The 116,891-nt window shown below is 43.5% G+C and overlaps 1 protein-coding gene across 1 annotated transcript; it reads right to left on the reverse strand.

Annotated features, from left to right (window-relative positions):
* Positions 1 to 19,876: 19,876 nt before the first annotated feature.
* Positions 19,877 to 98,960, reverse strand: DGLUCY (D-glutamate cyclase). The gene is made up of 14 exons (XM_065402643.1): positions 98,630 to 98,960; positions 93,501 to 93,555; positions 92,260 to 92,372; positions 84,907 to 85,060; positions 80,367 to 80,565; positions 78,977 to 79,127; positions 76,975 to 77,097; positions 68,711 to 68,908; positions 57,293 to 57,553; positions 56,610 to 56,709; positions 54,389 to 54,537; positions 33,918 to 34,037; positions 30,918 to 31,069; positions 19,877 to 20,017 (listed from the first exon to the last, which is right to left on the reverse strand). The coding sequence occupies exons 1-14, from the start codon at positions 98,958 to 98,960 to the stop codon at positions 19,877 to 19,879; spliced, it is 2,247 nt and encodes a 748-aa protein (XP_065258715.1).
* Positions 98,961 to 116,891: the final 17,931 nt, after the last annotated feature.

The following is a 116,891-nucleotide window of genomic DNA, read 5'->3' on the forward strand; positions in this document are numbered from 1 at the left end:
GGGTGCCACGTTTCAGGAAAGATGTGGACAAATTGGAGAAAGTCCAGAGGAGAGCAACAAAAATGATTAAATGTCTAAGAAACATGACCTATGAGGGAAGATTGAAAAAAAAAAATAGATTTGTTTAGTCTGGAGAAGAGCAGACCGAGGTGGGACATGATTACAGTTTTCAAGTATGTAAAAGGCTATTACAAGGAGGAGGGTAAAAAATTGTTCTTGTTAACCTCTGAGAATAGGACAAGAAGCAATGGGTTTAAATTGCAGCAAGGGAGTTTTAAGTTAGATGTTAGAAAAAACTGGGGGGTTACTGCCAGAGGGAAGCCCCCAAGAGAAAGGGGCACCAGGGTCCGGGAGGGGCACCGGGGCCAGCGGCAAGGCGAGACACCGGCCTGCAGAGGGTGCTCCGGAGGCTGGTGAGCTCATTTGCTGAATGACCATCCGGAGGCGCCACAACAGTGAGTCTCACACCGTTACAGTGGGTATAGCAGAAAGACTTTGAGGAAGACTTAGGACTGAAGAATCCCATGCACTGCTACAGACTAGGGACCGAGTGGCTAGGCAGCAGTTCTACAGAAAAGGACCTACGGGTTACAGTGGATGAGAAGCTGGATATGAATCAACAGTGTGCCCTTGTTGCCAACAAGGCTAATGGCATTTTGGGCTGTATAAGTAGGAGCATTGCCAGCAGATCGAGGGATGTGATCATTCCCCTCTATTTGGCATTGGTGAGGCCTCATCTGGAGTACTGTGTCCAGTTTTGGGCCCCACACTACAAGAAGGATGTGGAAAAATTGGAAAGAGTCCAGCAGAGGGCAACAAAAATTATTAGGGGGCTGGAGCACATGACTTATGAGGAGAGGCTGAGGGAACTGGGATTGTTTAGTCTCCAGAAGAGAAGAATGAGGGGGAATTTGATAGTTGCTTTCAACTACCTGAAAGGGGGGTCCAAAGAGGATGGATCTAGACTGTTCTCAGTGGTACCAGGTGACAGAACAAGGAGTAATGGTATCAAGTTGCAGTGGGGGAGGTTTAGGTTGGATATTAGGAAAAACTTTTTCACTAGGAGGGTGGTGAAGCACTGGAATGAGTTACCTAGGGAAGTGGTGGAATCTCCTTCCTTAGATGTGTTTAAGGTCAGGGTTGACAAAGCCCTGGCTGGGATGATTTAGTTGGGAATTGGTCCTGCTTTGAGCAGGGGGTTGGACTAGATGACCTCCTGAGGTCCCTTCCAAACCTGACATTCTATGATTCTATGAAGACTTTATGCATAAAAAAGAAACAGAAGGCAGAAACAAAATGCTTTGTAGCCACTCTTACACGGGCCTAGATAAAAACATTCTTTTTGTTTTCTTCCTGCTGCAGCAGCAGTTATAGGTTTTAAGCTTGTAGGGGCATGAACTTCATACCTGACAGTAAAATATCTAATATACTGTTGGTTATGTATTGAAATCTTAACAAAAATGCTTTGCACATCAGCGTTAAAGTAGAGCCAGTTCCTTGTTCTTTAGCAGTTTATCAGGTGTTTCATATGCAACTCTTTTAAAATTGCAAAAGCCCTTGTGCTATACTCTACCTTAATCCCAGAGACTGGGGAGTGTGGGCACCCCACTTTATAGTACTGTACCTACAGTACTATGTGTTGTAGTGCATGACTGCATAAAATGGCATATTCAGACATATGCTAATGTTCCTAGGGTTGGGTAGAAGTATGGAGCTAGCCTGGAGCAGCAAAAGAGTGTAAACAATACTGAAACATTTAACTATGAAGTAGTTAGACCATTTTTTCCTTTTTGCTGAACCTAACAGTGCCACTGTGGTGTCTGTGAGAGGTATGTCTTCATATCATTCGCCAATTTTTTCATTACCTGACACCCATACCTTGGAGGCTTGTGGGGGCACAACACAGGGTACTAGTTGTTTACCAGAGAAATGAGTCTTTCTGGGTGAGAATGAGTGTTTTGCGAGGAAGCGTGATCTCATGAGGCTCGTTCAGTGGAAATGAACTTGGTTAATGGGTTCATAGACCTCAATGTCCTGTCCATGTTCTCTGGATGGACTTTTGGAGAGTCTCTTGATCAGGCTGCTTCACCATGCAGCTGGGTCACTTACCTTCTCTACACACTTCAGGACCCTATTTCTGGGATGGCTGCAGAGGAGCAACCAGCCCTCTCCTCCAGTACTTTTTGCTCAAGTGATTAGCCCTGACTGCAATATGCCATTGCAATAAAAGTGTCTGAACATCTCCAAAAGCTCTGAAGACTCCTCCCATCCCTGATTTAAATGTAACGTGTGGGCTTGGTTTGCTGAACTGTAGTGCTGTGTCAGGCCAGCTGTGTCAGCTATGTGAGGCAAGGTAATCACAGTATCATAATGCATATGCACAGGGCTGAATTACAGTTGCACAGGCAACCTTAATCCGGCCATTTCTTAACGTTTGAGTGCTCAACTTTGGAACATTAATGTTCTTTTAAAGTAGTTTATGTGTGTAACTCACCAAGTTTTTATAAAAACAAACAGGAAAAAAAAAACAGAAATTGCATCATGTGGATGTCAATATGGTGCCACATGGGTCATCAGCAGGATTGGAACCTTTAGATCCATTGCCCAGACCTCTGCCACTTTACCTAATGAAGTAACTGATAGAAATAATATGTTGTCATCCTCAGTGTGGATCAGCACTACAAGGGCATGAGATACACTACCTTACCAGTTGCTCTCACAGATGTTTGCTGACAAAGAAGCAATGTTGTGAATCAGGAAACTTGGATTCCATTCCAACTTCTGGAGAGGAGTGTGTTCTAGTGGTCCTAATCCCCTTCTCTTCCATCCCCTGCCCCCAGCTTCCATTCCCAGGCTTCCTCTGGTGCCCCATTCTAGTCTCTCCCCCTCTCCCCCCACTAGGCTACTCATCCAATCTGTTCCCCAGTCACCATAAGCCAAAACTAATATCTGGGATACAATCCCCAAAATTTAGGCCATTGCTGGAGATGGGATACTGGATGGAGAGAGCTGGTGCTTTGAGATTGTACTGAGAATACTCTCTCAGGTGCTTGCTTCTTGCTCACATGCTCGGGGACTAACTGATGACCATATGTGGGGCTGGGAAGGAATTTCCTCCCAGGTCAGATTGGCAGGGACCATGAGGGATTTTGCTTTCCTCCGCTGCATGGGATGTGGGTTGCTTGCCAGGATCATCTGGGTATATCTCATTTAATCAGTTCCCTGTGACTGCAGGACCTGCTGGCACTTGTGTGCCTCATTCCATCCTATTCTCTGCCTGTGGTCCACAGTAGCATAGTCTTCTGAGGGTTGTAATACTTTGGTCTAATTTCAGTTGCTGGGTGTAGTGTACAGGTATTGGGTGGTGTTGGTGTTGATATGTGCAGGAAGTCAGACTAGATGATCTTGTTATGCTTAAACAAAGCACATGAGATCTTTTATCGGGGAGAAGGCAACATGCCGCATTTATTGAGAATACAGCAGTTAGCATATGCTTTTCAGTCTCTCTCTCTCTCTCTCTCACACACACACACACACACACACACACACACACACACACACACACACACACACACACACACACACACAGTCCCGCCACTCTATGTTTATAGTTACCAGTCCAGAAACTGGATCAATCTAGTGGCCAGCCACATTGGTCGCAGAGGGGAGCTGGGCTCTGTCAGTTGTGATCCGATGCTCCTGGAGTAGTGGCAAGATAAACCCAAAGTCCCATGGTAAAGCACCCTGTTCTTATAGTCTTTTTTTCTCTGTTGAAGTCTATGGATTTTGCTGTGTCACTTTATGACCGGTTACTCCTTAATTGGTGTTATCTTTTGATGTAAACATTCCAAAACACCTCCGAGAGGATCATCCTGTCCCGGATTTGATTTAATCAATTGTCTTTGGGGGTGCCAGCCTCCACCTCATGGTCGTCAATCTGCCCTTCCTCACTTATGGATGCACGTTGATGGTTCTCTGGTGTCAATAAGTCTCAATAAGTGTCTTCGCTCCTCCTTTCTTGACCATCTGGTTAACAGTGGCCTTCACACCTTATCTTTTCCTGATGCATGCATTCCTCATTCACACAAACAGTCTTTTACAGAGACCTTTGAGAATACAAACAGCAGTATTTCATATCGAGCAAAAAGACATTGTAAATTAAACCTTGCTAAGTTTTATAACCAAAACAATTCACATTGAGGCCCAGGCCTTTAACGTTCCTTTAATCTACTTAACATCGACACAATACAGAATCCTGTCTCTTAAGAACTAAACCTTAAAACAAAGAACTAAAAAGGGCCCAATTTGTAATGCATATGGGAAACAGAATCCCATAGTTCCAGAGGGTCATTCCTTTCTGCTATTCAAAAAGGGTGGCTGGCAGGATGAAATCAAATCATACATTAATTCTCATAGTACAATTATAAAATCCTGCTCCTACGATCTAGTGGTCCCTTTTCACCTTAAACTTGGAAGTGAACTTCATGTCTGACTTTTATCAAAACAATGGGCTGAACCAAAGTCCCAAATATAAACAACCTCAAGCTTTGAGGAAGTTTTGATCTAAAACGTGCACCTTGGCCCATCTCCTGCAATAAAAGACAATGATTCAAGTCTGTCTTCGCTATGTGACAGGGGTAGGGGTAGAGGCAGTTAGAGATCAAGAGATCCAGTGCCACAGAGTCAACCCATTGTGTGCACAAAGGCACATCCTACTACCGAAACTGTTCATGGAAATAAGTCTTGTGTGTGAGAAGGGCTGAGTGCAAACTTTATACGTGCCTAAGGAAGGCTCTTTGGAATAGGCCCTCTGGCCCCGCTACTGAAGGTGTGGTCGAGAGTGTAGAGGGATTTCCTGTAATGCGTCATTCAAATCAAAGGACCCACCCTAGCTACAGATTATTATTCAGTTTGAGTTTGCGAAGGCTTTTATGTTGTTTCCTATACCATCGCCAGCAGACAGTACTTGGCGCAGACATGGTGTTGCATAGTATTGTATGTTTTGTTGTTGTTGTTGTTTTTTTACAGTTTAACTGCTTTGGGAAGGCACTACGTTTTTGGCTACGTTTTTGTATAGGATACGGAGAGATTGGAGAGGAAAGAACCTCTTGCAGGTGTGAGAGTGAGTAGTGAATGTTTGTCTTTGTGTTGTGTTTAAACCAGGAACAGGAGGAGTGATTGGGGCATCTTCAGATGTTGAGGAGAGTCTACTTCTGTCTTTCCCACCTTTGGAGAATTGGGCTCTGAGATGAGTCTATTAAAAGGAGACATAGTGCAATAGGGTGAGTAGAGATGGGAGAGGAAACCATGAGATGACCAGTGCGATAAGTAATTTGCCTGGATTGCGGTCACAGAGTAGCAGGGAGATGCTGCCACTGTTACAGATCATAGCTCTGAAAAATGACGCAGCTGCTGCTATTTTGTTTTTTAAAGCTATCTTAAGTAAAATGTGCTTGTCTGTTACCATCCCTAATTGGTGTTGGTAGTAGACCAGTGACTATCTTCTGGTTAGACATTAGGTTTAGTTGCACCACAAGCAGTTTTTACAGAGCAACTTATTCATTTCTCTCTTTTTTTTAAATTTCTTCTGCTGTCTGGGTTGGCTCAGACTCTCTTTGCCTTAACCTCTTATTGTTGTTCCCTTCAATTCCAGCTTTTCTGGTACATTTTACAAGGGAGTTATTTGTCAGTTTCATAACACCACAGTACTCTTTTTAAAAAGTTCTTCTCCACCTCCTTCTCTGAAAGCATCCAGATTAGTGAGCCAAAAACAAAAAAAGAGCTGCTGTTATGACAGGCAGTTATTTTAGCATCATTTATTTTGAAAAAATGCATATTGTACTCTGGGCCAGATCCTGGGCTATGCATTGTGCATTTGAGGGATAGAGGGGAAATAGTGGATTTAAACAATCTTTATATCGCCTCGATCCTTGAGCCATCAGCACTGGCCTTGGGGCTGCTCTACTTTACGTTGGCTGCCAAACACTGATAAATTAATTGCTGGAAACCAGTCTGTTTCATCCGTGTGTTAGTATAGTTAAGGTAGGTATTGAACTTACAAGTATTTCATAAAGTCTAAACACATTGTTATCAGTTGCCGCATGCATTAATCTTATAATATCTTTATCACATGCTATATGGTAATATTTAAGTTTTTGCTTTATAACTTGCATGGTATCAAGTATCAGGGGGTAGCCGTGTTAGTCTGTATCTACAAAAACAACAAGGAGTCTGGTGGCACCTTAAAGACTAACAGATTTATTTGGGCATAAGCTTTCGTGGGTAAAAACCTCACTTCTTCAGATGCATAGAGTGAAAGTTACAGTTGCAGGCATTATATACTGACACATGGAGAGCAGGGAGTTACTTCGCAAGTGGAGAACCAGTGTTGACAGGGCCAATTCAATCAGGGTGGATGTAGTCCACTCCCAATAATAGATGAGGAGGTGTCAATTCCAGGGCCTGGTCCACACTACCCCCCCACTTCGGACTAAGGTACGCAAATTCAGCTACGTTAATAACGTAGCTGAATTCGAAGTACCTTAGTCCGAACTTACCGCGGGTCCAGACGCTGCAGGCAGGCTCCCCCGTCGATGCCGCGTACTCCTCTCGCTGAGCTGGAGTACCGGCGTCAACGGCGAGCACTTCCGGGATCGATCCGGGATCGATTTATCGCATCTAGATAAGACGCGATAAATCGATCCCAGAACATCGATTGCCTGCCGTCGGACCCGGAGGTAAGTGTAGACGTACCCCAGGAGAGGAAAATCTGCTTCTGTAATGAGCCAGCCACTCCCAGTCCCTATTCAAACCCAGATTAATGGTGTTAAATTTGCAAATGAATTTTAGTTCTGCTGTTTCTCTTTAAAGTCTGTTTCTGAAGGGTTTTTTTGTTCAATGATAGTGACTTAAACACCACCCTATACCGGAAACCTACTGACCGCTATACGTACCTACATGCCTCCAGCTTCCATCCAATACATAGACTTTAATTGCCCTCTTCACACCCATTAAGAGGCTACATGAAAAAGGGCTTGTCCTCTCAACTTGAATTCACTCTCACAGACCTTGGGAGGCAGGCCAGCCCTCGCTTACAGACAACCCCCCAACCTGAAGCAAATACTCACCAGCAACTCACACCACACCACAGAAACACCAACCCAGGAACCAATCCCTATAGCAAACCTCGTTGCCTACTCTGTCCCCATATCTACTCTGGCGACACCATCAGAGGACCCAACCACATCAGCCACACCATCAAGGGGTCATTCACCTGCACATCTACTAATGTTATATATGCCATCATGTGCCAGCAATGCCCCTCTGCCATGTACATTGGCCAAACTCGACAGTTCCTCCGCAAAAGAATAAATGGACACAAATCGGACATCAGGAATGGTAACATACAAAAGCCAGTAAGTGAACACTTCAATCTCCCTGGTCATTCTATTACAGATTTAAAAGTCACTATCATTGAACAAAAAAAACCTTCAGAAACAGACTTTAAAGAGAAACAGCAGAACTAAAATTCATTTGCAAATTTAACACCATTAATCTGGGTTTGAATAGGGACTGGGAGTGGCTGGCTCATTACAGAAGCAGCTTTTCCTCTCCTGGAATTGACACCTCCTCATCTATTGTTGGGAGTGGACTACATCCACCCTGATTGAATTGGCCCTGTCAACACTGGTTCTCCACTTGCGAAGTAACTCCCTGCTCTCCATGTGTCAGTATATAATGCCTGCAACTGTAACTTTCACTCTATGCATCTGAAGAAGTGAGGTTTTTACCCACGAAAGCTTATGCCCAAATAAATCTGTTAGTCTTTAAGGTGCCACCAGACTCCTTGTTGTTTTTGCTTTATAACTGTGTGCTTAATCTGTAATGAAAGAGGTGCTGGGGTTGAAGCAATTTTTTTATTTTCATAACTAACAAGGCAAGCTCAGAGGTGCTGGGTCTATGAATTGCCGGGACTCAGCCCTGACACAAATTAAGCACTGCCGTGAACCCAGTCAGGAAGGATCATCTTCTGACCATCAGGAAGGATCAGCTTCTGACTATCAAAACTAAATGGGCCATTATGGGACATCACAATACATAGACTTTAATTGCCCCCTTCACACCCATTAAGAGGCTACATGAAAAAGGGCTTGTCCTCTCAGTTTGAATTCTGGAAGAAAGAAAGAAAAATAGCTGTGAAGAAAATTTTTTCATCTATTGTTGTTTAGATTCACAGGCTCACTGCTACCTCACACAAGTAGACCAGTGCATAGCAGCTACCGTGCAGCCAAGAAGCTGGACTTCCCCATATTTGAACCATGTGCTAAGTGATAAAGAGATCAAAACCTTAAAAGGAGCTCAAGTATATATTTTAGCTGTAACAGGGCAAAGAGTTTTATAGAAGCCAATTTCCTCTCCTTCCCCACTCAGATAACACACTCCAGCACTTCTGGGAGGCAGTGCACTTCATACAGTAGCAGGAAACCTTGTTGCCATCATATGCAAGTTTAAATTGAATTAGAACAATATTGTTTCAAGAAAACTTTTGCTGTGGCCTTCACACTGCCCTCCATTTTGAATTCTGGCAAAGGATTCCAGAAAACAAACCCAACTAACTTGGGGATTTCTCATACTTATGGGATTTGGTTTTCATACGGAGTAGTACTGATATTATAATAATAATATTTTGAGTTCCTTGGAGGAAAAGTACCATTTGCAAAGCACTTTACAAATACAGATTGCATCTGATTTTTGTCTCAGTGCAATCTGCATTCACTGTGGAGTTATAAACTGGATAACAATTAAAGACTTCGGTAATACATTTCCACACTTTTTATTCTATGGGAGAAGATTTATGGCCATAATGAAGAGCAAACTTCAAATCAAACCATTGATACTTGTGACTTGTTCCCTTCAAAGAGCCTTTTTTCTGCCACACTTGATTAATGCATAAAATAATTATGACACTGTCTACAGTGAAGGTGCACAGTTTTGTATGAGAACGCCAAGCAGGAGACTAAACTCTCTGCACTTCGCTGGATACTGCTTGTCTAATACAAAACTAGCTTCAGTCAATGAAATTAGTGGTTTGAGAAAGGTAAGCAGGATTCGGCCCAGTGTCTCATGTTCCTGATTACTGAGTGGAATAGCGTGAAAGTGTTCCAGCCTGCTCACGGGGAGATCCAGGGTCCTCCTTCACCTCAGAGGTGATTCAAACCTTGTTGAATCTGTTACACGTTACCCAAAGTTGCAGTCTTCAATTATCATCATTTAAATGAAAGTTGCATGAAAGATTATTTTACTTCCTGACAGGTATGCTTTAAAACATAAAATCAGCGAGATAACTGCTTAAAAGTGAAAACCCAAGATTAGGCAAATAATTCAGGGATGTGCTGTCCTAATGGTAAAATGGTATTATTGTGATTAGGGAAAATAGGATTGAGGTTTCTAACCACCCATGTGAAATATGCACAAGAAGCCATGTTTCTGTACTGAGCGTCACAGCCTCACACCCACTGCAGTGCGTCCTAGTGATTCTCAGAGAAAGACTTGCTCCTGAACAGTCCTCCTGCACCACAGGACCACTATTTTGCACCCCAATGTTGTTTAGGGGAAAGGTGTAAAAATAGCATCCCAAAATGTGTGTTCTTGCTCATGCTGCCTTCCTGGTATGCAGGTCATCCAAACAAGCACACAGACCAATTAGTTAGAATTTAAGGCCCAGTCTTGCAATCTTTAGGCACATAACTAAACCTTACTCAAGTAATTAGTTCCGTTGGTTTTGGTCTTGTCTCCCTGGGAAGGCTCTATAATGACTGGATGCCTTTATTAAGCACTCAAGATGCCCATCCCTTCACACAGGATGTAAGGGCTCATATCAAACATATTTGAGATCCCTAAGAAAACCTCAAGCAGGACCAGGCCTGATATTCCTGATGGGAAGGGGAGGGAAGCCAAAAAAAACCACAAGCACAATCTTTCAAATACATGTTTATGCTTAACTTCGCTGTGACTTCAGTGGGACTACTCCACAGTGAGTAAAGTGAAACATGCATAAATCTTTGCAGGACTAAATCAATGTTTTTAGTCTGGGGGGAAAACCACTTCCAACCATCTTCATCACATATAGAAGTAACATTTTTTTAAACTTCTTTGTAGGTCCTCGTTAAAGGACCGTAGCCCATTATCTCCTTGAAAAAGACTACAATTCCTTTTATAAAAAGCATTAAAAAAATTCTACAGTAACATTCTCAAACACTGCAGCACACAATACAACTACTGCAGTGTTTGGGGCAATTGCTGTAGAAAAGGGTAGTTTTGTTTTGTTTTGTTGCATTACATTGGGAAGGTTCCTACAACCTGACACTGCACAGAGATGAAAGGAAACAAACAAAAATACAACTAGGTTGAAATCAAACAGGGAGAGGAAACCTGCAGAAGCTTAAAGATCATTTCTACTCTCCCTTAGAATGCTGGCATTTTTTTGAACTGCCTAATATTAATTTGAACTTTAGGAAATATACCCCATATAAAAAGGGTTATCTTCACACAGGTAAGCAGACCTTCACCCTTGAACATCTACACTGAAGCCTTTACTTTTACTGTGATTGTTCACAGGTGTGTTCAATCATGTTAGATAACCAAATGCTGACCATGATTTAGTGGTTGGTGGAGATCAGGATTTAATCAGTTAGCTGCCTGATGCTGAGCACAATTTATTGTGGTCTGTACTGACTGCTAAACTGTAGTCAGCTCTTCACAACCATGTTCAAACACTGTAAAATTGTGTAGTGTAGACAAGACTTGTATGGCTAGAGCTCTGGATTATAAAAGGGTTCCTTAGCTGAACATATTTATACCCATGTACAGTGGAGATGTACAAAGTGAAACTTGCAGCAGACTGGGGTTTTTTTGAGGCTCCATTGTAATTAAGCAGATCTGCAATGGAATATCTTGCAGTGCAATGACAATGGATATGTTGTTGTTAGAGATTTTTACAGGATTCTGGAAATCTTTCCCTGCAAGATTCTTTCAATAGAGAAAAGCAGCTTTGCAACTGTGTCTGTGCAGGAGAGACTGCTTGAAAAGTGCAATTTCCTTGCAGAAATTGCGGAGTCAGTACATTTTGTTCAGGAAATTAAATTGCCATAGCTGCAATGCCCTATAAGAAAGTCTGAATAGGACTCTATTCACTACTCTGCCTCGGGAAGCATGTTATCCTGAGCAACTAACTTAATATCTCTGTGCCTCATCTGTAAAATGGAGATATTTCCTTATCTGATAGCATGATTGTGAGGCTAAACTGATGAATGTTTGTAAAGTGAAATGCTTTGGTGGAAGATGCTATATTCATGTATTTACAATTCCAAAATTATGAGATTTCTGAGGCAGGTCTTGTGTTAAAGAACTTGAGAGAGCTCAGGGCTAGGACAATTCAGTTTATTGAAAATGATACTATTTTTCAGTGATATTCCTCATAAGAACTTTCATATGTTTTACTTTCAGGTTGCTAGGATCCTAAGGCAGACAGCCACCTCAGTAGGAAGACAGTGCGGAAGAAATGAGTAACTTACGAAACGGGATGAAATTAAAATTTACATCTCCCTCTTTGGGACCCTGATGAGAGATGTATGGTCACTGCTAGAAGATACAGGATTTCACATAGAATATGACTAATAATTCTACTGAGTGCACCATTAATCACAGCATACACCAGACTTTATCCCCCACTATATACATACTTGTCTTTGTAGTAGGTCTCCCAGCTAACTGCCTCTCGCTGTACTATGGGTACCTACAGATCAGGGCCAAAAACGAACTGGGGATCTATCTGTGCAATTTGACTATAGCAGACCTGTTCTACATCTTTTCTTTGCCTTTCTGGCTCCAGTACGTTTTGCAGCATGACAACTGGACCTATGACGCAGATCTGTGCAAAATCTGTGGCATACTCCTGTATGAGAACATCTACATCAGTGTGGGCTTCCTCTGCTGCATCTCCATTGACCGCTATCTAGCAGTGGTACATCCTTTTCGTTTCTATCAGTTTCGGACAATAAAGGCTGCCGTGGTAGTGAGCATCATAATCTGGGGCAAGGAAATTCTGATGAGCTGGTTTGTCTTTAAGCATGCTGATACTAGTAAGGATGCAGACAGTCATACAATATGCTTTGAACATTATCCCATCAAAGATTGGGAGCACAACATCAATTACTACCGCTTCTTTGCTGGTTTCCTTTTCCCCTTCTTCCTACTGCTCTTTTCTTACTGTGGCATTTTACGAGTTGTCCGCAAGAGCCATGGTACTCAAAAGAAGACAAAAATCCAAATTAAACGTCTGGTTTCAAGCACAGTTCTCATTTTCTTGGTTTGCTTTGGACCATACCACATCCTGCTGGTAATTCGCAGCTTATTTGAGAACAACTGCAAGTTTGCAGAGAAAATCTTTAATATTTACCACTTTTCTCTCTTGTTGACTAGTTTTAACTGTGTTGCTGACCCAGTATTGTACTGCTTTTCCAATGAGACCACCTACCAGAATTTTGTCAAAATGAGAGACTCCGGTTTAACATGCCTAAGATGTTTAAGGACTAAAACCCAGGTATCCTACCAGCTGAAAACTCCAGAAACCCTCAGAAAAAGCATCAGTGTACCAGCAGTTGAAGAGCCAGCGTTATTGAACAAACTACATACTGTTAATGAAATGAAAGACTCTTCCATCGCCAGTATAGACACACTTTAGCACCCATTAGAAAGGTAGACTGATCTAAAGTTTCCAGGTCTAAGTTTGGGCTTCAGTCTTTGTAAAGCAGTTGCAATACATTTATAAACCATTCTAAAGAGCTTAATAACTCATCAGTACTGTAAGCAGAGCTGAGTTGATACTCTTTCCACAGGGGGAATTCCTTAGTTCCCTTGCGTAACCTGAGCCTTGACATAGGGCAGGGAAAATATACACCAGGTCAGTTTAGCTCAGGTCACATGTATATATTACTGACTCAGTATAGAGCTAGTCATGGGGAAACTGCTTTTCTGATGACTGGACTGGCTGAAATAAGATGTTAGTGGTGTGAATTTTCCATAATGGTCTTTAATTGCTGATTGTTTGTCCATGTATTGACTTTATGAGAAAGCTGTCAAACTCTGTGATCACCTTGCTGAAAAGGTGGAAGATGGAACAAATTATGTAAAATGAAGTGATACACAAAAAAATGTTCTTTTAGGAAATGTTTATGTGTATGATTTCTGTAACTTTGTCCCAATCATCCTCACGCCATGCAACAACCAGTGAGCAGGGAATGCAAAGACACAGCCAAACTAAAAAAGCAAAGAAACCAGCCAACAAAATCATGAGGGATATATTAGAAGAGAATTCACAATGAAGCTTTTTTCCATAACTGATAGTTAAGTTAATGTCTGTTGGGTCTTGAGCCACTGCTCTTTGGGCTTGGTCCAGTGCCACTGATTCCAGTGGACACTCTATCTGGAACTTAGTGGGCAATTAATTTATTCCATGGACTTCAAAGGAAGCATTAGTTTGGGGGCACAGATAGAGTTGACACCACATGCCAGTGCACTGATTCACAGTATTTGAGGATACACATTCATTTAAATCCATACTCCGCTAACCAGTTTAAAATTTGAATTGTTGTGTTTTTCCATGTTTCTGGTGTTTTGTGCAGCACAGAGCATAAAGGCACTTAAATTATAATAAATTGTAGGGCAGACAGCGTGTTGAACAGGATGAGTTTAACTTCTGTGTTCCCCAACAGATTTTTTTAAAATTCTATAGTTTGATTTGTTATAAGGGGAACCACTTTTCCTGGAATGTAGTGTCAAAATGCATTGTACGTAAAGTGATCCATAATGGCTTTTGGTTTACACAGAGGGACCAGAAAAAACATAGGGAGTTACTATTCTACAACGAAATGTATTAGCAATAAAAGAATGGAGAATCGCATATGTATAGACTCCCACAATGCTTCCTACCCACATCTTGTTTCTTATACATCTTTGCTTTGCTAATCAATACTGCCTCACCTTTACTTCATCTCCTTTTTGAAGTCTAATTTTTGTGCCTTCTTGCCTTCTGCCCCTCACACCCTAAAATCCCACCTGCACTGCTGCTCCTGGCATCCACCTTCTGCTTTCAAAGCTCTCCTTAAAACACACTAATTCTGTGCAGTGCAACCCACAGACAGACAATAACACACAGCAATGTAAATACCCAATATATTTAAAAAGACATTCAAAGGCAGACCTTTTGCATCTTGTGTCTGATTTGTGTTGTCTGTATGCTTAACAAATAATACATACTGAACGCTGCACTGAAAATCACTGTGAAAGTATACACTAGAAATAATTAGGGAATGCGTTTAATAAATAATGCATTGATTATATTTTCCTCCTGTATTGATTTGATCTGTGATTGGTGTAACTATCTTTTGGCTTTGGCCCACAGAGTCCATTTGTGAGACTTCAGATCATTCTCTCTTCCCTCCTTGTGCCAAAAGAAATCATATCCCCACTCCCAAAAGAGTGTTTACATTAACACTCAGCTTGTTTAGTTCATTTAAGTTTCTTTATGCTGAGAGCTTCCACGATGCTGGGTTCATTTCCTTATACACGCACTTTTCTCCTGATCATTGTTGTTTAACGTTACTTCCTTCCAAACTTTTCCCATTCCATTCTGACCTTTTGGTGCCCTCTAGGTCACATGGCAGCAATTCCAAATTGCACTAAAGCAAATCTAGAATGTTGTTGGGAATGCAGCCTGCACAAACACATCTTTAACTATTCATTCTCCCTGAGCTTAGATGGTGTTTGGCACACACCAGTTTTAGATTAAGAAGCTTGAAGGCATTTGTTGCCTTGTTTATGTTTAGCTACTTTATAGTCTTCCATGTCAATTAACATATGGAGCTGGAATGAAGAGTATGGCATCTTACATGCAACTGTCATCTACCAGAATAAGGCTAATCTGAGTTGGTACATGCGTGGGGCCAAATTTCATTGTCAGTGTAAAAGCAGATTGAAACCTGTGCAACTGTGTCAGAATTTGGCCCTTAGAACTTTAAAATTCCATCTGTCCTACAGAAAGGGAGGTGTTTGTGGTTTTCTTTTTCTAAACATGAACTCAGTGTTGCTTAATGAAATTCATCCTGCCGGACAGGTGCAATTTTAATGTCACGACTATACCAGGAGTTTTATCATCACAGATTTTCACTATGACTGCCTTTTACTCTGCATATAACATCATATGCCACATTGCAGTTGTCAGGAAAATGCTATACATCACCACCGGATTAAAGTCTCATTAATGAAAAAGACTGGGATTTTTATTATTATTTAGAGAAAAACAACAAAGTGTTAAATTTAGTATTTCCCAGTAATAGCTATCTGACATATCCCTGTATTTGGACGGAAGATGGGAGGGGATAAAGACTTACTAATTCAAACACTGTCCAGGTTCCTTCCCCACTCTGAACTTTAGAGTACAGATATGGGGACCTGCATGTGAACCCCTAAACTGAATTACCAGCTTAGATTTGGTTTTGCTGCCACCACTCCCAAGTACTAACTCCCTTCCCTGGGTAGCCTTGAGAGACTTCTTTACCAATTTCCTGGTGAACACTGATTTAAACTCTTGGATCTTAACACAAGGAGAATTTAACCATCCCCCTCCTTTCCCCCCACCAATTTTTGGTGAGTCCAGATCCAATTCCCTTGGATCTTAAAACAAGGAAAAATTAATCAGGTTCTTAAAAAGAAGGCTTTTAATTAAAGAAAGGTAAAAATCATCTTTGTAAAATCAGGATGGAAAATAGCTTTACAGGGTAATCAGATTTAAAGAGCCCAGAGGAACCCACTCTAGCCTTAAATTCAAAGTTACAGCAAACAGCGGTAAACCCTCTAGCAAAAGGAACACTTACAAGTTGAGAAAACAAAGATAAACCTAACACGCCTTGCCTGGCTGCTACTTACAAGTTTGAAATATGAGAGATTTGTTCAGAAAGATTTGCAGAGCCTGGATTGATGTCTGGTCCCTCTTAGTCCCAAGAGCGAACAACCCCCAAAACAAAGAGCACAAACAAAAGCCTTCCCCCCACCAAGATTTGAAAGTATCTTGTCCCCTTATTTGTCCTTTGGGTCAGGTGTCAGCCAGGTTACCTGAGCTTCTTAACTCTTTAGAGGTAAAAGGTTTTTGGAGTCTCTGGCCAGGAGGGATTTTATAGTATTGGACACAGGAGGGCTGTTACCCTTCTCTTTATAGTTATGACAAACACTCTTGACTAAATTTAGTGTTGTAAAATACATTTGTTACAGCTGCTAATTGGTGGTTATAGAGTTAAGTAAATACAGTCTGTTAGTGGAGTGCCTTCATCCACACATTGGACTGTGTGTGGATGCAGATGTGAGAGAGAGAGACCCACACAAACCAGGCCTCTCTCTCACCAAAGGGAAATTGCTGCAAAATGTCAGTTTCATTATTTCCCCATGCTTTACATAGGAGTCATGCAATGCTACTATTATTTCACTAGTTCTGGTAAAGCTTCCCTTGTTTATTCACAATCAAAAGAATACACAGTCAGAGGGGCTGCAGGAACTGTGTAGATCAGTGGTTCTCAAACTTTTTTTTCCTACGGACCACCTGAAAATTGCTGAGGGTCTCGGCAGACCACTTAATGATCTTTCCAAATGTTGTTTGTACCGTTAGCTAACTATTGTAAAACGCTTTGGATAAAAGCACTGTATAAAAAAAAACCTTAATAATAATTAATGTTTTTGGGTTCTACAAATAAAGGCACACAACTCATATTTTAATATCCGTAGTCTTACCTTTCTAATGCGATGGATGTGCCCTCTCTCCCCTGCCACGGCAGTGGGAACGGGAGGGGAGGGGGCTCTGCCCCGCCACAGCAGCCACAGAGCTGAGGCTGGGAAGGAGGGCCGTCGCTCCCTGCCAGCCGCAGCCCTGGAGTTGGGGAAAGTTGCCTCTTTCTCTGGCCGCTGCAGCCGTGCATGTCCCAAATTCACTCCACCCCCCGCCTCTTCTCACCCCACTGCCCTCTCCCACCTACCCCTTATTCCCCCCCAAGGCCACCACCTCACCTTACATGTGCGTCTTCTCCAGGGTCCAGGCACCTAATTAGTGGAGCCCCGCCTACGCGGCTCCACTAATTAGATGGGTGGCCCTTCATTCTCTTGTGTGCGGCTGCCCAGGCACGCACCTTAGAGGGAACTAGCCGCGGACGACCTGAATGGAGCTCACGGACCACTGGTTGTCTGCGGACCACAGTTTGAGAACCTCTGGTGTAGATGATACATTTAGGACTTTCACTGCCATAAAGCCTCTTTTTTTTTAACCTGCACCTTTATTGGAGCTGCTTGCCATACTGTCTTTTAAAAAACAAGTTGCTACAAGCACTACTTTCTGTTGCAGCTATGTGGCTTAGTAAAACAGGAACAAGCAATGGGGTTATAACACTTCTGCATTTAATGGCAAGAGACACTTGATTTTTTTCATGAAACACGGGTCACCTTTTACTATATAAGGCCATAGGCAGTATGAGTGAGTCATAACTAAAAGTTTTATACTTATCAAACAGGAAAGATGGTCTTGTGGTGAAGGCACAAGCCTGGGACCCTTGAGAGCTGCATTCATGTCTGTGTCAGACTCCTTGTGTGATCTTGATGAAATCATTTAATCTCTCCAGCTCTCATGTCTTCATCTGCCAAATGGGGCTAATGAAACTTCCCTATTTCACAGCAATGTTAGAAGGATAATCATTAATGATTGTGAGGTTCTCAGACACTAGTGTTGGAGGCCATTGTACCTATTGGGTTCCTGGAAGTGGGCGGGCAGAAGCCCGCCCACTGCTAAAGGATCCCCCCCAGCCTAAGGCGAGGATCCACAGGACCCGAAACCCAACTGATTTCGGGGGACAACTAATGAAATAACAGGGATAGGAGTGTGGTCACAGGGTCAAAAGAAGGGAGCCTGATGGGGACACTGAGCAGAGAACCCTGGACAGCGCCCACTGCTCCTCAAAGGCGTCAAGGGAGCCAGTGGACGCCGCCCAGAGGAACTCTGCCCAGATACGTGAACGGACAGAGGATCGGAAACAGGGCCCACAGTCACAGGAGTCTCCATCGGAGACCTCCTCTCCCTGGTTTTATATATGGCCGTTTTAGCCAGGGCCAGGAGGAAGTTGACTAGGAGGTCCCATGACTTTGTGGAGGTCCCATGACTTTGTGGGGCCACAGATAGGGAGTGCATAGAGAAGGAGGTGAGGGGAAAAGCGCAGCCAGAAACGTAACAGAATATTCTTGAGGAGCCGGTACAGGGGCTGCAACCTGGCACACTCCAAGTAAAGGTGCGCCAGGGTCTCCCTCACGCCGCAGAAGGGGCAGGTGTCTGGGACAGGGGTAAACCGCGCCAAATACACGCCCGTACTCACGGCCCCGTGAAGGAGCCGCCAGCTGATATCCCCGGCGGGCCTTGGGACCAGGGTGGAATAGAGGCTGGCCCACTGGGGCTTCTCACCCTCTAAAGGTGGCAGGAGGTCCTGCCACTTTGTGTCGGGGTGGGACACGAGGGTGAGGAAGTGAAGGGTGTGGAGCACGAGCGTGTATAGATGTTTTCTTGGCGTGGTCCGGAAACGAATCGGCTGCAAGTCGTGCAGCCGGCTCACGGAGAAGGGGCGGGGGGGCCAGTTAGGTCCACAGGACAGGGGCCCGATGAAAAGGTCCAGAGGGCCCGGGGTGGAGGGGGTGTGCCCTCTCGCAGGACCCGGTCGAGGTAGGCCCGAGCAGCAGGTGGCAAAGTGGCCCACACCTCCTGAAGTATGCACCGGGGAGTACAAGGCCTGTTTTTTTTAATCAGGAGGTCATCTAGTTGAATTCCCTGCTCAAAGCAGGACCAACCCCCTGACAGATTTTTACCCCAGTTCCCTAAATGGCCCCCTCAAGGATTGAACTCACAACCCTGGGTTTAGCAGGCCAATGCTCAAACCACTGAGCTATTCCTCCCTCCCCAAATGGAGTCCATTGTAGCAAGGTGGTTACCCGCTCCTGCCCAGAGGGGTTTAAAGACAGCCCTGGGAGAGGGCTGGGGCAGGGGAAAAGCTCTAAAAGCTGGGCTGATTGGGGAAGCAGCCACAGCTGGGCCATGCCCCAATCAGGCCACAGCTGGCCGGTATAAAAAGGCTGTGAGCCAGAGGCCAAACAGTCTCCCTCTGCCTGTAGAGGGAGAAGGGCCTGGCTGCAGGGAGCTAGAAACAGGGTACCTGAGTGGAGCAGGGCTGGGGAAAGGCAGAGGAGCTGGGGAGCTCCAGCCTGGAAAGCCCCAGGCTGTAGCCTAGCAGAAGGCCAACAGGTACTGGGGGTTGCAGAGGGCAGCCCAGGGGTAGGCAAAGGCAGCAGGTCCAAACCCAACCTTGCCAGTGATGAGTAGGCTGATATTGCAGTCTGTCCCAGGGCGTGAGGCTAGACGATGACTGGCAGTAGCCTTATACTGAGGTGAGGTGGGGATAGTGGGTGGGGGTTTCCTGGGGAAGGGAGACCCTGAGAGAAAGGGGTTACTGCCAGGGGGCAGCACCCCAGCTAACAGGGCACCGGAGTCCAGGGAGGAACATGGGGGCCAAGCGGTAGTAGATCACCGCCCTGCAGAGGGCGCTCTGGGCTGGAAATCGAGCTAATTCCCTAAGAGACCAGCAGGAGGCACTGCAGGGCTGAGTCCACCCTGCTACAGCCATATAAGTACCTACATATATAGAACAAGCCTTTTCTGGTCTTCCATACCTTGTTGTTAGATTGGGGTGGAGAGATAATCTAATAGAAACTTTAGAGTTTAGAAATGGTTAGGGAAAAGTCATCACGGTATCTGCTCCAGCAGTTTTTCAATTATAACTGAGTGTATGTTGTAGAAGGGCAGTCCATCCACTTCCATTTCGAGACTGGCAGTTACTCCACTACGGACTCCATGCTGTATAAGTGTTTTCAGCAACTTTTCTTCCTAAAACAAGGTATAATTAATATATTACTAATGTAACTAATAAGGCAAAGAATATTCCTCAAAATCTTTCAATTAAACATTAGAAGACTGTGACCATATCTGCCTAAGAATTTATTTTGGCTAGCAGTATCAAAAATATTACCATTCTAAAGGGGCCAAAGGGTACTTCTAGTAGCAGGAAATGCAAGTGCTAAGGAATTAACAAACAGCAGTATTCATAGTATCAGAGGGGTAGCCGTGTTAGTATGAATCTGTAAAAGGCAACAGAGGGTCCTGTGGCACCTTTAAGACTAACAGAAGTATTGGGAGCATAAGCTTTCGTGGGTAAGAACCTCACTTCTTCAGATGCAAGACTTGCATCTGAAGAAGTGATGTTCTTACTCACGAAAGCTTATGCTCCCAATACTTCTGTTAGTCTTAAAGGTGCCAGAGGACCCTCTGTTGCCTTTTAGCAGTATTCATAGATACCCTTTAATTACTGTGCAATGTTAATGGTACCAAACCAAAAGCATATTAGTGTCCATTCAGAAATCTGAATCCACTGTGTTGAGATTCTGGCTAGCTTCATGTTAGTAAATTTCACAAAGTGGAACCAAATACATATTCACACAAAGCATCTTAAAGACTATCTGGTTCCCCCAGAAAATAATGGCTTAAAGCAGCCTGGATGTGACTTGTTCTTTTATTTTTACACACACACACACACACACACACACACACACACACACACACACACACACACACACCACAGTCAGAAACAGACAGATTTTAAAAAGAAACAGTGGAAAAGAGAAAAGATGGGGAGAAATAGAAAATACTGGGATAATCTGTGCAACCGATATCCAACTTTGCACAATGATCAGCAGCCTCAGCTTCTACTGATTTCAGTGAGAATTGGGGGTGCTTAGCACCACACCTGATTGGATCCTAATACAATGAGAGGAGAAACAGGAAGGAAAGAAAAGAAACATTTTTAGTACTTGTAGTTCGCTTGATACAAGAATTCATAAACCAAAAATGTCAAGTATTCCCGTTCATGAAATGTACACTATTTGTATAGAAATGTTTCAAACCCTATAGATTACAATAGTTTTACTACAGTGTTTGGATATATGAATGAAGTATACTGTAGCATTATTATACATATGTTTAATGTACTTTTTGTGTGTGATTACATTTGAAATTTTTCTGGAAGCATTGGAATAGTCTCCCAAAGCCAGTTAACAATCGAAAATTCGTTAGCTGGTACCCTGTTTTTTTAACTGTACCCCATAATGATTGCTAACTTTCTTAAATTTCCTGATCCATGTGATATATTTCACAGGCAAAGCAGTCTTAAATAAGTCACAGCTTTTTACAGTAAAGAACCAGAAAATGCCTAGTTACATTATGTCAAACTGTACACAGCAATCAGTTAATCAACTTCTTATAGAAAGCATCTGGCTTCATCTTTTGCATAAGTGCCAATTTTCATAAGACGGTGACATGATTCTGATCATAACTGTGCTTTAACATCTAAATATATCAAGTGTAGAATCCAGTTGTAAATTTAAGTATGAGCCCTTTCCCCATGCAAAAAGTGTTGCTGAACGCAAAATGATGTAAACTAAATTTCTCCTCTTGACTCATGAGGGAGAAACAAACTAGATGAGTTTATTCTCATCTTGTAGCTATAATTCTTTTACCTTTAGCAAGTACATTTTACTTGCTAAAGATCTCTGGCCTGACTACATTGAAAAAGCTTCTCCTGTTTAATACGATGTGATTGTCTCTGCTAAACTATATTCTAGTGTCAGATATGTTACTCTGTGTGTGTCTGTAATGGGCAAACACAATGTGTAACACTTTTCCTTAGCTGTGGAGTTCTTTGCAATTCACTCTCAAACCAATGTTTACAAAAGTACTTTAAACTGAGCACAAAAATTAGGGCAAGAAGAAATTCAAATTTAATAGAAGAAATAGCAAGTAATACAGTAGAAATGCACTAATTTGCACTAGTAATGGGGAAAACCCATTTGTGAATTAACACGTGAATAAATAATAGTAAAACAAAGATAGTATATCTTTATATATTCATTTATGCAGACAACTATAGTTCAGCTTGAATTTGTGATACATAATGTGTGAGTGAATGATGTGTAGTATATTTTGTAATACTAATAATGAAATTTTAGCAATACAGCAACTTCCAAAAGAAATGGTTCTTTGAGATGTAGATCTACTGGAAGAAGAAACTTACTCTAGCAGTGGTTCTTCAAGATGTGATAAAGACGTGTATTCCACTTAGATGCATGAGCACACAGCATGTTGGAGCTAGAGATTTTGCCTGACGGTACCTGTAGAGGGGTGGCACCTCATGGCTGTGGCCCCTCCCCTGGCTATATGAGACAGCACCACCCCGCTGAGTTCCTTCGTTCTGAATGCTCCGGAGAGAAGACTCCAATGCACAGGGGATGGAGGGTAGCCTGTGGAATACACATCTGCATAACAGCTTGAAGAACCACACTTACAGTAAGTAACAGTTTCTTCTTCTTCGAGTAGATGTAGAAGTGTATTCCCCTTAGGTGACTCACAAGCAGTATGCTGTCCAGGAGAGGCGTGTTAAGGGTCTATCGAAAGAGGGATCACAGGACTGTCCTTCTAAAGCTTGCATCCACTTTGGAAGATGCGATAATAGCATAATGGTCTGTAAACGTGTGTATGAATGACCATGTGACAAATATCAAATATGGAAAAGTCACTGAGGAACACTATCACCATTGCTTGCACTCTCATCAAATGAGACCATATCAGCTGAAGAGGTACAGTTCAAGCTATCTTGATATGCACAATCTTGATACAGGATGCTATCCATCTAGAGATGGTCTGTGAAGAGACTGCTTGCCCCTTTGTGCAGTCTGCATATGCCATGAACAGGTGAGGCAAAGGACGAAACACTTCAGTCCTATCCAGGTAAAAGGCTAGACACTGTTTGACATCCAAAGTATGAAGGTACTGTTCCTCCGGGGATGAATGCAGCTTAGGAAAAAATACAGGTAAATACACTGCCTGGTTCAAATGAAACTCAGACCCAACTTTGGATAAAAACCTTGGGTGTGGTCATAAAGTTACCTTGTCTTTGAAGAACTGTGTGTAAGGAGGCCCACCCATCAGGGCCTGCAACTCTCACACCCTCCTTGTAGATGTAATGGCTACGAGGAATGTGGTTTTCTGAGACAAAAGGGGCAGTGGACAGGAAACAAGGGGCTTGAATAGAGGGTCCATTAGAGCCGCCAGAACCATGTTTACCTCCCACAAGGGGACAGGCTCACGGACCAGAGGATTAAATGGAGAAGCCCTTTTTAGAATTCTTGTCGTCAAGGCATTGGAAAAGATTGAGTTTCTGTGAACATGAAAGACTGCTGCCAGATGCACTCTTAGTGAACTGACTGCAAGGCCCAATTTCTATAGATGTAGTACAGGGGCGGGCAAACTTTTTGGCCTGAGGGCCACATCGGGTTTCCAAAATTGTATGGAGGGCCGGTTAGCAGACACTGTGCCTCCCCAAACAGCCAGGCGTGGCCCGGCCCTACCCCCTATTCCACCCCTCCTACTTCTCGCCCCCGACAGCCCCCCTGGGATTCCTGCCCCATCTAACCCCCCCCATTCCCTGTCCCCGATAGCCCCCGGAACCCCTGCCCCTGACTGCCCCCCGCCACCCCATCCAACCCCTCCTCTCATTCTTGACTTCCCTCTCCCGGGGACCCATGCCCCATCCAACCACCCCTTCTCCCTGTCCCCTGACCGCCCCCGGAACCCCTGCCCCTGACTGCCTCCCGCTACCCTATCCAACCCCCCCTCTCCTTCCTGACTGCCCCCTGGGGACCCCTGCCCCCATTCACCCCCCCCCCCCCGTTCCCTGCCCTCTGACTGCCCTGCCCCCTATCCACCCCCCTGCCCCCTGACCACCACCCCGAACTCCCTGCCCTCTATACACTTCCCCCCCCCCCGCTCCCTGCCCCCTTACCATGCTGCCTGGAGCACTGGTGGCTGGCGCTACAGCCGCGCCGCCCAGAGCACCAGGACAGCCAGCTGTGCCGCCCGGCTGGAGCCAGCCACGCCACCACGCAGCACAGAGCACCGGGTTAGGCCGCGGTTCTGCAGCTGCGCTGCCCCAGGACCTTGCAGCCCCGCCGCCCAGAACATTGCGTCGGCAGCGGCGCGAGCTGAGGCTGTGGGGGAACAGCAGGGGAGGGGCCCGTGGGCCAGATGTGGCCCACAGGCCGTAGTTTGCTCGCCTCTGATGTAGTAGGTACTCCAAGGTGTCCTGGATAGAAGATTACATTGGTTGGATCCCGCAGGCCACAGACCACACAGAAGACCTCTTCCACTTTGCTAAGTAAGCCATCCTAGTAGAGGACTTCCTTCTAATGCGTAGGACTTGTTGGACACTGAGCACTGCTCTTTCTCTTCATTAAACCATGCAGCAGCCACGCTGTAAGGTACAGGAAGGTAAGTGCAGGATGGAGAGTGATGCCATGGTTCTGAGTGAGCAGGTTGCAATGGGGAAGAAGTGGTATGGGAGGCTGAACCAACGGTACAAGACGGTCCAAGAACCAGTACTGCCTCAGCCATGCTGGAGCAATGAGGATGAGCTTGGCCTGATCCACCTTGAGCTTGAGGATGACCTGAGGAATGATCGGGATGGGGAGAACGTATAGAGAAGAGTCGACTGCCAGCTACAGTGGAAGACATCAGAGAGGGAGCTTGGGTTGAGACACCCCCCACCAAGAGCACATTAGGTGACACTTCCTGTTTTTGCTCATCACAAACAGGTTGACCATGGGAATGCCCCAGGTTGCAAGGATGACCTGGAGGACCCTCGCCTTCAGGGACCACTTGTGACTCAGGTAGAAAACCCCACTTAGATGGTCCATGAGACAATTCTGCATGCCAGGCAAGTGGACAGCTATCCACTTGAGAGTGATGTCCTCTTAAATGCAGAATTGCCCAGGTTGATCATCTCTAGGCACAGTAACCTAGAGTGTGCTCCCCCTTGTTTGTTCACACAGTACATTGCGGTGGTATTGTCGGTGAGTATGTGAACCATGCATTGTGGATTGCCCAAAGCTCCAGCACTCTGCTATGGAGTGAGGCTTTCTGTTCCAACCACAGACACTGTACTCCCAGCGAGTCCAGATGTGCTCCCCAACCCTGAAGGGAAGCATCGTAACTACTGATTTATTTGGAGAGAGCCAACTGAAGGGGATGCCCTGCCATACATTGTGTGGGCATGCCCACCACTGTAAGGAGTACAGGACTAGTGGGGGAAGGTGAACCAATCTGTCCAGAGAATGCAGGGCAGGGTGGTAGACCATCTACCACATGTGAAGGGGGTGAAAGTACAGCCTCACAAATTCGACTACATGTGTACAAGTGGATATGTGGCCCAACAGGCTCAGACGCACCTGGACTGTTGTGGAGGGCTGAGAATGTAGACTAAGGCAGAGATGTTGAATTGCATGGACGTGATCAGTCAGCAGGAACACCCTTAAGATCGTGGAATCTAACAGGGCCCCAATGAACTCGATTTTTGATGGGAGCGAAGGTTGACTTTATGGTGTTTAAAATGAGACCCAGACGGTTGAGCAAACACAACATGGTGTTGGTGTAGTCAACAATTTCCTCTCTGGAGCTGCTTCTTAGTAGCCAGTCATCAAGGTACGGGAAGATGTGGATTCCCTTCCTCCTGAGATATGCCATAACCATGGCCATGCATCTGGTGAAAACTCAGGGGACAGAAGAGATGCCAAATGGGAAAACCATATACTAAAAGTGGTGTTCTCCTACAATGAAATGGAGACACTTCCTGTGGCTTGGTAGAATCACATGAAAGTAGGTCCAGAGCAGCAAACCAGTCATTCTGAGACAGCGCAGGGAAGCTAGTCAATAGAGTAAACATTTGGAACCTCATGTATTTGATAAACTTGATGAGACCACGAAGATTGAGGATGGGTCTTATTCCACCCTTGGCTTTGGGTATCAGGAAGTACTTGAAGTAGAAGTCTGGTGTTCTGACAGAACTTCCTCCAGGCTCCACCACTCCCAATGCTAGCTGAGAGCGGACCTGCTCGATGAGCAGTGTCTCATGAGAACGGTCCCTGAAGAGGGTTGGAGAGGGGAGAGGAGGTGTAGAGAGCAACTGGATGGCATAACCCAATCTGACAGTGTCTAGGACCCAGTTGTCGAAAGTAATTGATCCTCAAACATTATTAACGTGGTCCAGCCTGTCCCCAACGGAGTAGGGGGAAGAAGGTGTAGCAATGACTGGAACAGTGCTCTGGACCAAGGAGTCAAAATGAGCACATAGAAGGTACAGGGGGAAGACACATGGACTGGCCAAACCCCAAGCTTGACTACTTTCTCTTGTGGGAACGATCCCTTTTTCTAGGGTAGCCCCGCTGTTTCGGGGGGAAGAAATGCACAAAGGAGTGCTGCAGGCAGTACTACTGCTGCTGAGCACCATAGTGGTGCCTCTGTGTCAACAATGTGTACCTCCGCAAGAACCTCAAGATAGCCCTGGAATCCTTAAAGGAGCACTAGTGTGTCATTGATCTTTTCCGAGAACAAGGTCCATCCGTCAAAAGGCAAGTCCTCAATGGCTTGCTGGACATCATGTGCAATTCCAGAGTTTTGCAGTCAGTAAGCCCTCCTCGCAGTGATTACAGAAGCCATCACCCTGGCCAAAGTGTCTATAACATCAAGAGCAGACTGCAGGGATGTCTTGGGCACCAAGCAGCCTTCCATGACAAACACCCAAAACTCCTCACACAAGGTCTCAGGCCCACGAATTTGTACATAGCTGTCCAATTAAGGAAATTATATTTGGACACCAAGACTTGTTGATTGGCGATCCACATATGTAGGGACAAGGACCTTCTGGGCTGGAAACAACAGCTTGGAGTCTCTGTCGTTAGCAGTGGACTTTCTGCCCTGTCGAACCGTGTCATTCACCACCATTACAACCAGGGAATTGGAATAGAACTCCTCAAATCCCTGCACAGGAACAAAATAGCAATTCTCCATGCACTTAGCCAATGGCAATACCGAGGCTGGTGTGCTCCAGAGGGCTTTTGCTGGTTCAAGGAATGCATCATTGATTGGGAGGGCAACTCTCCCAGAGACAGATGGCTGCAGAATGTCCACCAATTTGTGGGTGTTCTCATGTAGGAACTCTGCCTGAATGTCAAGGGACCTCGCTACAATGTAAAAGGTCTCAGTATGCCTTAAAGTCCTCCAGTATGGAAGGGGAGGATGAATCAGACAGAACAGCGTCATCTGGAGATGAGGACGATGTTCTTGATTGAGCCAAAGCCGGATCTTGCTCCCGGGATGACTTACCCAGATGGGGGGACTCCGGAGGCTCTACAAGGGGGAGGCCCACTGATGCCTGGACTTGCAGCTGATCTGCAACCATCACTGTTGATTTGGTGAATGATCTCGCCATTGAATGTAATGAGGAGTGGGATCTCTGCAAGCAAGGGGCATCCCACTGAGTCCAAGGAGGCCACTGACATGAGTAGGACATCGCTGGCCAGTAGGCACCAGGTCAGGGACCTCTGAGCTGACCACAGGGTGCATGCCAATCCTGGGAGCCATAACAGTCCATTAGTGGCCCACAGTGCTCATTGAGTGATGTGGAGCAGGAGGAGGATGACCCCGACTTGAATGCGGAAGATTTCTGGGATCTTGGTGACTGGGTGGAGCAACAGCAGAGGAAGAGAGTAGGTGATCTGATTCATCCATCGCCCAGAATGAGGCAGGAAGTGGTGCCTCAGATGAGAGCACGTGCCTGTGCCGAAGGCAGTGTCGGTCCTGACGTGAATACTGGTACCAGGGTGCCCAAGTGTATAGATGTCGAGGGTGCTTTATTATCTTAACTGGGCACTTGGCCAGAGCACTAAAAGCAACTGTATTTGAGAGGTAACTGCCAGCAGAAAACACAAACTGGAATTTCTTGCTCAGTTTTTATCTTTTTACACTAATGGAGTAAGGTGTGCTCAAGAAATTTGCTGCAGTGTTTAACTGTTCCAAGGTTTACAGTTAGAGCCATAATAGCCTCTTGACAGAGAATTTGTAATTTTCTTTCTTCCTACAGAGCTGTTTCCATTAGTTTTATCTGAATGAATGTTAGCATTGAACCTTCAAGGGTCCTTCCCATTATCAAGACTGCCAGCTGTAGAACTTGGTAATACAAATGCAAGACAGGATTTGCTCTGTGAGATACTGTGTTTAATTACAGTACCTCATTACCAGGGGATTTTGATTAAAATTCCCCTTGATTTTAGGTCATGTAGAATTAAAGGGAAATTAGAGGTGGGATGTAAGTGAAAAATCATTGAAGAATGAAAAGTAACTCATTTCAATTGAGAGATGTTTTGCTAGGTCACAGGACAACCCCATAAGGGTAAGAGCTAGAAAAATATGGTTTGTTTCAATTATCTTTCACTTATACCAGGTAACAAAAAATAACTTAAAAGTGCATGCACTGTTCTGAGAAACTTTTTGTAATACCTGATGATTTAAGCACATGATATGAAGAAACAGTCCTGAGTATCCTGTTTTTGTTGTATTTGTCTAACCTGGAATATTAATTTAGTTTTTCTAGTGTTAAATAACAAACACGTCACTGTGATTAATGTGAGATATTTTGATGGAATTTTAAGTAGAACCTATTGTGATCCCAGTAGAAATACTAGTGTGATGAATACAGGATGGATGGATAGACAGAAGTTGCCTAGGACTTTGCTTGCAGATCACACAAACAGTATTGAATCAGAGGGGTAGCCGTGTTAGTCTGAATCTGTAAAAAGCAACAGAGGCTCCTGTGGCACCTTTAAGACTAACAGAAGTATTGGGAGCATAAGCTTTCGTGGGTAAGAACCTCACTTCTTCAGATGCAAGACTGAGCCTCTGTTGCTTTTTACAAACAGTATTGACTGTTTGCAAGCCCTTATGTTGATCATTCTGCCAATGAACATTTAGGAATTCCAGACTGGTGTGTTATTGACACAGTATACCAGACCCCGCTCTCTTAATGATGTTCCTTTTTATTATCAAAGAAAAAGTATAACTATGACTCTTCCCTGCCATTTTAATTCATTCTCATTTTGAAAACCTCCACAGGATTACAGATTTACACCTAGTTCTGAGTTGTATTGTTGAAATATGTTTGCAACTTCAGAACTTCAATTATCTCTCCCTTCTTTAATTTAGAAATATCTGAAACAGTAGACATCAAATCTGGTAAATAAAGTTCACTCCTGGGCTTCAACCTGTCATAATCAATTTCAGCCAAGAACACTTTTATAGTTGGCTCCCTCAAATGGAAACCTTTATAGATTTCCAATTATAATCTTACTGTCAGGCATCAAATCAGTTTCTACCAAAATAAACATAATAAGGAGGGAAGAAAGGTTATATTTCAAGACCGAGAGTAGTGGTACTGTAAGTTGAAAAAACAATGAAACCCTGTTAGGGGACTGGAGAACCCCTCCCCTCCCAAAATGCACCTTTACATGCTCCTGTGTCCTGGGGATGTGGCACCTTTGCCCTTGTTTTAATGTTTATCTTCTTACCACCTGTTTCACATTTTCTAGCAGTTGGGGGAGCCATGGTTGGGCATGTCTGGACATACTAATTATGTGACATGTGACCATCACAAGACACATGAGTAACTTAGAATATCTCCATTAATAATATATATAATATCTCCTAGAACTGGAAGGGACCTTGAAAGGTCATCGAGTCCAGCCCCCTGCCTTCACTAGCAGGACCAAGTACTGATTTTGCCCCAGATCCCTAAGTGGCCCCCGCAAGGATTGAACTCACAACCCTGGGTTTAGCAGGCCAATGCTCAAACCACTGAGCTATCCCTCCCCCCAGAGAATCTATACCGGGTGTTAAGAGCTTCTCTGTGGTGTTATGGTGACAGACTCTGAACAGGGAGAAAGGTTCATCTGCCCCCAACCAGTATGCCTTGCTGGATCATCCAGCAGGGAGGGCGATTGTTTACTTTATTTGGTGTAATATAGCCTAGGATCATGTAATCTATTGTAGTTTTCAACAAATGGTTAAAATCCACCTGGTCTCTCTCAAACTTAACTGAATTGCTTTAGGGGAAAGGCAGCTTGTAACACCCTAGAATTGTTTATATTGAACCTTCAAATTGTTTATACTACTGATTCTGTCGAAATACTCAAAAAAAACCCAGCAGCAGATGTATTCAGAGGACAAAGTGTACATATTTTTGAATATTTTTTAAATGATTTTCATGCCGGTGAAAGGGGTCTGTCAGCCACTGAGAGTGAAATCTTTTTTAATCCAAGGAACAGGTACAATACAGATACTTTCAGTATACAAGATTTCTCATGTTGCCCCCTTAAAGGGGGGGAGGGATAGCTCAGTGGTTTGAGCATTGGCCTGCTAAACCCAGGGTTATGAGTTCAATCCTTGAGGGGGCCACTTGGGGATCTGAGGCAAAAATCAGTACTTGATCCTGCTAGTGAAGGCAGGGGGCTGGACTCAATGACCTTTCAGGGTCCCTTCCAGTTCAAGGAGATGGGATATCTCCATTATTTATTTATTCTTTATTAATTTGCCTCAACCCCATTCTGGATGGCACATCTATAAGAATAAGAAGGAGGTTCAGTTTTCCATTCTCACATAATCAGTGTACCCTTTTCTGAGAAAGTTGGTTGTGGTATGTGCTCTTGTCCACGAGGAATTGGACTTGGAGCCCAAACTCATTTCCTGTAGCCCATTAAATAGCCATGTGATAGTAGTGGTTTTGAACCAGTGACCAATAGCTGAAGGTTTCAATATCCCATTAGCAATCCTCTAACCTATCCACAGAGAATACCTTAGTAATGGATGGAAGTGCTGATGCCCAGTTTGCCTTCTTGGACAATCTGGGGAACCCAATAGCTTTCCTCAGATAGCGATCATGTATTTCACAGGTGTTGAGGATATACAGAGCACAAGCAACAGCATAGCCTCCCCAGTTAGAGACCCCTGCAAGAGAAAGTCACCATGAAACTGGACAGTAAAAATTAAATGTAAAACGTTTTTTAAAAATTGTGAGTGAACCTAATCCACATAAGTCTCAAAGGGTGGAGGAGAGGTAGGAATGTCCTAATAATATTCATTTGGCACAAGAAGGGTTTTTTAATGAAATGTTTTAAGATAGTACAAACATTTCATACAGTACATTGTACACACCCTACCAGTTTACTAAATTCTGAAAAGTTAGTGTACTACTCAATCTAGAGCTATGCTTTGAAATTAACTACGTTGAAAAACTCAGCTGTAAGGGCTAAAGACTGGAGATGTCTCTAGCCTTCCATATTACTTTGATAGGTTAGTTGCCAGCGACAAAGTTAGCCGCAATCAGAAACCAATTTATGGACCAGTGGTGGAATACACAATTTCATGGGTTTTATTAGCAAGATTTTTCCTAGTGCCTGTTTTGGATTGACATAGTCTATAAGAACAAGACATGTGCTGTTTCATTAACTGTTCCACAGAGATATTCTATTTTTAATATGTCTTACAGTTGTTTATTTTTATCCTTGCAGAAACATTTTACCAGGAACATCTCATGGGGAATTCTACAGCATCAACAATTTTTCTGCAAGCTATTATTAGATTACCTATGTTATATCAGATACATCATATAGTTTATTGACATGCCTCTGAAATCAGTCCTTCAAAGTACATATTCATATTTGGAGTGATACTAATTATCTAATAATAAATGAGAGAGCCGGGAATAGAATTCAAGAGTCTTGACTCCCAGGCCTGTGCTTTGACTCCTAAATCATGTTTCATCTCACTTGGTGGATACAAATCTTGTCATTCCCGTTCACATTTGGGTATCTTCTGTAATATAAAAGTTCCTAACTTTGCTATATGCTGTATTTGTGTGTCTAATTTAGAGTTGAGCAAAGTTTTTTAGCTGTTTGTGTGAACTTTTATTTCAGATCCAATAAGTGCAGGTTTGAAGCTACTAGTTTAGTTTGGGGGTTTGTGGTTCAAACAAATGCAAAAACTCAAAGGGAAATGGTCAAAACCAGAATTTCACTTGGCTTTGTGCCAAAGCCATAGATTCTGTGTGGCTTTGACTGAACCAAGTCTTGCCAACTTTTGCCAACTTAGGATGAGCTGAGTTACCAGCTTTTCCAAAACCAGGTGAGGTTTGCATGGTGTCAGATTTTATAATGAAAATTTTATAAAGTTCATAGCTTATTCCTTTTGTTCACAAAGAGCATAGGCTGCGTAAAGAATTCAGCCATTTTATGGGAAGAACAGCTGTGATGAAAACAGCAAATGACTGTCTGTCTGACTGCTGATGAAGTCTATAATTCTTCTTTAGGGCTTTGTGGGATTGTAAGTGTTTATCCCAACAAAGTTAATATCCATGAATTATTTGTACACTGAGATCAGATTAGACCTCATTGTCTTTTAAGTGATGTTTGGCAACTTCTTTGAAAATACTTGATCACATTCTAATACTCTGTTTGTTTGCATTTCTCTCAGCAGACTTCATATCTTATCACTACTGATCCAGCAACTCCGATCGCACGACTACTGCTCCTGCACCCGTAATTGCACAACTACTGTTCCTAGACCTCTGTTTCCAGAAGTCTGGAATACTCAAATTTTCCACACTTCCATTTTTAGAAAATTTGGAAATGAATTTTATAGTGCATGTTACATTCTCCATTTGACCTTCCTGCTCAAAACACATTCCTTTTCTTTTCTCTACTGTGTCTTGGGCTAGCCAGCTGCTCTGAATATAAACACTGCAGTTCCTACAACTTTAGGACATGCACATGGGCAGAAAGGGTAGAAACAATCAGACTCTTCAATCCCTATTTTCCCCCGAACTACTTCCCATTTCTGTACCATTGGTGTTGGAAATCTAGCTTTCCTACTCCCTTCTATTAAAGTGACCTTCCATTATTAATTACACATACATGGGCACTCATTGCACTGAGCTATAGCACAATATAGACCACACAATTTGTAAATCTGTCATTGCTGAATCCGTCTCCTTTACTATTAACTTCTCTGAAGTCTGTTTCGTGCTGGCCAAGTCAATAGGGTAGGAAAAGGTTCTAAACATGAAGTTGTATTTATGTTTTGTTACATGCAAAATTTAGAATGTATAGAAGCCCTGTAGACATTATTTGATAGAGTTCGCATCCCCCCATATGGAGCATACTGCAATTGATTTTATCCTGGTATGGTACACCCCTAGGGCACTAACAAATACATGAAAACTTATATAAACACAAAGTTCATTTAATTCCTGCATAGAAGATGGCTGTACAGTTCTCCTTGAGAGTCAAATGATTTTAATAGTTATTTAGGGGGGGAATTTTCATAAGTACTCAGTGTTGGTCTAGTTCTGCTCCCATTGAAGTAACGCTGACTTTAATGAGAGCAGAGCTAGGCCAATACTGAACACTGACTTCAATGGGAGCAGAGATAGGCTGAATGCTTTTGAACACAACACCTTTAATTGCTTAGTACAGTTTCTAAATGAAATTAACAGCAGTCTAAAAGTTAAAAAGGCTCTAAAGTAACTCACAAAGAGGATTTTAGAATCAAGTGATGGATGATCTTTGATCTTTTAATTTTGCAGGAACTCATTATGAAAAGTTCAATCCTGGGACCTGCTGAGCATTCTCCATTTTCAGTTATACTAAGGGAAGATGTGGATGCTCAACACCTCACAGGATTGGGCACAAAACAGAGAAAGCTCACGGTAACTGAATGCTCAGTAAGTCATTTAGAGAAAGTGCCAAACCAAAATTAATCTGCAACGCATGTTTGTTCTCAATTTTTTAAAACTTACCGGCTACAATAGCGAAATCAGCTTCAACGTCACAAGCTATAACATCTCCATTTTTTATGTGTTTCCTTACAGCTTCTTTTACTTTTCCCATTCCCAGTTCATTTCCTCCATCCCCAATGCCTTCATTAAAAAATAAAAAAGATCCCATGAGTGTATCCAAACCACCTTACAAAGACAAACCCATTTATAAGCTATCCAGGGCCTTTCACAGTAGTCTGTGTGTAACAGGTCAGCTCTCTTGAACTGTTTCAAAAGTTTCACAAAACAGGAGATCACAAAAACAATAGCTGAAAACAATGTAGCGAGGGGGTGTGGTCTCCCTCCCTGATGGATGGGGAGAGAGCTGCAACCACCCTCTGGTGGGCAGAGCCGGGACACCCGCGACTGCCCCGCTGGAAGCAGAGGAGTGGGACAGGAACTGGAAATATAAAAGGCAGGCCCTCCAGCTCAGCTGGGGGAGAGCTGCCAGAGGAGTAGGACATCTCTCCCCCCCCCCCCCCCCACTGCTGAAGCTTGGACCTGATGGAGGCAGCTACAGTGCCAGAAACCCAGAGGGATTGCTGGAGCTGCCAAGAACCGGGAACACCGAGGCATTGTTGGGGCTGCCATTAGCTATTTACTAGTAACTAGAAATTATGCTGTGTAAGCAACAGCTACAAGAAGGTGACATTATCCAATGCTCTTGAACTGCACTGACACTATGTCTAGGAAAGAGAGGTAGTAATCTTACACTTCATGGAAGGACTTAGACAAATATAATATATTTTTGTATATACGTGCAAAATATTGTGAAATATTTAAAGCAAAAGAGGTAAACTTTGTCTTGTTGCTAGTTTTGAGAAAATAAAACAAGTAACAATTTTTGCACAAATATATGCAAATGGTATGTGATGCCTTTGGAAGTAGCAGGAGTTCTTGCCCCAGAACTTAGGAGTGTTTCCTACAGCATTTAGTCCCCTTGTGCCATGGAGTAGAGGGAGCCCTAATTATACTCTCACTACTCTAATTTTCCCCACCAGTTTTCTTCTTAGAAAAATAGACCTATTCTTTTAAAAATTGGTCACTGATTTGGAGTGTCTGTTTTTGGGTGTTCTACTTGAAACACTTTGTATCTGACTTTCAGATGTGCTGAGCAGCTATAGTACCATTAAAGTCAGTGGGAGCTATAGGGACCAATAAATGTCTGAATAATTGTTGGCTGTCCTAGATGTCTTAAGTTGGGCACCCAAAAATTGAGGACCTTCTGAAAAATTTGGCTGATAGCCAGAGATCTGGAGAGCAAGATACCAGATAAATCATTAAATTACATGAATACTGGTGAATTCACAAAATTAAGTGGATAAATAATTGGTTAAACAACTGCAAACAAAGAGTAGATATTAATGGAATGATGTCATCTTGGAAGAAAGTTTCAAGTGGGGTTTCACAGGGATATGATCTGGGTCTGGTGTTATTTAACATCTTTATTTATGACCTGGATGTACAAATAGAGAGCCTACTGATCAAATTTGCAGATGACACAAAGCTAGAGGGAGTTGCCAACACTTTGGAAGATAGAGCTAAAATTCAAAGGGATCTTGATAAATTAGAGAACTGGGCTATAGACAACAAAATGAAATTCAACAAAGACAAATGTAAGGTTCTACACTTAGGGAAGAAAAACCAAATGCACAAATACAGAATGAGGAAACACTGGCTTGGCAGCAGCACTACTGAGAATGATGTGGGAGTTATGGTGGATCACAACCTCAACATGGAGTCAACAATATGATGCTGTTGCAAAAAAAGCAAATGCAATTTTGGGTTGTATTAACAGAGGCATGGCATGCAGGTCATGGGAGGTGATAGTACTCCTCTACTTAGAGCTGGTTAGGCCTCAGCTGGAGTACTGTGTCCAGTTTTGGTCACCAATGTATAGAAAGGATGTAGAAAAACTGGAAAGGATCCAGAGCTGAGCAGCAAAGATGATCAAAAGGATGGAATGCAAGGCATATGAGCAAAGGCTGAAGGAAGTAGGTATGTTTAGTTTGGAAGCGAGGAGATTAAAGGGGGACATGATAGCAGTCTTCAACTACTTGTAAAGCTGCCATTAAAAAGATGGAGAAAAGCTGTGTTCTTTTGCCCCAGAGGACAGGACAAGAGGCAATGAGTTCAAACTACAGTATAGCTGATTTAGATTAAATCTCAGGAAAAATTTCCTAACTGTAAGACCAGTAGAACAATGGAACAAACTGCCTAGGGAGGTTGTGGAAGCTCCTTTACTACAGGTTTTCAAAAGGAGGCTGGATAGCCATCTGTCTTGGATGGTTTAGTCACAAAAAATTCTGCATCTTGGCACAGGGTTAGACTAGATGACCCTTGTGGTCCCTTTTAACCCTATGGTTTTATGATTCTAAGAGGAAGCCAAGACTGGTGAGGGCAGAACTTCTTCTATGGCTGTTGCTCTGGCTCTAGGACCTCTTATTGATTCTCGGTGCCAGGCCCGGTATTGGACTCTGGAGACAGAGCTGCCCGGACCATAGTTTTTGCCCTTGTGGATGAGGGTACTGAGTACACACAGTGAGAACAAAAACTGGAAGCTGGCGGAAAACTCCAAGGGTTCCAAAACAGCCACTGATATGGGGCTGGACCCCATTGACCTGGCCACATTCCCATGGCAGTTCCCATTAAGGAGTCACAATGGTAGGCTGGAAGAGAGGATCTGGGAGGAGACTGGTAGGTCCTGCTTCAGAGTTGTGAGACTTAAGATTCCCACTTATGAGTCCAACGACAAAGACGCCCCTTCCTCCGACCATGAAGAGGCTGATCCAGTCAGTGCCAGGGACCGATGATGAGAACCTGGTGATAGGCGGAGCATTGCCATCATATCAGGCTTCTCCTTAAGACAGTGCAGGAAGCAGGCAACTGAAGTACCAGAGGTTGAACTGCTGATACGGGGATAGCACAATATTGCCAAGGAATCCAACCCCTGTAGTGACGGAGACATCAGCACTGAGAGGCACAGCAGATTTTTTTGCCGCCACAAATACTTCCAAGGTAGTCAGCACCAAGATGGTATCTTCTTGTGGTGCTGAAGAAGATGCCAGTGCCACTTCTGACACCGGGCTTGATGGTGCTCTTTGTGGTGTCAGAGCCAATTGTGCTGACTTAGGCACCAATCTGGAGGAGGAGTGCTTAGGTTTCAGGTGCACTCTGCTCAACTCCTTCTCCCTCTTCCCAGACTTAGAGGGTGGAGACCTTCCCCTGGCTGGGGCATCTTTGGAAGTCTTATATTTCTTCTGTGGCATGGGCAAGGGAGACAGGGTGCCAACTCTCTGGGTGCTCTGGGGCTCAAGCACCCACTGAAAAAAATAGGGGATGCTCAGCACCCGCAGTACCAGATTAATCTTTTGTGGGCTCCACCCCATGCTTTGCCAGAGCTCCTCCCCGAAGCCCCGTCTCCGCTCAGCCTTTTCCACCCAAGGCCCTGCCCACCTCTCACACGGGGGAAGAGGGAAGAGAGGAGCATCCACTAGCAAAAACAAAAGTCAGCACTTGTGGAGACAGGTGCCAGGATTCCACTAGAACTGGAGGTGGGATTCTCACTGAAGTTGCAGACTCAAACCAGGTGGCCTGAGCATTACCTCAATCAGCAGGAATTTCAGCCTATCCTCCCTAGCCTTCTTCGTTCTAGGCTTGAACTCCCTGCAAATCTGGCACTGGTCTTTTATGTGTGTTTCACCCAAGCACTTCAGGCAGTTATTGTGCTGGTTGCTCACTGGCATAGGCCTCTAGCAAGAAGCACATGGCTTGAAGCCTGGTGACTGGATCCACCCAATGGGTATTGCTGAGGGAAAAAGTTTCTGATGACCATGCACTGGGTGCACAGACAGCAAGAATGGAATGCACACGTGCAATCACTTGAAGAACTCCAAGTTCAGATTTTGTGAAACAAAATATAATGTTCATGTTTACAGAACAGCTGAGAGTGCTAAATTCCTCTTTGCAATGCATCATTTTTGTATTTGAAATGTGTCTGGATTCTAATGCCTATCACATTCTACAACAGTAAGATTCCTGTACTCACAATTTATTCTTTAATAACTGAATTAATCTCTGAAACTTGGTACAGGTGGAATTTTTATTAAAATATAGTTCACAGATTTCAAGTGCGTGTATGTGTTTAATTTTTCATCTAGTGACTTCAAAGCTATTCCTCAGCAGGAATTTGCTATTTAGCTCCCAACTAACAGCTACATTTTCAGAGTTGAACAAGACTTAGCCCTGAAGTGTGACAGGGAGTTTAGTGGCTAAGTCGCAGGCAGAGCTTTGAAAAGTAATAATAAATTGTTGGTGAGTAAGTAATACTTGGGTCTTTTTAGCTTTCTTGCCATTACATTTACTATGCTTTTTATCTCACACCTTTTGCTTCTGTAGCCTATTCAAGTTTATGGCAGTGAATGGACGCATAGCACTGGAATGTGATAGTGCATTCTGTTTTATTCACTTACTAAATAAGTTATTTAAATCTTCACTCTTTTTGTTGATACTTGATTTCAGCTGTGGACCCACTGGATAGTTATTCACATGGTCTGGGGCTTACTTTACTATCATATGAGATACTTTGGTGATTGTTGCCCAGCAAATACCTAAACTAGATACATAAATGACTCTTGTATCCAGGGTCCCAGGATTAAGGCACATATTTTAAAAAAAAATCCTAAAGTTAGCTCTTGTCCTTTAATAATAGTACATATTTTCTATAATAGTGCAGATATCAATGCCTTGGATTTTCCATGTCACTCTTATTTTGCCTTTCTGGGACATTTGTTTTTGTACGTGTGTTTAGTTAGTGGCTGTGTTGTTTTGCATGTATCCTATTGGCACTATAGTAATCCACCATTGGGAAGGGAAGGATTTATTTTACTGACTGTTTTCTACCTTCCCCAACTCTTCTACATGACATCTTAGTACTTCAATAACTTCTTGTGAGTCCGGTCTTTAGAAAGTAGTGCTGAGCAGTAGATTTGTGATTTTCCTCCTGACTTTATAAATGAGCTTTGCTGACTAATGTAATGTATGAAGTCATGATAACTAAAAACCTGTCAAACTTCAGCCCTTTGTGCTAGACAACACTTGAACAAAAGGGGCAACGGGTGTGGCTGTTTTTTCCCCTGCCAGATCTCTCAATAATATTCCATTAACTGATGCTAAAGATAGCATATGAAAGTGTCAAAAGAAGAGGCTGAGAAGATTAGTATGGTCTTTTTGGAACATCTTTTAATATTCTATTCCAATGCTTTTGTTCTATATTCACTGAGCCCAGCAGTTGTTCATGCATTCTTACTTTGCCTAAGTCTGCTCCTGAGGGTCCACTCCAGCTCTACAACTTGTTATGGCATTAGTATTCAGCGAAGCTGCAGATGTTGTTTATGATTTGGCTGTGGACAAAGTTCCCAGGTCAAATGGCTATTTTACACAGTGGAATTTAAGACAACGTATTTGGATCTTGTTTTTTTATCAAAAGCTTAACACAGTCAACCAAGGCAAATGCAGACAGCAAACACTCCAATACGAGCAGTCTGTTGTGCTAAGAGTTGTATAAGATTGACAACTTCCTCTTTTCCTTATCCCTTTCTTTTCTACATAGCCCTGTCAAAGTGATCATTTTCCCCTCATGGGTGCTATAACATACTTGTCTCAAACCAAGCACTGTATGTTTAATCAATATAGCTTCAGTTTTCCCTTTCCTCAGAGTCAACCTCACCAAAACTCATTATTACTACCGTCAGTTGTGACAGTGGCCAAAGCCCCAATCAGGATTGGTGCCCCATTGTACTAGGTGCTGTACAAACAGTTAGAAAGACCTGGTCCCTACCCAAAGCACTTTCAATCTACCGGTAATAAAAAATCAAGACACAAGAAGTGAATGTGACAAGCAGTAGTAGTAGAGGAGGAGGAGGGAGAAGGAGAGTAACAGGAATAAGTTAAAAATATTTTTCAAAAAGATGGCCAATTAGTTTTTTGGTACACAACATCCATATATGCTACCTCACAGGAGATCTTGTCAGATACTGAGCACCTTCATTGACATCAATATCTGATCCAGATTCTAGAACAGTAATACAGAACAGCTCCTAGTTATTAAAATACTAACCTATATTAGAGGTGAATATAGCTGGACTGCTTGGTAATAGTGACCATAATATAATTAAAGTTAACATCCCTGTGGCGTGGAAAACACCACAGCAGCCCAACACTGTAGCATTTAATTTCAGAAAGGGGGATTACACAAAAATGAGGACGTTAGTTAAACAGAAATTAAAAGGTACAGCGCCAAAAGTGAAATCCCTGCAAGCTACATGGAAACTTTTTAAAGACACCATAATAGAGGCTCAACTTAAACGTATACCCCAAATTAAAAGAACATAGTAAGAGAACCAAAAAAGTGCTACCATGTCTAAACAACGAAGTAAAAGAAGCAGTGAGAGGCAAAAAGGCATCCTTTAAAAAGTGGAAGTTTAATCCTGGTGAGGAAAATAGAAAGGAGCATAAACTCTGGCAAATGAAATGTAAAAATACAATTAGGAAGGGCAAAACAGAATTTGAAGAACAACTAGCCAAAGACTCAAAAAGTAATAGCAAAAAAAAAATTTAAGTACATCAGAAGCAGGAAGCCTGCTAAACAACCAGTGGGGCCACTGGATGATCGAGATGCTAAAGGAGCATTCAAGGATGATAAGGCCCTTGCGGAGAAACTAAATGAATTCTTTGCATCGATCTTAACGGCGGAGGATGTGAGGGAGATTCCCAAACCTGAGCCATTCTTTTGTAGGTGACAAAACTGCCCCAGATTGAGGTGTCATTAGAGAAGGTTTTGGAACAAAATGATAAAGTAAACAATAATAAGCCACCAAGACCAGATGATATTCACCCAAGAGTTATGAAGGAACTCAAATGTGAAATTGCAGAACTACTAACTGTAGTCTGTAACCTATCATTTGAATCAGATTCTATACCAAATGATTGGAGGACAGCTAATCTGACACCAATTTTTTTAAATGGCTCCAGAGGTGATCCTTGCAATTATTGGCTGGTAAGCCTAACTTCAAACTGGTTGAAACTATAGTAAAGAACAAAATTGTCAGACACAGATGAACATAATTTGTTGGGGCAGAGTCAACATGGTTTTTGTAAAGAGAAATCATGCCTCACCAATCTAAGAGAATTCTTTGAGCGGGTCAACAAGCATGTGGACAAGAGGGATCAAGTGGAGATAGTGTACTTAGATTTTCAGAAAGCCTTTGACAAGGTCCCTCACTAAAGGCTCTTAAGCAAAGTAAGCTGTCATGGGATAAAAGGAAAGGTTCTCTCATGGATTGGTAACTGCTTAAAAGATAGGAAACAAAGGGTAAGAATAAATGGTCAGGTTTCAGAATGGAGAGAGGTAAATAGTGGTGTCCCCCAGGGGTCTGTACTGGGACCAGTCCTATTCAACATATTCATAAATGATCTGGAAAAAGGGGTAAACAGTGAGGTGGCAAAATTTGCAGATGATACAAAACTACTCAAGATAGTTAAGTCCCAGGCAGACTGCGAAGAGCTACAAAAGGGTCTCACAAAACCGGGTGACTGGGCAACAAAATGGCAGATGAAATTCAATGATGATAAATGAAAAGTAATGCACATTGGAAAACATAATCCCAACTATACATGTAAAATGATGGGGCCTAAATTAGCTGTTACCACTCAAGAAAGAGCTCTTGGAGTCATTGTGGATTGTTCTCTGAAAACATTCACTCAAAGTGCAGCTGCAGTCAAAAAAGCAAACAGAATGTTGGGAGTCATTAAGAAAGGGATAGATAATAAGACAGAAAATATCATATTGCCTCTATATAAATCCCTGGTACACCCACATCTTGAATAATGCGTGCAGATGTGGTCACTTCATCTCAAAAAAGATATACTGGAATTGGAAAAGGATCAGAAAAGGGCAACAAAAATTATTAGGGGTATGGAATGGCTTTTGTATGAGAAGAGATTAATAAGACTGGGACTTTTCAGCTTGGAAAAAAGACGACTAAGGGGTGATATGATTGAGGTCTATACAATCATGACTGGTGTGGAGAAAGTAAATAAGGAAGTGTTATTTACTCCTTCTCATAACACAAGAACTAGGGGTTACCAAATGAAATTAATAGGCAGCAGGTTTAAAACAAACAAAAGGAAGTATTTTTTCACAAAATGCACAGTCTGTGGAACTCTTTGCCAGATGAGTTTGTGAAGGCCAAGGCTATAACAGGGTTCAAAAAAGAACAAGATGAGTTCATGGAGGATAGGTCCATCAATGGCTATTAGTCAGGATGGGCAGGGATGGTGTCCCTAGCCTCTGTTTGCCAGAAGCTGGGAATGGGTGACGGGATGGATTATTTGATGATTACCTGTTCTGTTCATTCCCTCTGGGGCACCTGGCATTGGCCACTGTCAGAAGACAGGATTCTGGCCTAGATGGACTTTTGGTCTGACGCAGTATGGCCGTTCTTATGTCTCTGTTTAGAGACGGCTGTTCCCTTAGAGCATTCTGCGATGGAGATGATTAAATTGGGTAATTTCCGGAAAGGCTTTGTTCTTTCAATACAGAAAGCTAACCCCTTCTGACATCTTAGCATGTGGTGTACTGTTTCCCATTTGCTCCCAGGAGTTTTTGGGAAGAACAAGGGGAGATATATGGGTTGGTTTAGGTGGAATCAGGAGGCAATCGTTGGTAGGAATTTGGGGTGGGGTCTCAGTGTGACTTTATTTTTGTGTATGGTGGATGTGCCGAGAGGGCACTACTATCAAAATTCCCCCACTTGTCGAGCAGATGTAATGGCGACAAGAAAGGCTACTTTCATAGAAAGGTGTAGTAACAAACATGTTGCCAATGGATCGAACGGTCGGTTGACAAGGCTCCACAGTACTAGATTAAATTCTCATGCAGATGTAGGGGAATGTATTTTGGAACATACGTTATGGAGGCCCTTGGGGAAACATTTGGTGGTTGGGTGGCGAAAATGGATAACTCATCCACCATGTGGTGAAATGCCATGATGGCTTCAAGGTTACCCTAACAGAGCTCACGGAGAGACCGATTCCTTGAGCTGTAATACATAATCCAGTATGTGTGGTAGAGGCGCGGAGATGGCTGTTAGTTGTTCCTTTTGGCAATCTATAGTGAAACGTCTCCGTTTCTGTAGATACATTTGTCATGTAGTCGATCTGCGACTATTTAACAGAATGTCCTGTACCTCCTCTGAGCAGGTCAATTCGTCATTCTGGAGCCATGGAGAAACCATGCCTTGAGGTGAAGTCTCATGATATTGGGATGGCATATCTGACCTGCGTCTTGTGAAAGGAGATGGAGCAGGAAGGGAGAGTGTGTGGTGGGCATGCAGACATCTTCAGAAGGTATGGGAACCATGGTTAGTGGGGCCATATGGGGGCTCTTAGGATGATTTTGGAATTGTCCTTTTTGATTTTGTGTATCACTCGTGATAGAAGCGGGGTCAGGGGGAAGGTGTAGAGCAGTGGTGCATCCCATTTGAGGAGAAAGGCATCTCCCAGTGAACAAGGACCCAATCCTGCTCTGGAACAGAACTGTGAGTATTTGGCATTTCGCGTTGTCCCAAAGAGGTGTATTGTTGGAAACCCCCACCATTTGAATATATTGTTTAGTACTTGATCATTCCTTTCCCACTCATATTCCTCAGAGAATTTTCTGCTTAAGACATCTGCATTGGTGTTCTGACATCCAGGTAGATACGCAGCTGAGATGTCAACATTGTGTTTGATGCACCAGATCCAAAGTAGTATGGCTTCTGTTCACAGGAAGTATGAGTGTGCCCCCCCTTGCCAGTTTATATAAAACATGCAGGCAACATTGTCTGTGAAGATTTTGATGGTTTTTGTGACACCATGGCACCCCCATATTCCCCACTGTTGAGAGGGCTACTCACCTTGTGCAGTAACTGAGATTCTTTGAGATGTGTGTCCCTGTGGGTGCTCCACTTTAGGTGTTGAACGCCCCTGCACTTGTAATCAGAGATTTGTGGTAGCAGTGCCTGGTTGGGTCACACATGCACAGTCCCCATCTCGCACCGCCTCAGGTGGTTAACTGGCGCTATGTGACCAACCCCCGCTCTGTTCCTTCTCTACTGCAGAGGATAGTGAGAAACTCCGAAGTAGAGGGGAGAAGGGAGGGTTGTCGAGCACCCACAGGGGGACACATCTCGAAGAACCTCAGTTATTGTGCAAGGTGAGTAACCCTCTCTTCTTCTTCGAGTGATGTCTCTGTGGGTGCTCCACTTTAGGTGACTTCAGAGCAGTGCTCTCCAATGGAAGGGAGGGGCTTTGGAGTTGAAGTCATGGCAGAGGATAATCCATGACTTCAGTGAGTCCGAATAATGCATCGGACGTTGCATGCTGCTCTAATGCATAGTGCTGCGTAAATGTATGGGCGGGTAGAGGCCCAGGTCGCAGCTCTACATAAGTCTGTAATGGGAACACTGTTCAGAAAAGCCCTGGTGGAATGTGTACGAATCCCCAGAGAGGGTTGCAGGTTCTGTTGCTGGTAACACAGTTTGATGCATTCTGAAATCCATTTGGAGAGCCCCTGTTTGGATATGGCATCTCCTTTTGATCATTCCGTGATTGAAATGAATAATTTCAGGGACTCGCAGAATGACCTTGTTCTATCTATGTAAAAAGCCCGGGTCCTATGAACATCGAAGGTGTGACTTAGGATAGAACATTGGTAAGTAGATGGGTTGGTTAAGGTGGAATGAGGAGGCGATCTGAGGTAAAAACTTGGGATGCGGTCTGAGAGTGATTTTATCTTTGGAAAATACTGTGTAAGGTGGGTCAGCCATGAGGGCCCCATGTTCCCTCACTTGTCTTGTGGATGTAATGGTGACTAGAAAGGCCACCTTCATTAAGGTGAAGAAGTGAGCAAGTGGCTAATGGTTCGAACGGATGTCTGGTGATGCCCCGGAGAACTTAGTTGAGGTCCCAAGGTGGAGTGGGAGTGCGAATTTTGAGGTATGTTGTTGAGGCCTTTCAGAAAATGTTTGATGGTAGGGTGTGCAAAAATTGATGTGCCATCCATCTTATAGTGGAAAGAAGCTATGGCTGAGAGATGTACCCCGACTGAGCTAATAGAGAGGTCTGATCTCTTAAGTTCAAGCAGGTAATCCAGAATCAAAGATAAGGGCGCAGATACCGATGTGGTCTGCTTTGTGTGACACCAGGAATCACATTTGTGTAAGTATGTGTGGCGGGTAGTTGGTCTGCAACTATTTAATAAAATATTCTGCACTTCTTTGGAGCATGTCATTTCAGGTCCCTTGAGCCATGGAGCAACCGTGCTTTGAGGCGGACTGTCTCCAAGTTTGGATGCAGGGTTTGTCTTGAGTCCTGGGACAGGAAACGAGGTAGGAGAGGAAGCGTGCGAGGTCTGCACGCTGACAGTCTGAGAATGTAGGGGAGCCATGTTTGATGAGGCCATGTGGGGGCTATCAGTATTACTGTGGCCTTGTCCTCTTTGATCTTGTGAAGCACTCGTGCCATTAGGGGAATGGTAGGGAAGGCGTATAGGAGGGAAACGTCCCATTTGATAAGAAAAGTGTCTCCCAAGGAGTGAAGGCCCATTCCGGCCCTGGAGCAAAGCAGTGGGCATTTGGTGTGCTCTGTTGCAAAGAGGTCTACTGTGAGGAATCCCCACTGTTTGAATATGTTGTGGAGAACCCTGATGTCGAGTTCCCACTTGTGATCCTGAGAAAAGTTCCTGCTGAGTGCATCTGCCGTAGAGTTTTGACATCCAGGCAGGCATGCTGCTACAATGTGGATGTTGTGCAGGATGCACCAGTGCCAAAGTCACATGGCCTCTGCACACAGGGAGTGTGAGTGTGCACCCCCTTGTCTGTTTATATAGAACATACATGCTAAATTGTCCGTGAAAATTTGTAGGTCTTGTTTCTGATTATGGGTAGAAAGTTGGTGCATGCATTGAGAATGGCTCTTAGTTCTAGTAGATTTATGTGAAGCTGGGCTTCTGTTGGGGACCAATGACCCTGAGCAGAGCATGAGTTCAGATGTGCTCCCCAACCTATGAGGGACACATCTGTTGTAATAGTCAATGTAGGAGGGGTTTGGGTGAAAGAAACTCCTAGGCATACGTTGTGTGGTTGCGTCCACCAGGATAGTGAGTCTTACTTTGCTTGGCATCGTGAGGTATTTATTTATACTGTGCCTTCGTGGGGAATAAGTTGTGCGGAGCCAAGCTTGTAGGGTTCGTATATGTAGCTTCACGTGTTGGACGACAAAGGTCGATGCGGCCATGTGGCCCAGTAATTGCAAGCAAGTCCTGGCTGTTAGCTGGGGACTGTTCAGTGATGTGGTGATCAGATTCGTTAGAGTTAGAAAGCATTGCCTTGGTAAAGATGCTGATGCCTTGGGTGTATTGAGATACGCCCTGATAAATTCCAGTTCATTGTGTGTTTATTTGGAGACCTAATTGCGTAAAGAGATCTACTGTTTGTTGGGTAGCCTCTATTGCTGCTGGTCAATTCGCTGCTTTCAATAAGCAGTCGTCCAGATATTGAAATATCATGATTCCTCTCTGGCAGAGGTGTGCAGCGACTATCGTGAGTACCTGTGAAATGACTGGGGAGCAGCGGACAGACCAAAGGGCAGGACCGTGTATTGGAAGTACTCTGGTCCGAGGGTGACTTGGAGAAATCTCCGATGTGATGGGTGAATCGTTATGTGGAAGTATGCATCCTGGAGGTCCAGGGCCAAGAGCCAGTCCTCTCTTTCTAAAGCTGGGATAATGGTGGTCAGTGTCACCACCTTGAAGTGTTGGTTTCTGACAAATTTGTTGAGCCATCAGAGATGGAGAATGGTCCTCCATCCTCCTGTTTTTTTATGTGTGAGGAAGTAGTTTGAGTAGAAACCCGTCCCTCTGTATTTTGTTGGTATTGGTTCTACTGCTCCTAGATGGATGAGGTGGGTTACCTCCTGAGACAGTAGATCTTTGTGAGAGGGGTCCCTGAAGAGGGACGGAGAGGGAGGGTGGGTAGGGGATTTGGAAGTAAAAAGGATAGAGTATCCAACTTCAATTATCTCCAGCACCCATTCGTCTGTACTGATGGACTGGCAGACTGGGTAGTAGGGAGTTAAACGGTCTCCGAATGGCTGGGAGATGGTAGGAGTTCTCAGCATTGAAAGATGTGGGGGGTCTCGGGCCCTCAACCAATATCTCAAACTTGCTGCCTGGCAGATAGTTGATGAGACGTGGTAGATTGATTTGACGGTTATTGTCTCCTTGGGGGCCATTGTTTCCGGGCTTGTGGCTCCAATTGCCTGCGTGTCTGTGCATATGATGTGGACATTGTAATACGTTCATTGTCTTCTCTTTGTCCTAGGAGTATAGATACCCAGGGACTTCAGAGTCACCTGCGAGTCCTTGAGGGTGTGCAGAGACTTATCTGTTTTGGCTGCGAAGAGTTTGGGCCCTTGGAAGGGCAGGTACTCCACTGTTGCTTGCACTTCTTTGGGGAAGCCAGAGAGATGCAACCAGGATGCCCTTCTCATTATGTCTGCAGTGGCTGTAGATCGTGCAGCTGTATCTGCAGAATCTAGGGCAGCTTGCAGTGCTGTCCTGGAGATCAGTTGGCCCTTGGAAATGAATGCACCGAATTGCTCTTTTTTTTCCTCAGGGAGAAATTCAATAAAATCTGATAGTTTGCCATAATTTGTGTGGTCATATTTTGCTAATAACACCTCGTAATTAGCAATTCTAAGATGAAGCGTCAGTGAGGAACAAGCTTTTTGGCCAAAGAGGTCGAACCTCTTCCAGTTTTTGTCATACGGTGTGTTTTTGGGGTATGATTGTCTGCCCCTTTCAGTAACAGCATCCATTACCAGGGAGTTTGGTGCGGGATGTGAAAAAAGAAACTCTGTTCCCTTTGCAGGGACATAATATTTCCTGTCGGACCTCTTGCAGGTTGGAGTGATTGTTGCAGGGGTCTGCCAGATGTGTTTGACAGGTTCCATGATTGCATCATTCATGGGTAAAGCGATTTTAGATTATGCTGATGTTTGCAGGATGTCAACGAGCTTATGTCATGTCTCCTGCACTTTCTCCAGTGAGATGTCAAGGGAATCTGCAACTCTTCTATAGAGATCCTGGAAATGTCTAAAGTCATCCCCCATGTTGGGAGGAGGGAGCATGATGGTGTCATCTGGGGACAATGAAGAAAAATGGGTTGTTGGTTCGACATCCTGGTCAGAGATTTCTTCCTGTTTTCCCGTCATCTCTTCAAGGGGCTCAGATGGTCCTGGTACCGACGGTCCCAGGTGAGTTCCGTATACCCTTCCTATGTGGTTAGGAGGTTTGAGGTGATGTGGGGGATATGCCATCCGTGGGGCCCAATGCTGCCACTGTGGATGCCATCATAGGTGGGCTGATAATGGACGGAAGGGCATAGGTGCCATTCATGGGTGCCCGTACCACTGCTGTTCTTTCGCCCCTGTATAGTACTCCTTGTGTGGCGGGGCCTCTTTGATCATTTTGCGGGCCGGGGCAGAGCTTAGCAAGCCCGTCCAACACTGGGATTGATAGCCTACAGGTGAGGAAGTGTTTAAAGCCCAGAGAACCGGGCATGCCCCTGAGGGGAGAGTTTCGTCCTCCCCCAAGGGGGGAGCTGTGAGTAACGGTTCAATGAAAACCTATTTCTAGTCAGGAAACAAATAAGGTGGGTTTTTTTTAAATAATCAAGGACTAGAAAATGAAAGGAGTTAACTATCTCTAACAAAACTAGAACTAACTAGGGTATACTACGCTAACTAAGTTCTTTGAGGCGCTGCTGAATGCTCCGACTTGTAGCCAAGGGCAGTAGAGAAGGAACTGAGGGGGGGTTGGTCACACAGTGCCAGTTAACCACCTGAGGCGGCACGAGATGGGGACAGCACATGTGCATTCCAGCCAGGCACTACTACCACAAATCTCTGATTACATGCGCAGGGGCGCTCAACACCTTAAGTGGAGCACCCATAGGGACATCACTTGAAGAAATATAATTATGATATATTTTGTACAAAGTATGCCTTGTGAGGTATCATTCTAAAAGTATCAATCTGTTAAACATTAATACCCTGTTGGATTGTATCTGTTATCATTGTATGTGAAGTTATGAAGTTTTGCTATGTATGTGTTACTTGAAAGATGTTGTGAAGTTGGAAACACCCACAACTAGCCTTTCACGTACAACAATGAAGAAGCTGAACAGTGCTAATGGCTCATCAACAAAGACAATGGACCATGGAAAAGGCTTGTCCTCACCTGGGAACCCTTCAGACAGCCTATGGATAGCTGCTATGACTCAGTGAGGCATGCAAGGGCATGTGACCAGACCACATGATACTGAACTCCATTTTGGTACCTGTATTTTTCCACAAAGGGAGCTGGGAACTTGGCTTAGAACAAAGGGGTTCCCACCCTACGGAGAGACTATAAAAGATGGGGAGTGACATCATTTCAGGGCCTCACTCCCCACACAAGAGAACACCTGAGGAAAAAGACTGAACCGGGGGAAGTGCTGGTCCCAGGCTAAAGGGATTTCTAGCCTGTGTATGGAAGCTTGATGGACTGCTTGTACTATCTAACAGGATGAGACACTATTTGATTAAAATCCTGTGTAGTATGTTAGGCTTAGATTGCATTCTTGTTTATTTGCTAGGTAATCTGCTTTGATTTGTTTGCTATCACTTAAAATCTATCTTTCTGTAGTTAATAAACTTATTTTATGTTTTATCTTAACCAGTTTGTTTTTGAGTGAAGTGGTTGGGAAAATCTCAACTCAGTTAACAAAGGTGTTGTACATATTCCTCTCCACATCAAGGGAGGGGCATACTGGGTAATAAATTCATACTGGTTGGGTTTTGACCAGGGCAGGACAGTAGAGATCTGGAGTCCTAGGGCAGGGAACTAGGGGTATTTTGGCTGTAGCCTCTCTATTGTTGGTTCATGCAGTGGCTGGCCAGAGCCTATATGTAACTGCAGCTGGGTGTGTCCCTGCCTGTGTGAATGCTGGTGGGAGTGTAGGACCGGGAGCAGTCTGCACCTTGTCACAGTAGCACAGTGTGAGAAGGAACCCAGGCTGGGGAGTCAGAGGGCTCAGTGGTACCCCAGTTCTATGTTGCACCCCGAGGGGGGCTTGTCACAGTTTTGTTCTTGATCATTGGGAGAAAATGGGAACAGCCATTGCGAACTGCCCATAGCTCCAACAGATTTATGTGAAGGAAAGATTCTGCTGAGGACCAGCGGCCTTGGACAGTGTGGGTGTTCAAGTGTTCTCCCCAGCCTAATAGGGAGGCGTTCGTGGTTATTATCATCATTGGAGGGTGTTGGACGAAGGGAACCCCTGAGCAAACATTGGTTGGTCATGTCCACCAATGTAAGGAGACCTTTATCTTTTTTGGCATGGTGAGGCATTTGTGTATATTGTATCTGTTTGGGACGTAGACAGTACAGAGCCAGGCCTGCAGGCAGCGCATGTGTAGCCTTGTGTGTTTGATGACAAATGTCGTTGCTGACATGTGACCCAGTAATTGTAGGCAAGTCTTGGCCAAGATCTGGGGTCTGTTCACTGCTGTGAAGATGAGATTTCATAAGGCTGTGAAATGTTGCTGAGGCAGGGAGGCTGTAGCTTCCAGAGAATTGAGGTAGTCTCCGATGAATACCAGTTTTTGTACAGGTATCAGTGTTGGTTTTTGTATGTTTATTTGTAGCCCCAGATGTGTAAAGAGACCTACCGCGTTTTGTGTAGCCTCTATTGTCTCTTGTTGGGTTGGTGCTGTCAGTAAGCAATCGCTGAGATAAGGAAAAATTATAATTCCTTATCTTCTGAGATGAGCCGCGACCACTGCAAGGACTTTTGAGAAGACCCATGGGGATGTGGATAGTCCAAAGGGCAGGACCCTATGCTGGAAATGTTCTGTTCCGAGGGTAAACCTGAGAAACTTCCTGTGTGAGGGTTGTATCATTATATGAAAATGTGTGTCCTGGAGATTGAGGGCTGAGAACCAATCCCCTCTTTCCAGTGCTGGACTTATGGTTGCTATTGTGATCATTTGGAATTTTTTTTTTTTTAAATGGAGATATCCTATCTCCTAGAACTGGAAGGGACCTTGAAAGATCATCGAGTCCAGCCCCATGCCTTCACTAGCAGGACCAAATACTGATTTTGCCCCAGATCTCTAAGTGGCCCCCTCAAGGATTGAACTCACAACCCTGGCTTTAGCAGGCCAATGCTCAAACCACTGAGCTATCCCTCCCCCGTGTTGGGTCTTCATCCCTCATGTTGGGTCTTCATGAATTTGTTGAACTGTCTCAAGTCAAGAATGGGCCTCATCCTTCCATTTTTTCTGAGTTAGAAAGTAGTCTGAGTAAAAACACCTTCCACTGTGTTGAATTGGTACTGCTTCTAGTTGTCTAAGATTGGTCACTTCCTGTCGCAGTAGTTGGCAGTGAGCTCCTTTGCCTGAGAAACCATGGGAGAGCTTCTGTCAGAGGCTATCTTGGGAGACAGTTGTCCAGGGGGCAGTCCATGCTTCAGGTTCGGACTCTGGGTGCAGGGATTTCTCCAACATAAGGAGTTTTAGTTGTAATTCTCTGGCTTTCCTGATGTGAGCTCTCAGTTTATCACAGTGTGCACACTTCTGTGGTATACGTGCTTCGCCCAGGCAGTGAACACACTGCGAATGCTCATCCGAGATAGGAATCGAAAGCCTGTACGTCAGGCAGCGTTTGAAACCCGGGGAGCTGGACATGCCCCTCTGAGAGGGGTTTTCTCACTCAGGGGAGAATAGCTCTAATCTAAGGGATCACTAACAACTGAAATTTATCCTGAGAGACATTTTTTTTTTAAATCATAAAATAATAAAACAGAGGAAAGAAGGCTATATCTATAAACAGCAACAGAGGGTCCTGTGGCACCTTTAAGACTAACAGAAGTATTGGGAGCATAAGCTTTCGTGGGTAAGAACCTCACTTCTTCAGATGCAAAGAAGTGAGATTCTTACCCACGAAAGCTTATGCTCCCAATACTTCTGTTAGTCTTAAAGGTGCCACAGGACCCTCTGTTGCTTTTTACAGATTCAGACTAACACGGCTACCCCTCTGATACTATCTATAAACAGTTAACTATGTGAACTAAGTTCAATAAAGAGGTGCTGCTAAGTGCTCTGACTGAAGCCAAAGGCGGTAGAGAAGGAACTGAGGGGGGGGAGGGAGGGGAGTTGGCCACGCAATGCTATGTAACCACCTCAGGTAACATGAGACAGGGACAACGCATGCACATCCCAACCGAGCACAGCTACTACAAATCTCTAATTACCAGCGCAGGGGCACCAGAACACCTACAGTGGAGCACCCACAAGGATACTCCTCGAAGATGAACTGGACTGGACTTCAGAAACAACACTGACAACAGCAGCATCAGACCTGCTCAATTAACTTCTTCTCTTTTCCCCAAATGGACAGAAGTTACCATCTTTAATACCATCTAAGAGACTGTCAAACAAGGGGGAGTTCTTTCTAAAAACTTTCTTCAGCTAAAGGGAAAGGGAACAAGGGATGTGGTTAAATGAAAGCCATACTTAATATTTTACGTTTCAAACACTTTAACTGTTTTTCCTTCTTTCTGTATATTTAATAAAAGATAAAAAGGATTTTTAATGGTGTATTTGCCATGGTACTCAGCAGGCTGTGTCTCTGTATATCTAACCCCGAATCTTGTTTAAAACTGTTTAATGTTAGAGAGTTTCAGGATCATGTTAATACCTTTGAGTCTTTGGGCCCATATATTCCATCAAAATGAATACAACAGTACCTATCTTTAAAAATGGAAACAAAGAGGACCGGGGGGGGGGGGGGGGGGGAGAGAGGCGGGGATGGTTTATAGACCAGTCAGTGTAACTAAGATATCGGGAAAGATATTGGAACTAATATTAAACATCAATTTGTGACCATTTTGAGGATAATAAGATTACAAGGAATAGGCAACAAGGATTTGTCAAGAAGAAATCATGCCAGATCAACATGATTTCCTTCTCTGACAGGGTTACTGGCTTAGTGGATAGGGAGGAGACTGTAGACTTGATATATCTTGATTTTAGTAACCCTTTAGACAGAGTCCCACATTCTCATAAGCAAACTAGGGAAATGTGGTCTCTAAATGAAATTACTATAAAGTAAAGTTTTGGGTGCAAAACTGGTTGAAAGACCATACTCAGCGAGTAGTTACCAATGGTTCGCTGTCAAAATGGGAGGTCATATCTAGTGTGATCCCACAGGGGTCAGTCACGTGGCTCAGACACGTGAGTACAGAGTATGCTTATAATATTTGTGGATGACACCAGGCAGGGAGAGGATACCAGCACTTGAGAGGACAGGATTAGAACTGAAAACAACCTTGACAAATTGGAGAATTTATTTGAAATCAGCAAGATGAAATTCAATAAAGACAAGTCAAAGTACTACTTAGGAAGAAAGAAATCAAATTAATAACTCAAAATGGGGAGTAACTGTTAGGCAGTAGTACTAATTAAAAAAAAGAGGGCTACAGTGTATCATAAACTGAAGATGAGCCAACAATATGATGCAATTGTGAAAAAGGCTAGTATCGTTCTAGGGTGTATTACCAGGAGTACTGTATGCGAGACACAGGAGGTAATTGTCCTGCTCTACTCAGCACTGGTGAGTCCTCAGCTGGAGTACTGTGTCCAGTCTTGGGCGTCACACTTTAAGAAAGATGTAGACAAACTGGAGAGAGCCCAGAGGAGAGCAACAAAAACGATAAAAGGTTTAGAAAACCTGACTTATGAGGAAAGGTTAAAATAACTGGGCATGTTTAATCTTGAGAAAAGAAGAGTGGGGAGAGGGGCTGATAACACTTGTCAAATATCTTAAGGGCTATTACACAGAGGACTGTGATCAACTGTTCTCCATGTCCTCTTAAGGTAGGACAAGAAGTAATTGGCATAAACTGCCATAAGAGAGATTTAGGTGAGATGGGAGAAACTTTCTAACTATAAGGATAGCTAAGCAATACAATAGGCTTCCAAGGAAGTGTGTGGAATACCCCTTATTGGAGGTTTTTAAGAACAAGTTAGACAAACAGCTGTCAGGGATGATCTAGGTATATTGGTCCTGCCCCAGTGCAAGGGGCTGGACTAGATGACCTCTCGAGGTTCCTTCCAGCCCTACATTTCTCTGATTATATAAACCTTTCTAAGGATGTTTTTCTGCTAGCTGGTCCTTTCAATTTGGCAGAGACAAACAGTGGCAGTCCTGAAGTAGTCTTTTGGAAGCTGGCTGCCGCTTTATCCTCCCTTCCTTTTCTATGTTTTGCCTTTCTCTTATCATTGAGGAGATGCCACAGCCTCACACTTACCTGTTGTTGTGACTCCAGGGATGTTATGTGCAGCTAGAAACAGTTCATCTATGGGATCCACTAGATGCTTAATATTGACTTTCCTTGCATTGTAATAATTGCCATCAGCAGCCATCCCTGCACGTTCTATTGCTATCAGGTGATCAAATCTAGTCAGAGACAAGGTGATAAATTAGTTAAGGGGGGGGGGGGAAATTGTGAAACTTGCATCTTACATTTTTCTGTCAGTTGCTTTTCCTGCCACACACTTCGTTTCTGTCTCCTTAGGCACAAGTTACACTCATTTTGCAAAGCCTCTGAATGCCAAATCGGACCATTTGCTGAACATCTATTTTCCCACCAACTTATATCCAACAGGTAATTTACAGCACAGTTTATCTCACTCTTGAATTTGGGCCTATACATTTTGTTTTCAATATTTGGTTTGTTTTCTTGGTAGCTTTAATGCAGCCCCTTCAAACTGCCAGCAATGAATGGAGAGAGAGGTGAAATCTTTCTCTACCCAGTGGAGCACTGGGTGAATCACTTTAGAGCCCAGATCCTCAGAGATATTTAGGTACCTAACTCCTATTGATATCAATGGGAGTTAGGCACCTAAATACCTTTGAGGATCTGGGCCTTAGCCTCTTTGTGCCTCAGTTAAAAAGGGATATTGGTTTTAAATCATTAGAGTTTGCAATGCAGTTTAAGATCCTCAGAGGGATCCTCAAAGTGCAGTTTATTGTTCATAATTTCCTATTTAAAGTACTGTACTGCTTGTAAGTTACCCATTTATTTGGTTTCTTTTGTTTAACATTTTTGACAAATTTGGTGCTTGTAAATGTGGATGGGAAGCGTGCAGGCAGGATCTGTTTTAGGCAGCCCGTTTAGGATTCCCGCCCCCCAACAGCTCTGCCAATATACCTCAAGCCTAATGTGCAACATCCTGCTACTCCAGTTCTACTGAATAGAGGCTACCAATTGTGCCAAGTTACTAAGTGGTTTTATGATATGGACTAATACACACTGTGATTGCAGTTGTACTTGTGCAATTGAGTTTCCAACATGAAAAAATATTCAGTTTAGCCTCCTAGGATTATGGGATCTATTGAGGTACAAATCAGCTGTAGCTGAATTATGTTCAATTATAAAAGCATCCTCTTGAGCCTAGTGTATGAGAAATGAAAACAGGGTGTTATTGAAATTACAGTTTTTATTAACCCATAGAAAGAAATAAAAATTGAATGAACTGAAGATGCATATATTTAGATAAGCTGTTATTAAAGAGAATTGGCTGCTAACTGAATATGGCTGTATATGCCCTAGACTTTCATTACACACCTATACACAGAGAAAGTTCAAGAAAAAAAACCCAGTAAGTCCATTAAAAGGAAAGTTGTTGGCCAGATATTCAATGTATGTACATTTTAGTGCAAACTCCAGTGCATGTATACAAACCCTCAATATATGCATGTTCAAATTGGGGTTTTGGGGCACATCAGAGTTTGCACTTGCATAGTTTGAATGAGTTTTCAGAACTACATCCACTCTTCAAAAATGTTGGCTGGGGTGTCTAAAGACAATGAGGATCTTTTTCAGACCATTAAAAACAGACAGGAGGATTTTGCATACTAGAATAAAATGGATTATCAAAGATCTGAGCGTGGATGAAAGTGGACTACAGTCCTGGACTCCAGGATTCTATTCCTGACTCTGCCACAGGACTTTGTGTAGTCTTTGGGAAGACATTTAATCTCTCTGTGGCCTACTTTTCCCATTGATAAGATGGGGATAATGATGTACATTATTTCACAAGTGTAGTGTAAGTTAATGAATGTTTGTAGAGCTCTTTAAAATTTTCATCTGAAAGGTGCCATATAAATGCAAAGTAATGTACTTCCTTCCCCATTTCCTGTTGTGCATTGGGATTGCAGAGGTCTCAGAATAATGTGGAATCCTGTATTTCACATGCGCTGCAATATTACAGCAGAGTGGAGTGCTTGACTCAGAATTTTCTTCCTTTAATTTCAGACCTTCAACTGCTATTGTAATATTTATTTAATATATATTTTATTAAAACACAGTCATTTAAAAAGAGAAACAAAACAATCTGATTGGCAGATACTTCATACTTCAAAGATTTGCTTGCAATCATTATATCTTCTGTGAACAGAGCTGTTCCTTTTACTATGACTTTGCATAGCCTCCTTGCTACTCATTTTCAGGAACTTAGTACACATACCTGGGTCTTTCAAGATTCCCATTCTCACACAGAAACATCAAAGCTGACTCTGCAGCATCTCCCTGATAACTCAATAGAGGCACTGGTGTCTTCAGTACCCCTAAAGCGAACAAAAATACAAAATGGATTCCATAGGTCATTTTTTGTGTGCTTAGCTTGGATTTTAAAAGAACAGAACAGTTAGAACTGTAAGGTGATTCTAGCAAACATATGATTGTGTAAGACAATATTTCCCAGTTGGAAATACTGCACTAGTTGCCCATCTTTAGCTTTTGCACAATTCAGAGCTACAAGTCAGAGTCTAGAGACATTATTTGGACTGACAAAAATGAGAAGATGTGCAGGGATGAAGACACTTTAAAAATAAGCTCTCTTCTCACCTCTTTCTTTTTGATGATACACTAAATTTCAAAATACAATGGTAATAGGAAGAAAGATTCTAGATGGATTTCAAAAGATTAGGGACTAGATGCTCAATTGGTACAAATCAGAGTATTTCCAATGAAGTCAATGGAGCTATGCTGATCTAGCCAGGTGCGGATCTGGCCCATTTTGTCTATATGTTAAAGCACTTCTTAAAGGCCTGATCTAATTTAGAGATTGCACTGAAATAGAGCTTGAACCAGATTAGCAAATTAAAACTGAAAAGCTAACTGTCTTTGTTGCCTAACTGCATGTTTTACCTTGCTGAACACCATCCTCAATTATCTTTTTATTCAAACCCATGGCTCTCTGGTCTGTTACTATAACAACATCTTTCTCCAAGCTCTGCAACATGGCTGCCATAGCAATGGCTCCTGGAGGTCCATCATTCTCTTCAGGTGGCTCGTGGTTGAAGTGAGTAGGAAATCCAGTGGTTATCAGCACTGATCGGGCATGTGAAAGGGAGAGGCAAGTCTTTAGCAGCTCATCCTGGCAGCACAAATGTTTCACGCCCCGGTCTCCTAAAAAATCAAAAACATTTTTTTTTTAAAGACAGTGCTAGATTTTTAGCATATTAATACCTCCAAGAGGTTCTGTCAGGACCAATCCCTGTCCATCACTGTCAGAGTTCCTGGCAGGGCCAACGAGAAGAGCAGCCAGGCTCTATCACTATTGATCCAGAGATAGTGACAGACCAGGGGAATGGAGACCATCAGCAAAGTACATCATCTCCCACTAGGTAAGTGCAGTGAGAGTCTCCTGAATGAACTTATAGAAGGTTGTGAAGACTATTGTCCATTCTGCAGCTCTACTGGGATCACTACTGATGTGTGTGCTTGTGAAGGATGTCATAAAGTGGTTATCATGGGGTAAATGAGTTACCCAAAATATTAGGGGTTGGAGCCATGCTCTACCCCTGCCTACATTATGTTTGTCACTGGGAGTTCCATACCCCCACAAACTAAATTAGTTTGAGATGCATTTGAATAAAGCAGCAGGTTTCTAGCCTGTAATCCTAGGAGTAGAGTGTTATTTTTGTTGTACCTAGCGGTCCCTTTACAAAAAAGGAGAGGTTGGGAAGCCTCCCTCGGCCTGGACTGAACTGTGGATCATTATTGGAAATGAGGCTGAAGTGCAGAATTCAGATCTGGATTCAGATTGCTGAAACCCCAAACAGATGAGGGTTTCATTTCAATTTTTTATAGATAAGAAGCCAATGGGGTATTGGTTCCGCTCATTATAAATACTGAGTGAGTGGATAAATTCAGAACCAGATCCACGCTCATATTCAAAATCATTGCTAAATTCAGAAGTGTTGGGGGCAGGAGTTTTGGTAAGTGATGTGAGTGAAATGAGAAGAAAATAAGATGTGGGAAGGGAATGCAGAAGATAAACCTAGAAAATATGACAAAAAAGACTCTGGGGCAGAGGGGATTTTGTTCATTGATCCTCCCATTCGGGAGCCACTTTTCCCTTTTAAATAATTCAAGTATCTTGGCCCAAAGTTGTTCTGTAAAGAACAAAATCAGATTCAGAGAAGATCCAGACCCCAGTTATTTTACACAAACAAGCTCAAGCACATTCCTGTGTACATGTCCAAATGCAGAGATAAACATTTAAACTCAGGCTCATGCACATGCTCACATGTACACATAGGAAAACTGCACCAGGACAGGGCAAGGCAATCGATTTGTAAGTGGGCATTTCACACTGTGGCTAGGGACTGTCTCCGAAATGGGAAAGGGAAGATGTCATTCAAACTTGTCCAAAACTGTTAGCTCTAGCCTGTTTCTTCCTAATAGATTATTGAATAATGGCCAAACCAGTAATTCTTTCTGAACTGGTTGAGGGATGGGGCTTGAGGGAGAGTGTAAAATTAACAGGCTGTGATTCCAGTGTAAGAAACTCAATTCCCTGGAAGAAACTGGAATACCAGGCCTAGCACAACAGGGACCAACCTGGCTATGGCCTTTAGACCATACTGCATGATGAACATTAAATAATAACAATAATATAGTCAGATTGAGCCTGTAAGGGTACGGACTCACCCCTGCGGCGCCCCCTACTGGTTGCTTCGGGGAATCAGCTCGACCCAGCCTCCGGGGCGCCCTCTGCAGGCCGGCGATCTGCCTTGCTCTCTACTTCTGGCCCCATGTCCCGCCCAAGACCCCGGTGCCCCTTGCTCAGGGTGCTGCACCCTGGCAGTACCCACACGCTAGGTCTCCCCTCCCAGGGGAACCCCACCCACGAACCCTACCTCACCTCAGTATCCGGCTACTGTCAGTCACCATCTAGCCCCACGCCCAGGGGCAGACTGCAGTATCAGCCACTCATCACAGGCAAGGTTGGGTTTGGGCCTGCTGCCTTGGCCTATCTCCGGGCTGCCCTCTGCAACCCCTAGTACCTCCTGGCCTAACACTAGGCCGCAGCCTAGGGCTTTCCAGGCTGGAGCTCCCCAGCCCTGCTCCACCTAGGTACTCTGCTCTAGTTCCCTGCAGCCAGGCCCTTCTCTCTCTGAGTGCAGAGAGAGACTATCAAGCTCCTGGCTCCCAGCCTCTTATATAGGCCAGCTGGGGCCTGATTGGGGCGTGGCCCAGCTGCAGCCGCTTCTCCAATCAGCCCAGCTTTTAGAGCTGCAGCTCTCCTCCAGGGCTATTTCAAACCCCTCTGGGCAGGAGTGGGGTAGCTATCCTGCTACAGAGCCCCATATGGCTTGGAGCTATCTGGGAGGAAGGAGTGGGACTGGATCTCTGCGTGTGTGGTAAGTGAAAATGCACTGATTTCTTTGGTCAGAAGCTCTTCAGAGCAGTTGGATGCAGTGGCAGATTTGCCAATTAGGGCCCCCCAGAAATATGTGTGCTCCCACACCCTGACCCATTTCACCCACCTGGTGCTCCTGCCAGGGAGCGGGGTCGGGGCACAGGGGCTTGCCCCGCTCTACTTGGTGCTCCTGCCAGGGAGTGAGGTAAGCCCCTGTGCCCCGATCCTGCTCCCTGGCAGGAGCACCGGGCGGTCAGGGGAAGCCCCTGTACCCCAACCCTGCTGCCCTGCAGGAGTGCCGAGTGAGTGGAATGGGACAAGCCCCCGCGCCCTGACCTTGCTCCCCGGGAGGAGTGCTGGGTGGGGGAGCAAGGCGGGGCAAGCCCCTATGCCCCAACCCCATTTCCCCACGAGGTGGGGGGGGGGTTGATTGTAGGCAGAAGGGATGGGGAGGGGCCCCCACTTGCTCTGGCCCAGGGCCACACAAAAGCTTAATCCGCCTCTGGTTGGATGTCACAATGCAGATGACCTCATCTATCCAGTAGGTTGTGTCAGGACCAATCCCTGTTCTGCACTGTCAGTCTGGTTGAAGGAGAGGAGCAGGCAATAACCTTTTCCGTAGCCCTAGCACTACTACAAATTGGAGGATTGGGCCAAAAAGAAATCTGATGAGGTTCAACAAGGACAAGTGCAGAGTCCTGCAGTTAGGAAGAAAGAATCCCATGCACTGCTACAGGCTGGGAACTGACTGGCTAAGCAGCAGTTCTGCAGAAAAGGACCTGGGGATTACAGTGGACGAGAAGCTGGATATGAGTCAGCAGTATGCCCTCGTTGGCAAAAAGGCCAATGGCATATTGGGCTGTATTAGTAGACGCATTGCCAGCAGATTGAGGGAAGTGACTATTCCCCTCTATTCGACACTGGTGAGGCCACACCTGGAGTATTGCGTCCAGTTTTGGCCCCCCCCCACAACAGAAGGGATGTGGACAAATTGGAGATAGTCCAGCGAAGGGCAACGAAAATGATTAGGGGGCTGGGGCACATGATTTACGAGGAGAGGCTGAGGGAACTGGGGTTATTTAGTCTGCAGAAGAGGAGTGAGGGCCTTCAACTACCTGAAGAGGGGTTCCAAAGAGGATAGAGCTAGGCTGTTCTCAGTGGTGGCAGATGACAGAACAAGAAGCAATGGTCTCAAGTTGCAGTGGGGGAGGTCTAGGTTGGATATTAGGAAACACTATTTCACTAGGAGGGTGGTGAAGCACTGGAATGGGTTACGTAGGGAGGTGGTGGAATCTCTATCCTTAGAGGTTTTTAAAGCCTTGGCTGGGATGATTTAGTTGGTGTTGGTCCTGCTTTGAGCACGGGATTGGACTAGATGACCTCCTGAGGTCTCTTCCAACCCTACATTTCTATGATTCTATGTGTGGTCCCTATCTGTATTCCACACATGGGTATGCAGGCGTGCCTCATGCTTGAGTCTGGACATTCTTACAAGCACTGAACGTTGGCCCACACATACACCATAGGTCTCCTCATGCTCTTGACAAAGAGATAAGAGACAGTGCAGGCTGACGCCTCTCCACTCCCTTGTCTTACTACAATCTAACAGGATCCAAAGCACAGGGAATGGAGGGCAGGTAATGGAATCAGATGGGCACCACAAATCTTGAAGAACTTCCAGTTTCAGTAAGTAACCTCTATTTCTTCTTCAAGTGATGGTTCCTATGTGTATTCCATAATTGAGTGATTGACAAGCACTGTTGGAAGAGAGGATACTGGGCTAGATGGACCATTGGTCTGACCCAGTATGGCTGTTCTTATGTTCTAATGTTCAGTGCTCAGGCTGGAGATGGGTGCGAGGAAGGCAGTAGCAAAGATGCTTGCAGTACTGCAGATCCCACGACTGCATCCACAGATGATGCATGAACCAAAGCATAGTGTGTTGCAAACGTATGGATAGAACTTCAGGTGGCTGCCTTGCAAATGTCTTGTAGCAGGACGTCATGTAGGGATGCCATTGAGGCAGCCTGTGCTCTTGTGAAATGAGCTGTGACACCCCCAGGGAAGGGATTTTTGCTACACTGTAGGATGCATCCCAGAACCCACTTAGAAATCCTCCGGGAGGATATGGCTTGACCACGTCATCTTTCTGCTAGAGCAGTAAAAAGTCTCAATGATTTTCTAATGGGTTTGGTTCTTTGCAGGTAGAATGGAAGGGCACTCTGGACATCGAGGGAGTGAAGTCCTTTGTCTTCAGCAGAAGCATAGGGTTTTGGGAAAAATGCAGGTAAATGAATACTTTAGTTAATATGGAATTCAGAAACAACTTGGAGGAGAAACTTAAGGTATAGGGAAAGGGAAACCTTGTCTTTGTGAAAACTTGTATAAGAGGGTCTGCCATGATGACTCCAAGCTCACTGACCCTCCTGGCTGAAATGGTAGCCACTAAAAATGCCACCTTTATGAACAGGTGGATCATGTCACCAGGGTTTGAAGGACAGACTGGTGAGAGTTGACAGGGTGAGATTAAGGTCCCATTGAGGTGTAGGTTTGATCACTGGTGGAAAGGTCCTGACAAGGCCTTTCATAAACCATACTGTAGTTGGATGAGTGAACACGGAATGTCAATCTACTGGAGGGAGGAAGGCATTAATCACTGCAAGGCAGACTTGCAATGAACTAATGGAGAGGCCTGAGGTCTTCAAGGACGGGAGATCATGTAGAATGTTTGGAATATTTGCAGTGGTTGCAGAGTATTGGTGGAGTTGTGCCCAGCTGAAAAGTGCCATTTGGCCAGGCTGCAAGTTCTAGTAGAATCCTTCTCCTTTGGGTAAGGATAGCCTGAACAGGAGCAGAGCATGAGCATGCTATGTACCTGCGGATCCGGGTTGAACTCATCCTCCTTGTACACCGACGGTTCCAGTTGCCAGGAGGGAGAGGAGCGGTACGATTCTTGAGAAGTGCCTGGACACCTGACATAAGAATCCCATGGACCCCAATAAGGTCAGAAGGAGAGTCTATTGGTTGCGGAGGACCCAAAGTAAATCAGTACCTGTGGTCCCTGGGGAGGTCATACCCGGAGGAATAGAGAGTGTGACTCTTTGAATGTCTGTCAGAGATCGACTGTCTCCGTGGAGATATTGGAGTGGTTAGCACATCCGACTCATCTGAGTCCAAAAACTGCTCCATCATTATGGGAGCACTCCTGCCAGAGGGTTGGAGGTGAGATGGCTCCAGGGACACCGACGTAGACTCCTCCTCTGGTGTAATAATATCCCTCAAGAGGGCTGGGCTGGAGAGAAGTGGAGACTGTGGATAAGGGAGGAGTATATTCTCCAATGTTATGTAAGTCTCCGAATGCCCCAGTGTCCGAGGTTTTCTGGCGGTCAGATCCAGTGGACCTGGTGCATCTATGGAAACAGCAGTTCTTGGACAAATGAGGTGGTACCGATGGTGGGTCCGGACCAGTGCTCGTAGACAGAACTGGTGAAGGTTGGTTCTTATGCTTCAGTACCAGGGTGATCAACAGAATCAGCGTACCTTTCTTTTTATGTGTTTGCTCTCCAATCTGGGACTTTTTAGAGGAATCGGTTCCTTAGGTTCTGTGTGCAAAGTCTCATCCAACCTGAAGAGGCTTGGGGAGGAAGTACATCTCTTATGGACAGTCCTCAATGGGGATCTGTCCTTATGCCTATGAGAGTACCCTCTACCCTTATGGTAAACCTTAGAAGAAGAGTCTTTGGGCTTAAGTACTGGAGGCTCTGCTCCTAGGCATGTGCTTGGAGGAGCACTGCTTGTTATTTGAGGCTGATGTATGGGCTGGGGATCTCCCTGGCCCAGGTCAGAAAGGGGCCTCATAGCCTTTTCTATCAGGTGTTTTCTCAGGCAAAGCTCACAGGCTTCTTGAGTTCTGGGTGGGAATGAGCGACAAATACTGGACTTTGCAGAGATATGCACCTCACCCAGACAGTAGTGATGTTCGTCACTGATGGAGAAGGAGTGAGGGCAAGAGATGCAATTCTTGAAACCCAGGACTCAGGGCATAGTCCCAGACACAGGGAAGGATTCCCCAACCAGGGGGGAAAACATCACACTATACTAACTGAACGTTAGTTTATTTTTCTTAGCTTACTAATTAATTATTTACAAATGTCTTTACGCGTGGTACAAAGAGTTGAAGGACGAGAGGTCATAGGATTCTAACTCAGGTCATGCAGTGATAAGAAGGGACTGGAGAAGTGTTGGCCTGCACTGTCTCTTATATGCTCAGTCAGGAAGATGAGGAGACCTACAGCATGTGCGGGCCAGCAGACATTGCTTGGAAGAATTTCTGGACTCGGGAGCATGGTATACATGTGTAGCCCCATGTGGAATGCACATACGTACATCACTTGACGAGTAAGCTCTGTTTTCTCCTTAATGTGCTCGTAACACCTGCAGCTAACCATTAAAACAATACATTCTTCCATCGCTTCAACAGGTGAGTGTTCAGCTATTTTTGACTTGAGTTCTGGGTTTATTTGTTTTTATGGCTTCTCTCATGGAAAATGAGTCCAATCCTGGATTTGCAAATGTGGTTGCATGTCTTGCAAGTGTAGTCATTGGGGGGAGAGCTTGAGGCGTTGGACTTATGACATGCTCTTTTCTCCTGCAGAGACCTCACACACCACTCTTCAAAAGTAGACACGGCCTCATGGCATAGACCTCTCCATCTGGGTCTCTCCAGTGCAATGAGTTCCCAGGTTTTAATGTCTATCTTGCATGCATTGAGATTGGCCTTCAAAGAGTCTTTATATCTGAGGATGGGTCAACCCTTAGAGTGGTTTCCTGTGCTCAGCTGACTGTAGAGCACCACTTTTGCATACAGGAAACCTCCATGTAGACTACATGTCCGACCCAACAAAGTTGAGCCCTGATGAGCATGCTCTCAATGCCAGGGATCTGGCAACTCTCAAGGACTTCAGTGTTGGGGATCCTATCCTGCCACTTGATATTGAAGACAGATCTTAGGCAATAAAGGTTTAAGCTCTCCAGCTTTTTGATGTGATATTAGTAGAGCATCCATGTCTCACAGCCATAGAAGAATAAGGTGACTACAATAGTGCAGAGGATTTTTATCTTAGTTCTGAGGCAGACTCCATGCTCCCTCCAGGGCCTGTGAGTGAGGCTGCCAAATGCCAAGCTGCCTTTGCCAGGCACTGAGTGATCTCATCATTCAACATGGTGTTCCTGGAAAGTATGCTATCCAGTGTGACAGACCCAGACCAGTGGGGTACAGGAGTCTGGTAGAGGACAAATATACTGGTCACTGGATGAGTAGTTTTCTGTTCCCTGAGTGACCAGAGCAGGGGCTGCACTAGAGTAATCAGGAACCTGCTAGAACCAGTTAAGGCAGGCAGGCTAATTAGGACACCTGGAGCCAATTAAGAAGAAGCTGCTAGAATCAATTAAGGCAGGCTAATCAGGGCACCTGGGTTTTAAAAGGAGCTCACTTCAGTTTGTGGTGTGAGTGTGAGGAGCTGGGAGCAAGAGGCGCAAGGAGCTGAGAGTGAAGAGGGTGTGCTGCTGGAGGACGGAGGAGCACAAGCGTTATCAGACACCAGGAGGAAGGTCCTGTGGTGAGAATAAGGAAGGTGTTTGGAGGAGGCCATGGGGAAGTAGCCCAGGGAGTTGTAGCTGTCATGCAGCTGTTACAGGAGGCACTATAGACAGCTGCAGTCCACAGGGCCCTGGGCTGGAACCTGGAGTAGATGGCGGGCCCAGGTTCCCCCCAAACCTCCCAATTGACCTGGACTGTGGGTTCTTCCAGAGGGGAAGGTCTCTGGGCTGTTCCCCAACCCACATGGTGAATCTCTGAGGCAAGAAAATCTGCCAATAAGCGCAGGACCCACCAAGGTAGAGGAGGAACTTTGTCACACCAGGTAGCAGAATTTTCTGACCAAGTTGAGGGGTGTGTTGTCAATTGTGATGATAGGATCATGGTGCTGGCGATACTGGTGGTCTGCTGCTGGCTGTCTTTTTTTCAGGCTGATTGTGAAACTGAAGCACTCTGAGGCATAGGCAAAGTGGTCCACAATAAGCTGGATGTCCTCAAGCATGTGTGCAACGAAGACAGTCATATTAAAACAATGACTATAATAAAATCTCATGTTTCTTGGCTTCAGTTGGTCATCTGTAGGGATCTGAAAGGAATTTATTCCCCTTCAATACACAATTCGCCAAATCCATTCTGGGTTTTTTTTTGCCTTCCCCTGAAGCATCAGGAATTGACCACAGTTGGAGGCAGGACACCGGGCAAGATGGAACAATGCTCTGAAGTGGTACCTGGAATCCTTTGTTCCTAGATGCTTAGCTGTTGAATCTTGCTCATGTGCTCAGAGTCAAACTGATTGCCAGATTTGGGGAAGAAGAATGCAACTAAAATTGCTGCAGGCTGTGCAAATTGCAGACTGTTGTTTCAGAGACTCAAAGGGAGTTTGAAGGACTATCACTTGTTTCCCAGACTTTAAGGAGCTTGCTTTCATGCTCTACAGAGGGTTTGGACACCATTCTACAGAGACTGAGAGGGGTAAAATTTCCCAGAAAAGAACCCTAGAGGAGTATATGTATGTATGTACACATAATTATATTTTGCACTGAGACTTGCAAAAGTAATAAGTAATAAAACTTGTGGAAAAACCCTTAAAAGAGTTGTTGTTGACATTGTTCACAGTTACTTCAAGGGTTATAGGTAAACTGTTATGCATTCATAGATAGATAGATATTTAGTTCATAAATTTTCCATTAGAGATTGTGTCATTCTCCTTCTATCAGAAATTAAATTCTGTATAAACCCTGAAAAAACTAAACTTTGGTCTGTACTACAGCAGAAAGATAAGCAGAAGTACTGAACAGGAAAGAAATAAAGTACCTGATCTTAGTATGTTGCCTTCCCCAAACTTGTTATACATGAACATTTAAGCTAAGCAAGATATTATTCCATTCAGAAGAAGTCAGTGTTTAAAAGTACATAGACAAATAAAATCCCCAGCATGCTTTATATATGAAGGAGTGAAAGGTACTGAAAAGCTGTTAAAGGATGCAGTAGTCCTCGTCGACATCATCTCACATAGGGAATTATCCTTGAGCTGTTAAACATATTGGCATCAGCTCTGCAGTTCATATACTAGCAATTGCTACTAGTATTCATTTATATATAGGGCCCTACCAAATTCACGGCCATGAAAAATGCGTCATGGACCGTGAAATCTGGTTTCCCTCATGAAATCTGGCCATTGTAGAGGGGGTCATGGTATTGCCACCCTTACTTCTGCACTACTGCTGGCGGCGGCACTGCCTTCAGAACTGGGCAGCTGGAGAGCGGCGGCTGGGAGCCCAACTCTGAAGGCAGCACTGCCACCAGCAGCAGTACAAAAGCAGGGGTGGCATGATATAGTATTGCCACCCTTACTTCTGTGCTACTGCCTTCAGAGCTGGATGCTGGAGAGTGGTGGCTGCTGGCCGGGCACCAGCTGTTGAAGGCAGCATTGCTATCAGGAGCAGCGCAGAAGTAAGGGTGCCAATACCATGACCCCCCTACAAAGCCTTGCCAACCCCGCCCCCCAACCCCTTTTTGGATTGGGACTCCCACGGTTACACCACCATGAAATTTCAGATTTAAATATCTGAAACCATGAAATCTCATTAAATCCTATGACCGTGAAATTTACCAAAAGGGATCATGAATTTGGTATGGCCCAGTGCTTAATTTGTGCCAGGGCTTGCCAGGACTGAGCCCTGTCACCTCTAAGCTTCCCACGCAAGTTATGAAAGTAAATAATTGCTTGAGCCCTGGCACCTAATTGCTTGAGCCCCAGCACCTCTTTCATTACAAATTAAGCACTGGTAGGGCCCTATTTATATACAGTAACTAGATTTCTTCCTGGTGAGAACTAGCTTGTGGGTCTCCAGTCACCTTGCAGCAGTCAGGTGCAATCTGCCTAGGGTTTTCAGTGATGGTCAGCAGTACATGATGTTAGCATGAAAATGAGTGTAAGGCAAACCCTCAGCTGGACCAGGGCTGCTCACTCAGCTATGACTCACCCCTCCAGCAGAGCCTGCAATGACTCATCTCTCAGGCATGCTGCAACAGCCTATCCAGGGGCAGGGGCAGATGACCCACAGGCACAGGTATTTCACACTCCCCACCAGAGCCACAACTTGCTCTGTGCAACAGCACCATTTGGCTAGGAATCTTCCTGCTGCCTCATGGTGTTACAGATTTCCTAGGCTTCCAGCCTGCCCTTGAGCCTATCCCTGTTCCTGCCCCAGCCTTGCCTAAGCCTTGTCCTAGCCCGCTTCAGCCGCTCCAGCCCTGCACCCAGCTCCTGACCCCCAGATCCTTGGACTGACTCCAGCCCAGCTTCAACTTCATCCTGCTTCCAAATTCTGACTATGATCCTGAGTTGGCACATCTATGGACTCTGACCCTGGTTCTTACCCATGGCTTGTCCCTGGACCCCAGTTTCAGTGCTGCCCTCGGCCTGGTCCCAACTCTACCTCCAGCTTCAACCCTTGATATCTGTTCTCGGACACTGCTTTAACCACCAGGCCTGACTGTCTAGAACTCAGAGTCTGAAAATGAGACCAGGAATGGGAACTGAATTGATGCCTGCCTTTATCCGGTGCAGACCAGTACCTTAGGCTGGCACAAAGTAGTCCATTTGGTAAGGTAGAAGGGGAGAAGTAACAATGTTCAATCAGAATAATCTAACATTGGAATTCTTTGTAACATTTGGAATTACCTTTAAATTTTTACTATTTAAGGTCAACTGTGCAATATCTAACTGAACGGAATGGATCATACTAATTTAGTATGACAAATCCTATGTTTTCCAGAATGATTAATTCTTCAGTAACTCAAGAAATTGTTTTTTTACCTGGATCTATTCCAATTAGACTTTCTAGCTCTCTTATCTTTCGCACAGCTGTTTCTGATGCAATGCTATAATGCAAAGGATTTTGAGAAATGCAGTGGACCATGGGGATTTCTTTAGAGTTATGAACTGGAGCATCTTCATTCTTCAGGGTAGTAATAAACATGCACCCAGGAGAATGTGTAAAAGCCAGCGGAGACTCTACAATAGATGGAAAAACTTCAACTCAGTATGCTAATATACTAATACAATATACAATATACTAATAACAAATAAAAATATTATTGATAAAGCACCAGAACGATAAGAAAAATAGAAAAGTTGCATCCTAAAACATATACATGGTCCCTACCCCAAAGAGCTTACAATATAAGATGACAAGTGACACGTGAAGGGAGCTAATCAAATATATACATAAGTAACATTGTAAGTTTGTGTGTGTATGTGTATATATGTATATACACATACACACACACACAAACACATCGGGAGGAAAGAACAGTGGGCTTATGGATCAGTTGAACGCATTTTCACTTAAGAAAAAGACTGTATGAAAACACATTTAGATGATTGGGCTTATATTTTCAGAAGTGTCCCCATTTTTGTTACCCAACTTGAACGATTTAGAACCTGATTTTGGAGGCACTGAGCACTTGCAGCTCCTAATGGAGTTAATCTGAAAATCAGATCTTAGATGTCTCAAGTTGGGCACCCTAAATCAGTGATAATTTTGACAATTTAGGTACAAGTGACTTGCCTATAGTCATACAATGAGTCAGTGGTACAGCTGGGATTAAAAATATAATCAGTCACCCACTTCTGTAGTACAAACACTAAACAACATTGCCTTTCTTTAGTATCTGTGAATTTGCTGTATAGTAAATGTGTGTGAGAGGCAGCCTATCCACTGTAAGCACTGCTCTAGTCCATGTTACTAAACTCACTTTGCAGAAGCACTAAAAAAATACACTGGGCCTCATTCTCCATTGCTTTTGCCTTGTGTAGTCATTTAGACACAATGTAAAACACTGCCACTTTGATTTGCAAGCATTTCACATCCACTGTGCCCTCACTTCGCATTAAATATAAATGACTGCATAAGGTGCAATGTAGAGCTGTGTGGAAAATGGAAATGCTGTTTCACAAAGAATCCTGAAGTTTGTTTTTGTTGTGATTTGGAACAAACCCCCAAATTTTTGAAATTCTCTGTGACAGAAAATTCAGGAAAAAATTTTTTTTGGATCAGTCAAAATGTTTTTTGTTTTTTTTTTGAGAAAATCAAAAAATTTGTTTCAGTTGACTTATTTTATATTATAAAATATAATTAGGCTTGGCAAAATTAGATTTTTTAAATAATTTTGACACGTAATATTGATGTTTATTTTTAAGCATTTTGTTGTTGTTATTGAATTAAATTTTTACATAGTGTAACATTATGGTTTTAAAGAACAGTAAAAGCTGTGTTCTCTGGCCCTGTACCAACCAGAGAGCTCTATAAACTGGCATTTCTAATCTTCATAGAAAGTCTGCTTTATAGTCCTGGTTGGTGCGAGGCCGGCAGGCTCCCTATGTGGCTTCCTGGAAGTGGCGACATGCTCCTGCTGCTCCAAGGCGGAGGAATGGCCACAAGGGGTTCAGAGTGCAGGAGGGGTGTGCAGGGCTGGGACGCGGGGGGGGGGATGAGGGGCACAGGCTCTCGGAGGGAGTTTGGGTGCGGGGGGGGGCACGGGATTGGGGTGCGGGCTCTGGGAGGGAGATTGGGTGTGGGAGGGGATGCGGGGTGCTGGATCCGGGGGGGGCGCTCACCTTGAGCGGCTCCGCGCAAGCAGCGACCAGTCCCTGTGGCCCTTAGATGGAAGCACAGCTAGGTGGCTCTGCACACGCTGCCCCCGCACCAGGCTGGCTCCGCAGCTCCCATTGGCTGGGAACCGTAGCTAATGGGATCTGTGGGGGTGGCGCCTGTGGACGGGGGCAGCGTTTGCAGAGCTGCCTAGCCGCACCTCTGCCTAGGGACCGCAGGGACTGGTCGCTGCTTGCGGGGAGCCACTTGAGGTGAGCAACCCCGCATTCGGCACTCCGCGCACCCCAACCCCCTGCCCCGCACTCTCTCCCACACCCAAACTCCCTCCCAGAGCCTGCGCCCTGCGTGCCTCCACTCCCTCCCTCTTAGTTAACCAGAATTTTTCCCTTACCAGCACCCCCCATTCTCCCAACATGCCAGGTAAAAAAGCTTTTACTGTATTCTCCCCCTATTTTTAATCAATTTAAATTTTTACAGTTGCTGGAAATTATGGGGGAGGGTCAGGCAATAATTATTTAAGACAGTATATGTTGAGGTTCACAAAGTTAAAGCTATATAACTATCAAAACAAAAATTGCCAACATCACATGTCAAAATGTACAGAGTAAATATCCTTAAATCAAACTAAAGTTCTCAAGCAGCATTTTTCTTACTCTGTCTATCTGTAAAGTTAAATTATTATTGATGGAAAGATTTTTTTCATCATTTTATGTGTGTATGGTGAAATCTATGTTTACTGACGGTTAGCAATTAAAATCTAATCCTTCCAAGTGTATATATATAATATAATACAGAATTTGAAAAAAATGTGAAAGAAAAGCAGTTTCAAAATGAAAAATCAAAATGGTTCTTTACCAAAATGCTGAAACGGAACATTTCCACATAACTCTTTTTCTCCAGTTTTCCTCCTAAACAAAATTTTGGTGAAATTAACATGATTTTGCATTTAATTTTGATTCTGACGGAAGAAGAGGTTACTTATCATCTTGTACAGTAACTGGAGTTCAAGTTGTTTTGTCCCTATGGGTGCTCCATTTGAGGATGTGCATGCGCTTGTGCACTCTCGATCAGAGATTCTTCTGCTAGTATATCCCACTGGTCCGCACCTGTATTGTATGCTGCCTTATGCTCCAGTAAGAGGGCATATAGATAAAAGCAGACCCACACCTCTCCAGTTCCTTCTCAACCTCAGAGCATAGTAAAAGTCCGAAGCAAAGGGAAAAGGAAGGTGGGTAGTGGAGCACCCATACAGACAAAACATCTCAAAGAATTCCAGTTACTGTACAAGGTAAGTAACCTCTCCTTCTTCGAGTGTTGTCCATTTGGGTTTCTCATGAGGAGACTACCAAGCAGTACCTTAATGTGGAAGAGGATGCTGAGGAGGTGGATCCAGTATAGAGTGCAGAACAACTTCACAGAATGTCATGTCCACTTTGGTGGCATGGAGTAAGGGATAATGCTGTGAAAAATATGTGAATGCAAGACCAGGTGGCGGCCTTGCAAATGTCCTTGAAGCATACCTTCCTAAGGAGGGCACTGGAAGTAGATTGAGCCTGCATGAAGTGAGTAGTGACTCTAGGAGGGTGGGTACAATCTATGTCTCATAGCATGCCAAAATGCATCCTGATACCTACCCACACAGTCTCTGAGAGGAGATTGAGTGACCCATCATCCTCTCTGCAAAGCAAACTAAGAGCCTGGGAAAAACCCTGAAGGGCTTAGTTATGCCTGCTTGAAGTTAAAATATGTTGATATGTAGTGACAACTTTCAAGGAGTCCATTTGCCTTGGGCTTTAGGATTTTGCAGTTGAGCACCGGAGGCTATAAGGGAGGCAACTGTGGTGATGATGTGTGTGGGAGATGGACATGAGAAGGGGGTTCCCATGCAGACTTTTAAAGGGTACTTCCAGCAATTGAGGGAGTCGAGTACCATCTGAGGGCCTGACATCTCCCTGGATGGCTTGTGCCTGCTGGGAGTGTAGGCTGTCTTGAGCCAGGCTTGAAGACACCAGGAACTCAGCCTTGCATGAGGGATTACAGAAGTTCAGACTGCCATGTGTCCCAGGAGCTGAAGACAAGTTCTCACTGTGGTTCGTGGACTCTGCTGTAAGAATGAAGATCAGGTTGGATCTCTTGGCAAGCCTGTCCACAGGGAGGTATGTTTTGGTTGCCTCCGAGTCTATGCATTGCACGGGTGTCAGGGTTTATATGTTGAGGCGAAGGCTTTGGGGGTGGAACAGAGCTAGGGCCTTCTTGGTGGCCAACTGGACTTCCAGGAAAGTATGGTCCTTGAGGAGCCAGTTATCCAGATACGCAACAATGACTATTCCTAACTATTGAAGGTGGGCTGCAATGATGGAGAGGACCTTTGTAAAGACCATAGGAGCTGTTGATAAGCCGAACGGCAGGACACGGTACTGGTAATGATTGGTGCCCACCGTGAACCTGAAGAAACAACTGTGAACAGGGTCTATGGCTACTTGAAAGTAGGCATCCTGGATATTGAGGGTGACGAAACAGTCCCTGGGATCTAACGATGGAATAGCCATTGCTAGGGTGACCATCCTGAAGTGCTGTGTATGAATAAAAGTTTTTAGAGAGCAAAGGTTTAAAATCGATCTCCACCCTCCTTTTTTCTTCAGGACCAGGAAGTACCTGGACCAGATACCCTTACTGAAGAAGTCTGGAAGAATGGTTTCGATCGTCCTCAGTTGCAGGAGGGATTCTACCTCCTGCTTTAGGAGCCACCTGTGAGAAGGATCCCTGAACAGGGATGGGGGGGAGCAGAATTGGATGGAGTAGCCCAGCGGTTCTCAAACTGTGGGTTGGGACCCCATAGTGGGTCGCGACCACATTTTAATGGGATCACCAGGGCTGACTTAAACTTGCTGGGCCTGGAGCCAAAGCCCGAGTCCCACTGCCCAGGGCTGAAGCTGAAGCCCAATGGCTTCAGATCTGGGCAGCAGGGCTCAGGTTACAGTCCTCCTGCCTGGGGCTGAAGCCCTTGGATTTCGGCTTCCGCACCCGCACCCGGGGCATCAGGGTTTGGGCGAGTTCAGTCCCCACTCCTGGGGTCGTGTAGTAATTTTTGTTGTCAGAAAGCGGTCACAGTGCAATGAAGTTTGAGAAACCCTGGAGTAGCCTGTCAAGATTATTTTCAGTACCAATTTGTCTGAGGTGATATGCTCCTAAAAATGGAGGAAATGGGCAAGGTGGTCTCCATAGGTTGAGAGAATGGATGGCTGCTGCAGCTAAAGATCCTCTGGGGAGAAATCTCGACCAAAGTATCAAAATGGTCGTTTGGATGAGGTAGCCATCTGAGAGGTGACAATGGAGGATAGGCCTTTCTTGTGCCTAAACCTTTTTTGGGTGGCTCAATAATTCTTTGAAATGCCTGATAGTACACCGGATGGGAGCATTGTGCTGTCTGAGATTTGCTATATTTTCACTTTGTAGATGGAATATAGATACCAAGAAAGTGCAATGTCACCCTAGAGTCTTTGAGTGAATGAAGAGATCTGTTTGTATGTCACTAAAGAGCTTAGGCCCTTTAAAAGGCAAGCCCTACATAATATTTTGTACTTCCTTGAGCAAGCCAGAGGACTGTACCCAGAAGGTCTGGCGCATGACTATGGCACAGGGCATAGAATGAGAGGCCATATCCACTTTATTAAGGGAGGCCTGCAGGAAGGCTTTGGCTATTGTATGACCATCTGTAATAAGAGTTAGAAACTGCTCTCTCTTGTTCTGAGGCACAGACTCAATAAAATGAGAATATTTACTATAATAGGTAACGTCATATTTTGCCATCAGGGCTTGGCAGTTGGAAAACTCGGAATCGGAGACACTGATAAGTAGCTCTTACACCTTAGAAGGTCAGATGGTTAAGTTCTTTGTCAGATATTGCTGACTTCTTTTGTTTGCGGCATTGACGACTAGGGAATTAGGAGTGCAATGAGAAAACAAGTACTCCGAGCCCTTGGCTGGGCCATAGTACTTTTTATTGACCCTGTTACAGGTGAGTGAGATGATGGCCAGAGTCTGCCACACTGTGTGGGATGGTGAGAGAAGGGCCTCATTAATAGGTACGGCTATCTTGCCCTGGGTGAAGGTGTGCAAGATGTCCACCAAGGATTGCTTTTGTTCCTGGATTTCCTCCAAAGGAATCTGTATAGCCTCTATTATGCATTTCATCAAGTTCTGAAAGTTATCCATGTAGGATGGCAGAGAAGGCATAGTTGTCTCTTCTGGGGCAAACTTCATCTGAACTCTTGATCCTCTGATGGCCCCTCTTGAGTAGGGTGAGGAGGCTCCTGAGCTATTGGTGGATGAGAATCCTGTTGGGACCTCTTGTGTAAGGATACCCTGTAGACTTGGTCCTCATATGGAGTTCAAGGGCTCCGAAAGCCCCCTGGAGAGGGGTGTAAGGGAAAGGCACTACACATTTTGGGTGGTCTTGCCAGAGCTGTTGGATCAAGTGTCTGCTAGCTCCTCAGGTCTCTTCTTCAGGGAAGACCTCAAGAGGAGGAGGATGGTAGATGGTACAGTCCTGAATAGAGACCTCTGAATCAGAGGAGGTGTCCTATGTCTAGTGACGGAGCTGAAGGACTCTGTACCAGAGCTCACATCAGTATTAGAAGCCAAGGCGGATCCAGCAATTGTGATGGTACTGGTGGGTGGATCTATACCTGAGGCTGCAGCGATATCAGGGAATATGATTGGTCAGGGTGGGAAGACATGTGCCAGTGGGAAAGTCTTCATGGTACCCCTTAGGAACAGGAATTCGGGTTCCTCGATACCATGAAGGCCCTCGTGAGAGAGGTACCTAGAAGCTACCCGTGAGCCCGGGGAGTGTTCCCCCAGATTAAATATGTCCAGCAGTACAGGAGGCGGTACCATAGAAGACCACAATCATTCTGGAAAGATCTAGCTGTTGGTGGACCTGGTAAGATAATTTCTTCTAAGAGTCCTTCCTTCTGGAAGAGTCTGATCTTGGTACCAATGAGCAGTGGTGAAAGTAAGCCGGTCCGGTGTACCGGCAAGAGCCGGTACACCGTTCCGGACCGACCGGCTTCCCCAGGCTGGCGATTTAAAGGGCCCAGGGTTCCCTGCAGCAGCCGGAGCCCAGGGCCCTTTAAATCGCCATTGGAGCCCTGGGGTAGCAGCGGTAGGGTTCCGGCTGTGATTTAAAGGGCCCGGGGCTCCAGCCGCTGTGGGGAGCCCCATGCCGTTTAAATCACCGCTGGAGCCCTGCCGCCGTTACCCCGGGGCTCTGGCAGCAGTGCTCGGGTGGCACTTTAAAGGGCATGGGCTCCCTGCAGTGGCAGGAGCCCCTGGCTCTTTAAATCGCTGCCAGAGCCCTGCCGCCGCTACCCCGGGGCTCAGGGAGCAGGGATCGTGCGGCGATTTAAAGGGCCAGGGACTCCCTGCCACCGGAGCTCTTGAAGCCTGGATGGGACATGAGCCTCTCCAAGGGCTTGTCTACAGTACCCGCCGGATCGGCAGGCAGTGATCGACCCAGCGGGGGTCGATTTATTGCGTCTACTATAGACGCAATAAATTGACCGCTGACCGCTCTTCCATCGACTCCGGTAACCCACCAGAATGAGGAGCGCAAGCAGAGTAGACGGGAGAGCGTCAGCTGTCGACTTGCCAGAGTGAAGACACCACGGTAAGTAGATTTAAGATACGTCAACTTCAGCTACGCTATTCACGTAGCTGAAGTGGCGTATCTTAGATCAACCCCGCGCGGTAGTGTAGACAAGCTCCAATACAGGAGAGGCAGCTGGAATGCCTATCACAGAAGGGAGAAAGACCTGTGTCAGATTTGGAAGGGCTTGAATCCTGGGATCTTGGGCATACCCTGCCAGGAAAGCTGCCAGTCAAGAAGGCCTGAGAGAAAAGGGGGCCCTCAAAGAAAGAAGGAACAGATGAGGGAACCCACCTTCAAAGCACATCTGTGCTATAAAATGTAAATTAACAACAGCAAAAACAAAACAAATATCAACAACTAAAAATTAATTATAAAACAAAAATAAAGAGTAAAAGGGCAGAAGAATAACTATGTCAACCAGATAGCTGATACCACAGAACTGCATCTCAAGCTGCAGGCAGTTAAGAATGAACTGGAGTAGCATGGGTCCACTTCTCCCTATATATTTTCATACTGGAGCACAAGGAGGTGTACGGCGCAGGTGCAGCCGTGCAGGCACTACTAGCAGAAAGATCTCCGATCGAGAGTGCACGGGCATGTGCACAACCTCATGTGGAGCACCCATAGGGAAATAACTCAATGAACTGTTCCAACAGAAAATGGGTCCATCAAAGATTTTCCAACCAGCTCTAGTTCAGGGCAATGAAGATCAGACCCACTAACCACATCCTACCAATAAGAACTCTCTCAGTGTACAGTGAACAACATAAAAATGAAACCACTGTTATCTCAAACATAAAAAGTCCATCATACTGCAGTTGCTGACTGCTTCCACCCCAGTTACTCCACAGGCCCAAAACACTGGAACATCCTGAGGGTGAGGCTGAACTGGATCTCCATAGTCTGGGCTGGAAAGGTTTTGGATTCCTAATAGGCCTATGATTGACAAACAGTAAAACAACATTAAATTCCAGCAAAGCAGTAATGGTATAAAGCTGAGCTCAACCAGTGACACTGTGTTAAAATTGCAGCATGGAAAGCAGTAATGGCAAGGCCAACCTATGACTCAAATGGCCTGTTAGGTTCCCTTAGTATGCATGTATGTGCCCTCGGTTCCTGTCCTAATATTACACGCCTTAAATTTTTTTTGTATATTAGTAAAACACGGATGATGACATTTTATTACATATTATATCTGGCTATATCTGAGACAAATGGAAACCTGCTGAGCACCCTCTGAATTTTACAGTTCCTAGGAAACGTTCTTACAATATCTGATCTGTTCACTCAAGAGATACTTTCATAAGAGTAGTGGTGGGTTATTCCTATTTGCCCATGCAGGCATGTTCCTATCCAGTGCTTTGTCCAGCCCATTTTCATTAACTAAAGATATGGGCCTTCACTACTTCCCTGTGGCAGTTATTCCACAGCCTATTAGATCTCACTATCAAACTTTTCCTGTTCTTCAGCCTAAATCCTTTGCTTGATTTAATTCAATTATTTCTAGTTATACTGTCCTGGATCATCCTAAACAATTGCTCTCTCTCCTTTGTGTTTACGTTCTTCAGACACCTGCAGCTGGTTTTCTTATTTTCCCCCCACCTGCCCTAGACTTCATTTGAGTAAGCCACATGTGATTATTTAAAACACTCCTCAGAGACCAACAAAAATAGCCTCTTAATCATTTTTGTTGCTCTTCTCTGAATTCACTCCAATTTGTAGTTTGCCTTCTAGAAGTTAAATACCCAGACCTGTATGCATTATTCTAGGTGCAGGGTCACTAGTGCCATATAGACCCCCCTCCATGCTCCGTGATTTGATATAGCCAATAACTTCACTGTTTTTTTTATTACTGCCATATCATAATAAAAGGTCATTTCTAATATGTTTTCCACTGTTGTAATTATTTTCTCTGTCCTCACAGTTGTTTTTAACATATCTTAGTTCAATATCATTTTTAAATGCAATGTGATGTTTACTTTCAGGTTCATTAATGAAGATGCTAAATAATACCAGACTTACAACTGATCCCGTCTTGAAATTGACATCTCCCAGCACTGCCATTTATTGTTACCTTTTCCAATGATGAGACAGTGCACATATTCAAGCCAAACCACATGTATTTTTCAATAAGATTTAATCAAATACTTTACTGAAATCCAAATAGACTACAACGAGGAGTCCTTGTGGCACCTTAGAGACTAACAAATTTTGGGCATAAGCTTTCATGGGATATAACCCACTTCATCAGATGCATGGAGTGGAAAATACAGTAAGCAGGCCAATTCAATTAGGGTGGATGGGTCCCATTGGCCTCGTTAGCACTGACCCCCTACTTGGTAAGGCAACTCCCATCTTTTCATGTGCTGTATGTTTACACCTGCTTACTGTATTGAACACTCCATGCATCTGATGAAGTGGGTTATATCCCACGAAAGCTTATGCCCAAATAAATTTGTTAGTCTCTAAGGTGCCACAAGGACTCCTCATTGTTTTTACTGATACAGACTAACACGGTTACCACTCTGAAACCTGTCACCAAATAGACTACATTCCTTCTTTCCCTGTTTCACACATCTATCTCTTTATCCAACACATTTTCTCTGTTCAGTCACATCAAACCTTCACTTTCAGCTAAACTAAACTGTAAACAAGTCAGTACCTATGTACCTATAAAAAGGTTTAGGTTTTTATGTAGCCACTTGAAATTTAGGCTGAAGTTTATTGTCCCCCATACTTTTTGTCTATTTTTTCCCTTAGCTTTATGGCCTGTGTAATACACTCCTAGAATGAAATGTATGGAAAGTACACTGACCAGGGTTACCAATGTGAACTGGTGCTCCATGTGAGTCTTTCAATGGATAAGTAGCTTCCACAACTGCTTCTAACTGGTCTTCAGGAATCGGTCTCATTGTGACCACTAAATTGCAGCAAAAACTAGCAACTCTGCAGCAAGGCATATCTGTCTGACAAAATTTAAAAAATAACCAAGGCATTAGCAGGAATTGAAGAACTATCAAGGCTTATTTTCAGTTCTGAAATGACTATGCACCCTTGAATTTACAAGGGGCACATTTTAACATACATTTTTAAAGGATTTTGAGTAATATTGTAACTAGCATCCAATGAAAATAATCCATTTCCTATAACAATCAATAGTGAATAAACCAGACATTCTACCCTTTAGCTCTTGTAATTAACATGTATGACAGTGAATATCTTCTGCACCATTAATTATATTCTAAGAGCTAAATCCTTAATTTGGCATATGCAGCACAAATCTTGGTAAACCCAGATATACTGTGGACCCCAGATATGTAGCCTTAACTGCTGTTTTTTTCTCCTTCTATGGGGGGGGAAGGGGTAAAAAGCATAAAGAAACAGATCTATTGGCCACAACCCTCCATGCATGCTAAAATGCAGAGAAACTGCATATAGCAGAGTTTGCAAAGATCCTATGGATCTACCCACCCCAAAACTGGCAATCTTCTATTTCCATAGCAGAAATACTCAAGTTCCATTGGGCCAGGGCCTTTCCTGCCCATGGAAGAGGAGCCACAGATTGGTCCTAAGAAATTTTAATTTTGAGTCATGTCCACTTAGAAACACAAATCTAGGTTATAAAGATAAAATGTCATTCCAAGTTAATTTGTCATTTAAGATATGATAAGCAAACCAACAAATAATACTGTCTGCACAGGAAATGTTTAATAAAAGGTATTAGATTTCAATTAAAGTATAGAGGAATAATAGTTAAGGATCATTCATAGGTCTACATTCAAAAGGTAGCATTTATTTTATCTTGATATTGCCATTATTGCAATAAATAGTGATATTTTTAAATTCTAGAATGTAATAAACACAATTAGACAAATTCTTCTTTGTAAACAACTTCACTTATTTTCTCCAACCTGAAGACTAACATAGGCTCTCACTGTGAGAGTGATTTTTTCTTCTCATTGAGACCAAGAAAACAGAAACAAGCATGTTGAATGATAACCCAAGGTGAAACAAAAATCCATTGCATAGTACAGTCAACCTTTTAACTAAAGAGCAAATCCATGTGGAGATACTAAAAGTGGTTTAATAATAGTCAATATTGTGTGTATTGGAGATGGTCTGCAGTACAGGTTTCAGTGTACAAAAATGTGCTGATGTAACCCTATCTGAACCTCGATGTAATTTAACAATTATTGTGTTCTTACCTTGTACATGCTTACGTTGCATTTCTGCTCAACGTTCCTTAGAGGAACACCAACCTTGTGGGCTGCCTTTTCAAATGAGAAGCTGCAGCCTAAGTAAAAAGTCACCATGTCTTTAAGCTGATCAAAATAATCCTTTAGACTTGTCGAAGTGCCAGTACAAGCTCCATACTCATATATCCTGTATTGTAGGCAATCAGTTCTAATGAAATAAAGAAAGAGCTATACTGTCACAATTATCACAATTTTTTTAAGCAAAATGAATTATTATATGAAGAAATGTTGGCTAAATTGACATTCATGAAGTGTTAAACCTCAGGATTTTTCCTGTTCTGTCCATTTCTCTTTCTTCTTGGCGATAGCATAACCAACACAAAAAAACTGGTTAATCTACCTTGCTGTAACTGTTGACCTTTAATATGGGTTGCACATGTCTGTTCCACTGTGGGTGTGAGAGCACCCTGTGCACAGATGTTAAAGATTTTTTTCCCTTCAGTGGCACCAGTCGGTGTGGCTTGAGAGCCCTCTGTCACCATGCACCACTGCATGCTGGTATAAGAGAGCAGAGCTGCCACTGACCCGCCATAGTTCCTTTGTACCAGACAAACTCCAATAGAGAGGGGACGGTGGGAGGGTCATGGAGTGGACATATGGAACACATCTTGAAGAATAACAATTAAAGAAAGGAAAGTAACTGGTTTTTATTCTTTGAGTGATTGCACATGTCCATGCCACTGTAGGTGACTCAAAAGCAAACATGCAAGGAGGTGGATTCGGAGTCTACCTGAACAGTGATTGTAAGATAGCCTGTCCAAAACTGGCATTATCTCTGGACCAGTGGTTCTCAACCTATTTACCATTGTGGGCCACATATGCAGCTCTCTCTGTGTTATGTGGGCCGAATCCACACAATATATATACTACCTCTATGGTCCTGAGGCTGTCACATGGGCAACAGCTGTGTGCTAATTGGGCTGCGGGTTGAGAACAACTGCTCTTGACTGACAGAAATGGCATAATGAGATGCAAAAGTGTGGACTGATGACCAACTGGCTACTTTACAAATGTCTATAATCGGCACTTGCGCTAAGAAAGCTGCAGTAACTGCCTGCACGCTAGTAGAATGCGCCAGCTCTCTAGTTGGTAGGATTATATTAACCAGTTGGTAGCATAAATGAATGCATGAAGAGATCCAGGAGGAGATTCTCTGAGTGGAAACTGGTTGGCCCATAGCTCTGTCTGCAACTGCTACAAACAACTTCATACAGGATCTAAAAGATTTAGTTTGTGCCAGGTAGAAAGCTAAAGCCCTTCTTCTCACATCCAAGAGTGAAGCTTTTCCTCATCCGTATGTGCATCGTGTTTCAGACAGAACATGGGCAAATAGATTGCTTGATTAACATGAAAATTAGAGACTACTTTTGTGAGAAATTTTGGGTGAGGGTGAAGATAAACTTTATCCTTATGGAAAACTTTATGGGCGGCTCTGACATCAGAGTTTTCAACTCACCCACCCTTCTGGCTGAGGTAATTGCCACCAGAAATGCTACCTTCATGGAAAGGTGAAGGAGGGAGCAAGTTGCAAGGGGCTCAAAGAGTGGTCCCATCAATTTTGCTAGGACTGAGTTCAAAAGATCCCAAGATGGGATGGGGTCTCGTACGTGTGGGTGTAATCTGACCAAGCCCTTCAAGAATCAGGTGATGATGGGGTTAGAGAAAAGGGATCTATTATCCACCAAGGCATGGAAGGCTGAAATAGATGCCAGATGCACCCTTATAGAACTAATCGCAATACTCTGTTTTAAATCTAGAAGATAGTCCAGCACGAGGTTCAGGGGCCCTGCTCTGGAAATACACCGTTCCTATGACGATCAAATGGAGAAGTGCTGCCATTTAGCCAGGTAAATGTTCCTAGTTGAGGGTTTTCTGCTACTTTGAAGCACTTTCTGAATGTCCCTTGAGCAGCCATAAAGCATCCTGCTGTCAGATGGAAAGTTTGGATGTTGGGATGGAGTAGGTGCCCGTGGTCCTGGGAAATGATGTCTGGATCCAACAGGAGAGACGGAGGAGGCTTCACTGACAAGGATAATAGGATTGAGTACCCAGTGTTGAGGAGGCTATGCTGGTGCTATGAGGATGAGGTGAGCATGGTCTTGTTTCTCTTTGAAGATGACCCTGGGAAGTAAAGGAATCAGAAGGAAAGCATACACAAGGGATTCCTTCCAGGACAGGAGAAAAGCTTCTGTCAGCGAGCCTGGGCTGAGCCTCCCCAGGAACAGAACTGATGGCATTTTCTGTTGGTTCGTATTGCAAACAGGTCCACTTGGTGAGTTTCCCAGAGTTGGAAGATGGACCTGGCCATGTCTGGACATAGTGATCACTCATGATGATCAGAGAAGGATCTGCTCAGCTGATTCGCTAACATGTTCTGTTTCCCTGGAAGGTAGGCAGCTCTGAGATAAATTGAGGCTATACAGAAGTCCAAAGGCAAATTGCCTTCTGGCACTGTTGGTTTAACCATGTTCCTCCTCGTCTGTTTATGTAAGGCATGGGCATCAAATTGTCTGTCAAAATTAATAATTTTTTCCCCACTACTTGGGAGAGGAAGGCCAAGCAGGCTAGATGTACCACTCTTAACTCCCTAACATTTATGAGAGTCTCTAGATCTTGAGATGACCAAAGACCTTGAGTCTGCAGGAACCCCATATGAACTCTTCAGACCACTGAAGACACATCTGTGACCAGATTGAGGTTTGATAGCAGGGAGAGAAAGGGAATCCTCAGGCAAACTTTCAGAGGGTCCATCTATCAATCCAGAGATGACAAAACTAACATAGAGATGTAGTCTGGTGTGTCAAACTACACATGTACATACTACCATATGGCCTGGAAAACTGAGGCAGCTATGTACTGTTACGAGAGGGTATGTTCTCAATTGCAGTACTAGGTCTTGTAAAGTTGTAAACTTGTAAAGTGATAGAAAGGTCTTGGCCTTTGTGGAGTCTAAGACTGCCCTGACGAACTCTATTGTCTATAATGAGTTCAGGGTTGATTTGTCTCAATTTAGTAGGAGCCCCAGTGCAAAGAATGTGGACAGGACAGTGGATATAGCAGGCAGGACTTGAGCCTTGGACTGACCTTTGATCAACCAGTCATCCAGGTACAGGAACAAACAGGGACACCTGATTTTCATAGATGAGCTGCTGCAACTGCCACGCACATCATGAACACCCAAGGAACAGCTGACAGCCCCAATGTAAGCACCGTGAACTGATAATTGCAACCATTCGCCACGAATCTGAGAAGCTTCTGATGGTCATGGCATATTGCAACATGGAAGCAAGCGTCCTTTAAGTCAAGGGCAGAGTACCAGTCCCGCTGTTCCAGGGAAGGAATAATTGAAGCTAGGGTAACGATACAGAATTTTATTTTCTTCAGGAATTTGTTCAACTCTCCTAGATCTAAAATAGGCCTGAGACCCTCATTTGTCCTGGGGGATGAGGAAGTAGCAGAAATAGATGCCCTTCCTCCTGAGGTACAATGGCCCCTCTATGGCCTCTGTCTGAAGAAAACATTAAACTTCCTATTGAAGGGCAATTTTGAGAGAGTGGTTTCTGAAGAGGGATTGGGAAGGGGCCATGCTTAAGCACTAAAACTGTCTAAAACTAAGTATAACTAACAAAATACTAATTTACAACAGTATTTATATGCAGAAAAGAGTGAGGGAAGCACTTGTTACTTTAAGTCTGGATCACTCTGACAACCGTCACTGGCGGTAAGAAGAAACTGAGCAGGTCAGGGAAGACTGTGCTCTCTTATACCAGCATGCAGTGGCGCCTGGCAACAGAGGGCACTTGAGCCACCCTGCTGGGTACCACTGAGGGGAAAAAAAATCTCTGACATCTGTGTGTGGGGCATGTGCACAACCATAGTGGAATGTGGAATCACTCAAAGAAGAACAGTAAAAGCCTGCTTGTCCTACACAACTGCATATTAAGCCAGAAACCTCGTGCACACATTCAAGCCATCTACACATTTTATTTTTACTAGGCAAATGCCCCTGAGACTGATCTCCTTCTCATGAGCATTACAAAATTATGTTCTTCAGAGTTCTGCCTTTTGCTCTGACTGCTTGCTCCAGAAGTCAGTCTCAAAACCACCTCTGAGCAATGTAGAGTAACCATGTCAGTGCTGCTATTGGATAAAACAGAAATGGGGAAAAATACTATAGGCTAACTCTGTGGTCTACTATTGAGAGATCTTTGCAACTAAACATAACTTCATTTTTTGGATCACTGAAACAATTGAAATGTTGACAACATGGATTGTAAAGGGGTGTTTTGTCAAAAACAAGGATAATGGGCCAAATTCTATGCCACTGCATCAGTCCGTTTACTTCAGTTGCAAAGGTATAACTGAAAGCAAGTTGGGCTCACTGTGCACAAAGCTATGGATGGTCTGCACTCTGGAAAATGTTATCTTCCAATAATGTCCAGTATCAATATCAGACCTGTTTGACAGCTGGAAAGACTTCCACACTTACCTGATATCAGAATTGCTGCTCAGAGAAGGACATTTCCATTCACCTGGTTTACTTCTGTACAGCAGCGGGAGAGGTCCATCATTTGCATGGCAAAACTTTTCAAAGTCATCAGCAAGGGATTTGTGCAAAATCACAACATTTGCCTGTTTATAGCCTTAAAGCATTAAAGGGAACAATTATCAGCTACTCATTCAATCGTTAATATATGTGACAGTAATATTTCTGTATGGATCTTACCTAGAGAAGAGATTCTTCTCCCTTGAAAAAGAGAATTTTTAAATATAATACAGACTACTATAATTAAATAAAATTTCAATGTTTTTGGAAAGACTGTTTATAAAATCACTCCTAGATATGCTCTTCACAGTCAATGTCTACTGCAGTCATTTTAGTAGTGTAAGTACTTGGCATTCACCGGTTTGAGAGGGTCGCTTTTCTCTAATAAGCTATTTTATGGGGAAACCAGAAGCCTACAATGACTTTGATTAAATAGTCTGGCAAATTGATATGTTATAGAATAGATTATCTTATTTGATGTAAATATTGGCAATGGAAATAAAAAGAGTACAATACTTTGTGCATATATCATTTTATTTTTCTTGTGTTAATGCAAAACTGCAACTCAAAACCGGTCTAATAAGTAAAAAGCTTTCATTACACAGCCCACTTTTCAATGACATTTGAAACTTAGCCTTGGAAATGTACTTTGGGTTGCAATTTAGCACACAGGGTTTTCTCCTAGGAATGAAATTTTGTCTGTTAGGTTAGATTCAAGTCATTTCAACTATTTCTAAAATATAGGAGGGAAAATAATAGAATTGTTACAGATTCAGACACGTCTGCAATCGACTCAGAACCAGCTTTAATTTAAAATATGTCATTTTTGCAAGCTGTTATTCTGTAATAGGCCTCTAGCATCTTTGAGATTTTTCAAAATGAGAACAAATGAAAAAAGCAGATATTCATCTTTAAGCAGCAACTACTAAAATCCACTAAACTACTAAAAACTACTATGTAATGCTCATTGACTACAACAGGGATGCAGTCAAAGGAGCAGGTCTGGTCTACAGTGTAAAATACACAGATTAATAGTCCCTAAAGCCCACATTTTTAAAGGTATTTAGGTGTTGCTGCACTGCAGGGGTCGGCAACCTTCGGCACGCGGCCCATCAGGATAATCCGCTGGCAGGCCGCGAGACAGTTTGTTTACGTTGACCATCCGCAGGCATGGCCCCCCGCAGCTCCCAATGGCCACAGTTCGCTGTTCCCGGCCAATGGGAGCTGCAGGAACTGTACTCAGTGCTGCAACACCTAACTGATTAAGGAGCCTGTGAAGGGATTGACTCACCACTAGCATCTCCTTGTGGCCAGCCAGGCCTGGTATAGCAGCTCTTTCCCCATCAGATACCTTCTGTGTTGGTCTGCCTCTTTCTGTGACTTGGCCCCCAGGTCATTTTAAAGTCTCCCCCCCCCCCCCCATTCCAGGATAGTCAACAAATAGAAACAAGGGGAATTAACACAAATGAATCATCCCAAAATTGGGTTAAGGCTCTCTTCCTTCTGAGGGCGCTTGTCATGTTGTGGCCCTAAACTGAGTTTACAAGTAATAGAAGGGAATGGTTACATCTCAAGATGAGTCAACATCTGACCCTCCCTTCCTTCATGGAGGGTCTCTCAGGCAGTGGTCATCTGGGAAGTTCCTGCCGTCAGTCAGCCCTTTCTCCAGGAGCGGAGGACTGAAGCTCTGCTTTCCTTCCTGATCTGTCATCAACTGAGATATTCTTTTCCCTCTTAAGCTACTTCCTCCAATCCTGACATCTCTCACAGATACAAGGGGGAACAGCCACCCTGAGCCCACATTAGCTCATTAACCCTGTGTTGCCCCATTATTGAGTCTAAATATCAGTTTTAAAAAGTGACTTAGGCACTTGAGAGCTTAAATCCCATTGACAATCAACAGGCTCCTAAATCAGTCAGGCGTTGCAATGTTGAACACAGAAATGCCTAAATACCTTTCAAAATCTGGGACTAACTGTGCCATTAGTACAGGTAATCTCTGACCTGAGGGTACACCCTTTCCAGGCCTTTGAGAAATCGGACAACCATCTCATGAGAGAAGACTGATCAGTTGTCCACCTTGGGATGGAAGGCAGAAATGGCCATTAGGTGGACCTTGATTGATGAGCGGGCTAGGCCTTGTTGTTCCAGGAGCAGCAGGTACCCCAAGATAAGCTGTATAGATGACTGTAAAGACGGGATTTGTTATTGGGAGCACCAAATGGAGAATTGCTTCCATTTTGCAAGGTAGGTGGTTCAGGTGCAGGGCTTCCTATTACTCAGTAGGACCTCATGGACCTGCTCAGAGCATGCCTGCTCCTCCTGGTTCAACCATAGTGCTTACAGGCTGTCAGATAGAGAGAGACAAGATTTGGATGTAGCAGCTGGCCATGGTCCTGGGAGATCAAGTCCGAGTGCAGTGGAAGCTGAATTGGCGCCTCCACAGACATGCTGAGGAGAGTGGTGAACCAATGCTGTCTGGGCCATGCCGGATCTATGAGAATGACTCGAGCTCGCTCTTGCTTGATTTTCACCAGAACCTGTGAATCAATGGAATAGGAGGAAAGGCGCAGAACGGGTGATTCATCCATTGCAACAGGATCGTGTCTGTCAGGGAGCCTGGGCTATGGCCTCGCAGAGAGCAGAACTGATTACATTTCCTGTTGATGCGGGTGGCAAACAGGTCTATAAGTGGAAACCTCCACCATTGGAAGATGTGCCTCATAATGTCCGGTCAGAGAGAACACTTGTGGTGAGAGGAGAAGAAACTGCTGAGGCGATCTGCTAGCCAGTTCTGGGTTTCCTGGACTTGACCCTACGGGGATCCCAGTAGTGGTAGGGTGAGAAGGTCCCTGGCCATTGTGAACACCTCAGGAGTTGACGGCATCACGAACTGCCTGGTGCATTGTCTACTGTGAGGTTGCTCCTCTGTAGGTGTCCAAGGAGCTTGCTGTGGCACCGGAGTTGTTGACACTTGATGTTGTGATGCCAGGGGAGACGAGTGGTCCAGCCCGGATCTCGCTCTCTCCCTGTTCTCCTTTGGTTTCAGCATCAGAGACCTGGTCTTCTCTTGGTGCTTGCGGTGCTTCTACTTAGGCACCAGGGAGGGCGATCAGTGCCAAGACTCCCAGGTCGATGGATGAGTGCTTTGCACAGAAGCTGAGGTGCTTGGTGCTGAGTTCGAGCGCGGCTCCGAAGCCTGTCTTAAGGCTGCCTCCATGAGGAGGACCTTCAGTCGAGCCTCTCGGTCCCTCTTGCTCCAGAGTCTGAAGTCCCTGCAGATTTGGCAGCAGTCTTTCCTATGAGCTTCCCCCAGGCACTTGAGACAGCTCAAGTTGGGGTCGCTCCAAGGCATAGGCTTACCGCAGGCAGCGCAGGGCCTAAAACCCGGCGACCGAGGCATGCCCCAGCACCGGGAAGGCGGACAACCCTGAAAGTTAAGTGCAGAAGCGTCTGAGCTATTTAAAAACCTAAAACTACTCTAACTACTAACCATAACAACTACTTACACTAAAACTGGTATGAAAAAACCACTAGGAGAGAATTGCCTAAGTAATGAAGGATTCAAGCCAACCGTCACAGGTGGTAAGAAGGAACTGAAGGGGAACGGGGCTGGCAGAGCCCTTTATACCGGTGACATGTGCGCATGGCACCAGAGGGCACTAGAGCAAACCCGATGGATATCATTGGGGAAAAATTTCTGGCAACTGTGCTTGGGGCGTGCACACACCTATGTGGGAATGGACATGTGCAAGTACTTGAAGAATAAATAGTGCACTTGGCCCATCAGAAGACTGCAGGTTACTGTCATTCTGGGTCCTCTGGGCGGTATTTCCTGTGGTGCCTATTCTCCACAGTGGTCCCTGGACATGGCACTGCATGCCGTCCCAGTGGCACTCTGGGAACTTCAGCTGTCCCAAGCTCTGCAGACCTGGGTTCCGGTTCATGGATCCTTATACAAACTGCAACTGAAATATCTGAGATGTGATAGAAGTGAATGTTCTTTACATAAAGGAAAAAATATCAATATTAATTTAACATCCTAGGCCTGACCTAAACTGACAAAAGACAGGAAACCAAGAGACAAGGCTACCTACCCTGCTTTTAAAGGAAAATTGCCAAGCAAAGGTGAGAATTGAGGTATGCACAAATTTATGTAATGAATGCTCCCCCACCCCAATCCAATCTCTAGGGAGTATTCAGCACAGAAATAAATTTTATTTCTAAATATACATATTAACTACAGAAATAAATTTATTACTAAATAAAAGTACTAAATTTTAATACTAACCATATTTAATACTAAATGTAAATAAATATATTAAATTTAATACTAAATTTAAACATTTCCCCCCTCTGAAGACCACTGATATGTCCTGCTTTGCTGAAGATATTCCAGAAAGCATTAATTCATGCTTTTATTGAGCAGAGATGTAGATGAACACATGAGGTTAAAAACACCAATCAAACCATCTGACATCATGCATCCATAGCTTACAAATCTACTATAAATTCAGGAAATGAAGGTTACTAGAATTCTTCAAGAAGGATTCTGCATATTAACACTCTTGGGAGGTGCCAAACGGTGTAGCATGAACAGTGGAACTTGCTGATAGTAATGCCTATTAAAGGCTCACGCGTCCCTCCTACAACCTATCAGTATTCAAACACATTTGGAGGGTGTGGCTATAAAAGGGGGCATGTTGCCAGCTGCCCCCTCAGTTCCTTCCACGGCTAGGGCAGAGTATAACAGTATTACTTAATTAGGACTACACAGAAGAGGGGAAGGTGGGCAGGGAGTGTGAATATGCTGAGTCTTGAAGAACTCTGGTTACACGTAAGTAACTTTCATTTCTTCTTTGAGTGTCCTCTGCATATTTCCATTCTTGAGATAGCTTGGCAAGCAGTTATTTCAAGAATGGATGGAGGGATGCTGAGTCCTAATTAACAAGGATTGAAGTACTGCTCTGCTAAATGGAGCATTAGGTCTGTCTGTCAAATCTAACACATGATGTTTAGTGAAAATGTGAATTGAATCCCAAGTGGCAGCTTTGCAATATTTTAATAAGGGGAACATGCCTAGCACATGTTGCAGATGTAGCAACTGCTCTTGTAAAGTGAGTCCTAATAGCAGCAGAAGGAAAGAAGGAAGAAATGTTATAAGACTCATCTATACATTGACTAATTCATCTAGACCAGGACAGAAATAGCTTGACCCTTACAGTGTCCAGCATGGGAAATAAACAATTTTGGAGAAGTGCTAAAAGCCTTAGTCCTGCCCAGATAATATGATAAACCACTCTTTGTAGCTAAATAATGCAATCTGGATTCAACTTTATGTGCATGGAGTCTAGGCATGAAAACTGATAAATCAATATACTGAATAACATGAAAATCTGACCATATTTTAGGAAAAAATCTGAGGTGAGGTCTAAGAACCACACAGTCTTTCTGAAAAACGGTATAAGGAGGAAGATATTGCATTGCAGACCTTCTGTCCGTGGCAACTTGAACCACTGAGTTGTGCACTTGTGGAAGGAATGACTTGAGATCTAGGCACGGTTCTAACATATTTTTGTGTAAATTTGAGTCTTGGTGATTCCAAATGCCTCAAATAAATAAATTACTGAGACATGTACCCAACCCATTTTGAAAAGTATCTGATGTAACTATTACAGTAGAGGATGGGAGTTCAACAAAACTCCTTTGAGAACATTTTCTGGTCTCAGCCACCACATTAGAGATATTTGGATATTTCTTGGAAGAGTGACTATCTTGAACATACTGTCCACAATGGGTTTGAAATTCCTTGATTCCCAGTATTCAAGTGCCTTCATTCTGAGCCTGGCGTATGGTGTCACATATATTATTGCGGCTATGAAGCCTAATAAAATCAAGTATATCATTTTTTGAGAGAGCTCCTGAAGTAATCTCTGAATACTGGAGTGGAACGTCATGATTGGAATGTTAAAATCAGTGGTTATAACCTATTTAGGAAAGATCCAGTGAGCAAAAGCGGAGGGAGAGTGGCACTCTGCGTCAAAAATGGCATAACCTGTTTCCAAGTCACTGATAACTCAGACGAAAATGATCATGAATGCTTGTTGGATCAATGTCCTAACAGACTAAGGACAAGATAGGTACAAATAAGGTATTAGCTGATGTTTGCTACAGACCACAAAATCACACAACGGAACAGGATGACCAGCTCCTTATGCACCTATCTATAATGTGTGTTTGTGTGTGTGTGGGGGGGGGCAAGCTACATGATCATGGGGAAATTCAGATTGAATGACAGATGCTGGAGGTCTCATGCTGCCACTAATAAAACATTCTTGACTGTCTAAATATTATAGATGACAATTTTCTAACTCAAAACATTTTCCACCCAACATGGGGAAATTCTATATTAGACCTCATCTTGACATAAAAAGGAACTGATCACAGACCTAAAAAGTATTGATCGCTTAGGTTCAAGTGATCATGACTTGATCACATTTATAATGTTTAAACAGAATAAAGTCCAGACCAGTAATTAATATACACTTGGTGCTTTAAAAGGGCCAATTCCACTGACATTACAGGGAGCTTCTGGGTGCTCTGCAGTTTTAAAAATGAAGCCATTTAAGTGAGTTAAGATTAGGGTGACCCAATGTCCCGATTTTATAGGGACAGTCCGGATTTTTGGGTCTTTTTCTTATATAGGCTCCTATTACACCCCACCCCCGTCCCAATTTTTCACATTTGCTGTCTGGTCACCCTAGTTAAGATGGATTTGGGAGCCTAACTTTAGACACCCAGAATTTTAAAAAGAACCCAAGTGAAATAGATACAAACGTCCTGTTGACTTTCCGTTGGACTTTTGTCCAACTTTTTTAGGGATTCAAACAAACAAAAAATAACTCTGTCACATCTCCTTTGCAGTTTATTCTGTCTTCTCTGATTTTATATATCTATGAACTAAATGGAAGGACATTCCTTGTTATGTATCTTTGTACAGCACTAAGCACATTGTCAATGCTTTATGAATAAAAAATAATTTGGTTTCAGGATTCTGGTTTGGACCCATCTCTAGGTCAACTAACAGTAATTTTAAAAAAATCTATTATTATTTAATATACCAAAGATAATCTCTATCAGCCAATCAGGTTAACAGAAAATTGACAGTTATTCCCTGAAAATGGTTTTCATAAAATTAAATAATCTATTTCACTTATATGCTTTTGAAAAATCCTGGCCATTTATTATCTAGGAATGGGACTTACGTGTCCACCTACAGCTGTTGTGTTCACTTACCCTTAGCCATTCCAGAAGTATTACTTATATTGAGTTTGTTGAATCGAATTAGACTTCTGACTGCAAGGGGAAGAAGAGATCTCAAGCTTCCTTTAAAAAAACATTTCTTCATCCTTGAACAGAAGAATGCTACAATTACTATATTATAAACTTAAAAATATAGCAAATGCATTTTACTATTGCTTTAAAATCAAATGTGTCAGTTTCAAGGTTTGTGTTTCCTCTTAATGTTCTGCCATGTTTCCTCTCTATTTGCAATTCCCAGTCTCAAAACAAAATGCAAATCACAAACTCAAAGGGTTGATTCACTGATGGTTAGTGACTAAGCAGAGGCTGAATCTCCTAATGAATTAGCCACTGAGGTTCAGTTTATCAGTCTGGTTGCAATGTAAAATCTAGTTAGCTATAGTGAGGCAACATATAGACTTTATTCATTTTGGTAAGTATTTAACTTCTGAAGTTTTCAGTTCCCAAAACCTTTTTGAGACTCACAAATGCACAGCTAGATTAGTCCATCAGATTTTGATTTGTAGAACTGATTTACTAACTGAAAATGCCTTTGTAGATAGATTAGAAATTTAACTCTTTGATAATCAGAGAATGTATTTTCTGAATATAATTGTAACCTTAATACTTCCCGTTCATATAGTACGATGGATACTCTTGGGTCAATTTTTCTGTTGCGGAAATTTAGGCACAGAGATGTTTAAGTGACTCATCCAAGGTCACGCAATGAGAGTTTGTCTAGACTGGGAAATATGGCTGAAGTCACACATGTTACCTAACCCTGACCTATCCCTGACCTTTTGTAGATGCAGGTTAACACCTTTTACCTTGATTTAGTTAATCAGAGTCCACCCTAAGTTCCCCACTCAACCTCAACCTGCTAAGCAGACATAAAAGTTGTTAACTTGAATCTACATTAGGAAAACATTTAAGTATAGGTCAAGATAAGGTAATGTGTTAGCTAGCCTGATTTAACTTTGGACATTTGTCCTAGTCCAGACAAACCCCAGTGCAGCAATGTCCACACTGCTATTTTTAGCATGCTAGCAAGAGTCTGTATACCCAGGCTTGAAGGCTCACTCCCAGCTGCAGTGTAGACGTACCCAAAGAGAGAGGAAACTGGAAGCCAAGTCTCCTGGTTCCCAGCCCTCTGCTCTAACAACTAACCTATGCCACCTCAAGACTATGCTCAACTCCTTGTTAGTAAGAAAACACCCTCCAAGTAGTCAAATTACCTTACCATTGAAGTTATTTTTAATTCTGGAGAAGCCAGTATTGTTGATGTAATTCCTAAAGAAGCAATAATGGTTTTAAACATAGAAAATTCAGTGCTGTTCTTTTAAAAGTTCATGAGTTAATGTTCAACATGTTGTTATGGGTTTCTAGAAAATGGTAACTTCTGTTAAAAATCCACAGTGTTTTGTGTTATTACCGTGACAATGCAAGATTCCAGTCCTAAGGGGTCATACACGAACCACTTTACTTTAATAATGTACATTTCTGAGCAACTTTATTATTAATTAACTTGCACTAAGAGAGCAGATGGGTTTTGATTGTGAAATTCTGATCTGATCTTGAGTCCAAGTTTCAAAACCCCTCCCAAAGTTTGAGGTATTCCGAAGTGGGGTTCTGGTTTGGTCCACTGTGAAATTCAGATCAAGTTTTGGGTCTGGATTTTGCGCCCTGTACCTCCAGAACTTTTCACATGTTTATAATAGGTTGGCAGCCCAAAAGAAGGAAGGTCTGGATTTTTTTTCTTGTCTTTTAGGGATTCAAACAAACAAAAAATAACTCTGTCACATCTCCTTTGCAGTTTATTCTGTCTTCTCTGATTTTATATATCTGACTGTGAACTAAATGGAAGGACATTCCTCGTTATGTATCTTTGTACAGCACTAAGCACATTGTCAATGCTTTATGAATAAAAATAATTTGGTTTCAGGATTCTGGTTTGGACCCATCTCTAGGTCAACTAACAGTAATTTTAAAAAATCTATTATTATTTATTATACCAAAGATAATCTCTATCAGCCAATTAGGTTAACAGAAAACTGACAGTTATTCCCTGAAAATGGTTTTCATAAAATTAAATAATCTTAATGAAACAGAATCCTGCATTAGAACCCTCCAAATTGTCTCTCTTTGTATCTATTCATCTGTATAGAAGTCTACTAGAGGACTAATAGCCACAGGAACTGATAGGTCAATTAGAGAGGAAGGAAGGTCCAGTGGTTAAGGATACTAGCTTGTGATTCAGGAGACCTCAGAGTTTATTTTCTGATCTGTCACTGTGTTGATCTTGGGCAAACCACTCAGTTTTTCTGTGCCTAAGTTCCCCATTTGTACAATGGGGTTAAAAGTACTTTTTCATAAACAAACTAGGGAAATGTGATCTAGATGAAATTACTATCAGGTGGGTGCATAACTGGTTGAGAGACCATACACAAAGAGTTGTTATCAATGGTTCACTGTCAAGCTGGGAGAACATAACTAGTGAGGTCCTGTTGGGGTCTGTCCTAGGTCCAGTACTATCTGATATTTTCATTAATGACTTGGATAATGGAGTGGAGAATATGCTTATGGATGATACCAAACTTGGAGCTGTCACAAACATTTCAAGGACAGGATTAGAATTCAAGATGATCTTGACAAATTGGGAAATTGGTCTAAAATCAATAAGAAGAAATTTAATAAATGAAATGCACAACAGCTATAAAATGGGAATTACTGGTTTGGCTATAGTACTGCTGAAAAGGATCTGGGGTTATAGTGTCACTAGTTTAATTTGAATCAGCAACGTGATGCAGTTGCAAAAAAGACTAATGCTGTTCTGGGGTGTATTAACAGTGTCGTATGTAAGATACAGGAAGTAATTATCCCGCTCTACTCAGCACTGCTAAAGTCTCAGTTGAAGTACTGTGTCTAGTTCTGGGTGCCACACTTTAAGAAAAATATAGACGAATTGAAAAGAAGCCAAAGGAGAGCAACAAAAAGACAAAGATTTAGAAAACCTGACCTGAGAGGAAAGGTTAAAAAAAATTGGGCATGATTAATCTTGAGACAAGAAGAATGAGGGAGGAACCTGATAACCGTCTTCAAATATGTTAAGGGGTGTTTTAAGCAGGATGGTGATCAATTGTTGTGATAAGCATCTGTAATATTACATCTTAAATTACACTCAACACTGTGAAGGGAAGCAATACAGTAGGAACAGAGTCTCAATGGAGAATTCAACAAACTTACATGGTTACTCAGTAAATGTTTGTACACAGCTTTTTTTAAAATATTAAATAAATGACAAACTAAATCTGTTATAGATTTATTTCTGGTCAGTGTGGATGGGACATCTAGTGCAGAAATGAATTTTGGCTCATTCCTTTATTTCTGCCTACCTCCTATTCTCCCCTCTACTACAAGGCTGATACTTAACTGCAGCAACTAGCCTTCTGTTTTCCAGAGTTGTATCTCATGCTGTGCTAGAACACTTTGCAAAAGTTAGGGGAACGGAGGGGAGAGGACAAACTGGTACATGGGTATGCAAATTTCCCATTCATATTATGAACCTAGTCTCTATGTATGGCCTACAGTGTTAGTTCCTGAGGTGTTGTTGAGTTTGGGTCCCTGTGGAAGAAGTGCAGAATTCCATCCACCATGAAGGCAGATTTTAAAATTGATAAGTATGCCGTGAAAGGCATTTGTCTCATGGAAGGTAATATTCAGCTAGAGCTAAAGCATCCTATGCTGTACTATGCAAACCCCACACTGGACAAGAAGGAGTTAAGACGCAGCTCTAGGCTCAAGCAGCTTTGCCCTACCACACCTTCAAGGCATGCACAGGTTGGAAGAGGAGCAGTTTAAAAGGGGAGCAGAGCCGCTGGCAGATGAGTAAAGAGACCACAACTTCAGCTCCTGAGACAAGGGCTGATTGAAAGTAAGAGTTTCCCAGATGACCCCTGCCTGAAGGCCCCTCCTTGAGGGGAGAAAGGGTGGGTCAGCCAGATTCTGATGCACTGAGGAGGAATCATTCTCCTCTATTTCTTATTAACTCAGTTTATTTGCATTAATTATCCTTGCTTTTTGTTCATGGACTACCCTGGAAGAGGAAAGACTTTAAAGTAACCTGGCTGGAGGGTCAAGTCATAGGATGAGGCAGGTGACTGCAGAGGCATAGCAGCTGTCAGCAGGAGACACTCAGTAGGGAGAGAACTGCTATTATTAGCGCTATGAAAACTGTTGCTGCTCTTCCCAAAGCTCCATGCAAATATTCTCGGGTTCAGTCCAAACCACTTAGTTTCACCTTGTTTCTGCTTTATAAAATTACTTTTGCAGATTCTCACTCTTAGACTAGCCTAAATGGGCTAAATCCTTTAAAATGGCTTTTCTGAACTAGTGTGATAGTGGCACAGTCTTTAGCACTGAAGTATCCCTTGTATCAGACAAATGGCCATACCTCCTTAATGCTGAGGGATTTAGAAACTTGGGGGAGATGTTTGCTCCCATTTCATTAACTGTAATGGAACTGTCACTGAAGTAGTTACCATGGGCCAGATTTGTGAAGGTATTTAGATGCCTAAAGATGAAGGTAGGTGCCTAGAGTAGAATTCACAAAGGGGACTTAAGCACAGCAATGCTCAGCCTATCTTTTAGGTGCCCTGATGCCAGGTGGAATTCATAACCCAAGTTAGGAACCCAGGCTCCCTATACAATGCATGGGGAGAGTTAAGTGCCTAAAAATTGGATTCACAGAAGCTAGCTACCTATTCAGTTCCAGATAAGTGGGCGGGTGTAAGCCTGCCCATGTCTGAAGGCCCCTCCCCCAGCCTAAGGGGTGGAGATACTAAATCCAGGGTTTATAAATGATCAAATGCTTATAAATGTGGGGGAGGGATAGCTCAGTGGTTTGAGCATTGGCCTGCTAAACCCAGGGTTGTGAGTTCAATCCTTGAGAGGGCCATTGAGGGATCTGGGGCAAAAATTTGTCTGGGGATTGGTCCTCCTTTGAGCAGGGGGTTGGACTAGATGACCTCCTGAGGCCCCTTCCAACCCTGATATTCTATGATTGATTGAGAGAGACTGTTTGGGATGTAGTAAATTGCTTAGTTAGGCTCTTTAGGTATGTTTAGACCAATTTGTATAAATACCATCTGGCCTTTGATCTTAATAAAAGAATTTATGGTTAAACTAGTGTCCTGAAAAGACCCTGCATAAATAATAATTCCAACTCCCTGCTTTGTGTTTACCACTGGGGCTTAAGTGTGAGTTAGGCACTCAGCTACTTGGTGGTGCCAGGTCTGAGAAGGCTATGCATGTCCGCAAGCAGAAATCTAGGTGCTACGGGGACTTTACCAGTGAAAACTTAAGTGCTTAGGAAATTTAGGTTAGGCAACAGTGAGCAGGGATTTTGAGAATCTAAATTAGGACTTAAGTGCCTGAGGTCCCCCTTCTGAATCCAACCCCATTTGGATTCACAAAAGCACCCAAGCAGGTTAGGTGCCTAATTCCCATTAAAATATAAAAAATCCTATGTATGAGATTGGGAGTGTTTAGCAGTCAGGGTTCTTGATATTAGGAAGTGATGGGAGAGTATTCTTATCTGAAGGAAGACTGATTAACGAGCTTCTTGTTATAGGGAAGACAGGAGGTCAGAGGAATTTAATCAGATGAAAAGAAACATATATGTGTATAGGCCTCTGGGGCTTGGTGCAGGGTGGATTTGACAAATTGATTTAAATCATGATTTAAATCACTAGTCAGGACGACTCAATTTAATAATGGATTTCTACATAAAAGTGCATTTTTGTGGGCTGTTATAACCTTCATACATATTCTTCACAACTCATAGATGTAGGTTTCATTTTTAGAAGGTACACACTATACATTTTTAAAGTGATTTATTTTAAAAACTTTTCAGATTAGTTTTACAGCTATATCAGAAAATGAATGATTGTTTGGTTATTTAATTTACCAAAGGTAATTGAAGCAGATATTGATGAAGTCATTCGGAGGTGAACTATCTCCAATTCAACAGGTTAATCATTAATATTTGGAGGATTTTCTTGCCATGCTTTATTAGGAGGAGAACATCACCAGACAGACATTTAAATTGTTTTATTTAACTAAAACAACGTTTTGTATTCTGGATTTTTTTCTTCAACAGCAAACGTAATATTTTAACAAAACAAGCATATGAATTTTTGAATTTAAACATTCAAGTTTTTTAAAATCAGGTTTGTTTTTCTTAAAATTGTTTTTAACTAAAATAGTTAAATTAAATAGTTAAAAAAAAATTAAATCGACTATGTCAGCCAGGTCAACATGAGAAACTTAAGATATTGGCTTCTGAAGCTAACTCAGTTGTCTTCACCTTCATTTTCCTGTTTGTTCATAATCTGGAAAAGAAAAACACGCTTTCCTGCTTTTTCAGGTCCCAAACGATTTCTCAGTTTGGAACGAATTAGCCCAAAGGAAGAAAATATTCTTTCTACGCCGGCAGAAGAAGCTACTGCTGTTAAAAGTGAGATTATTACTTCAACAGTCTCTGAATACAAGTGCTTAAGTGGCTTCCACCAGTTCACTGGTGTGACTTTCTTTAAAACATCATCAGCAAACGTATATTTATTGAATGGTTTACCCTTAGCTCCAACATTTATTATAGTTGGCATTAAGGAGGGATGATTGCCTGATGTCCATATCATAGCCGACTCCTCTTCTTCAGCAGTTAAGGTTTGACTCTAGTACTCAGTATTGAGAATATTTGCAAGAAAATGAGCTGGAGATCGTGCTTGTCCCATTAGTTTTTTAATGCTTGTAATTTAACTCTGTCATTGCATATTTCTCTTTTTAAGATCTCACTCAGTTCCTTCCAAATTTCAACAGCGTCAGCAATAAAACAGCTATTTCCCTGCATTTTGTTCCAGGCTACAGAAATAGGCTTCAGGGTACTCAGCATGTGTTCAACATTTCTCTTAAGCCCAATGTTGAGAACTTTGGCTGTGACAGTATCATCTATATTTTCACAATTTTGTTCACAAACTGTCATCAGATTAGGCCGGTTCTTGATTTAGTGCTCAAAACAGTCCACTACTGAGCTCCATTGCATGTCTTGTGGGAGAATTGGCTTGGTTCCTCCCACTTTTTTCAGAGCAGCTGCTGCAAAGTGGTTGTTACGGAAGTATTTTGCAATTTCAACAACATTAGACTTTATTTCTGGAACACTGAAGTCTTTGGCTAGGAGGTGCATCAAATGAGCACTGCAACCGTATATTATTAGCTTGGGACTCTCTTCTAAATAATTTCTTCTCATCTTGGATACATTTGCAGCATTGTCTGTGACCAAGCTGCGTACTAGACATTTAAATCTTTTTTCACAGTTTGTTATAGCTTTTACTGCTACTTGTAAGTATTCTGCTGTGTGTGCATTTCCTGATGTATCAATTGTTTCTGTAAGGAAGACATTCCCTTCTTCTGTTGTCACACAAGCACATACAACAGGATCATTGTGGACACTGCTCCACCCATCAAGACCCAGGTTATCAATTTTACCCTCTAGACCTTTTGCACACTGCTCAATTTCTCTTTCAGACACTTTATCCAGCAATTTGCCTGCGACATCTGCTCTGTTGGATAGACTGTATCCTGGTCTTAATGACTGAACCATGTTAATGAAGTGTGGGTTCTCAATCATACAGAAAGGAGAGTTTGTTGCATAAACAAACTGGGCACTTTTTTCATCAATTACCTCTTTTTGTAATTTGCTGGTTCTTATCACAAACTTATCTATGGTTGTTTCTGGATGATGGAGATTTTTTTTTCTTTTTGCTACAGGTGATATACTGTGGCTAAGTGACATACATGATGTGATCGAAACACTATCATTGGCAGATAACTCTGAAACTATAGAAAATGATCGTGATCTTGAAGGTGGATAGTCTTCAGAATCCTGTATGTTGAGGATGGATTCTCCTAAACAAAATAAGTCAATGCAGTTATTTAATTATTATTACCATACTGCTCATTTAGTATTACTCATTGCATTCACTGACACTCAGTACTACTTTAAAGGTGAAATTGTAAAAGGAAGATCTGCCTATTTCAGCCATTTTTTTTTTTATCACAACTGCATCTAAAATGATAGTACCATAGAGTAACAACTATATTTTTTGCTCAAACATGAGAATTTGAGAATAGTCCAGAAGGAAGACAGGCAGTCCTTAAGAAAAGTATGAAATAAAAAAGTTTACCAACCGTAAGATCCTGCATGTTCGGACACGTTCCTTTCATCATCTTCAACGCCGCTTCCTCCTGAGAAGGAACACTTCTCATGATGTTGTTTCATTCGGGCAACCAGGCCTTGCATTTCTTTGTTGAACTCTTTGCATTTTGCACGCATGCCTGTCTTATCCACAGGTAGAGGAACTTCATTAAAATATTCCCAAATTGGGTCTCTTTTACGGCCTGCTGCCATTATAGGTTTTTTCTTCTAGTGAGAGAATGGCATGGTAGATCTTAAATCAATGAAGGCTACACTCAGAAAGACCTTGGGACTTCTGGAATATGCTGCTCAAATAGTTTCCCTTTTGTTTCTACTGCCTGTCCCTCCCTTCTCACATTTATCTCCAGACTTCTTCTCCTTGTCCAGATCTAATCCGCTTCCAACAATCTTCTATTCATTTAACTTTCTGAAATTTGCACTTTTAGAGAGTGGTAAGGGATTGACTCTGTGTGCACCAATTTGCAGAGGGACAATAGGGTTGAGGTCTGTTATTTCTCACCCCTCTATATTATTTATTTAAAAACATTTTTGCTGTTAACAAGCATGTTATCTCTGGAGACACAAATCCACAGTTCAAGAACTGCAAAACTAAGCATCTCTGATGGTATCTTCTAGACTGAGCAGTGAGTCCCATTGGATAGATAGAAAGATTAACCTAAATAATCTATACAGAAGCCCCTGGAACCCCATAAAATTGGGTCCCTAATCCATGAACTATTGGAACTCATTTACAAAACTTTTCTTAAACATTACATGAATATATTGTCTCATACTATAAAATTAGAATTTATAATCCCTATTCCATGATTAGATATCTTTGAGCTATAATGTATCTTAATTAAAACTATCTTTAGATAGGTTTTTTCCTCAAAGAGCATTTTATCAAAAAAATCCGATTTAAATTAAAAAAATCTGATTATTTTTATTTAAAAAATAAACCATTGATTTTTATCCACCCTGGCTTGGTGTGATTCTCAGGTGGTCTGACTGGGAAATAGGAGGGGGAGGGCTTGTAGAAAGAAAGATACAACTTTTTTTATTATAAACCATTTTAAAAGTTCATAGTGGCTAATGGCTTTCAAATTCAGTTCCGTATTATGTGTGGGGTGGTCAAATACTAATGCCTGGGTTTCAGTATAAAACCTGTAGAAATATACTCTTCGTGTTTATTTGGTTTTGCATGATAAATGTAGAACAGTAACACAGAACTTTGCTTTATAAGGCGAGTTTTGAACCTAGAAAATCCCTCAAACTACAGTTATATGCACTACCATCAAACCCCAGATGGACCCACAAAAGCAGCTGGGAACTTGTGAAGAGCAAGGCATTAGTTCTCTGTTAATAATACATCAAGGTTCACTCAGGCAGATGTCAGAAAGTTTGTGTTTCTCTTCAAAGTTTTAGAAATATTTAAGCAAACGTGTACCTTTTCCTCTCTAAGGACTAGAATGGATGGCATGACGAGTTTCCTGAAGTTTGCTCACTAAACATAAAAATTGTTAGATTGGCAGGATGTATATAAAGAGATTAGCATCTCTTTCTCTGTCCCCCTTCCACCCAAATATAGTACTAGCTTTTTCAGGTATCAGGAAGATCAAATTAACTATAAGTATTTTGAGTGTAGCCAACTTCACTCTAGAAAATATTGTACAAAATGTTCCATTCACTCTGAAGAAGTAAACTGTACTATACCCAGTATTTCATTTTGGACTCTGGGAAAAATACTTCATATTCAGTGTGTTAAAGTGAGCTGTTCTCAGTTATAACAGAGTTACTCCAGAATTATATTAGTATAACAGATCACAATTTTGCCCCAAATGAACAGCTTCTTATATTTCAAGATATAATATATACCATATGGAATAGATTAAAAATTTGACCTACAGTATGATTTATATGTTTTTCTAATCTTATCTAGTATACAAGAGGACACAAATCAGTGTGCTGAAAAAATATGAATAGGGTTGTCTAGGGAGTAGTCTGTGTGTATATTTAAAAAAAAACAGTGACTAGTTGAAAATATTAACAAGAAAATGCACCTGCAGTTTATATACACTGTGTAGGAATGACACATGTCTGAAATGCTTTCCTTAAAAGATGAGAGAAATCGGTGTACTTCAGTGCTTCATGTCCTGTTTCTAATTGACACGCATTCCCAACAGAAACACCACCACAACTGGCATTCCCATTGGCAGTCTCAGTAAGAAAGTCAAGCATGGACATGAAGACTGTCCTATCCTCTTGCTCTTAGAGTTGGGCCCTGCAGGTTTTCATCAAGGCACATTAATAGGAAGCTCTTTGAGGGCAGAGACCATCTTTCTGTTCTGTCTCTCTACACCAGAGGTGGGCAAACTACGGCCCACGGGACCGTCCTGCCCGGCCCCCGAGCTCCTGCCCTGGGAGGCTAACCTCGGCCCCTCCCCCACCCCCGCCGCCTCAGCTCGCTCGCTGCGCTGCCGGTGCAATGCTCTGCGCGGCGGGCCTGTGAGCTCCTGGGGCAGCGCAGCTGCAGAGCCCGGCCTGACCCAGTCTCTGTGCTGCGTGGTGGTGGCGGCGGTGTGGACTGGTTCCAGCCGGGCAGCGAGGCTGTAGCGCCGCCAGCCACCGGTGCTCCAGGCAGCGCAGTAAGGGGGCAGGGAGGGTTGGATAGTGGGCAGTGGAGTTCGGGGTGGTGGTCAGGGGGTGTGGATAGGGGTTGGGGGGGAACAGGAGGTTGAATGGGGGTAGGGGTACGGGGGGGCAGTCAGAAAGGAGGAGGGGTTGGATGGGGCAGTGGGGGGCAGTCAGGGGACAGGGAGAAGGGGTGGTTGGATGGGGCAGGGATCCCGGGGGGGCCATCAGGAATGAGAGGAGGGGTTGGATGGGGTGGCGGGGGTCCGGGGGCGGTCAGGGGACAGGGGTGTGTGGGTGGGGCAGGGGTCCCGGAGGGGGGGGCTGTCAGGGAACAGAGGGGGTTGGATGGGGCAGGAGTCCTGGGGGAGGGCAGATAGGAGGTGGGGGCCAGGCCATGACGCCCTCCCCTAACCGGCCCTCCATACAATTTACAAAACCAGATGCGGCCCTCAGGCCAAAAAGTTTGCCCACCCCTGCTGTACACTGTCTAGCACAATGGGGTCCTGGTCCATGACAGGGGCTCCTATGTGCTAATATAATACAAATAATAGTGTGAAGAAACCGGTTAACTGTCCTGTATACCTGTTCTGTGACTGAAACCACAAGCATATGCTTTTACTGAACCGAGGACAACCTCCAATATGCAATTACATGTTTTATGTGATCACGTTAAAGTATCTCTCTATTCCTGATTATAACTGTGATGGACATGTAAGAGAAGACAAAGGCACTGTGGCTGGAAAAAATGTTTCTCTCCCTCTCTAAGAGGGAAGCTGTTAAGATTGCTCTTGGGGAACTGTTCAGATAGACACAGGGGTGTGGGGTGTGTGTGTGTGTGTGTGTGTGTGTGTGAGTGAGTGAGTGAAGAAGTTAGAGCTGCCGGGACTATCATTAAGGGGTACTAAGCCTATGGGTAAGATAGACATACCTAGATGTTTCTCTGCAACCTTTAGTCCTACTGTTAAGATTAAACCATATTTTGGTTTAAGAAGGCTATCTGGTCACTATATTCCACCACAGGAAAAATAAAGGAGTAAGGCCTGACACATGAGAAGGTGCACTCAGAACCAAAGAGGGATCAAATGTAGCTAGCCCTGTAACCAAGACAATAAATTTCTTCAGTCTTTAAAGACCACCTCTGCTACATCTAAATATTTGTGGCTTGATTTGCAGAAATGCTGATGTACCCCCCACCATTCATTGACCTCTGAAAATCAGGCCATTAGCATTTACAAGTTCCATAACTCAAATTCATGTGACCTGTAGATCGAGCTGGCTCTTGCATTAAGCCTAAACTTTTTTTAAAAAAAGGCAAACCATATTGGATGTTTTAAAAGCTTCACATTGCTTAGCTGTGGGGCTGTTATTTAGGGCATGATACAAAGCCATTGTTAGAGGGCTTATTCCTTCACCTGCTTACTTCCCTGGTCCTTCTCGCACGAACAGAGAGCAACAATACCCGAAGTCCGAAGGTGCAAACAATTTGATGTTTATTAGGGTGAACTTCCAGCAAGCAATGATTCCAATTTCCTTCCTTAGTGTCCCCCTTCCCAGCTCTGACACCATAGAGCCTTGCCTGTGTCCCTGTTCCCATTCCCCCCCTTAGCAAAACATGATTCCAATTCCCCCCCATTCCCTGTGCCCATTCCCTCCCTTACTTCCTGATTGCAGACTATATAATAAAACGAGTTCTGCTTAGCTATACCGTAACCAATAATTTTACTGAAATTTAACTAACCAATCCTAACATAGTGTAACATGATTATCTAACCAATTATATCTCACCACCTTAATTGGTTTACACCAACAAAATTAATTATACAGCAGACAGAAACAATCACAAAACCAGACAGAGATTATACAGACAAACAATAGGGAAGTGGAGACTACAATGAAAGAACAACAAAGAAATGAGGATTTCACACCCCTGCTATTGATAAGTGAGTTCTTGCCAGACAGGATGCTATCAAACTAAGTTTTCTTTAAACCTTCTAGGCTCTTCCCTTTCTCTGGAGGTGATAGGCATTATCAGGACAGGATTGTATTCCTAACAGCCAAATAGCACCTTATTTCAATGTGACTAGTTTGGAATGTAAGGATTTGACCATACACTTCCCAGTTTATGGCTGCCTCTGCTGCTTAGCCAGAGGCCTTAGCCTAAGAACAGGGCCTCAGACTGTCACAGTAAGAGAAGGTCCTTACACCAGCAGATGGTGATTTTGATTCTTTCTTTTATACCTCTATAACTAGCTAAGTGATAAGAATACACCTAAATTCTTAAAGTATAGGCCTTTGCAGACAGGCCTGAATATCATATCCTAACAGCCATTATAGGCAATCAGAGGTTTTTCATTGACTTCAAAGAGAGTTGGAACAGGTTCTCAACCAGGTGTCTTTAGTTATATAGCCAGTTTTTTATAAGAGAGGCTAACCAATTGAAATCTGAATTTTGGCATGTAAGTGATGTAGCTAGTAACCTGACCCATAAGGAACAAGTATCTTTCCCTTTCCACTAAAAGTTAATTACAGAATTAACTTCTGAAGCTTCTGTATAGTCCCAACCCCAATGGCAGAATTTTCTTCCTCACTCCATGCTGGTGGCTCTTTTGCATCCTAAAGGATTACTTGCCCCCATCCCATCTTCTATCACCATTCCTTCCTCTGACCCACAATGCAGCCATCCATTTAATGACTAGATGAAACATTGAAGATTGTTAGTTCTGCTACTCAGCTGGATTAAGAGGCTATATAGGTGATTAACAAATGTGTTTGCCCCATTCCTGTCCATGCAGAGATTGAATGCTTCCCCTCCACAGCAATCCTACACTCTACTGGCCAAGAGAATCCAAATCTTATTCATATTTACATTACATTTAAAGAAATATTTAAATCCTAAACTAATTTTAGGAACATAAAAACTGCCATACTAGATCAGACCAGAAGTTTGTTTATCCTCTCTGCAATGTTGTTCTCTTCCTTAATTGTTCTTTTAGCTCTTTGGGAGTTTAGCAGATGCAACAATTTCCCCACAGGTATCTCGCTTTTGACATAATTAAGATCTTTGTGTGTGTGTCCCCCCTTTGATTATTTATTCTTCAAAACCTCCCTTAGTTCTATTTTCATCTTACATTTTATTGCTACTTCTGTTGGCTTCACTATCATTGGATTTCCATTTTCTGAAGGATCTTGGTTTGTCTAGAATAACCCTGAACTCTACCATTTAATTAATTTTCTTTCTGATCTTTTTGCTCCCTTTTTTATTTAGGGATATACGTGCCACCTGTGACTCTTAAGATGCGCTCAAGTGGCCTCCCTGTTGAGTCAAAGGATTTTAATTTCCTCATTTTTTACTTTAGGATCACATTGACTAGCTTCCTCTTTTTTGGAAATCCCCTTTTTGGAGTTTAATGTCAAAATTGTGGCAATTATAGGTATGATTCCTCTGAAGAGGGTGTTGAATTTAATTATATGTTCACTGTTACTCAGTGGCTCAAGAGCAGTTACATTATGAACCAATTGCTATCTGTTTCTTAGGTCTAAGTTGAGAATCGCTTCTCCTCAGGTGCTCTAGAACTACTTGTTCCAAGAAGCAATTGTTTAAGTTATTGAGAAATTCCTTCTATAAACCTTGACTGGTCATAACATTTGAGTAACTTATATGTGGATAGTTGAAATCACCCATTATTGCTTCTTTATTAGAATTAGTTGCCTCTCTGCTCTACTTTAATATTGTTCACTTATAGTGACTACTTAGCCTGGGAGGCTGGTAATATAACACTAGTAAAATATTTGTACTTTTATCACTTGGGATTAATAACTATACAGATTTTAAAAAGTTGTATTTTAAGATTTTGTCTGAAGGGAGAAGCAATGTGTACAAAGGACAACAGCAGTAGGACTAAGGTAAGGTTGGGGTGTGAAGATTTAACCCATAGTCAATAACAAATCTGTATTACTTAAACTAATTCTTTCAAGAAATGACCCATTTCCTGACAGAGTTCTACCATTTCCATTAGAATTATTCAGGTTTGGATTAATTTCTTAGTAGTAACCTCTGCTTTCACAGTATTACACTAAGTGGTTTTAGCAAGAAGAGAACTGTTGAGCGATAGGTCAGATCAGCAAAAAAATATGCTTTAAACAGCAAATTTACATACCCAGTCTGCTTTTGTGACAATCATAATGCAGTTTGGCTACAGATTCAAGAAATATACACGTACAAAGACTAGATAAGAATGGGAAAATGAATAGTATTAGGAAACTATTGTATAGCATTCACACAAATATACACACACAGTCATTTATATGGAGCTAAGGTTGCAGGTTTTTGAGTCTGTTGTGTTGGAAATGTCACCTTAACTCTTAAAATCATATTGTGGGAAACCAGGAAATTATTTTTTCTTGCAGCAGTAATGTTTGCATCCAGAGTAAGGGGCTCTTAGCAATATTTTCTGGTCTTCCAACTTTTGAGCTTTGGGAATTAAATGCATGTTCTGGAAGAACACAATGAACAAGGCAATATTGAATTCGTGCAACTTTAAATTTTCATTAGTGTGGAGGTCTGTGTGGTGTGTTTCTGCCCCACTTCCCCCCCCACTCCAAGTAAACTTCTGCACTAGGAGCAAGGGGAACCCTTTTCCACCCTTGCCCCCATCAGGAACCTCAGGAGTTGTGCAGCTGTGAGCTGTCTGAGGTGTGCAGCTGTAGCTTTCTCTCTCCTGTGTACCAGGTCTGGCAGGACTCTGTACACAATGTTAATATTCCATGTAGTGCTCATGGCAGCCTAGCATAGCTCCCCATAGAACCAAACATAGTTTAACAACTCTTTAATATCTGGGTTCTGGAACTAGTTCTTGGCCTGGACTCTAGCTCTCAACAGAAGTCCAGTGATAAGTTTCATGTGGATACTGCCCACAGTATTTTTTCCTACTGCTGTGCAAAAAACCAAAGTAAAATAAAAATTCTAACGCCAGGTAATTATCGGGTGGGAGAGGGAGAATTTTATAGCTTCATGACCCACTTTCCCCAGATTTGCAGCACACAGTCAACACCAAACCTTGCACTGCCATACCAATGTTCAGGATAATATAGCTATACATGTGACTATTAGAGCAGGTTGAAAATTGTTTTAAGAAATCCTATTGCCATCCCGTATTGTTGCATAGAAAAAGGTTGTTTTATACCAAACATGTTTCTTCTTTTGCAACATTGTTCTATTCATTTGTTTGCATATGTGATCATGCCACATATCACATAGGAAATTTTTCAGCCAGTTGGATTATTCCACTGACTAAATTAATGCAAGAGCATAGCTTCCATAGCAAAGGCTGGCTTTTCCTTTCCAATCCACAAAAGAGACCTCTTAAGGATTATTCTGTTCACCCTACAGATGTGGACCCCCTTCCCCTCTTCACCATCCATCCTTCCTGATTCTCAAAGGTAGGGTTGATTTCATGCATTTAGAGATAGCAGAGCAGCCTTGATTATATCTACCTTTGGCTTGGAGGTGAGATTCTAGCCCAGGGGTCTCAAACTCAATTTACCTTAGGGCCAGTGCCAGTCCTCAAATCCTCCCAGCGGGCCAATAATGTTACTGAAGATGGTGTTCAGAAAAGAAAACGTTTATATTGTATTTTTTATTTCGAATTTCTTAGAAATAATAAAACTGTCATACAACTTTATACAATTCTTCACCTGCCAGAGAGTTTTTAGTTTTTGCCAGACACCTGGCAATGCTTCAGTTCTGTCAGTTTGTTGATGTTTGGCCTCGGTGACTGAGCAGTTGAAACCTTCAGGATTGCAGCAAGGTGTGCATCAGATAGATGTGTTTGGTATTTTGACTTGTTTATATTCATTGTGGAAAAAAGTAATGCTGCCTCCATGGCTGACTCTGCCCAGCAACTAATGATGCTACCTTCATGGCTGACTCTGCCCGGCGACTAGTGATGGTATCTCTGTCCCTCTCCCCCAACCAATGGGAGCTGCGGGGGGCGGCACCATGCTGCCAGCAATGTCTGCTGCAGGCTGCATGCGTCTCTCCTCCATGAGCCGCAGTGGGGAGGTTTTGGGCCGCAGATGGCCCACGAGCCGGGACTTTGAGACCCCTGTTCTAGTCCTAAACCTCCTGCTTTGTTAGTGTAGAGAAGTCTTTATTTCTAAAATAACTGAGCTGTTAGGCCACTTTTTCCAGGGTGTGATCACTGCTTCCACTAATTGATCACACTGAATACTCACCTTATATAAAAATGTTTCTGTGAGAACTGTTATAGACTGCCCCTGAATCTGTTACTTTTAAATCTCAACTCTCTGGGGCAGGGACTGTCTCTTGCTATATGCATGTACAGCATCAATCACAATAGGGTGCTGACCTTAGTTGGGGCCTCTACAGTTACTGCAATACAAATACGTAACTATATACAAAACAAAAAAATAACCCCCCTACCCTATAGAGGAATATTAAGGTTGCAAAGTCAAGCATTCAAAAATTAGGAAATGTCAGAAATAAGGTTGCCTAAATAGCCTTAATCCAGTCCCCTTATGCATATGTATTATGATTAAGGTTGCGTGTCTACCATGGAGGTCACAGGAGTCATGGATTCTGTGACTTTCCGTGACTTCTGCAGTGGCCGGTGCGTCTGGCTCAGGTGCTGTCTGAGCCAGGCAGCCCCTGGGCCAGCGGCTGTGTGTGTGTGTGTGTGTGTGTGTGTGTGTGTGTGTGTGTGTGTTCAGGGCTAGGGCACAGCGTAGGGGTGCGGGGTGGTGCTTACCTGGGGGTGTCCCCGGCTCGCACCAGCATGGCCCTTCCGCCTAGAAGCTGCAGGGACAGAGGGCTCCATGCGCTGCCTGTGACCGCAAGCGCCGCCCCACAGCTCCCATTGGCAGGGGTCCCAGACCGCTCCCCCCCCCCCGTACCAGCAGGGGTCCCAGGCCGCATGCCACCACCTGCTCTTCACCACCCCCCCCCGGGCTGCGCGCAGCTGTCTGCCCTCCCCCCACCCCCCCATCCACCCAGTGCCAGCAGGAGTCCTGGGCCGTGCACCGCCACCCACCTCCCCTCCCAGCACCAGCAGGGGGCCCAGGTCACCATTCCTAGCACCCCCGGCGCCTGGGACCATCCCCCTAGATCACCCCAGGCCCAAGTTTCAGTTAGGGGTATATAGTAAAAGTCATGGACAGGTCCTGGGCCGTGAATTTTTGTTTACTGCCCGTGACCTGTCCATGACTTTTACTAAAAATACCCATGTCTAAAACTTAGCCTTAATTATGATATGGTCTTTAATTATACAATCAAATAACTTTATTTTTCTACAGGACTCTTGCCTCATTCTCTGAAATGGCTGAACCACTTTGCAAACTTTAACTGTTCAGACTGAAATTTTTTGAAAGCTACAAACATCTGAAAACAAGATCTTGTAATTGAAAGTATTTTGCACCCGTCACTGTAAGGGGTGCTACTAGTTCTGCCTATAATTTTGCCAGTGTAGGGACAGAGGGGAGGTGGCTTACACCTTTTTTCTTTGGGGCTGCCAGGGACCAGTTTAGCCCACGTGCAGGCTAGACCAGCCATCACATTGCCTTTCTTGTGCTCCTTTTACAAGGGCCAAATAGGTCATTGCAGGGCAAAATAGAACCTGGTTGCAGTTATGCCACCACAATGCCTCCTGCAGCTGGGACTGCTGCAGAAGCACTACAGAGCAAGCAGTATTCACTGGTAGTGAAAAGGGTCCCACTAAAGTTACAGACTCAGAATTACAGATGGCTTCAATTTTAATGTAAAATATTTTCTAAGCAGATTAAAGAATATAGCTCTCTATACTGAATGTACGTATATAACAGATTTGCTGATACAAAACTCACTGTCTCTGCATCAGAAACTTCCTTGGTATTTTCCAAGCTGTTCATGCAAAGCCCTCTAATATTAAGGCACACCAACTTGAAAATGACATCTTTGTCAGAAAATTATGTACTTTAAGATTTAGTGAAAGACAGTCTTGTTTTTCTGTTTATAAACTGTGTATTTGACAGGACTTTGTATACTGTTTCACTCTTTCCAGTGTATAGCCAATAAGGCACTCATCCATTAGGTTGTTCTGTGTGGACAGACTCTTGCATCCACATGGAACCCCACTGACGTTACTGGGGCTCTATGTGGGTGTGCCGGGATGCATCCAAGCAGAATAACTTTCAGGATTGGAGGCCTGAGTTGCGCTCTCTCCTTTGCTTGAAAAAACCCTTATACATATCCCCAGAGGAGCAGAGAAACCCTTATGAATATTTTTCAGAAATTAAAAAAAATCCAACAAATGAGCGCATGCTATTTAAATAGCACTCTATTAGAAAACAGATTTAACTCCAACTTCTTTGAAATTGACATTGTGCCTTTAAAAATGACATAACTGGCTGCCTGTGTGTATTCATATAAACTGTAAAGCAGCAAAATGTAGAATAAGAGATGGACTACCAGAAGCAAGTTTATTTCATTGGGGTCTATCAGAACTGGGCTCTCTGCCTAAATTGAACAGAACTGTCAAATGTGATTAGTGCCATTGAAAGTAACAATGCAAATTAGCATTTTATTATACATTCAATCTCTAGCAGAGAAAGCGTGAACATGAGCCAGCAGCAGTCTGCAGGAAGAAACCAAGAGAGACTATATGTAAGATTCAGAAGAAAGAAAGAAGTAACTTACTTATACCTGGTTTTAACAGACAGGAAAGGAAAAGCAGGTAAGCAAGGGATATAATAATGGATAAGGGAAACCAGAAGATAGGAGTAGGGACAGCAAAAGGACTATGCCCAATCCAGCTAGGAAATTGGATGAAGTCAAGAAAATACTCAGATGTTTGTAAACTAACATGAGGGGCCTTGGCACCAAAATGGAGGAACTAGAACCACAAATGCAGGTTGTGAAACCCAATATTAGAGGGATAACAGAAATATGGCAGAATAGCAGTCATGACTGGAATACAGGTACTAATGGGTACATACTGTTCAGGAAAGAAAGAAGTAAAGATACTGGGATAGCATTGTAAAGAAACGAGAAGAGATAACAAATAAAACAGAATCCATTTGGGCCAAAATCACTTTGGGGAAGGATTGTAAAAGAGGTTATAAATAAAATATAAATAAATTAAAACTGGAAGGGACCTTGAAAGGTCATCAAGTCCAGCCCCCTGTCTTCACTAGCAGGACCAAGTACTGATATCGCCTCAGATCTCTAAGTGGCCCTCTTAAGGATTGAGCTCACAACCCTAGGTTTAATAGGCCAATGCTCAAACCACTGAGCTATCCCTCCCCTCCAATTATGCTAGTGTTAGGGATTTGATATAGACCTCCAGGGTCGGCTTTGGACATGGATAGAAGTATCTTAATATTATTAGAGAGAGAACTACTGCAAATTGTCATTATGGGAGACTTTCTTCTCCAATCTATAGCTTGGAAGTTAATCTCTACTAATAATGATAGGGCCCAGTGAGGCACTAGACGACAGGTTTCTTCACCAAATAATCACTGAACGACGAGAGATGATGCTACAGTAGACTTGGTTTGAGTAAACAGTGATGAGATTATAGAAGAAAGCCTTGGATTGAGTGATCATGAGGTAATCCAGTTAAAGTTAAATGGAAAGAGACTCAAAAACAGGTTAGAAACAGGTATTCAATTTCAAAATGGCAGACTTTGGGAAACTAAGGGAACTAGTTAGTGAAGTCAAACAGATGGAAGAGCTCAGGGATTTAAATTTATAGGAGGTTTGGAATTTCTTTAAGTCAGAGGAGCAAAAATTTATCTGGAAGTTGCATCCCAAATAAGGTGGAAAAACTTACAGGGAAAGGCTCCAGCTCTAACTTGCTGAATAACCACCTCAAAAAGGACATTAGGAGTAAAAAGAGAGTATACAAGGAACAGAAAAAGGGATACATCAGCAAAGAAAGCTACTACTTGGAAGTCAAAAAGTATAGACATGAAGTGAGAATTACCAAAAGTCAAGCTCAGTTTTGCCCAAACACAGTGCTCCAGCTGCACAATCAGTACTCAATAAATTATTATTATAGTTAGGTCCACCATCTTGTCAAACTCTGATTAGGGAAATGAAGTAAAAAATGAGCAGACCTGTTATTCTAACCAGTAGATGGCATAGTAATACTCATACACAACAGCAAATCTTTCAAATGATACAGCAAGGACATAAACAAAGGACAACAAACAGTGTGACTGAAAACAAATGTTGCAATACGTAACTGTAAATCTAATGCAGCTGTACCTTATCACTAAGGCTGCACGTGGGTCATGGAAGTCATGGATTCCGTGATTTTCTGTGACTTCTGCAGCAGCTGGTGCGGGCTGGCTCAGCAGTTTGAGTATGGGAGGGGGCTCAGGGTTGGGGCAGGGGATTGGAGTATTGGGTAGCGCTTACGGGGAGGGGGGGCTCTCACCGGCATGTCCCTCTAGCTCTTAGGCGGAGGGTCAGGGGGCTCCGCACACTGCCTGCAACCGCCACCCCCCCCCAGCTCCCATTGGCCGCAGTTCCCGGCCAATGGGAGCTATGGAGCTGGTGCTTGTGGCGGGAGCAGCGTGTGGAGCCACCCCTCCCCCTAGGAGCTGCAGGGATATGCAGGTTGGAGCCAAGCAGGGAGCCTGCCAGCCCCACCAACCATCCGCCCTCCTCCCCCCAGGACCAGCAGGGGTCCCAGGGCTGTGCGCCACCACTGTCTCCCGCCCGCCCCAGCACCAGCGGGGTCCCAGGCCATGCACACCTGCCACTGGGACCTCCCCGCCCCCACCAGAGCACCCCTGGCCCAAGTTTTAGTTAGGGGTATATAGTAAAAGTCATGGACAGGTCACAGGCTGTGAATTTTTGTTTACTGCCCGTGACCTGTCCATGATTTTTACTAAAAATACCCCTGACTAAAACTTAGCCTTACTTATCGCTAACAGAATTATCTCTGGGTCAGAGGGAAACATAGGAATCTGCCTAACAGGTGGCATATTGTTTCCACAATGTAAAAGCTGTGCAGACCTAAGTGAGGGTGAAGGCCTAATATGATTCTAAACACATAGTTCTTTTCTTAAAAAATAACCAAAAATCAGTTTTCTATTAATATATCTCCCAGCCCACTTAATATGAAAATAAACCAAATTACATAACTCAAATATCTATTCATGAATTGATGTATTTCTGTAATAGGTTCTTCTTTCCTCACACCACAAAATATTCAGTGTGTATAACAGCACATAACACTCCCCATCACATTTAACAATTATCTGGTAACAGTCTAACATAATGTAAATAAGCAATCTTACTGTTAGTTTGGCCTTTCACCTATTGCAAAGGCTGTTTTATCTTCAAGTAAACACAATCTTGGTCTTCCATTTTACCCTGTCTCTTATTGCTCCCCAGAAAAGAATCTAATGCTCTTTTGCATTTGCTACAATTCTAAGGAAAGACAACTTTGCTCTGACACCATGCAGCCTGAGTCTCTTCCTAGCCGACTCTCTTTCTGCTTCCTCCTTCTACGGTTACAGGCAAACAGGAAACACTAAGCCACACATGTATTTAAAGACATATACACACTCTTTCCAAAACTATATCCATCATTCTTCCCTTACCTCCCCGTCCCCTTTAAACGGGGATATTCTAACAGCCTGTCCAATTAAGGCCTGCACTGACAATTTGCCAGGAGACTGAGTGCTGCACCTAATCTGTATGCAACTAAACAGACTGAAGATACCATTGTGTTTAATATTAGGTGCATCTCACTGATACTAAGAGCCTAACACCACAGGCAACGAGAATGCCTGATTCAGCAGAAATGCCTCATGTTTTGAGCCCAAGTGTTAAAAAAAATCATGAGTTAGACCCCAAAGTATCATAACTGGCTTAAAAATTGAGGGTTTTTTAAATAATAATTTTTGGGTTCTCTTTATTTGCCTTTTAGTTTTCAAGACTTTATAAGGTACATATGCTTCACGTTTTCAAGCTTTTTTCCATAACCATGAGGACAATAAACTATTTTAAAAAATTAAAGCTGACATCTTGATTCTCATAGTACAATCTTTAAGAAAAGCACCACATTGTGTGAGACTCTCAGTAAAACCAGAAGAGGTGCCAACCACTGTCTTAGTGCAAAGGCTGATTGTATTGAAACTGGATCTTAACCTGTTTGCAACATAAGACTGGGACAGATGATTTTCTCTTCTGTCCCCGAGCCTGGTACCATACAGCAGTGCCTACTCTAACTGCATCCTAGAAGCTGCGTTCCCCAATCCTATGTACATATCAGCTATTTTCAGTGGAAGGAGCGGCATCTGCTTCTGCTAACCTGCCAAAGATCTGGGAGAAGCAGTTTAAATTCATATACTGTTTGGATTGGCTTACCCCCGGCTTCTGTGCTCTTCAGGAAAGCCAAATGAGGTGAGGTGGAATATGTGCCACTTCTAAGCATATGTGCAATGTGCATTCGCTGGCACGATGGTTGGATCATTAGCTTCCCCAGCCTGGGCTGGGCACAGATGGGGAGCCGGACATGAATGCTGATCCATGCCCCCCATATGTGCCACTATCTGTTGTCTCCAGTCACCATATTGCTCATATTGATGTGGCAAATTGTATACTGGGAGCTTGAAGTCTCTTAGCCACAGAATATGCACCTAAATAAATAGATATGAGCTGTGGTGCTGTGAGAGAGAGGATGCATTGCATGCTGGGGGACTTGGCTTTGCTGTGGGTTGTGTTATCAGGATCAAGATAGAGCACTGGGTTTTGCTGCATCTCTGGAATGGAGCTAACACCTAATGTTGTTGCATGATGTGTCACTGGGACTGATATAGTACATTGCATATTGGAACTTGCCTTTGCTGCAGGTCATGCTACTGGGACTGAGTGGTCTCCTTAAAATTCACCTCTGCCAGAGAGCCCACAAAACACTTGATTTTGACAGGCTAGTCAGCTGGTGTGCTGTGACCACTGTTTATTACACTTACTGTTATCCTTTAACTGTTACCATGTGCACCTCCAACCTCCTCCTTGCACCCAGCTTTTAGCTCTCGTTTATGTAGATATTAAGGTCTCTGGGACGTAGGGTGACCAGATGTCCCGATTTTATAGGGACAGTCCTGATATTTGAGGCTTTTTCTTATATAGAAGCCTATTGCCCCCCACCCCCGTCCCGATTTTTCACACTTGCTGTCTGGTCCCCCTGCTGGGACGGGGCCCACCGTTTAATTGCAGATGCACAGAAGTTACCTCCAGGGGTCCTCACTCCCTGAGGGGTAAGGTAATGAGTAGCTAGCGCACGGTGCTGTGCTCTGGGCAGCCGCTTCAATGCTCCCTTCTCGCTCTGTCTCTCTCATTAGGGGGCCTGGAACCCTCTTCTCTCTCTTTCCCCTCAGCAACAGGGGGTGGGGCGACCCCTCCCCTTCCTTCTCCTACCTCCCCCATTAGGGGGTTGGCGGACCCGATGGCCCAGGACCCATCTCCGCTTTTCGGGGATAGGCGAGTCAGGGACGACTTGGGGGGGGGTAACCTCTTCTTCCCTTCCCCCACTACCGCGCCCCTCTTTCCCCCAGAATTATGTGAGGTCCGAGCCGGAGGGGGCACTCCTCCTTCTCTCAGCCTAGAATGACTGGCAGTCCCAAGGAGTCAGTCAGCGTCGCCCCTTCATCTCCAGGCGACCTAGCACCCGCCCACTTCAGGAGGCGGGAGGGAATGTTTACAAATAAAACGGCGGGTAGGCGGGGAAAA

Source organism: Emys orbicularis, chromosome 4 (assembly GCF_028017835.1).
Source record: "Emys orbicularis isolate rEmyOrb1 chromosome 4, rEmyOrb1.hap1, whole genome shotgun sequence".
In the NCBI taxonomy this organism is placed as follows: Eukaryota; Metazoa; Chordata; order Testudines; family Emydidae; genus Emys; species Emys orbicularis.

Bases quoted from the DNA above. Each gene is read 5' to 3' on its own strand.
- DGLUCY (XM_065402643.1), bottom strand. From the start codon at position 98,960: ATGATATGGACATCAGGCAATCATCCCTCCTTAATGCCAACTATAATA. The intron at 92,373-93,500 runs GTAATTTGACTA...CTTCTGTTCAAG, and splicing joins AAAATAACTTCAATGGTAAG to GATGAAGAAATGTTTTTTTA. The intron at 31,070-33,917 runs GTAAGTTTTAAA...TTTCTCTTGCAG, and splicing joins TGATTTCGCTATTGTAGCCG to GGGTCTCTAACTGGGGAGGC.